General features: G+C 41.9%; 1 protein-coding gene, 1 long non-coding RNA gene and 1 other non-coding gene across 3 annotated transcripts; 1 reads left to right on the forward strand and 2 right to left on the reverse strand.

Annotated features, from left to right (window-relative positions):
* Positions 1-23,921: 23,921 nt before the first annotated feature.
* Positions 23,922-120,414, reverse strand: LOC128700420 (uncharacterized; the record flags this gene model as incomplete). Its single annotated transcript, XM_070080487.1, has 4 exons — positions 23,922-24,778; positions 25,242-25,726; positions 84,583-84,738; positions 120,268-120,414. Coding segments are annotated over 4 exons (1,332 nt in total), but the record flags the coding sequence as incomplete, so codon positions are not given.
* LOC138851406 (uncharacterized) lies at positions 77,154-78,090 on the forward strand. The gene is made up of 2 exons (XR_011391202.1): positions 77,154-77,614; positions 77,992-78,090. It is a non-coding gene; the product is annotated as an uncharacterized lncRNA (long non-coding RNA).
* TRNAM-CAU (transfer RNA methionine (anticodon CAU)) lies at positions 85,442-85,514 on the reverse strand. The gene has a single exon. It is a non-coding gene; the product is annotated as a tRNA-Met (tRNA).
* Positions 120,415-122,140: the final 1,726 nt, after the last annotated feature.

Consider the following 122,140-nt stretch of genomic DNA (forward strand, 5'->3'; position numbering starts at 1 on the left):
GATCTAGTATGCCACCATATATGTGAGTAGGCTCAGTAGTGCCCACAATTCGAACATTATCATGCTCATTTAGCAATCTCACTAGTTTAGTTCCATTGGTGTTTGTTATAGACCCACCAATATTCTTATGTCTGGCATTAAAATCTCCAAGAATGATGGTAGGTTCACTATTGATGCGATCTGGTAAAGCATCAGGTCGAAGCTGGTTCGCTGGGGCATAGAGATTAAAAATGTTTATGGAAAAATCGCCTGCATATACTTTGACACCATGATACTGCATGTTAACTCGACTCTGCAAGGAAAGGAGTGAATGTGGCAAGTTCTTTCTGACATACATCACACAACAGTTGGTTGACCTTAGGTTATAAGCTGCATATCCAGGCAAGTTTGGTGGAGGTGCTCCATCTTTCAATCTACATTCCTGCAAACAGATGACATCAATATTCTTGGTTGCACTAATATGATGTAAGTCAGGCAACCGCTTCCTGATGGAAGCAATGTTCCATGAAAAGATTTGTAATGTATCCATTGTAGTGAGTTATTACAATCTCTTGCTCATAAGATGGTAAAACTATTATGCTTTGACTACAGTGTGCAGATACTTAAGAGCAAATAGCATAGTTTGTACGTCTTTATCTTCAGGACCTTTATTTTTAAGCATTTTTCGGCATTTTGGCAGCCAGTTAAAAGGCAAGTCTTGAAGGCAAGAGTTATGGGCTTCTTTCTCACAAATTGCTGGAAGCTGAACGGAGATTGCTGCACTTTTGACATCATCACCATGCTCAAGAGCATCATCCTGATTACATATATTTATTAAACTTGTCAGGATCTGTTCAAGATGCTCAATTTTTTTCTGGAAATTTGTTATAATATGAGGAAGGTCAGGCGAATCCAATGCCTCTCCGGAGGATGGCACTTCTGGGTTAGTGCTTTCTTTAACACCTATCACCTTAACAGGTACCATGGTTACATTAGTGTTCTCTGTTTCATCATTCATTGCAGGTAGGTCCTGTGCATCTGACTCATCTCCAATTTCCAGGGAGGTTACCTGTGTGGTGTCCGTCTGACTGTTGTAGTTGTGTGTATTGGGAGAAATGACAAACTCATCCCCATATTCAGGTGTAGCCATAGGTATCTGTAGTGGCAGACCAGTAGTTCCATATGTGCTAGCAGGGATGGCTAGCTCCTCCACAGCTGGTGTGTGTGATGGCATTCTGGTATCACCAGAATCCTTTGCAGTGAGGTGGGGTTCTTGCACACTTTGCAGAGGTTCAGTCTCAGATCTGGCTGTGGTAGACTGGATGGCCCCATCCTCAGTTACCATTAAAGGACTGTTATCAGGTTTACATCGAAGGTTGTTTGGGTTCTGACTGCAGTCCTTGTGGGAAACTGTAACCCCAACTTCTTTACAGTTAATACACTTAAATTTTTGGCTGTCAGGGCCTACTGTGCATTCTCTAGTGGAATGTTTCCCAGCACACTTACCACACCAAGAATGTAGTATTCCACAGTCTACTGCAACATGGCCATAGTGCTGGCATTTGTAACACCTACGTTTAGGGGGTAGGTACACTTCGATGTTTAGGAAACGTAAACCATGCACCCAGATATTCCGGGGGAGGGGCACAGGACCCACCCAACTGGCAATAATTTGGGATTTTCCTTTAAGTCTTTTAGGCTTGATGATATGCTCACTTAGAGTCAGATGGGATGGGTCCATGCAGAGAGGGTATCCAAAGATTATGATACTGACCCATTTTTTAAAGTGGTGAGTGTCTGATGGAGGTCGGAGCAGCTTAATATCCCCATAAGGTGTACTAAGTAGATCATTGATCAGTTCTGCATTCTGTTCCACAAACACAAAGTTGTGTGTGTTTTTCCTAAATTGGATCCTTGAGTTAGGATGCTTGTTTACAGCTTCCATTAGCCATGCACACTTAGCAGGCAGCGGGGTGTTGTCAGGGAAGTTCAGCTTAACACATTCTTCCTTTGAAGAAAGACTTCTTGCAGCCTCTGTGCACCAAGGACGTTTAGTATCACATTGTGTACGAGTCAAGTGAGTCTGACTACGTCGACGCTCTAGCCCTTTCTCACTTTTTCTCTTTTGTTTACTTTTAAAGGTCTGGAAGCTATCATCATTTCCATCACCTGCAGAAATAGTTTCCTCTATGACAGTTGCCATGTTTGCCAGTGATGATATCTGGTGTAAGACTCACAACACAAGAATTCCTCGCTTATCTTTCCCTTATACAAAGTCAGAAGTTCAAAATAGATCACAAGACACAAGTGCTCAAGTTCAATGAACACCTCCAACCATACTCAACCCAGATCACCACCACTCAATACGACACACACCCCACCAAAAACACACTCAGAGACCTCTTGTGTGTTAATAACGAGAAAAATATCTAGACTTGTGTTGTATTTTGTAAAGAAATTGTGGATTGTTGTGGGTATTAACGAAAAAAAATGTGAAATTATTTGGGGTATCCTGGGTTAAGAGTGAAAAATGTGTAGGGGGAAGTCGACAAGATTCAGCCTGTATGTGTGAGGTTATTACGTGACGTCACTGACCGCCGAGTAAACATAGGTGGGGTGACGTCACACTTGTTTAGACCTGTAGTAAGAGAAAGTACCATGCCCCATAGGAGGAGTTCATTTGAATGCTTACCCAGAGAGGGGAGAATCCAAAAACTTGATCCGAGGGGATGGAGTCTTTGATTTCGAGAAAAATTTGATCCGAGGAATTGCCATACCCCCGGCCGGGATTGAACCCGCGGTCATAGAGTCTCAAAACTCCAGCCCGTCGCGTTAGCCACTAGACCAGCTAGCCACAATAAGATTCATCCAACTAGGTATATTTCTACACCATAGGAAGGTTAGCACAGGCACCACTGTACAGACGAATCTCCAGCTAGCGTGGCTCGTCAACATGACTCAAGAAATCGTAATGACACGATTGACGAATCGTGTCATTACGATTTCTTGAGTCATGTTGACGGCAGTGAAGGGACTTGAGCTAGAGTTCGTCACGGCCACGCTAGCTGGAGATTCGTCTGTAAAAACTTGCATTTGTGGTCACAGTGGTGCCTGTGCTAACCTTCCTATGGTGTAGAAATATACCTAGTTGGATGAATCTTATTGTGGCTAGCTGGTCTAGTGGCTAACGCGACGGGCTGGAGTTTTGAGACTCTATGACCGCGGGTTCAATCCCGGCCGGGGGTATGGTTTGTTTGCAATCGTGTCATTACGATTTCTTGAGTCTGTTGAGTAGACTTCAGGATGTACATGTTTATAGAGGGGCCACAGATATATCAGATCACTTTCTAGTTGTAGCTACACTGAGAGTAAAAGGTAGATGGGATACAAGGAGAATAGAAGCATCAGGGAAGAGAGAGGTGAAGGTTTATAAACTAAAAGAGGAGGCAGTTAGGGTAAGATATAAACAGCTATTGGAGGATAGATGGGCTAATGAGAGCATAGGCAATGGGGTCGAAGAGGTATGGGGTAGGTTTAAAAATGTAGTGTTAGAGTGTTCAGCAGAAGTTTGTGGTTACAGGAAAGTGGGTGCAGGAGGGAAGAGGAGCGATTGGTGGAATGATGATGTAAAGAGAGTAGTAAGGGAGAAAAAGTTAGCATATGAGAAGTTTTTACAAAGTAGAAGTGATGCAAGGAGGGAAGAGTATATGGAGAAAAAGAGAGAAGTTAAGAGAGTGGTGAAGCAATGTAAAAAGAGAGCAAATGAGAGAGTGGGTGAGATGTTATCAACAAATTTTGTTGAAAATAAGAAAAAGTTTTGGAGTGAGATTAACAAGTTAAGAAAGCCTAGAGAACAAATGGATTTGTCAGTTAAAAATAGGAGAGGAGAGTTATTAAATGGAGAGTTAGAGGTATTGGGAAGATGGAAGGAATATTTTGAGGAATTGTTAAATGTTGATGAAGATAGGGAAGCTGTGATTTCGTGTATAGGGCAAGGAGGAATAACATCTTGTAGGAGTGAGGAAGAGCCAGTTGTGAGTGTGGGGGAAGTTCGTGAGGCAGTAGGTAAAATGAAAGGGGGTAAGGCAGCCGGGATTGATGGGATAAAGATAGAAATGTTAAAAGCAGGTGGGGATATAGTTTTGGAGTGGTTGGTGCAATTATTTAATAAATGTATGGAAGAGGGTAAGGTACCTAGGGATTGGCAGAGAGCATGCATAGTTCCTTTGTATAAAGGCAAAGGGGATAAAAGAGAGTGCAAAAATTATAGGGGGATAAGTCTGTTGAGTGTACCTGGTAAAGTGTATGGTAGAGTTATAATTGAAAGAATTAAGAGTAAGACGGAGAATAGGATAGCAGATGAACAAGGAGGCTTTAGGAAAGGTAGGGGGTGTGTGGACCAGGTGTTTACAGTGAAACATATAAGTGAACAGTATTTAGATAAGGCTAAAGAGGTCTTTGTGGCATTTATGGATTTGGAAAAGGCGTATGACAGGGTGGATAGGGGGGCAATGTGGCAGATGTTGCAAGTGTATGGTGTAGGAGGTAGGTTACTGAAAGCAGTGAAGAGTTTTTACGAGGATAGTGAGGCTCAAGTTAGAGTATGTAGGAAAGAGGGAAATTTTTTCCCAGTAAAAGTAGGCCTTAGACAAGGATGTGTGATGTCACCGTGGTTGTTTAATATATTTATAGATGGGGTTGTAAGAGAAGTAAATGCGAGGGTCTTGGCAAGAGGCGTGGAGTTAAAAGATAAAGAATCACACACAAAGTGGGAGTTGTCACAGCTGCTCTTTGCTGATGACACTGTGCTCTTGGGAGATTCTGAAGAGAAGTTGCAGAGATTGGTGGATGAATTTGGTAGGGTGTGCAAAAGAAGAAAATTAAAGGTGAATACAGGAAAGAGTAAGGTTATGAGGATAACAAAAAGATTAGGTGATGAAAGATTGAATATCAGATTGGAGGGAGAGAGTATGGAGGAGGTGAACGTATTCAGATATTTGGGAGTGGACGTGTCAGCGGATGGGTCTATGAAAGATGAGGTGAATCATAGAATTGATGAGGGAAAAAGAGTGAGTGGTGCACTTAGGAGTCTGTGGAGACAAAGAACTTTGTCCTTGGAGGCAAAGAGGGGAATGTATGAGAGTATAGTTTTACCAACGCTCTTATATGGGTGTGAAGCGTGGGTGATGAATGTTGCAGCGAGGAGAAGGCTGGAGGCAGTGGAGATGTCATGTCTGAGGGCAATGTGTGGTGTGAATATAATGCAGAGAATTCGTAGTTTGGAAGTTAGGAGGAGGTGCGGGATTACCAAAACTGTTGTCCAGAGGGCTGAGGAAGGGTTGTTGAGGTGGTTCGGACATGTAGAGAGAATGGAGCGAAACAGAATGACTTCAAGAGTGTATCAGTCTGTAGTGGAAGGAAGGCGGGGTCGGGGTCGGCCTAGGAAGGGTTGGAGGGAGGGGGTAAAGGAGGTTTTGTGTGCGAGGGGCTTGGACTTCCAGCAGGCATGCTTGAGCGTGTTTGATAGGAGTGAATGGAGACAAATGGTTTTTAATACTTGACGTGCTGTTGGAGTGTGAGGAAAGTAACATTTATGAAGGGATTCAGGGAAACCGGCAGGCCGGACTTGAGTCCTGGAGATGGGAAGTACAGTGCCTGCACTCTGAAGGAGGGGTGTTAATGTTGCAGTTTAAAAACTGTAGTGTAAAGCACCCTTCTGGCAAGACAGTGATGGAGTGAATGATGGTGAAAGTTTTTCTTTTTCGGGCCACCCTGCCTTGGTGGGAATCGGCCAGTGTGATAATAATAACAAAATAATGGTTACAATTGGGATTTACAGGTTTTTGGTTTATTAAGGGTTACAATGTGTGGTTTTTATTGTGTGGTTTATATGTTATAAAATACTAATTACAGAGGGGGCCACTAGGACACCTAGCATGGCTAGGCATTTCGAGCAGACTTAGATTAATTCTTAACATTAAATCCTTACAGATTATGGTATTAAGGCTAAGTGACTACATCATAATTTGTGAGTTTAGCAATGTGAATGCTTTTGTTTTGGCACAATACAAAGTGTCTATATTGGAGTATCATAGGCAAACTTATGACTAGTTAGGATTTATTATTTTAAGATTAAGATTAGTATTTCTGGGTTTATAGTCAGTGGGTGAGTGAGTGTAATTGTGAACCACCAGGTGGTTATCATGTAGTTAGTTGTCGGGGTGGATCAGGGAGATAAGATGTTTTCTAACTGTAGTTTTGAAAGTGATGAATGTGTCTGCAGTTCTAGAGTTTTCAGGTAGGGTGTTCCAGATTTTAGGTCCTTTGAAATACATTGAATTTTCGTAAAGGTTTAGTCGAACACGGGGAATGTCATAGAGATGTTTGTGTCTGGTGTTATGCCTGTGGATCCTGTCACAACTATCAAGAAAGCATTTTAGGTCAAGGTTAATATTGGAATTTAAGGTCCTGTAGATATAGATTGCACAGTAGTAAGTGTGGATGTTCTGAACAGGGAGTAAGTTTAGATCTATGAAGAGTGGGGGGGGGGGGTGTTGCCAGGGATGGGATTTAGTGATTATTCTTACTGCGGCTTTTTGTTGGCTACCAAACATAATAAACCATACCCCCGGCCGGGATTGAACCCGCGGTCATAGAGTCTCAAAACTCCAGCCCGTCGCGCTAGCCACTAGACCAGCTAGCCACAATAAGATTCATCCAACTAGGTATATTTCTACACCATAGGAAAGTTAGCACAGGCACCTCTGTGACCACAAATGCAAGTTTTTACAGACGAATCTCCAGCTAGCGTGGCCGTGACGAACTCTAGCTAGATTTTAAATAAGCAAGTGCATGGCCTCTTATACCGTAATGGTCAAGTTTGTGGAGTAGGATGTCGTGGTCTACTGTGTCAAAAGCTTTTCTTAGGTCAATAAAAATTCCTAGTGGATATTCCTTATTTTCCAATGCTGTGTAAAGCAGATCTAGCATTTTTATGATTGCATCATCAGTGCTTTTATTTTTCCTGAATCCAAATTGGCAGGGGTTGAGTATGTTTTGTGCCGTTATAAATGAATATAGTCTCCTGTACACGAGTTTCTCAAAGATTTTGGATAGCAATGGTAAGTTTGATATTGGCCTATAGTTGTTTAAGTCTGTAGGGTCACCACCTTTATGTATTGGTGTAACCCTTGCCATCTTGAGTAGTTTCGGGAAGGTGCTAGTTTCTAGTGACTTGTTAAAAAGTAATGAAATAGCATGCGAAAGGACATGGGCCGCTCGCTTGTACAGTAATGGTGGGACATGAGACAGATTCCCTGAGTTATTTTTAAGTGACTTTATAATCTCGGTGACTTCCGTGGGCTCAGTTGGTGCAAGATAGAAGGAATTTGGGAAATTCCCATCTAGGTAGTCCCCGGCATGGGCATTGGTATGTGGGATTTTATTGGCGAGATTAGATCCTATGGTTGAGAAGAAGTCGTTTATCTTGTTAGCTGTGTCAGTGGGATGTAGTGGTGTTTCATTAGGTTTAGTTAGGACAATATTCTTGTTTTTTTTTCAGTTTGTGGGTCCCTAGAATCTGAGAGAGTGTTTTCCAGGTCTTTTTTATATCTCCTCTAGTGTCTGTGAATCTACTGGAGTAGTATAGTTGTTTGGCTTTCTTTATTACTTTGGTGAGAACTGATGAATAGTGTTTAAGAATATCTTTGTGTATTAAGCCCTGTCTATATTGCTTTTCATATTGGTGTTTCTTGTCAATGGATTTCAGAATGGTGCTGGTTAGCCATGGGCAACCAAGCCGTTTGTTTGTGATCTGTTTCGTTTTTATAGGACAATGTTTGTTGTATAGTCTAAGTAATTTGTTAAGAAAAATGTCTGTCCAGTCATCAATACCATTGGCCTTGGAGAATTCTGTAGGCCAATCAACAGTCTCTAGGTCAGCTGTGAACTTACTTACTGAGTTCTCGTCATGGAGTCTAAATGAGACATTGTTGTATTCAAGTGGTGGTTTACTAATGTTTGTCAGTAGGAAGGTAGGGTAGTGGTCTGTACGAGCCACAGCCCAGCTGTCAGTGCTATCTGTGATTATCCCTGATTTAAGGGGGGCTAGTATATTGGTCCATATGTGGTCTATTATGGTTGCACTTGTCTCAGTGAGCCTGGTTGGTTTAGTTATTGTTGGTATGAGAAGTGTGTTGTTCATATTGTTGATGAAATCAGTTACAGGCTGATCATCTAGTAAGCCAAGGTTGATGTTGAAGTCTCCAGCTAAGAGAAGGTGGTGCTTATTCATTTGTCTGTTTGTTATTAGTGACTTTAATTTCTCACTGAAATTTGGGATGTTTGTGTGAGGTATCCGGTAAATGGCACCGATTGTTATAGGTGTCTTAAGGTTTTTTACAGTAAAATTAGCAAAAATGTATTCCCCATATTCATCACTAAAGCAAGTGGTGCTAATACAAGATAACTGGTTAGAGTAATAGATTGCAATACCACCCCTAACTTGGTATGGTCTGCAGTTGTGAATTGCTGTGTATCCTGGTAGAGGGTAGATATCTATTTGTGAAGGCTTACTCAGCCCTGTAACAACTTCAGACAGTATTACCAAGGCTGGCTCCTCCTCAGGAAAATTAGTGAATAGAAAAAGAAATAATAACAGACAAACATAAACACTTTATTATATAGAAAATATAAAATATAAAACACTTAAATATGAAATATTAATCCTACATTAAAGAAAATGAAAAATGAAAAATATAAATGATAACTGAATTCAACGCTAATATATATAGGGGTGTCTGGTGTTGGTGACACTGTGTTGTTGAAATCGTAGCCGTTGCTGATGATGGGGGGGGGGGGGGGGCGCAGGTGTTGGTGACAACCCACTGGCTAGTTCTTCACAGTATAGAGCCTTGAGTAGTATCCCGATGACAGGAAAGCAGGTTCTTTACCGCTGCAATGATGTGGGGTTACGTCCTGCAATTTCATACAGGTGCACAGGTAATTAAATCCAAAATGGGAAGTCTCAGGACGTTAGTCCGTCTCCTGTTCTTCTCGTTGATTGACAGGTGACCCTCTCTGTCATCCAAGCTGAAAAGATAGACAGGTTACCCACTGCTTAAGAAATCACTCTCCATGATAAGTACAATACCTAAAAGATGTGGTGATTATTACAACAGTCAACCTAGAGCAAGACTGAAAGGACTAAGTTTATTATTGGTCAAAAGTGAAGCTTTCAACCAATAAATCCACTAGAATACAAGGCAGGCATGTACTTACAGTAGTGTTGGGAGCTGTGAGTCGAGTGATTTACTGTTTGACCAGAGCCCCACACGTCACCTTTCGGGGGGGGAGGGGTGGAAGAGGGAGGGGAAGGGATAGCGGGAGCTAGACTGACCCTAGGTTAACAAGCAGCCGGCAGTCAAACTATCACTTTCAGGGGTGGGGGAAAAAAGGGGGACTTACCCTACCTTAACAAGTAGCCGGCAATGGGGGAGGGGGAAAAAAGGCGGGAATAGCGGGAGCTTGACTTACCCTACCTTAACAAGTAGCCGGCAATGAAACTATTGTTACTATATACTCCCTCGCCACTCCTATCTATTGAACTTTTCCCTCACACTCCCCCATACCAAGACTTATAGTCAAGGAGTATAAGAAGAATAGGCTAGGAAAAAGTTCTAACATGTGGAAGTCGCGTAAGGCAACAAATCTTCTACTGACTGTCACGACTTAACCAGTCAGAGAAATAATTGGATGAACCATTGATATACACAATATGGAACTTAAAAGCCTGGAGTGCCAATGTCCACCTCAAGAGGCGACTGTTGGTTCCCTTAAAAGTTTCTAGGTATATCAAAGGTTTGTGGTCCGTTTCTAAAATGAATTCTTTTCCCAGCAAATAAAATTTAAGTTTGGAGATACCCCACACAAGGGCCAAACATTCCTTTTCTATGGTGGAGTATCTCGTTTCTGCGGGAAGGAGTTTCCGGCTTAGGAAGCATACAGGGAAGGGAGTACCATCATGGTATTGTAGTAACACCGCACCTAAGCCAGTATTGGAGGCATCAGTTCTTAAACAAAATGTTTTATTAATATCTGGAATCTTAAGTATAGGGTCTTTCGAAAAGATACTTTTAATCTCATTAAACTTTTCCCGAGCTACGTCGGAAAGTTCAAGAGGTTCCTTCACAGACTTTTTAAGGAAGTCGGATAAGATGCCTGTAAGATCAGTAAGGTTCGGGATAAACCGTGCATAAAAATTTACAGAACCAAGAAAGCTACGCATGAGCTTCTTGGTTTTGGGGAATTTAAATTCTAATAAAGCTTTGATCTTACTGGGGAGAGGCTGCAGAGAGTTATTAGAAAGTATCAGTCCAAGATATCTAATCTTGTTATACCCAAGGAAGCATTTCTTCGGCTTGGCAGTGAGGCCATGTGAGCGTAACCTACGCAAAACTGATGTTAATGTTTGGATATGTTCGCCCCACGTGGATGTCATTACGTAAATGTTATCAAAATAAACTGAAACATTTGGCATATTACCCAAGACCTTTCTCATCAGTCTCACGTAGGTAGCACAGGCAGTTACCAAACCGAAGGGCATAGTTCTATATTGCATCAGTCCTTGGTGTGTAGGAAAAGCGGTGTACTGCTTAGAAGAAGGATCTAACATTACTTGATGATATGCCTGCGCAATATCAATCTCTGAAAAGAAGGAAGCGTCATAAAATTTGTGTAGATCGCTATCTATTAAGGGCATAGGCTCAGCATCCCACCGAGTTATAGCATTAAGGCCTCTGAAGTCAATAGCAAGTCTATATGAATTATCCTCCTTCTTAACCATGACTACTGGTGAACAATATGAAGATACTGAAGGTTCAATGATCTTTAGTTTTAATAATTTGTCTACCTCTCGGTCAAATGCATCCCTAAGGTGAACTGGAACTGGGTATAATTTCCGTTTGATAGGATTGTCCGTCACTAAGTCAATCTTATGGACTACCGTGGAGGTAACACCTGGAATATCAGTAAAGACGTCTGAAAAGTTACTCACACATTGAAGTAGTTCATGTCTCTTATGGTCATCCAAAGATTCATTAATATTAATGTTGGTTGCATCCGAGTGGTCAAGAGTCACCAAGTCATGTAGTTCTTCATCATAGTCTAAGTTAGAGGTGTCAATTACGCACACCTTACATTCTTCAGTTGTCTTATCAAGTTCGTGTGGAAAAACTAAGTCAAAGTTATTAAGGCAGTTAACCGAATTTCTTCGGTAATATTTCTTAAGGATGTTGATATGATAAAGCTTAGGTTTCCCCTTGACTTCTATGAGGTAGTCAACTTTCCCACAAATTTTTAATACTTTATATGGACCTTTCCATGCTACTAATAATTTATTTGACTTGATAGGCAAAAGTACAAGAACTTCATCCCCTACTTTAAAACTTCTCCTCTGACTTTTGGAATCAAAATAGGTTTTGTACTGGTCCATTGACAAGCTTAGGTTTTTCGAAACTATGTCAGAGGTCTCCTCAAGTTTGGATCTAAGGTCAAGGAGAAACTGGTAAGAAGACTGAACCTCAGCATTTACCTCCTCATTAGTCCATAAGTCATGAAGGATGGACAATGGACCTCTGGCCTGTCTACCATAGAGAAGTTCAAAAGGTGAAAACCCCAAAGAGTCACTGGGAACTTCCCTCATGGCAAACAAAGCACAGGGTAGGTAACGATGCCACTCCTTAGGTTTAAGGGAGCAAAGTTTCCTTAAAATGGACTTGAGAATCGAATGCTGGCGCTCAATCCTCCCATTACAGCTGGGATGATAGGGTGTGGTGAAGAGAGGCTTCACTCCCAGAAGTTGGTATAGATGTTGCATTAAGTCAGATGTGAATTGTGTCCCACGGTCAGACAAAATTTCTCTAGGGATGCCCACTCTGGAGAAGATGGACAAAAGGGCTTCAGCCACCTCTGTAGTAGTTATGGTCTTTAAGGGTACGGCTTCAGGGAAACTCGAAGCATAATCAACTAATGTTAATATATATCTATGTCCCCCAGATGAAAGTGGAGATAAAGGACCAACGATGTCAATAGCTACTCTTTCAAACGGTACCGTAAAGACTGGCATTTTGACCATAGGTACTTGGCTGGTACCTCGGGAGGATGACAGTTGGCAAACTTTACACGATCTACAATAGGTAGTGACATCTGAGGACATTTTTGGCCAAAAATAGGTTTCCCTAATTTTATTTAAGGTTTTACGATGCGAGAAATGTCCGGCCACTGGCAGGTCATGAGCCATTTTAAGAACAGTCTCTCTGCATTGACTTGGAACAACTAAGATGGAATAGTCTATCTCATCTGAATTTAATTTGAATACTGACTTGTACAAGATACCTTTTATATATTCAAATTTATATGAAAAGTTTTTCCTTTGGATAACTTGATTTTGTTTAGCGGCATTATGGCAATTCTGAAGAGAAGGGCAATTACGTTGTAAATTGACAAAGGAGTCCTTCGATATATCTAAAGGCTTAAAGTCAGGGAAAATCAAAGGATGGACAGTAGGAGAAGCCTGGGCTTTGGTCTGAGCCCTAGTCAAGACATTTATGGTATCGGAGGTGATATCTTCACTTTCATCTAACAAGTGAACCGGTGATCCTACTACCTCGCTTTCGAGAGTAGCATCACTGGTTTTTAATCCCACATGAATCTCACGAGACATTGTCTCATCTGAACTTTCGAGGGGCTTCTCTGACTCTACAGGAAGAGGATCTGAAACACTTATGTCCATCTTTGGTGATGAAAGGTCAACCTCAGAAGGAAGAATGGCACCTTTTACATTACCTATTAGTACGGAGCAAGAAGTGATGGGAGCTAGTACGGCTTCAGACCAACCTGTGAACCATTTAGACCTAATGTAACAACGGATGGTAGGAAAAGTGTCCGTACGGCCCAAGTAGTCTGAAAGTATAGCAGAGGAATGAGTTTCTTTAAGGTTAGGGAACAGCTTATCAGAAATGACTATACATGTGCATCCAGTGTCTCGTAAAATGGTAGATACATTAAGTCCATTAACTGTTCCTGAACAGAAGGGTGCTTGGTCATTACAGTCTTTAAAACATCTTCCAACTTTTTGGACCTTCTTAGAAGGACAATCTGGACGTTTATGTCCCTTAACACCACACAAATGACAAACAGGAATAAAAGAAGTCATTTTACTTTCCACTAGAGGCTTTGATTTCTTAAGGTCTGATGAACCCTTGCCCTTAGGGTTCGATCCCTTTAGGTCTTTATAGGAATTGTGAGCCTCAGCATACAGGTCAGCAGCCTCAGCAACTTCCTCAGCTTTAATCAGGTTACGTTCTCTGATGAATGTTCGTATCTGATGGGGAAGAGCTGTCAGGAACTGGTCAGCAACCATGAAGTCTCTAAGAGATTCATAACTGTGATCAATTCCTGAACTCTCTATCCAAAAGTCGAACAAACGAAAGAGTGTTACCTGTAACTGCTGAAAGTTCTGGCCAGGCTGTAAGGTGGCATACCTGAAATCTTTCCTGTAAGAATTAGTGGTTTTTTGATATGCTTTAAGGATTGCCTTCTTCAGTAGGTTATAATTACATATGATATCCTGCGACAAAGTTCCATAGATATTCAAAGCTGTACCAGAAAATAACATTCCTAACCTGGTAGCCCAGGTGTCAGCAGGCCATTCACAGAGGGTAGCGGTATTTTCAAACCTGATAATGTATGAAGTTATGTCTTCCCCCTCTGTGAAGGGAGGTAAATTAGGTGTTGGAATATGTGCACTAGCTGCACGTTGTTCCATTACTCCTTCCTCTAATTGTTGTTGTGTAAAAGTTAACTTTTTATTCTCTAATTCAAGGCGAGATTTTTTGAGCTCGCGATCCTTTTCTCTCTCTATTAACTCATGTTCTCTAGCTTTTTCCTTTCTCTCCTTTGCTCTTTCCTCAAGTTCTCTTAATTTAACTTGTTCCTCACGTATTTAGCTTGTTCCTCACGTTCTGTTCTAGCTCTTTCCTCACGATCAAGTCTATCACGCTCTTTTTGTCTTCTCTTTCTCTTTCTAACTGTCTTTCTTGGATTTCTCTCTCAATTCTTCTCTCCTTTTTCTCTGTCTTTCAAGGTTCTCTTTCTCCTTTTTCTCTTCTCTTTCGATCTCTCTCTCTCTCTCTTTCGATTCTCTTCTCCTTTTCTTTCTCTTTCTAACTGTCTTTCTTCTCTCTCAATTCTCTCTCTTTCAAGTCTTTCCTGGATCTTAGCACTAATGAAAGATTCTAAATTTTTCCCTGTTATTCCTAACTTACTTCCAGCATTCATCCAAAACTGGTATTCCTCCATGCTTGCAAGAATAACTTAAACTATCAGGGGAAATGAAACGGGTATTAAAGAAAACGGAGGGTTCAATTCCTGCTCCGCTCAAACTGTAAATAAACCAGAGGGCTCGATCCCTGCTTCAATTAAACAATATGTATTAATGAAAACGAAGGGTTCTATGCCGGCTCCGAGCAAACAGTAAGTAGAATGGGGTCACTTGACCATCCAATCTTCTCACCAACAAATCAAGAGTGTCCTATGACAGTTCCCTTGATATAATAAAGAGCTCAATGAAACAAATTGTCACTGGAAAATCTCGGGTCCCAAGAGTCTAATCCTCCAAAGTGTTTCAAGCTCAAACAAAAAGGTGGCAGAATTAACTATTATATCCTGCCTGACTTGACTTACAATAAATTGAGACTATAACAATCACCAAATCTTTTAAATACCTGTACCGTAGTCCTACCATAGAGAATGATTACTCATGGCTGGTGGTAACCGTCTGTGGTATGCGGCGTTGAAGTTCCAATGGTAGATTCGAGATGGAGTTGAATCTTGATTCAGTAGAGTTGATCCTGGCAAGGTCGCCACTTGTGAAGGCTTACTCAGCCCTGTAACAACTTCAGACAGTATTACCAAGGCCGGCTCCTCCTCAGGAAAATTAATGTATAGAAAAAGAAATAACAGACAAACATAAACACTTTATTATCTAGAAAATATAAAATATAAAACACTTAAATATGAAATATTAATCCTACATTAAAGAAAATGAAAAATGAAAAATATAAATGATAACTGAATTCAACGCTAATATATATAGGGGTGTCTGGTGTTGGTGACACTGTGTTGTTGAAATCGTAGCCGTTGCTGATGATGGGGGGGGGGGGTCGCAGGTGTGGGTTACAACCCACTGGCTAGTTCTTCACAGTATAGCCGTGAGTATTCTATCCCGATGACAGGAAAGCAGGTTCTTTACCGCTGCAATGATGAGGGGTTACGTCCTGCAATTTCATACAGGTGCACAGGTAATTAAATCCAAAAATGGGACGTCTCAGGACGTTAGTCCGTCTCCTGTTCTTCTCGTTGATTGGCAGGTGACCCTCTCTGTCATCCAAGCTGAAAAGATAGACAGGTTACCCACTGCTTAAGAAATCACTCTCCATGATAAGTACAATACCTAAAAGATGTGGTGATTATTACAACAGTCAACTAGAGCAAGACTGAAAGGACTAAGTTTATTATTGGTCAAAAGTGAAGCTTTCAACCAATAAATCCACTAGAATACAAGGCAGGCATGTACTTACAGTAGTGTTGGGAGCTGTGAGTCGAGTGATTTACTGTTTGACCAGAGCCCCACACGTCACCTTTCGGGGGGGGGGGGGAAGAGGGAGGGGAAGGGATAGCGGGAGCAAGACTGACCCTACCTTAACAAGCAGCCGGCAGTCAAACTATCACTTTCGGGGAGGGGGGAAAAAAGGGCGGGAATAGCGGGAGCTTGACTTACCCTACCTTAACATGTAGCCGGCAATGAAACTATTGTTACTATATACTCCCTCGCTACTCCTATCTATTGAACTTTTCCCTCACACTGAGAGGATGCAATGCTGCAAGGAGAAATGGGGGGCAAGGATGGTTGGTAGCAGGGAAAATCAGGCCCAGGTGGAAGAACAAACACAACTCCCTCCAGTACCACCCACAGAAGGAACCCAAGAATGGCAATCCCAAAGCAATCAAACAACCTAACCCAAAACCCACTCACTGTACTCTCTGGCCCATCCCACTCAGCACAAACCCCACCCCCACAGAAACCCACAGTAACCCATACATCCCCCTCAGCACAAACCTCACCCACACAGAAACTCACAATAACACACACATCCCCTTCAGCTCAAGCCCAACCCCCACAGAAACCCACAGTAACCCAAACAATGTGCCCTCTCCCCCCTTCCCCTTCACCACAAACCTCTCCCCCACAGTAACCCACACATTGTACCCTCTATTCCCATGCCCCTCACCACAACCCCCACCAACACTGTAACCCCCTCATAGGCCCTCTCTCATCCCCCTCACCAAACCCCCCCACTGAAACCCCCCATAGGCCCTCTGCCCCCACCCCACACACCACAGACCCCACCCCCAGAGCAACCCTCCATAGGCCCCCACTAGGGCACCTGCTCCCCCTAACCTACCTTTCTCCCAGATCACAGTTATAGAAAATAAGTTGAAGGTTTGGTACACGAATGAGGATGGAATAAGGATTAAATTTGAGTCACGAAAGAATAAAGATGTCCCCAGACAACATAGCAGTTACAGAAACAAATTCACTGAGATAATAGCAGATACAATCTTCCCATGCAGATATCTGATCCTGAGGAAGGATAGAAGGAGCAGAGGGGGAAGAGAGGTTGCACTGCTAATTAAAAACCAGTGGGGTTATCAAGAAATGGAGGGAATGGACAAGAGTGGAGAAAGGGACTACATAGTAGATACAGTTCAGTCAGGGGAACATAACTAGTCATTGCAGTGATGTATAACCCACCACAGAACTGCAGGAGGCGAAGAGAGTAATATGATGAGTGCAACAGAGCAATGGTTGACACACTAGCTGAGGTGGCAAGAAGGGCTCACTTAAGTACAGTGAAGTTCTTTGTTATGGGCAACTTCAACCACAGGGAGATTGATTGGGAAAACCCAGAGCCACATAGGGGTCCCGAAACATGGAGAGACAAGGTGATGGATGTGGTACTGGCAAACCTCATGTATCAACATGTTAGGGACAGTACCAGAGAGAGAGGGGAGAATGAACCAGCAAGACTATACCTTGTGTTAACCCTGAGTAGCTCAGACACTGAGGACATCACATACGAAAGGCCCCTTGGAGCTAGTGACCACGTGGTACTAAGCTTTGAATACATCGTGGAGCTACAAATGGAGAGGGTAACAGGAGTAAAAAGGGAAAAGCCAAACTATAAAAGGGGGGACTACACAGGTATGAGAACCTTCCTGCAGGAGGTTCAGTGGGAACAACAGTTAGTAGAAAACTCAGTAAACGAAATGATGGAATACATAACAACAAAATGCAAGGAGGCAGAGGAAAGGTTTGTTCCAAAGGGTAACAGAAATAATGGGAAGAACAGAATGAGCCCTTGGTTTACCTGAAAGTGAAGATAGGCAAAAATTAAGTGCTCTAGAGAATGGAAAAAGTACAGAAGGCAAAGGACTCAGAAAAATAAAGAGATTAGTCGACGAGCCAGAAATGGGGGAGGCCCAGCAGCAGTACGAAAACGACACAGCATTGAAAGTCGAGTCTGACCCAAAACTGCTTTACAGCTACATCAAGAGGAAGACAACAGTCAAGGACCAGGTAATCAGGCTGAGGAAAGAAGGTAGGGAGCTCACAAAAAATGACCAAGAAGTATGTGAGGAGTTCAACATGAGATTTCAGGAAGTATTTACAGTGGAGTCCAAAGGGACACTGGGAAGACAAAACAGTGGAGTACACCAACAAGGGATATACCATCAAGTGTTGGGTGCATTACACACAACTGAGAGGGAGGTGAAGAAGCTCCTAAGTGACCTTGATACATCAAAGGCGGTGGGACTAGACATCTTTCTGTGGGTCCTTAGAAAGGGAGCAGAGACACTGTGTGTGCCAATAACCAAAATCTTCAACACTTCCCTTGAAACTGGGCAACTACCTGAAGTATGGAAGATAGCAAATGTAGTCCCCATCTATAAGAAAGGAGACAAAAATGAAGCTCTAAACTATAGACCAGTGTCACTGACATGTATAGAATGCAAAGTCATGGAGAAGATTATCAGGAGGAAAGTGGTGGAGCACCTGGAGTGGAACAAGATTGTAAATGACAGCCAGCATCGATTCATGGAAGGCAAATCCTGTGTCACAAACCTACTACAGTTTTATGACAAGGTAACTGAAGTAAGAAATGAGAGGGAGGGGTGGGTTGATTGCATTTTTTTTTGGACTGCAAGAAGGCCTTCGACATAGTTCCTCACAAGAGAAGCTAGAGGATCATGCACATATAACAGGAAGGGCACTGCAATGGATCAGAAAATACCTAACAGGGAGGCAGCAGTGAATCATTGCCTGTGATGAGGTATCACAGTGGGTGCCTGTGACGAGCGTGGCCCCAGTGGGACCAGTGCTATTTTTGGTATATGTCAACGACATGACGGAAAGGATAAACTCAGAAGTGTCCGTTTGCAGATGATGTGAAGTTAATGAGGAGAATTAAATCAGATGCAGGCCAGACAGGTCTACAAAGAGACTGAACAGGCTGGATGCATGGTCCAGCAACTGGCTCCTAGAATTTAACCCTGCCAAATGCAAAGTCATGAAGATCGGAGAAGAGAAAAGAAGACCACAGACAGAGTATAGGCTAGGAGGTCAATTACTGCAAGCCTCACTCAAGGAGAAAGATCTAGGAGTGAGTATAATACCGAGTATGTCGCCAGAAGCACACATTAATCAGATAACTGCTGCAGCATATGGGTGCCTGGCAAACCTGAGAATAGTGTTCCGGTACCTCAGTAAGGAATCGTTCAAGACTTTATACACTGTGTATGTCAGGCCCATACTGGAGTACACAGCACCAGTTTGGAACCCACACCTGGTCAAACATATCAATAAATTAGAGAAAGTGCAAAGGTTTGCAACAAGGCTAGTTCCAGAGCTAAGGGGGAATGTCCTACGAAAAGAGGTTAAGGGAAATCGGTCTGACGACACTGGAGGACAGGAGGGTCAGGGAAGACACTGCTGTCTTGGTTGATGTTTACCATAACCCCCAAGTCCTTTTCGCAATCTGTATAGCTATGTTCTATGTTATTTGACTCATAAGTACTAGGGTTATGGACAGTCCCGAACTTCAAAGCCTTGCATTTATCTACACTGAACTGCATCTGCCACTTTTCTGACCAGGAATTGAGTTTGTCTAAACCCTCTTGAAGTTCCGTGACATCTTCGTTTGAATCAATTATCCTACCTATCTATGTGTCATCAGCGAATTTCCTCATATCACTAGTAATTCCCTCATCAAGGTCAATGGTATATATTATAAACAACAAAGGGCCTAAGACTGATCCCTGTGGAATGCCACTAGTTATAGATCCCCACTGGGATTTAACCCCATACTCTCTGCTTCCTGTTAGTGAACCATGACTCTATCCATGACAGCACTTTTCCTCCAATGTCATGAGCTCCCACTTTCTTTAACAGTCTCTGGTGCGGTATTCTATCAAAAGCCTTACTAAAATCTAAATAAACAATATCAAATTCTTTATCATGATCAATGGCCTCAAAAGCTTTACCGAAGAAGGTTAAGAAATTAGTTAGGCAAGAACAGCCCCTCGTGAATCCACACTTAGTATCATTAATCAAGTTACCCTTTTCCAGATGGCTTCTCATAATATCAGCTATAATTGGCTCTAGTAATTTGCCTACAATTGAGGTCAGGCTTACTGGGAGGTAATTTGACTGTAACGACTTGTCCCCTGCTTTAAAAATAGGAATTACATTAGCCATCTTCCACATATCAGACATTACACCCGGGGATTTATTTTGCTTCAATCGGTCGATCTGTTTGATAACCATTCCGCTAGCGACTGTGATATTGCATAATTACCATCTTCATTCCCTGGAACGCAGGAGGGAGAGATACATGATTATATACACCTGGAAAATCCTAGAGGGACTAGTACCGAACTTGCACACGAAAATCACTCATTACGAAAGCAAAAGACTTGGCAGACGATGCACCATCCCCCCAATGAAAAGCAGGGGTGTCACTAGCACGTTAAGAGACCATACAATAAGTGTCAGGGGCCCGAGACTGTTCAACTGCCTCCCAGCACACATAAGGGGGATTACCAACAGACCCCTGGCAGTCTTCAAGCTGGCACTGGACAAGCACCTAAAGTCAGTTCCGGATCAGCCGGGCTGTAGCTCGTATGTTGGTTTGCGTGCAGCCAGCAGCAACAGCCTGGTTGATCAGGCTCTGATCCACCAGGAGGCCTGGTCTCAGACCGGGCCGCGGGGGCGTTGACCCCCGGAACTCTCTCCAGGTAAACTCCAGGTGTCTTCCTGAGTGATAACGAGGGAAAGTAATTGTTAAAAATAGAGCACATTTCATTCTCCTTGTCAGTAAGATGCCACAGGTATTTTTAAGGGGACCTATCTTAACTCTAACTTTTGTTCTACAAACCTGGGCTTTTTTTTATCCCCCTTTTAATGTCCCTCTTAATATCATTATACTGATTCATAAGATGACCCTCACCTTTTTTGATGCGCCTATAAATTCCCTTTTATGTCCTAAATGATATTTTAGCCTATTAGTCATCCATTTTGGGTCATTTCTGTTCGATCTATTTTTTTGTACGGGATAAATGTTCTTAGGGCAGCATGTATTATGTTAAGAAAGCTGTCATACTGATAGCTCTCTTCGTTACCCTAGTTCACAGATGATAAGTGTTCTCTAAGCCTAATGTAATCTGCTAAGCAAAAATCTGGGACTGCTACTGAGTTATCTTTACTAACATACTTCCATTCAATTCTGAAGGTAATTAATTTGTGATTGCTTGTGCTGAGTTCCTCTGTAATATCTAAAATATTAACAATGGTTTCCTTGTTTGCCAGAACCAAGTCAAGCAGGTTCTGTCACAAACTGTTTCAAAAAACAATCCTGAACTACTTCTAAGTAGTCATTATATTCTAAATTCTCAGTCAAGAAATTCCAATCAATCTGACTAAAGTTAAATTCTCCTAGAATTACTGTGTTATCGTGCCTTGTGGCCTTAACAATTCCTCCCATAGTAGTCTCCCTTGGTCTCTATCTATCACTCTGTTTTTACGCAACAGTTCAAGCCATCTCGGACATACAGTGCCACCCCACCCCCCTTTCCGATACTTCTGTCTACTTGCAACAATTTAAAACCCTGAATGTGATATTCTGCAGGCATGTCCTGACTTTTCAAATTAAACCAAGTCTCAGTTATGGCAAATACATCAATGTTAACTGCACTAGCAACTAACATCAACTGGTCCATCTTATTCCTAGCACTATGACTATTTGTGTAATATATTTTTAAGAACCCTCCTTTCTCTTTACCCTTCCTGCTCCTTTCTGTTATTCCACTATACCTATTACTGTCCTTGTTATCGTTAAGATTTATGATTTTAAAGCCTAAATCCATATTTCGACACTTGTTATTTTCCATTTCTAAACCCATACCTCTAACTAGTCCTAGTTTAAAATCCTAACAACACCCTCAACTGAACTAGCAAGAAAACCCACACCTGCCCTGGATAAGAGAACCCCTCCCTCCCATACATGTCATTTTGGCCATAGAAGTGGTCCCAGTTGTCGATGAATTGTACTGCATTATCCTTACAGTGTTTGTCCAGCCAACAATTAATACCAATTCTCTGGTCAACCATTCATTTCAAACACCCCTTCTTGGCAAAATGCCACATATAACAGGGCATCCCCCTTCTTTCTAATTATGTCTATTGCTGTCCTGTACCATTTAACTAAATCCTCACTTCTATGCTTCCGTACATCATTGCCTCCAACACTGAGGCAGGTAATAAGATTGATCCCATTACCATTTATGATGTTGTCAAGCCAGCTAACAGTATCCTCTATCCCAGCCCTAGGAAAGCAAACCCTCTGTTTCCTACTCCTATCCTTCAAGCAGAAGGTCTATCCATGTACCTAACCTGGCTATCACTACTATTATAATTCCATTCAATGTTAAAGGCATTTGGTTTGTGGATGCTCGCACCAAGTTCCTTTGTAATTTCTAAATTATAAACAAGGGTTTCTTTGAAGATTAAGACACTTATGCAATATTTGGGAATCTTTACAAAGGAAACGTTTCGCCACACAGTGGCTTCATCTTCAACTTGTCGGTTTTCAAAACCATTCATCATGAGGGTTTCTTTGTTTGCCAGAACCAACTCAAGCAGGTTATTTCCCCTTGTAGGCTCTGTAATAAGCTGCTTCAAAAAACAATCCTGAACTACCTCTAAAAAGTCTTTAGACTAAATTTTCAGTCAATGAATCCCAATCAATGTGACTAAAGTTTAAGTCCTCTAGAATTACTACGTTATCTCAGTATGTGTTATTTCAAACTTTATAACCATTTTTATGCAACAGTTTAAGTGATCTCAGACATAAGGTGTCACCCCATCCCCCTTCCTGATAATTCTGTCTACTTGGAACAATTTAAAACCTTGAATGTAACATTCAGCAGGCATGTCCCGAGTTTTCATATTAAACCACGTCTAAGTTATTGCAAATAAATCATTGTTACCCGCACTTGCAAGTAATCTCAATTCATCCTTCTTATTATTTAGAAACCCTCTCTTCTCTTTTCTCTTCCTGCTCATTTCTGCTTTTTCATTATCTCGGTTACTGTCCTCGTCACCTTGTCACGAATATCTCTACCTCATTCTGCCTATAACTGCTTTCCCTAAAACCCACACTATCACTGCACTGAGAATTCATTGCTTTCTCACAAAAACCCATACCACTAATTATTCCTAGTTTAAAGACCTAACAGCTCCCTCCACTGCACTGGCCAGGGTCTCCTCCCCTTAAAACTAGATAAATGAGCTCCATCCCTGGCATACATGTCATTTCTTCCATAGAAAAGGTCCCAGTTATCAATGAATATTTTTGCATTTTCCTTACAGCGTTTGTCCAACCAGCAACTGACACCAATTGCCCTGGATAACCATTCATTTCCAATGCCTCTCCTCGGAGAAATGCAGCATATCACAGGGTTCCCACCCTTCTTCCTAATTTTCTCTATTGCTGTCCTATACTTGCTAATCAGGTCCTGACTCCTACGTCTGCCAACATATTTGCCTTCAGCACTGAGCCACATAATACGATTGCTCCCATTACCTTTCATGATGTCTAGGTGGGTAACAATATCCTCCATCCCAGTCCCATGAAAACATACCCTCTGCCTCCTCTTTCTATCCCTATGACACAAAACCCTATCTATAAACTTAGCTTGACTGTTCTCAGCAAAAACAATGTTCTAACCTTAACTGGCAGAGTTTTTCGATGGTCTTTGTTGGGATGACATTCATTGGAATGGTCTGGGGTTTGTTCAGTCTTGGATGACATTCAAAGTCATTCGTTCGAATTTTCCACAGTATGGTCGTTGTTTTGTCACTACTTCATCTTCTTATGTCATCAGCCACTGTTCCTCTTCTATCACTCGAGATTACTTAGCTTCTGTATCGCCTCGAGCTTAGCTACCCTAAGCTGCTCCTTAAGCTGCTAGTAAAGTTGCTCAGTGGAGGACATCCTGGTTCAGATTCACAGACAGTATACTAGACACATCGTTACAGAGCTAAGTTCAGATCACCACTGAGCTATGTACAGGTCACCATTGACCACTGACCTAAGTACAGATCACGACTGAGATAAAAAGAATGGCAGTTATTACCGAAAAATATGGTAGGAAAACACTAATTTATGCAGCACAAATTTTAATATTACAAGCGAACACTAAACTAGTGTGGGTCCTACAGACCTATATTATATGTTACTAGTTTCATTGTGCAGAGCTGCTTTAGCACGATTTAGTAAAGTGACCCAAGGTGCTGTATGACATTCTGCTCATAAAGCACTGAGAAAAAAAGAAGCAATGAGATTAGATCTAAAAATTGAGAGAACTGGTCTAACTTCTTGTAGAAAGCATCTCTTGAAGGGCCTACACAGTGAAACCTTCATTCTCTACTGGCATATTGGTTACACTATGAAATATATACAACGAATCATCTATTATACCAAAATGTCTTCCTACAAAACAAGGAAATGTTTCACTTAAGTTTACTTTTATTAAATGATCGTCTTTGTTATGCATAAATATATTTTGATAGTTTATTTAATGATTGCTCAAGTACATTGCTACTCGTCTTTGTACCCAGTAATTTGGTCCTTTTGGGCCTGCTGGAAGAGAAATAGCTAGAACCGGTGGTCTGGGACTGCTGTCAGGTCCTCCTTCATACACAGGACAATCATAGTATTTCGACCTTGTTGAGGATGGCATTTCACTTCTGCTACTTGCTGTCATTTCATCTCCATAATAGCTATCTAGAGAAAGATGATCACTCTGTTTTAGCAAATCATCTGACAAATTAGCAGTATGTACTTCCGAGATTCCTGGAACATCACGTGATGTTGTTGCAAGTGTTGGTGCAACGTCAGTAACTCGTGCAAAATCAGTTTGTTTTAAGTTGTCTACATCACATGGGTCCTCCACTGCAGAAGTTGGTGGGTGAGAGAGAGAGAATGAGCGAGCGGTAGTACACAAGGATGTAGGTCTCCTGGCTGTATATGAACCATTGTCCAGGCAAACTACAGGAACCATGTTCAGTATAGGCAACTGTTCCATTAGTTCTTGAGACCATGGCTCCTCAAGTTCATTACTGGAAAAAAACAAGAAAAGCGATATTATGCAACAAAGAGATAAAATACATTGGATAAATATGAGCATTTCTATGTAATGCCTTGGTATTAAATATATCTTCTTTGAAAATAAAATATTATTATTACTTCTTCATAAATTATTATCATTATTATTATTATTATTATTATTGTTATTATTATTATTATTATTATTATTATTATTATTATTATTATTATTATTATTATTAGTATTATTCAGTACTTCAGAAATATTTATACGCCCTGTTGTGACCCCAGTTTGGGGGTCACAACAGGGCGTATAAGAATTTCTGATGCTTGTGAGGGATTGTAAGTCGAAGAATTGGAGCTATCCTCTTTCTACTTAGATAAAATCTGGATAAAATTGAGACTGATTCCTATTACCATAAGGTGTCATATGACCCATACGAGTTCAACACTCTCCCTTAAAAATATAATAATTACCTAGCCGAGTTCCAGGAAGCGCCAACGAGCCAAATTCCCGAGACAGATAGTCCAGATCGGCCAAGTTCATGCCACTTCATAATGGAATCTTTAGTGTTCAAGCCGATAACTTCCCCATGAGTTTCTTGTAAAGAGTCAGCCTCATACAACAGCTCAGCATCAGTCTTATTAACTGCCTTGGTGCTTTTCCCATGCTCTGTTCTGGGTTCTCTATTTTCCTTAGTAATACCTGACACCGTTGTGTCATCCTTAATGCCCTGTGGGTTGATATCATCCAAAGATTCCAAATCGTCTTCATCAGTGTTTGGAAGCAGGTCAGGCATGTCCACGGGAGGAAGATCAGTAAGGTGGACACTCCAGCTGAGGTGATGAAGTGGCCTGCAAGACACCTGAGATGCTTTACGCAGCACTGTCGTCAGAAATGCAGGCAAGAACTGGAATGCACCGAATCTGAAGTATGTGGGACACCCAGCTATTATCCAATTCTGAAAAGATAAAGCCATTTAATATCATGGAAAAAATTATAAAATAATAATTTTAGAATAACTGTAATGTGTGCTTAAACCTGGAGGCGAATGCTATATTGCCACCTCAAGTTTAGTCATTATCCGTGGACATGTTGAGAGAAAATTATTGAGATGTTTACGACTGAGATCTGCGTCACAAACCACTTGTGTGACATAAGTCAATGTTTGTTTCCATTTCCCAAATAAACTAAAAAAAAATATAAAATTAAAATTTTTATTCCCATAAAGGAAGAACACTAAATTGGAAACTAGATTTACCCCTCATATTCTTTGATCATTTTTAAATACCTCTCATTCATCAGACGCTAAATAAATGTTAAGTGCGCCAAATATGTTCTATTTATTCAACGTCCGCCACACCTATTGGCATGCTATTATGAACACAAGTATAGTATGGCCTGTGAACCTGGTCATAATGGAATTTAAAGAGCAAAAACAAACTCAACAATAGTATATGGCTAGCATTTTCCTTCACCAGATACAAATTGCCAGTTTTTACTTATGCACACTATATACAGTGGTGGAATAATTAGTGTACACCACAGTGACAAAAATACCAAAAGCAGAAGCCAGAGAGAGTCCACCATGCTCAACCAGCAGCCCAGGCAAGTCTGTCAGTGAACCACATTGCTTCAGCTTTGGTGGGCTTGTCTGTGACTGGCCAATGACCCGAGGTACTGATTAATGATGGGTACCCTATTGATCACTAAATCCTTAGCATCTGGCTCGCTGGTCGGGAGGCAGCCTATATGGGAGTGTGACATACGTCCAATAAATTGTAATATACTCGTAACATACCACACATTTCCTCCCAACAATCAAATCAGAAGTTCAGAGTATAGCAGTTCTGGGGTCCTACTACTGTATTAATTGCCCAGTTTGACCCACCTATTAGGTGAGAACCAACTCCACAGTGAAGATGGTGTTACACCTGCCTGAAGAGGCAGACTCTCACTTATGCTGGTTCAGTTCACTCTTATGAGTGTCTCTGTCCTCTGTTTTATCATTATACACTGGTGAAAGAATATACAAGTCAAACAAAAAATCATACTGCTTTTGGCTTACCCTTTTATTGCCATGTTGCTCGCTGTATTACTGACTTTGGATATGGTTAAGTGTAACAGGCCTTGAATTGCTTCCTGTGTTCGTAATATGGGGTGCCTGTCCTGAAGCCATAGTTTTCTCTGCATTGGATTGTTGCTTCCTTACATTGCTGGTTTGCATACGTTAATATTTGTTACTGCTACTTTATGTTTAACGTATTGAGACAGGGCAGTGCTTGTTATAATGCCAACTAGATAATGCCGCCCACATGAGTTAGGTGTTTGGTGATGGCATATGCTTCGCAAAACTTGCCTAAACTGTTTCTACAATGCTGCATTTGGCATTGAACATTGACTTACTTTAATAGATGCACAGCATGGTAAGTTAAATGTAATAAACTATGGTCAGAATCATACAGTATTGTGTTTCACTTTGGTGTATCGGCTGCTTCAAGAGCTCGTGTTAGTCTTCTCCCCTCTGTGGTCTCTTGCTCATAATGGTACTGACCATACTCATGAACATCTGCCTGACACCCTCTTCCCTATCGGCAGAAAGGAATGGTAGACCAGGTCTACATCAGGGTCAATCTGCTTTGTTGGCTCTTGAATTGGCGAAAATTACATTTGAGCTTACTAGGGAACAGCATTCTTTTCCAAAGGAAGAATATGACAGCGAAGATAAGATGATACCGTCGTACCTGTGATAATTTTAATATACAGAAGTCGGTGTTCTTGTTTACAAATTGTTCGAAAACCAGGCTCGAGCTCTGCAATGGCCATTCGAGCGTTGGGCAGCACTTGTTCATACGGCGTTGTATGGTTTTCATGGTATCTCTAATTACAGCTTTGTGAAGACTACAGTGTTATGTGCATATCATTGTATACCTGCCATTTGTCGACGAGACTTAAAGATGAGCAAGCGACAACGTTAGCAGTCTTGCGTAAACTTTTTTAGGCTCCAGTCAATGACCTTTACCAGTGGTATAAGGCATTTGGTGTTTCTAACTTTAACAAGTTGGTGCAAGTCAGTCTTCTCGACAATCTTCTTGGGTCTGTTGGTCAAGAGATGAGGGCCGACCTAGATTATTCACTCAGATAATTCATTCGTAAATGCCATGGAAGCAGCCAGGTTAGCAGATACCTTTACAGTTAATCGGTTCCTAAATGAAAGATTTGCTGAAGTTTCTTCCTACCAGCATTTTATGGACAAAAGACATCAGAGAAAGACTTCCAGTGGTTTGAGGACTGAAGCTGGTAGTGAGCCACGACGCACACCTCAAGACCAAGAAGGTGCACAATACATGGTTCCCGTGCCTGTATCATTATGTCGCTACTATCGTAAGCCCTATTTCAAACGCCAAAAATGGTCTTCAGCAAGTGATAAATCGAATAAATCTGGTTTTCAGCAACCTATGGGAAATATTGCTCCCCTGCTAAGTATCACCACTAAAAAATGCAAGGTGGATGCATGTATGGCCCCATTCTATAGTAGCAGTAAGATATCTATAAAGAAGACTGATTTTCCAATATAGGTGGCAAATTTCTGGGATACAGGTGCCTACTCCCTTGTACAAGAGGGATTACTCCCAATTTCTAATGAGTCTTCCTTACACAGTTCTGTTCTATTAGAAGCTTATGGGGAGGGCAGTCTTTTCAGGTTATTTAACTGTAGGCGTATTGAGTGAAAGAGGCACTACTTTTATTTGATAACGATATAATGTATTTCAGATCCTGTCCCCAGCTTATAGTGAATAAGGAAAGCTCTGCTCCTGCTCCAGTTATGGCCATAACTCGGGCAATGACCTAGGAAAAGTCAGGTAAAAATGCTGATCTTACCCGGGAGACTCAACGGTTGGGATGGACACGTTATTTTACTTTGGCATCTGGCCAAGGCCTCGAAAATAAAATGAAAGCACCTTCGCTAAGCCTTCCTGTACCTGGGAAGAAGGATTGCCAGATGCTTCCGACTCTCTGCTGGACGGAACGATCTTCAAGGAAGAGCTGTAGAACTGGCGGTTTCTGAAGCAGACGCTGTGTCTCCTACTAAATACACTATAAACTTTTAAAAGGGGTACTTTAATAAGCAAACCTACTGGTAAGGAGGTAAGGGGATGTCCACATCTGATAGGTTAGTTGTGCCCGAAAAGTTTAAGTTCCAGGTTTTGAGGGTTGCCAATAATTTACCCATGGGGGATATTTGGCTGTAACTAAGACTATCTGTTATATTAGTAAACATTTTGATTAGCCAGATTTAAAACGAGACGTCTGAAGCTAAATAAAGTCCTGCCGTGAATGTCAGCAAGTGGAGAAAACCGGACATTACATCAAACCTGTGTCACACTGTCCCATACCATTTGATGGAGAAGCTTTTGCAGACTTGATCAAAAACTGTGCGAGACCTTTACTTACGGACAAATGAGGTAATAAAGTGACCAGATATCCTGAGGCAGTGTTCATACGTAGTATTAATATTTAGGCATTTTTTTAAGCCCTCATTAGATTTCTATCCAAATTAGGAATTCCACAGAACATTCAAAGTGATCAAGATACTAACTTTACTGCTAAAGCATTTAGAGAAGTGTTGAGCTGATTAGACAAAATCTTTCCTCACCCTATCAGTCTCAATTTCAAGGAGCGTTAGAAAGGTTCCACCAAACTTTGAAAACCATTGTTTGCATTTTCCTACAGACTGGGAAAAATCTTTACCTCTGTGTACAGTCTGTTCAAATTGATGTATGGTCATTGAGTAAGGGGATCTCTGGAAGCACTTAAGAATGAATGGCTAGGAGAAGATTCTATGAAGACTGAATACGATCCAAAACCAAGACTACACCTAGTATATCAGATAATTAACGAAAGCCTTAAGAAAGTCCAAGACACCATGAAATTACCTGGAGAGTACCTGGGGAGGGTTTCAGTGGTCAATGCCCCCGCGGCCCGGTCTGTGAACTGAGTTGTGACAATGCATCCCATCCAAATTCCATTCATTTAAGAAGGGAGAAAAAGTGTTGATCCAGAAACTGGAACCTGGTCACACCTTAAAGGCAAGATTTTCTGGCCATATGCAGGTGTTCCAAAAAATTTGAACCTTAATTATGTAGCAGTGCCACCCAACAAACCTGAAATGGGTAAAAATCTACAACACAAATCGGTTTAAACAATTCTTTGACTCATCTGCTCGTACAGACCTACAGACTCTGACGACGATTCTCTTTGCATAAAGTTCCAGAGGTTCAAACACGACTTACTAACTCGGCTCTACTTCAGAACCCCAACCCTTTTTCTGTCAGGGCTTACAGAAGCCCATATGACCGGATCATAATTTTGGATATTTTACGAAAATGTGCAGTCATTGTTTACAAACGTAAATGTGAATTCTGATAAACCTACTAAACTGTCTCCCTACACAGCTAAGCCAGAAAAGCAGAAGCTATTTCATCAATAGGTAAATTTTCTACTAGAACGTGGGTCGGTGGAACAGTCTTCACGTCAGTGGGCCTCGCCTTGCATCCTTGTGAAAAAAAAAAAAACTGATTCAAGGAGTACAGATGTGTACATATTATTGCAACGTAAATGAAGTCACAGTGCCAGATGCTTATTCTCTGCCCCGTAAGGGTGACGTAATGGATTTCGTAGATATGGTCAATTTTGTCTTAAAATTTTACTTCTTCAAAGGGCACTATCAAGTTCCCTTAACTTACAAGGCCAAAGAGTTTCTGCCTTTGTGATTCCAGGAAAATATTTTCAATATACTCTCAGCCAGTTTGGCATTAGGAGCTCGCCAGCCACTTTCCAGAAGATTCGTCATGTTATAGAAGAGCTTGTAGGCACTGAGACTTACCTGGGCGATTTAATTGTGGTTTGTGATACTTGGAACGAACATATTGGTAAACTTCAGCAAGACATCATTTGACCAATCAAGAATAACATTTTTAGGTCATGAAATCGCAACAGGTAAAGTGGTGCCCAAATCCGAAGAAATAATTTCCCTTCAAAGATTGTTGGTATAATAAGATTTTATTGATTGTTCTGCAATAATTTCTCTGATATTGTGGCCCTTGTAACCTCCCTTACCAACTCTAAAGAAAGTTCATTTAGTCTCCTAGAAAAGAGGCCTTTAATGAAATTAAAAGACTGCTGTGTGCAGCTCCCATATTGCTGTTTCCAGAATATTCAAAGCCTTTTTCCTTACAGGAGGATGCCTGTCATGTGACCTTTTGTCAAGCCACAAGTAAGGAAGTTGTCCATCTGGCTGCCAACTTTTCAGCTTAGTCCACAATAGGAGCACTTCGAATTGTACGTGCGTCCTCAATTGTGAGTCATATGTACAACGATCACAATTTGCCAGACCTACTTGAACCCATGTCGTTTTGGGCTACACCATGGCGAGCGAAAATCACATAACACTCTAACCCACAGGACCACGCAATCCTACAAGAATCAAGCAACCAGCAGAGCTAGGTGTTTTATCTTGATCCGAAGATATATGGTGGTGAGGGTGACTCTGAGCTAATTTCATTCTAATCCCCCTTTGGTGTTCTAGTGTTCACGAGCAGTATTTTATATTATTGTAACCATAAACGAGTGGTATTGAATTAATAACAACACTGTGACTAGTCGAGAATTGAAACCCATGTAGTTTTGGCCTGCCTAATGGTGAGCGAAAATCATGTAATGCTCTAACCCACTGGGCCATGCAATCCTACAAGAATCAAGCACCCAGCAGAGCTAAGTGGTGAGTGAAAAATACATGAATCTCTAACCCACAGGACCATGCAAGAGTGTCATGTGATTTTTGCTCACTATGAGGCAGGCCAAAACGACATGGGTTGGAATCCTCGGCTAGTCACAGTGCTGTTATTGTTTCAGTAGCATTCATTCGTGGTTACAATAAAATAAAATACTGCTTGTGAAGGCTATAACACCAAATGGGGATCAGAATGAAATTAAATAAAAGGCACCCACACCACAGTATGTCCTCGGATCAAGGTAAAACACCTAGCTCTGCTGGGTGCTATATTCTTGTAGGATTGCATGGTCCTGTGGGGCCATGTGTGATTTTCGCTCACCATAAGAAGGGGCAAAACAATATGAGTTCGAATCCTCGGCTAGTCGGAGTGTTGTTATATATATATATATATATATATATATATATATATATATATATATATATATATATATATATATATATATATATATATATATATATATATATATATATATACACTGCAACAGAGAAAAAGGAAGTCCCACTGGGGATCTTTATTGACTTACGTAAAGCTTTTGATACAGTTGACCATGACTTGCTCCATATAAAATTGTCACACTATGGTATAAGAGGGCACTCCCTCAACTACCTCAAGTCTTACCTCAGCAACAGAAGCCAATATGTTTACACAAACGGGGTAAATTCTTCCGCACAGCCAATTACAGTTGGTGTCCCACAGGGAAGTGTCCTAGGCCCTCTACTCTTTCTCATATACATAAATGACCTACCAAATGCATTGCAACTACTCAAACCCACACTATTTGCAGATGACACTACATACGTCTTCTCTCACCCGAGCCCAGTCACGCTAGCCAATACTATAAATACTGAATTACAGAAAATATCTACCTGGATGAGTACTAACAAACTTACTCTAAACATTGACAAAACCTACTTTATTCAGTTTGGTAACAGAGCTACAGATGTCCCTCTTAACATAATGATAAACGGATCACCTATCACAAAATTCACAGAGGGAAAATTTTAGGAATCCACCTTGATAATAGACTCAAATTTCATACACATATACAACAAATTTCCAAGAAAATTTCCAAGACCGTTGGCATACTATCGAAGATACGGTACTATGTTCCACAGTCAGCCCCCCTGGCCCTATATCACTCACTTATTTACCCCTATCTCACCTATGGAATTTGTGCATGGGGCTCAACAACAATAAACCATCTCAGACCCTTAATTACCCAACAAAAGACTGCAGTCAGAATGATAACAAATTCCCACTACAGGCAGCACACTCCATCAATATTCAAAACTCTAAACCTACTCACCATACAAAACATCCATACTTATTACTGCACCTACTACATACACCCACCCCTCAAACGTCTCCTTACCAACCTCAACAGAACACATGACCATAACACAAGGCACAGATCACTCTTTGATGTTCCTCGTGTCCATCTCACGCTATGCAAAAACTCAATGCACATAAAAGGCCCTAAAATCTGAAATTCATTACCAATGAATATAAAAGAAATATTATCTGTTTATTAATTCAAGTCTCTTCTCAAAAATCACTTACTCACCCACAACCAAATAAATACTGAATAATTTTATCTTATAAATTGTATATCTTAAATGTTTCTCATAATTGTATCACAGAAATATTTAACCGTCACACTTCACAGACACGCACATGCATATATATATACATACATCTAGGTTTTTCTCCTTTTTCTAAATAGCTCTTGTTCTTCTTTATTTCTTCTATTGTCCATGGGGAAGTGGAAAAGAATCTTTCCTCCGTAAGCCATGCGTGTCGTATGAGGCGACTAAAATGCCGGGAGCAATGGGCTAGTAACCCCTTCTCCTGTAGACACTTACTAAAAAAGAGAAGAAGAAAAACTTTATAAAACTGGGATGCTTAAATGTGCGTGGATGTAGTGCGGATGACAAGAAACAGATGATTGCTGATGTTATGAATGAAAAGAAGTTGGATGTCCTGGCCCTAAGCGAAACAAAGCTGAAGGGGGTAGGAGAGTTTCAGTGGGGGGAAATAAATGGGATTAAATCTGGAGTATCTGAGAGAGTTAGAGCAAAGGAAGGGGTAGCAGTAATGTTAAATGATCAGTTATGGAAGGAGAAAAGAGAATATGAATGTGTAAATTCAAGAATTATGTGGATTAAAGTAAAGGTTGGATGCGAGAAGTGGGTCATAATAAGCGTGTATGCACCTGGAGAAGAGAGGAATGCAGAGGAGAGAGAGAGATTTTGGGAGATGTTAAGTGAATGTATAGGAGCCTTTGAACCAAGTGAGAGAGTAATTGTGGTAGGGGACCTGAATGCTAAAGTAGGAGAAACTTTTAGAGAGGGTGTGGTAGGTAAGTTTGGGGTGCCAGGTGTAAATGATAATGGGAGCCCTTTGATTGAACTTTGTATAGAAAGGGGTTTAGTTATAGGTAATACATATTTTAAGAAAAAGAGGATAAATAAGTATACAAGATATGATGTAGGGCGAAATGACAGTAGTTTGTTGGATTATGTATTGGTAGATAAAAGACTGTTGAGTAGACTTCAGGATGTACATGTTTATAGAGGGGCCACAGATATATCAGATCACTTTCTAGTTGTAGCTACACTGAGAGTAAAAGGTAGATGGGATACAAGGAGAATAGAAGCATCAGGGAAGAGAGAGGTGAAGGTTTATAAACTAAAAGAGGAGGCAGTTAGGGTAAGATATAAACAGCTATTGGAGGATAGATGGGCTAATGAGAGCATAGGCAATGGGGTCGAAGAGGTATGGGGTAGGTTTAAAAATGTAGTGTTAGAGTGTTCAGCAGAAGTTTGTGGTTACAGGAAAGTGGGTGCGGGAGGGAAGAGGAGCGATTGGTGGAATGATGATGTAAAGAGAGTAGTAAGGGAGAAAAAGTTAGCATATGAGAAGTTTTTACAAAGTAGAAGTGATGCAAGGAGGGAAGAGTATATGGAGAAAAAGAGAGAGGTTAAGAGAGTGGTGAAGCAATGTAAAAAGAGAGCAAATGAGAGAGTGGGTGAGATGTTATCAACAAATTTTGTTGAAAATAAGAAAAAGTTTTGGAGTGAGATTAACAAGTTAAGAAAGCCTAGAGAACAAATGGATTTGTCAGTTAAAAATAGGAGAGGAGAGTTATTAAATGGAGAGTTAGAGGTATTGGGAAGATGGAGGGAATATTTTGAGGAATTGTTAAATGTTGATGAAGATAGGGAAGCTGTGATTTCGTGTATAGGGCAAGGAGGAATAACATCTTGTAGGAGTGAGGAAGAGCCAGTTGTGAGTGTGGGGGAAGTTCGTGAGGCAGTAGGTAAAATGAAAGGGGGTAAGGCAGCCGGGATTGATGGGATAAAGATAGAAATGTTAAAAGCAGGTGGGGATATAGTTTTGGAGTGGTTGGTGCAATTATTTAATAAATGTATGGAAGAGGGTAAGGTACCTAGGGATTGGCAGAGAGCATGCATAGTTCCTTTGTATAAAGGCAAAGGGGATAAAAGAGAGTGCAAAAATTATAGGGGGATAAGTCTGCTGAGTATACCTGGTAAAGTGTATGGTAGAGTTATTATTGAAAGAATTAAGAGTAAGACGGAGAATAGGATAGCAGATGAACAAGGAGGCTTTAGGAAAGGTAGGGGGTGTGTGGACCAGGTGTTTACAGTGAAACATATAAGTGAACAGTATTTAGATAAGGCTAAAGAGGTCTTTGTGGCATTTATGGATTTGGAAAAGGCGTATGACAGGGTGGATAGGGGGGCAATGTGGCAGATGTTGCAAGTGTATGGTGTAGGAGGTAGGTTACTGAAAGCAGTGAAGAGTTTTTACGAGGATAGTGAGGCTCAAGTTAGAGTATGTAGGAAAGAGGGAAATTATTTCCCAGTAAAAGTAGGCCTTAGACAAGGATGTGTGATGTCACCGTGGTTGTTTAATATATTTATAGATGGGGTTGTAAGAGAAGTAAATGCGAGGGTCTTGACAAGAGGCGTGGAGTTAAAAGATAAAGAATCACACACAAAGTGGGAGTTGTCACAGCTGCTCTTTGCTGATGACACTGTGCTCTTGGGAGATTCTGAAGAGAAGTTGCAGAGATTGGTGGATGAATTTGGTAGGGTGTGCAAAAGAAGAAAATTAAAGGTGAATACAGGAAAGAGTAAGGTTATGAGGATAACAAAAAGATTAGGTGATGAAAGATTGAATATCAGATTGGAGGGAGAGAGTATGGAGGAGGTGAATGTATTCAGATATTTGGGAGTGGACGTGTCAGCGGATGGGTCTATGAAAGATGAGGTGAATCATAGAATTGATGAGGGAAAAAGAGTGAGTGGTGCACTTAGGAGTCTGTGGAGACAAAGAACTTTGTCCTTGGAGGCAAAGAGGGGAATGTATGAGAGTATAGTTTTACCAACGCTCTTATATGGGTGTGAAGCATGGGTGATGAATGTTGCAGCGAGGAGAAGGCTGGAGGCAGTGGAGATATCATGTCTGAGGGCAATGTGTGGTGTGAATATAATGCAGAGAATTCGTAGTTTGGAAGTTAGGAGGAGGTGCGGGATTACCAAAACTGTTGTCCAGAGGGCTGAGGAAGGGTTGTTGAGGTGGTTCGGACATGTAGAGAGAATGGAGCGAAACAGAATGACTTCAAGAGTGTATCAGTCTGTAGTGGAAGGAAGGCGGGGTAGGGGTCGGCCTAGGAAAGGTTGGAGGGGGGGGTAAAGGAGGTTTTGTGTGCGAGGGGCTTGGACTTCCAGCAGGTATGCGTGAGCGTGTTTGATAGGAGTGAATGGAGACAAATGGTTTTTAATACTTGACGTGCTGTTGGAGTGTGAGCAAAGTAACATTTATGAAGGGGTTCAGGGAAACCGGCAGGCCGGACTTGAGTCCTGGAGATGGGAAGTACAGTGCCTGCACTCTGAAGGAGGGGTGTTAATGTTGCAGTTTAAAAACTGTTGTAAAGCAAAGACTGTAGTGTAAATCGGCACCCTTCTGGCAAGACAGTGATGGAGTGAATGATATGATATATTTATATATTTATCGGGCCACCCTGAGGAAGACGGCCAGTGGAGGGGTGAGTACAAGGCCTACACTGTGTATGAGTACCGGCCAAGATTATCGTACATATAAACCTCGAAAAGCTCTTATAAAAGCATGTATATCCAGCACCATGCACCATGCTTCCAGTTAACTTGGAAATGATTGTGTCGATGCATGGACTATTTAGAGGCATATGTTATGGAAAAACAATGTGAAATTAATGTTAACGAGGGAGTGACCAGTCAGTGCATCCACCCCCACGTCACGGGGGTGGGTGGAAGAGGCGGGATGTGTAACTAGATGGTGAGTGAACACATTGGTTCAGCAGTGCCCATACCCACATTGTTCATAGTGTACATGGGAAACAAATAAAGTTATGTGTATTGTAAGACAGTGTGAACAATATATAGTGGGCAAGTCCATGTGTATTGTACTTCCCGGGATAACCCCACTCAACCTGCGCCTCCCCCACCTAATTCCCAGGGGAAGTTTTTCCCTTCCCCTCCTAGCCCCTCAAACTCCACCAGGCCACCACGGTCAAGTTCACTACCTTCCACGCACCATACCCACCCAGCATGTCATATTCCACTCCTATTGTCTAGTCTAGCAGATGGATGCCAACCAGGAGGAAGCAAGCAGCCAGGGAAATGGCACGGTTGGCAATACTAGGAGAGGCAAGTGTCGGTCATGCTTACAGCTTCGTTGTCTCAACTCGAATGGTTTCCTCCGCAAACACGGTAGTTGCCCTGGTTCAGGATGTCCTCCTGTGGAAAGTGATGATCCAGAGCCACCTCAGGCACCTGAACCCTCTCCAACAGATTTCATCACATCAGACAATCTCTTGGAAGCAATTAAAGCAACAGGTACCAGGACACTCACACATATTCCCAAAGCAGCCCGTCCACACGCAGCTGGGAAACTTACAGACCTCCTGAAAAAAGTAAACGATGGTTCCACTATCTTAAATGCTCCACCAACCATCAAGGCATGGCACAACTTGCTACTTTTTGGCAATGTCTGCTTAGCTGTGCCGGAAAGAAGGGGAAAGAGGCTAGCCTCAATGATAATTAAATCCTTAAGAGATTTTCCTAGAGTTGATAACCTCATTCGCCTTCCCCGTCAACACAAAAAAGGGAGAGGCAGAACCCCTACTCACTCTACTGACAGTGAAAAAGTCAGAGTCCAGGTGAGCAAGAAAATTGAAGAGGGCAACACAGTGGGGGCAATAAGAATTATTACCAGTGAAGATACAGTTGCTCCCAGGGATGCTGACACGGCTGAAGCACTTAGAGGAAAGCACCCTGCCAGGGAAACCAGTGGCACCAACAGTTCCAACACCTCTGTCCCCACTATGGAACCATTGATAGTGGAAGACTCAGACATTTACAAAGCAATAATGTCGTTCCCATCTGGCTCTGCTGGGGGTTACACTGGAATAAGGCCACAGCATTTAAAGGAAATGGTTAATCCAGTTATTGGGGAAATTGCAGAGACACTGCTTTCAGAGATCACAAGGTTCGTCAACAATTCCTTGGCTGGTCTGATTCCTGATGAAATTAGACCTTTCTTTTTTGGTGCAACACTTTGTGCACTTAAAAAGAAGGATGGAGGAATTCGGCCAATTGCAGTAGGCAACACCTTACGCCGCCTCGTATCCAAAGCTGCTGTCCGAAGTATTCGTGCACAGGCAGCCATGATGCTTCAACCAAACCAGCTTGGCTTTGGGGTCTCTCAAGGAAGTGAAGCAGCGGTTCATGCAACAAGGGCGTATATCAACAACCTGCCTGAGGACAATGCAGTGGTAAAATTAGATTTCAAGAATGCGTTCAATCTCCTGAAAAGAGACGTGGTATTAGCAGCAGTACAAGAACATTTCCCTGGTCTCTTCCCTTTTGTTTCAGCTGGGTATAGCAAGGAATCAATGCTTCTCTTTGGAGAGCATGAAATCACATCATCGGAGGGTGTCCAACAAGGAGATCCTCTTGCACCATTTCTCTTCTGTATAGCAGTTAGGGAAATCACAGTCAGACTGACCAGCGAGCTAAACATCTGGTTCCTAGATGATGGCACACTAGCAGGTACAAAGGAGTCCCTCCTACATGACCTTACACAGGTAATGACACGGGGACAGGAAATGGGTCTCATCCTGAATCCATCCAAATGTGAAATCATCTCAGTCAGTCAACAAGTGATAAATGCAGTGAGATCAAAACTACCAGGAGCAGCAGTCATTGCCCCCACAAATAGTGTCTTGCTAGGAGCACCTCTGGGAAGCAATGCCATTGACACAATTCTCAGGAAGAAATTGGAAGAGTTAAGGAGAATGGAACAACGAATAGGCAATCTGGACACCCACGATGCCTTGTACCTTCTCACAAAGTGCTTGAGTCTGCCCAGGTTGACATATTTCCTAAGATGTGCACCTTCATATGATAACCCTATACTGCACGAATATGACAGTATTCTGAGGCAGATTTTTACGAAAGTACTTAACCTTACTCTAGAAGAGGGGCAGTGGAACCAAGCTACACTTCCAGTCAGACTAGGAGGCATTGGTGTCCGCAAGTCATCACAGATTGCGTTACCTGCTTTTCTGTCCTCGTGTATTGCATCCAGAGAGCTTGTAGCAGCGATTCTCCCTGAACATCTTAGGGACAAGATTGGAGTCCAGGACCAAAAATTCATTGACGGAGCAATGATCTGGGATAATCTAACGGGCTCTGAAACCAGACCTGCTCCCCCCAACAACTACAAACAATCGCACTGGGATGGTCCAATAGTGGAAAATATAGCCTCAACAATGCTTCAGAGTGTGTCAGGGAAGGATAGAGCCCGCCTCCTGGCAGTGAGAGCCCCTCATGCTGGGGACTTTCTGTTGGCTGTTCCCAACTCCAGCCTTGGCACACGCCTCGACCCACAGACCATCCGCATCGGTGTTGCCCTTCGACTTGCCGCCCCTATTCTCGCCGAACACAGGTGTATTTGTGGCAGTGAAGCAGCAGACCGATTCGGGTACCATGGTCTTGTGTGCCGTAAATCCGAGGGAAAGATTGCAAGACATGAGGAGGTTAATAACATTATCAAGAGGAGCCTCACAACAGCTGGATGCCCAGCAGTAAGGGAGCCACCCCAACTATGCAGATCTGATGGCAGCCAGAAGCGTCCAGATGGTATCACCCTTCAAGCCTGGACAGATGGGAAGCAGGTGGTGTGGGACTATACATGTGCATCTACCTTGGCTGATACCTATCTCCAATACACCAGGGAGGAAGGAGGGGCAGCTGCCAGCTTCAGGGAGTCCCAAAAGTCTAGAAAATATGGAGAACTTGCCCATCATTATATGTTTGTTCCCATAGGCTCAGAGACCCTTGGCTCATGGGGAAAGAGTGCATCTAAATTCCTTAAGGAGCTGGGAAAAAGACTCATCAGGGTAACTAGGGATCCCAGGGCAGCTAGTTTTCTGTTCCAGCGGCTCAGTGCGGCTGTTCAAAGGGGTAATGCCTGCTGTATTTTGGGCACACGCCCCAGCTCTGAGGAGCTGGATGAGATTTTCGCCTTATAATCGGTGATACACACGTAACAACATGTACCGTATATGCCACCTTTATATCAACAATGTATCTCTTAAATCTTCTGTACCATATTATGTAATAAAATATTCCTATTGGTAAAAAAAAAATATATATGAAAAGATGGGGTGGTAGGGGAAGTGGAATATTCAAACGGCTTCAGGAAGAAATCCAAATATTCTTCCTTGAAGCCTTTTTATCCACTTCTCCGAGGCTATGCAAGGTCCCACAATTTACACCAGAGGTGGACCCCATCCTATATATAAAACTGATATATCTATATATATATATATATATATATATATATATATATCAATATATATATATATTCCCTTAGATCATACTTAAGAAGGTGCTAGAGTAATTAGAAATTCATCAACTTAATGTACCTGTATCCTGTAAGTGAAAAAGAGGATAAAAGGGCAATAGTATATCCACAAAATTCTTAATCTTATGTTTAACTTTTATTTAAAAATAAAACATAAACTGTCAAGAGTATTACAGATTCCTCTATGTAGGATTGTAAAACCGTGATTCCTGAATAAAGTCCGACACAATCATAACAATCTATTCATAAATAACAAAGAACCTTTTACTAATAGGAGAATAAGTAATAAGTAATGTACAAATGTGAAACATCACGAGTCAGGAGCGACAGCGACTTACACCTCAGGATTAGAGGGATAATTGAGAACAGCAATGATGTCAGATTAGGTAAAGAAACAAGACAAATGTTTCCTGATGCCGGTCTTAGTCATATGATGACCCACAGCTGGAGCTGTTGGTCATCCGACTGAGGCCTTCCAGTCCTCTTTAAGGGGGACTCCTTGCAGCAGAAAAGATGCTATCAGTTTGAGGAATTGGACTTCTTGGTCTTCTTTCTCCGGCAAAACCTAATTATCCCCCAATCCTCCCTTAACAACCCCACCCTCCCATACTCCCCTTTTTGTCCTCTTTCCTCCCTTCTCCCCACCCTCCCCTTGTTTCCTGTCCCGTTTGTTGCCTCTTGGATTCTTCCCTCTGGCATTACAGTTTCTAGGTAGGAGGTGGCATGCCGGGCTTTGTCCCACTCTGTGAGGTCCCTCGGGAGTGGTGTGTGTTTGCCGTAGAATCTGAATTATCTGAGGGTGCCCTTCGGGTAATGGATGTATCTCAGGAAGCTGCCTGTCGGTTCAGGGAGGTGGCGGCCGAAGGGGGCATGCTTTGTGGCCCTTTGTTTTGCCCACTAAGGTAGCTCGGTAGATGTGAGGCTGCTATCCTGGACACTGGTTTACTAGCATGAAAGGAAGGGTTTGGCATGGGTTCCATGCTGCATCTTCACCACCGTTGGGCTCGAGGCCCTCTCGGATGATGGGAGGAGCTTTCAGCCCCTCCATAGTAGGAGTCTAAGAAATAAGATAGATGAGCTAAGATTACTTGCAAGTGCAGGTAATATAGATATTATTGTTATAACAGACACCTGGTTCAACTTGAAATATCGAGAAATGCCCTCTGAATGCAACATACAGGGTTATAAACTATTCCACACTGATAGGGTCAACAGGAAGGGTGGTGGAGTGGTGACGTATGTCAGAGATAATATAAATTGCTGTGTTAGACAAGATATAAGATTAGAAACATCGAACACAGAATCTGTTTGGCTACAGTTTCTCGAGGGTCGTGAAAAGTTAATTTTGGGTGTGATTTATAGGTCCCCAAACCTTGATAGGGAGTGCAGTAAGCTGCTATGGGACGAAATTCATAAGGCATCTAGATATGAAAATATTGTGTTAATGGAGATTTTAACTTTTGACAGATTGATTGGAACAATGTGACAGGGAATCTTGAGTCTAGTGACTTTCTTGGCACGGTTCAGGAATGCTTTTTAAAACAGTTTGTGACAGAACCAACTAGAGGAAACAATCTGCTTGACTTGGTTTTTGCCAACAAAGAATCACTAATTAATAATCTTGAGGTTAATGATAAGCTTGGGGAAAGTGATCACAAATCACTTAGTTTCAATATATCATGGAGTTACCTGAATAACTGTAATCAAATCTTTGTCCCAGACTTTCGGTTGACTGATTTCATGGGACTGAAAAATTACCTGGGTGGGCTAAATTGGGATGTCGTGAATATGGGTCAGGTAGGTGATCTTGGTTGCCAATATGACGTTTTTCAGAGCATAGTTCTAGCTGCCCAGACAACTTTTGTTCTGAGTAGGGAAATTAGATCTAACAAAAATGATCCCAAATGGATGAACAATAGATTAAAACATCCCATTGGTCAAAAGAGAGACATATATAGGCGTATCAAAAGAGGGGATGGGCAGATAAAGAAATCAATATATTCAATTAAAGAGAGAAATAAAAAAAAGTATAAGGAAAGCAAAAAGGGATTATGAGGCTAAGGTCGCAAGGGATTCAAAGACTAACCCAAAAGGGTTCTTTCAGGAATGCAGAAGTAAGATTAGGGACAAGATAGGCCCACTTAAGAGTAACTCAGGTCAGATCACTGATAGTGATAAGGAAATGTGTGAAATTTTCAATTCTTACTTCCTCTCAGCTTTTACTCAGGAAGATACTAGCGAAATTCCAGAAATAATAGATTATGTAGAAGAGGACAATACTAAACTATGCACGATTGGGGTAACTAGTGATATAGTCCTCAGACAAATAAAGAAATTAAAAGCTAACAAATCACTAGGCTCTGACGAACTGTTGTAAAGAGGAACTTAGCATACCTTTGGCATAGTGCCTGACAAGTGGAAAATGGCAAATGTAATACCTGTTTACAAGGCAGGTGACAGGTCCTTAGCTTTGAACTATAGACCAATAAGCCTTACCTCTATAATGGGAAAATTTATGGAATCAGTAATTGCCGAAGCAATTTCTAGCCATCTCGAAAGGCTTAAATTGATTAATGTATCTCAGCACGGTTTTACAAAGAGGCATTCCTGTCTTACGAATTTACTAACTTTCTTCACTAAGGTGTTTGAGGAAATAGATCATGGTATTGAATATGACATTGTGTATATGGACTTCATTAAGGCTTTCGATAGAGTTCCAAATCAGAGGCTATTGAGGAAACTTAAGGCACATGGAATAAGAGGAGAAATTTTTTCCTGGGTTGAGGCATAGTTGACGAATAGGCAGCAGAGACTTTGCATAAATGGGGAGAAATCGGAATGGGGGCACGTCACAAGCGGTGTTCCATAGGGGTAAGTGTTGGGCCCCTTGTTGTTCACAGTCTACATAAACGACATAGATGTGGGAAAAAATAGCGACATAAGCAAATTTCCTGATGACACCGAAATAGGCTGTCCAATTCATTCTAATGAGGATGTTAGAGTACTCCAGGATGATTTGAATAGACTGATGCAGTGGAGAAGTGGCAGATGCAGTTTAATATAGACAAATGCAAAGTTCTAAATATTGAACAGGAAAATAATCATGCAACATATAAACTAAATAATGTAGATCTTAATATTACGGACTGCAAAAAGGATTTAGGAGTTTTGGTTAGTAGTAATCTAAAACCTAGACAACAGTGTATTAGTGCTTGCAATGAAGCTAACAGAATCCTTGGCTTCGAGCAAGAAATATAAATAACAGGAGTCCTCATGCTGTTCTTCAACTCTATATATCTTTTGTTAGGCCTCATTTAGATTATGCTGCGCAGTTTTCATCACCGTATACAGAATGGATATAAATGCACTGGAAAACGTACAAAGGAGGATGACAAAGATGATCCCATGTATCAGAAATGTTCCCTATGAGGATAGACTGAGAGCCTGAATCGGCACTCTCTAGAAAGGTGTAGAATTAGGTGGAATATGATTGAGGTGTATAAATGGAAAACAGGAATAAATAAAAGGGATGCAAATAGCGTGCTGAAAATTTCCAGCCAAGACAGGACTCACAGCAATGGTTTCAAGTTGGAAAAATTCAGATTCAAGAAGGATATAGGAAAGCACTGGTTTGGTAAAAGATTTGTGGATGAGTGGAATAAACTCCCGAGTACCGTCATAGAAGATAAGACGTTGTGTAGTTTTAAAAATAGGTTAGGTAAATATGTGAGTGGGTGTGGGTGGGTGTGAGTTGGACCTGACTAGCTTGTGCTACTAGGTCGGATGCACTGCTCCTCCCTTAAGTGACGTGTCTGACTTCACTAGGTCAAGGCATTGGCTTAAGCCAGTGGGAGAATTAGGGCTACCTCACATAGGCCAGTAGGCCTGTTGCAGTGTTCCTTCTTTCTTATGTTCTTATGCCTCCGAGCAGTGACTGTCCCTCCAATGTCCCTTTTTTTCTTCTTTCCTTCTTTCTTTTTTTTCTTAAAATAACAAGAAAGGAGATATCACAGAAGATGCACGTATTATTATGGAGTCTTCGTCCAGTGAACCCCTTCTGCCTCCCAGGCCCCATTCTGATCTCACACTTATCTGACCCAGCTTCGTTATCGGTCCATTCTCTCGACTCTTCTCATACCTCCATACCTTCTGCCGGTGACACTTCATCACCTGCTTCAGGTGCTGCAGCATCACTTGTTTCTGTTTATGTCACTTCTTCTAGCACGCCTTTCACAATGTATTCAGCTTCCCTGAATATGGTGCGAGGGTTTTCAGATCGCCCACCTCCCTGGGGTCAGACCCCTCACGGTACTACTCCTAAACATCAAAGACAACCTACTGATGACAGTTCATCTATGATTGCTCAAAAACGACCTGACCTACAGGACACTCACTACCTTTGCATACCGGGCTAACAAGTGTGCACTGAACAAAATTCTTTTCTTTACAGATGATGTCTCAAACGGATTACCTGTCTGATCATGGAATTGGTAAAACTCTTTTAAGGCACGTTGGCCAAAATATATCTTTCCACGCTCTTCGAAGCTGGTGCATGTCATAACTGAACAGAATTCAGAGCAAGCTCATGCTCTCTCATGCATCACTTCCATAGATAACATACCAGTCACCGTTCGTAAGCAACCTATTCTTAATTCTTGCAGTGGTACTGTGGTCTCACCAAATACCACAGGGTGGCAGAGTGATGTTTTGTCTTGCAGCGATGATATTTTAGAACAATTAGTCCTTCAAAACCTCCCTATTTTAAAGGTAGATACATACATCCTGCCCGCTCATGGGCGAAGGCGATTTCCTAGTAACATCACTCATTTAACCTTCGACTGCCATGAACTTCAGTCCTCTGTCTATATTGAGGCCCATCGTTTAGAGGTCAGTCAAGTAGTTCCCACCCCCAACAGTGTCATAATTACTGGTGTTTTGGGCACCCTGCTGAACACTGCAGATCTGCAGCAGAATGCCCGATCTGCAGTGCGGCAGATCATTCCAATACATCTTGTAGTCTACCCCCCTCTTGTCTCAATTGCAAGGAACCTCATCCTTCCTTTTCCCGCTGGTGCCAGGTCTATCGTAATGAACGAGAAATCCGTTACCTTAAAGAGCGCGAGCCTATGGCAGTCCCTCAGCTCCGCCTTCAAGGAAAACTTCCTCATGTCCCGTATGGTTGAGTAGCCTGCAGACCTACAACCTCGACAGTCCTCCCACCTCCCAATCCCTCTGCATCCATGTCTTCTGGAGTCACCCTAGTTTCTAATGCTTTTGCAGTTTTATCCTCTGACACTCCTACCTCTGCACCACTTTCTACTTCTACTTCATCTTGCTCACTTACTTCCCAGTCTGCTCTACCTCAGAGACTAATTCTCAACCCCTTTCCAGCTCTCAAACAAAGGTGAAGGTTCACCCTCCCCCTAGCATAGTTCCCTCTTCCCCTCTTCTCTCCCCGTCTTCTTCCATGGTTGCCCTCCAACCTCCTTCCTCTCCTGTTACACTGCAGGACTCTTCTCTCTCAGCCAGTGCATCATACTCCAGGCTCATACTCCCCACCCTCCTCAGACCTCTTTGGTTGCCTCCATAGTTACTCTGACCTTCCCCTGCACTGCTTCTCCTGTCTCTGACATCATAGCGTTGTCAGTTTCCTTATCAACTTAGACATTAGATGCTGTCTCCAGCTATATAGCAGAGACGACACTCCTGATGGACACCAATGCGCCTCCTTCTACCCCTTCTATTTCACAACCCATGCAACAATCTATTCCTCAACAATATTCTAATTCTTCTATACTTACATGCTCACCATTGTCCCACACATTAACTTTACTGATTCTCAAAGCCCATAGGCTTTATCGCTTCTTACTGTTGTCATTTTTATTTCTGTACATAATGTCTTTTTTACAATGGAATATTCGTAACCTCAAAGGCAATCGAGGAGAACTCCACTTGTTGCTTTCCCAGTTGTCCCAGGTATGTGCTGTGTTGCAAGAGCCCAAAATTCGTTGTGCTGTCATTTGCCCCGTTTTGGGTTACTTGCTGATCCATTCTTCCGATCCTTTGCCTGATGAATCATTTAATGAAAGTGCACTTCTTGTAGTCGTTGATATACCAAATCAACAAGTTTTTATTCGTTCCCCACTGCATTATACTGCATTATTATTATAATAAAAAAGAAGCACTAAGCCACAAGAGCTATACAGCGCTGTGCATTATACTGCAGCTCATATTTATTTACACTGATGGTTTACAGTTTGCTCTCTTTATCTTTCTCCCTCACATGCATTCTGTATCTCTGATATCACATTTTTAATTTAATTTCTACCACTGCCCATATTGTTGTTGGGTGATTTTAATGCTCATCATCACCTGTGGGGAGAGTCCCACTGTGACTCTCGTGGTGATCAGTTGGAGACTCTTCTCGTATCTCATCATCTTCATGTTTTAAACACGGGTGCTCCTACCCATATTGACTCTCATACTTGGTCTCTCTCCTGCATTGATCTTTCTATCTGTTCCACGCACGTTGCACTTGATTCTGCATGGTCTGTTCTTCCAGATTTACACGATAGTGCTCACTTTCCCATCCTTCTTATTTCTACTACTTATGCCTGACAGTTTCGTAGCCCTCATTGGCAATTTGCTCGAGCAGATTGGGACTTATACTCCCATCTTACCGCCCATTGTGAGGACCCCCTTTCATCCTCTATTGATGAACTGGCACACAACTTTTCGACCTTGGTCCTAACTTCAGTGACGCATTCTCTCCCCCAAACCTCAGGTATGCATAACTTGGTGGACTCTTACATGTGCCCATGCAGTGGGTTTGAAACGTGTTGTGTGGGGGCCATGTTATCCATGACGCTAAGCGCACTTGTTGGCGAGACTAGTGTCTACCATTACATCGCGTTGAAGATATTGGCCTTACCAGCTATGTGTAATTTATATATATAAATATAGGAAACACTTAGCTGATAAATGACAGCAAATCGTCTACACAGCCGCCCCTGCAGACGAGGTCTAGAAGCTGTCGAAACCATCTCAACATGGGCTGTCAAGAGATATAATTTGTAAGTTATAAATTACCCCTAGGGGGTGTTATGTCAGCATATTTCATACACTGGTGGCTGACGATGTACGTACTTGTTTGGACTCAAAAGTCCACACCTTACTGCCGACTATAGGTTGATTACAAACTCCTTGCGACTCAAGAACTGCGCAGTCCCCCAATCTACAAGAAATTCGTAACATACCTTGCTCTTGTAACGTGAGCTATGGTGTTCTCAACACCTTCGACAGATATCGGTGACTTAATAGAAGCTGAAGTGTCCTTGGATGTCCACGTCTTCCATTGTCTAGGAAACGCACACTGGTACACTATGTTCCACAAGATTTGTCTTTATTGTTCACAACGTATCACAAGAGAAGCTGATCACACTTCTCTTATGTTTATTGTGTTTGAGACACTTTGTTCACAATAACGCACAGATCAGTGTTCTTTGCTAGTTATCCTGGCGTCAGTGTCACTCCCACTAGAGTCAAAGATAGTCTGGCGATGCCACACTGCCCCAAGCCGTCACTGCCCTAATACACAAAAAAAAATGCTGACCTAGTACCTTGCATCCTTGTCACCTCCTCGATGAAGCAAAGCAGAATGTTTGTTTCTTGCTGTCTTAAGCATAGACAACAATGTACACTATCTTTACTATGGTAATAAAGTGGGAGCAGGATTTTCCTTAATTGTCCTGCTAAAGTAAGAATGTACTGTCTCTTATAAAAATACACTTTGCAACACCGCCGCAAGGAGCAGAGGTCACTTGACTACGTCGCATAGCATCTGTGATCAATTACTCACTGTAGCAGTAAACAAGACGCTCGCCCCTTCTGAGAGGGCTTGGCCCCTCAGGGCTGAAAGGGGCTGAAGGGACTGAAAGGCCTGAAGGGGGCTGATACCCCCCTCCTGGAGAAAATTTCTCCACACTGGGGGGTGGCGGAGGTTCGCTGCAGGTGAACTATTCATCACTTAACATTAATTTGATTTTCTCACTCGCCACCACTGCTGCTTGTCTTTTCTGAACAGCTTTAGTCTGTGTGGTTTCTGGAGAATCACTAATTTTGTTTTCAACACTGTGTAATTCTAACGGCACTAGTTTATTGTCCGCATTTTCACTACACCTTTGTTTAAAACATCAACTGCCCTGATGATTCCATTTGCATCAGGATATATGGTCACAATTTTTCCAAGTGGCCATTGAGACCTCGGACCATCATTGTCGATAATCACTATGTCACCAGGTCTTAAGGACTTATGATTTTCAGGAACACCAGCTCCATAGAAGTGTTCTCTCAATGAGGTGAGATAGTCTTCTCGCCAAATTTTCTCCCAGCGTTCAATCACTTTATTAAGATGTTTGAATTTACGTCTAAGTTGCTCAGGTTCGAAATAAGTAGGATCCTCTACGATTTCTTTATCATTCATGGGAGGAACAGGTTCGAGCCTTCTGCCATGGAGTAAATGAGATGGACTTAACACTTCTAAATTGTCCAGATCATCGGTAACATAAGTTAGAGGTCTGTTGTTGACTCTATTTTCTATTTCAGTCACAACTGTACTGAATTCTTCTAAGTCTATTCTCTGACGATGAAGAGTCTTCCTTAAACAACGTTTTACAATGCCGATCATTCTTTCATAAAATCCGCCGTGCCATGGAGATTTAGGAGGAATGTATCTCCAACGACAACTGCGTTGATTCAGCATCTGTTGTACCTCTGGTTGATCAAAGATCTTGCTTATATAAGCACCACCAGCAACAAAGTTCGTTGCATTATCTGAAATCATCAGTCTGGGACACGCCCTTCTGGCTGCAAACCTTCTGAATAATTTGATAAAAGTTTCAGCAGACATGTCAGTGGCTACTTCTAGATGTACTGCTCTAGTCGTAGCACAAGTGAACAAACAGATGTACACCTTGATGGGAACTTTGTCAACTGTTTTGGTTAAAATTATTGGTCCAGTGTAATCTACACCTGTCACCTCAAATGGAGTGATATGACAAACTCTTTCAGAGGGATATGGAGGTGGACCTGGATACTGACATACTCGCATATCGTAGTGACGACAAGTAATACAGTCCTTTATTTGTTTTTTTCACACTTTGTCGACCTTGAGGTATCCAGTAGGATTGTCGTATATGACAAAGTGTGTCAGCTACCCCACCATGTAACACGTTACTGTGGGCGTTTTGCACAATCAGTTTTGTTAGCCAATGATTCTTGGGGATCAATATTGGATGTATGGATTCTTTAGGTAGTGAAGAATTATGAATTCTTCCTCGACATCTTATAATCTTTTCTGAGTCGAGATAAAGTCCTAAAGAATTAATCATAACAGGTTTCTTTGGGGATTTATCTTGTGTTTCTAGAAATTTATATTCTGTAGAGAAAACGTCTTACTGTATTAGTTTCACCCAGTATTTAATGGGTTCAAGACATTCATAATCAGGTTTTATTCCTTTAATGAATTTAAAGACAAGAGCTGTAACTCTTAAGAGTTTACCCAAAGATGAGTATTTAGATCCATCAATGACTATTTCTGGTGTGTCTGCAGTATTTACACAACTTACTTCTGCTGTGTTCAAGCAGACTGTTTCTTCTGGCATAATGTGAGCGTTTTGCTGAGGCTAGTTATTTTCATTAGAGAGCCAGTTCGGTCCGTGGAGCCATAATTTATTATCCACAAATTTCTTGAGTGGGACACCACGTGACAACATGTCAGCTGGATTCTCTTGGGTAGAGACGTGGAGAAAGAGATAATCTCTCTGCATCTCTTTTATTTCTGCTACTCTGTTCTGTACATAGACCAACTTACTCTTATTATTTCTTAACCACTGGAGAACTGCTTCATTATCACTCCAGATCACGGTTTTCTCAATAGTGAGATGATCAAGTACTTTGTTGAGATAGACAGCTAATTTTGTACCTACATAGAGTGCTGTCAGTTCCAATTGTGGTACTGTTCTGACCTTCAAGGGTGCTACCCTGGCCTTTGAAGTAATTAGTGTACTTCCTTCAGCATTACTCATGTAAGCTACAGCGCCATAACCTCTGGTTGACGCATCACAGAACACATGTAATGTGTAATTGTTTCCCTCTTGACCTATTTGTCTGGGAAATTTAATTTGATGAAGTTGCTTAAACTCCCTGGATATTTCATCCCATGCTTGACTCATTTCTAGAGGCAAGTTCTCATCCCATCCAATTTTGAGTTTCCATGCATCTTGCATAAGCATTTTACCTTTTATGGTAATTGGTGAGACGAGTCCTAGAGGATCAAAACATTGTGATACCTCTGACAGTAAACTACGTTTAGTGAGTGTACTGCATGATTTATTGTTTATCCTTTTGAGACTCAAAGTATCTTCCTGTGTGTTCCAATTAAGTCCCAGCATATTGTTGCAATCAGGAATTTCAGTTTCAGGGAAATCTTCTTTGATAAGTTCCCTTAATTGCTTTGAATTTGTATTCCACATCCTTAGAGGCATATTTGCTTCTTTCATCTCCTTGTTAGCTTCTCTGTATAAGGATTTCAAATCCTCCTCTTTATTCACAGTACCTTGAAGATTGTCCACATAGAAACTTTTCTTTAAGATTTCTTTGAAGGGACTTTCAGATTTCTTCAAATGTGTATTTAGAGTAGCTTCTAATAAGAATGGAGAGGATGTTGCACCAAATAATACTGATTTGAAACGATAAGTTTTCACAGGACTTTGAGGATCATGTGGATTTTCAGGCCACAAGAATCGAGTATAATCTCTATCTATTTCTTGTAGTCCTACTCTTAAGAAAGCTTTGGAAATATCAGCCGTGTAGGCATATGGGTTTGTGCGAAATTTCATAAGCACGTCTCCAAGCTTCTCAGTTAGTGAGGGTCCGGTCATCAGACAGTCATTAAGACTTGCTACATCTTTATTTGCACGTGCGCTGCAATTATATACAACACGTAGTGGAGTGGTTTCAGAATCTTTTCTGACTCCATGGTGCGGGAGATAATGAGCGTCTGTCTTCAACTTATCTTCGACTATTTCCTCAATGAATTTATTGTCCAACTGTTCTTGTATGATATTATCATAGACAGTCAGTAGCTCTGGATTCTTCCTGAGCTCATGTATTTGTGCTTTCATCTGTCCGAAAGCCATGCGATAATTGCTAGGCAGATGTGGTGGATTTAATTTCCATGGTAACCTAACCCAATACTGTCCATCTTTATATTTGACAGTGTCCAAATATTGGTTATAAGTCTGAGACTCTTGTGGGCTTGGTTTATTTACATCAATACCTATCGCATCTAAATCCCACAACTTATCAACTGGTTCATTCATTTCTTCCAGTAATGATAATTTTTGCTGTGGTACATGATCAGCGGTTATTCTCGTAACTAGTACATTTTCCACTGAATCAATATCAGCTTCTTTCCCACTTTGAGAGGGAATGGGACCACATATCATGTGGCCTCCTGCTGTTTTCAGCAAGTGAACATCATGTTTACTTACTATATTTTGCACAAAACAGTGATAATAATCACTTCCAATGATTAAATCAATTGGACTAATTGTGTCCGTCTGTATGTCAGGACAGGCTAACTTGACCTTAGCTGCTTTCAGTGCTGCAACTGTTTCTTTTAATCCCTGGATCTGCACAGACTTAGGCAAATCATCTATTACCACAGCTTCTACTGTCTTTTTCCTGTTTCCTAGACCAACAGTGATTCTGGCTAGGTCATATGTCTGTTTACCAGAATTGTGGAAAAAACCAGCTATATCTAACTGTATTTTGGCATAGGGTTGTTTATTCAGTTTCTGCAACACTGTTCTTCTGATGAAGGACCTTTGTGAGCCTTGATTAAATAGTGTTAGCACATTGGTTTTGTGTAATTTATCAGATAACTCAACTCGAGCTATCGGGAGAGCAGTTGCTTTAAACTTATCTCTCACATTTAATGCTGTTGCTTGTTGACTTCCTGATTCTGTGGAAGTCTTCTGCTGTTCAGCAAAAGTATTTGGGCATAATGCTGTATGATGCATACCCTTGCATTTAAAACATTTCTTCAGTGAGCATTTTCCTCCCTTGTGTTCACCTAAACACTTGATGCACCTTTTCAGCTGATGAACACGTTGTTTACGTGCCTCCATTGATGTGCATTGAATACAATACTGTTCCCAATGTGTTCCATCACAAAGTACACATTTTGGAGTACGTTTATGTATGACAGTCTGTTTACTGTCTGTTGTATTCACAGCTTGATAAATGCCTATATGGGATTTCCCATTATGTGGTTTAGTGGGAGTAGTTATACTCTTTTTATACTGAGTTGAAGGTTTATTATCCACAGTAGGATTTGTGGATTTTTCATCTTGTCTCGTTGCTTGCATGCATGAAACTATTGTTTGTAAACCATTGCTAATTTCCTCACAAGTGAAATAGCGTTTATTGAACATAATATTTAATCGTTCAATAGTTTGTGGTGACAACTTATCTTGTACAATACCACTGATAAACCAATCACATTGTCTTAGGTTATATTTAGCATCTAGAGATCTGAGAATATTGTCTAATGTAATTCTAAATGCCTGTAAGTCTGAAAAACAATGTTTGGGTGGCTTCAAGCTTGATATTAAGACTGCATGTCTAACTCTAGCCTTGTCAGCATCGAAGTAATTGTCTGCTAAGACACGTAAGGCTATTTGATAATTGCCTTTGACCACCGGAAATGACTTAATCAGTTCATAGGGTTCTCCCTTCACAAGACATTTAAGGTAATTGAACTTAGCAATCTCATCTACGTCAGTTCGTGAATTTACTATGGATTGAAAACCACTAATGAATTCTTCATAATTATGACCTTGGAAAATAGGTAATGACAATGTAGGTAAGCTTGGTAATGGGACACTTGTTGTTGTTACAGGTGTAACAGGTGTTTGACCACTAGTTACAGTAGGTCTCTGTGACAGAGTTTTGCGGCAGATAGCCTGTACTCCTGTCCACCTTAATTGTTGATTACTAAAAGTATCCAAAACATTTTTAATTTCATCCTCAGACGGATCTGATTCAAGAAATTTATTTTCATAATGTATATAGTCTGAATTAATTATTTCCAGACGTTGTGTAAATAATCCAAATTTGACCTCAAGATCATCAAAATCTATGTTTGTATCTTGAGTTAATCCTATACAAACTGAAATTAGATTTTCTAATTGTGTAATCTTAGTCTGTAAAGACTGAAACTGAGTTTTCAAACAAGCCATTTTAATGGTATATTGAAAATTCTAGCACCACACTTAGTGTTTAAAAAACACTGTACTGCTATAAACAGCTGAGTTTTTGTTATGCTTAAGTCAGCAATAATCGAGTCAGACACTACTGACCCACTAAGCTTAACCTCAGGGTCAATGACCATGAAGGGTACACCGTACATGTGGCTGGTGTTTATGGCTTGAGTTTGCTGTGTCAGCCTGACCACGATGATTAATCGTAAATAACGATGTTATACACTTCATTCACTATACACTATAAATGTCACTGTATAACTGTAAATCACACGTGAATATTACTTACACATATATAAATTCCACTGTTAATATATTTGAAAGCTTACACTTTATATATAAGTTCCTCTAATATAACAGGTAGATCTATAAGAAACAAACTTTAACACAATCTTGTCTCTTAATTTCTGTCTATAAACATTATAAACACTGTGTATATACACTCAGACAAACTGAACATCACTTGGGTTGCTGTTGTCTTTAGTCAGCACTTCTCGAGATTGGAGCAGTGGGTGCAGGACACCATCACCCGTTCTCTTGTTGGGTGAGTCACCCAGCTCCCGTTTTTTTTGGGTAAACGATGGGTGAGCGCCCGTTTTCTTTTGGCTGCCCATTCTCTGTGATTGAGTCTGGAGGGACTCATTTATACTGATTTATATTGTAAAACACTAGTTTTACAGCTTTTTTCGAAGGACCTTGGCTCATAGGTTATTTGTACACTGTAGTACAACATATTTGGACCACAGTGTGGTCTTTATCCGGTTCGAGCACGACCAATTCTGTTGAAGATATTGGCCTTACCAGCTATGTGTAATTTATATATATATAAATATAGGAAACACTTAGCTGATAAATGACAGCAAATCGTCTACACAGCCGCCCCTGCAGACGAGGTCTAGAAGCTGTCGAAACCATCTCAACATGGGCTGTCAAGAGATATAATTTGTAAGTTATAAATTACCCCTAGGGGGTGTTATGTCAGCATATTTCATACACTGGTGGCTGATGATGTACGTACTTGTTTGGACTCAAAAGTCCACACCTTACTGCCAACTATAGGTTGATTACAAACTCCTTGTGACTCAAGAACTGCACAGTCCCCCGATCTACAAGAAATTCGTAACATACCTTGCTCTTGTAATGTGAGCTATGGTGTTCTCAACACCTTCGACAGGTATCGGTGACTTGATAGAAGCTGAAGTGTCCTTGGATGTCCACGTCTTCCATTGTCTAGGAAACGCACACTGGTACACTATGTTCCACAAGATTTGTCTTTATTGTTCACAATGTATCACAAGAGAAGCTGATCACACTTCTCTTATGTTTATTGTGTTTGAGACACTTTGTTCACACTAATGCATAGATCAGTGTTCTTTGCTAGTTATCCTGGCGTCAGTGTCACTCCCACTAGAGTCAAAGATAGTCTGGCAATGCCACACCGCCCCAAGCCGTCACTGCCCTAATACACAAAAAAAAAAACGCTGACCTAGTACCTTGCATCCTTGTCACCTCCTCGATGAAGCAAAGCAGAATGTTTGTTTCTTGCTGTCTTAAGCATAGACAACAATGTACACTATCTTTACTATGGTAATAAAGTGGGAGCAGGATTTTCCTTAATTGTCCTGCTAAAGTAAGAATGTACTGTCTCTTATAAAAATACACTTTGCAACACTGCTGCAAGGAGCAGAGGTCACTTGACTACGTCGCATAGCATCTGTGATCAATTACTCACTGTAGCAGTAAACAAGATGCTCGCCCCTTCTGAGAGGGCTTAGCCCCTCAGGGCTGAAAGGGGCTGAAGGGGCTGAAAGGGCTGAAGGGGGCTGATACCCCCCTCCTGGAGAAAATTTCTCCACACCTCGTCTTCCCCTATGTGCGCGATTTGGAAAAAGGTGCGGAAATTGTGGTAAGTACACTCCAGACCCAGCTCCCATTCTGCGGGTTGCTGGAGTAGATGTCGCAGAACCCTCAGATGTTGCCAGAGCAATAGGGAACTCTCTTGTCTGTATCTACCAAGGGCTTCATCTCTGTCCCTCATTTCTGGCATCTAAACCTACAAAAGAGCCCTTAGATTTCTCCCCTGATAGGTTGGAGCCATATAACGTACCTTTTACTCTTCAAGAACTGGAGTCCAAACTTTCCATTTGCTGGCCATCAGCACCAGGACCTGATGATATCCACATCAGTATGTTTTAACATCTCCATTCTATGGCCCTTCCCGTTCTTTTACATCTTTTCAATTTAATTTGGACACGAGGGGTTCTCCCTCAATCCTGGAAGTTGGCTATTGTACTACCGTTTCGCAAACCAGGCGCCTCGGGACTTGACACCTTTCACTGTCATCCCACTGCCCTGACCAGTGTGGTCTGCAAGGTGATGGAACGATTGGTGAATAGACTCAAGAAATTATAATGACATTGCAAACAAACCATACTATGGGTGGGGATGGAACCTGCGGTCAGAGAGTCTCAAAACACCAGACTATCACGTTACCCACTGTGCCAGCTAGCTTCAATAAGATTCATCCAACCAGGTATATTTCTACACCATAGGAAGGTTAGCATAGGCACCACTGTGACCATAAATGCAAGTTTTTACAGATGAATCTCCCAAGAGCATGGCCGTGGCGAACTCTAGCTCAAGTCCCCTCAAAGCCGTCAACATGACTCACGAAATCGTAATGACACGATTGCAAACAAACCATACCACGGGTGGAGTTTGAACCCGCGGTCAGGGAGTCTCAAAACCCCAGACCATTGCATTAGCCGTTGAGTCAGCTAGATGTCTGATGTGGTTTTCAAGACGCACAATAGCCTTTCCCCTCGCCACTATGGCTTTCGCAAAGGCCCCTTGCTCCACTTAGGTACGTATATTCGAAATGCCTTTGCTAACAACCACTCTGTCTAAGTGGTCTTTTATGATCTAGAGAAGGCATATGACACCACTTGGAGTTATAACATCTTACCACAAGCCCACTCCTTAGGTCTCCACGGTAATCTACCAAACTTCACCGCTGCTTTCATGTCCGACAGACATTTTCACTCCGTATTGGCACCTCGCTTTCCGCAGACTTTCTACAAGTCGAGGGAGTTCCACAAAGTTGTGTCCTCAACATTACTCTTTTTCTCTTAGATATAAATGACCTCCCTTCTGTTCTTCCTTCGCTTATTTGGTCGTCACCTTATGTTGATGACTTTGCTATAGCTTGCTCAGGTGCTGACTATCGATTAGTAGCAGCCTCTCTCCAGGTTGTGATAGACCGAGTCTTCCATTGGACCACTTCTCACGGCTTTAAATTTTCTAGTATGAAAACTCGGTTCATTACCTTCCCTAGACATCTTATTCCAGATACTCTTGTACTTACACGGTTCACGTATTCCGGCATGTGATACGGTTAAGTTTTTGAGCCTGCTCTTTGATCACTGGCTGAATCTCTAAATTCTCGCTCATCGTTCATGGTGAGCAGATCATCGCACTCTCTTCCATTTGCATTCCACCCCAGTCTTGTCCAAGCTGGATTATGGTGACAAAATATATTCTGCAGTCTCTCCCACAACTCTGTCTAAGTTAGATCCCATTCATCACCATGGTCTCCGTCTGTGCCTTGGTGCCTCTCACTCATCCCTTGTTGAGAGCCTCTATGCAGAAGCGAATATTCTATCCTTGTCCAGTCGCCGTGATACTCATTGCCTTCGTGATTATGTTCGATCTCATGACCTCCACAATCCTTCCATATATAGAATAATCACTGATGTTAGTAGACGTTCTTTATTTGTTCGTCGCCCCTGCTTACTCCGCTCCTTTTCTCTTCTCCTACATTTGCTCTTGTCTTCTCTTCAGTTACCACCTTTCTATGTTCGTGTAGCATCTCATTTTTTCTTGTCCCCTTGGGAAGTTCCAGCTGTTCGAGTCTGTTCTTTCCCACTGCCATGCGCGAAAGCCCAACTCCCTATGGTGGCTTCCCGCTCTCTTTTTCTTGACCACTTCCGCTCTCATTCTCACGCCATCACAGTTAACACCGATGGTTCTAAGTCTTCTGACGGCGTCAGATTTGCAGCAGTGTTTCCAGTGTTGTGAGAGGACATTTATTATCCTCGGCTACCATTTTTACAGCTGAATTGTATGCCATTCTTGTAGCACTTATCCACATAGCATCTATGCCTGTGTCGCCATTTGTGGTCGTTTCAGATTCTCTTAATGCTTTACAGGCTATACGAAAATTTGATACACCTCACCCCCTCGTTCTTCGTGTCCAACTTTGGCTACGCAGTATCTCTAGCAAACACAAAGATATTGTTTTTTGCTGGGTCCCTGGTCATGATGACGTACAGGGCAATGAACAACTAGACACTGCTGTGCGGTCAGTAGTACATGACCTCCCAGTTTCATATAGAGGTGTTCCATTCACAGACTATTTTGCTGAAATTGCTACCCATCTTCGCACCCATTGGCAACAACGTTAGTCTGATCTGCTCCATAACAAACTTCATTCTATTAAACCGAGTATAGGTTTCTGGCCATCTTCTTGTCATCAGTGTCAGGGTTGGGAGACTACTCTCTCCCGTCTTTGTATTGGCCACACTCGTCTTACTCATGGGGATCTCATGGAGAGGCGCCCTGTTCTTCTCTGTGAGAATTGTCACGTTCTAGTATCTGTTAGCCACTCTATAAACGAGCACGCAAAATTTACCCCCAACGTCGTCTCCGCTGTGCTGCCCATTCTTTACCTTCCCTTCTTGGTGATCGACCCTCCTTTAATCCAGACTCTCTCGTTGACTTTTTGACAGTGACTGATTTACTACACAAACTCTGATGACGATGCCTCTAGCACTCTCCTCCGTTCTTTCTACCTTAATCTCTTGCTATCCTCTATCATCTGCACTATCCACTGCCCTCCTGCACTCCATACCCTAATAATCATCCCTCTCCCTCTTGCCACCCATTTCCCCTGCATCCTTCCTTACTCAGCTGCACTGTATAACGCTTACGGTTTAGCTCTTCTTTTGATTATAATAATAATAATAATCTGCTGATGGGCTATTCATGGTTTTTATTCCCATAGAAAGCATAATCACCAGAACTGTAATATTGTAATAATCACCCACCTCAGTAACCCAGACTATCACCCACCTCAGTAACCCAGACTATCACCCACCTCAGTAACCCAGACTATTACCCACCTCAGTAACCCACACTATCACCCACCTCAGTAACCCAGACTATTACCCACCTCAGTAACCCACACTATCACCCACCTCAGTAACCCAGACTATCACCCACCTCAGTAACCCACACTATCACCCACCTCAGTAACCCACACTATCACCCACCTCAGTAACCCACACTATCACTCACCTCAGTAACCCACACTATCACTCACCTCAGTAACCCACACTATCACCCACCTCAGTAACCCACACTATCACCCACCTCAGTAACCCAGACTATCACCCACCTCAGTAACCCACACTATCACCCACCTCAGTAACCCAGACTATTACCCACCTCAGTAACCCACACTATCACCCACCTCAGTAACCCAGACTATCACCCACCTCAGTAACCCACACTATCACCCACCTCAGTAACCCAGACTATTACCCACCTCAGTAACCCACACTATCACCCACCTCAGTAACCCAGACTATCACCCACCTCAGTAACCCACACTATCACCCACCTCAGTAACCCAGACTATTACCCACCTCAGTAACCCACACTATCACCCACCTCAGTAACCCAGACTATTACCCACCTCAGTAACCCACACTATCACCCACCTCAGTAACCCAGACTATCACCCACCTCAGTAACCCACACTATCACCCACCTCAGTAACCCAGACTATAACCCAGACTATCACCCACCTCAGTACCCACCTATCACCCACTATCACCCACCTCAGTAACCCACACTATCACCCACCTCAGTAACCCAGACTATCACCCACCTCAGTAACCCACACTATCACCCACCTCAGTAACCCACACTATTACCCACCTCAGTAACCCACACTATCACCCACCTCAGTAACCCACACTATCACCCACCTCAGTAACCCACACTATCACCAACCTCAGTAACCCACACTATCACCCACCTCAGTAACCCACACTATCACCTACCTCAGTAACCCAGACTATCACCCACCTCAGTAACCCACACTATCACCCACCTCAGTAACCCAGACTATTACCCACCTCAGTAACCCACACTATCACCCACCTCAGTAACCCACACTATCACCCACCTCAGTAACCCACACTATCACCCACCTCAGTAACCCACACTATCACCCACCTCAGTAACCCACACTATCACCCACCTATAACCCACACACCCACCTCAATAACCCACACTATCACCCACCTCAGTAACCCACACTATCACCCACCTCAGTAACCCACACTATCACCCACCTCAGTAACCCACACTATCACCCACCTCAGTAACCCACACTATCACCCACCTCAGTAACCCACACTATCACCCACCTCAGTAACCCACACTATCACCCACCTCAGTAACCCACACTATCACCTACCTCAGTAACCCACACTATCACCCACCTCAATAACCCACACTATCACCCACCTCAGTAACCCACACTATCACCCACCTCAGTAACCCACACTATACCTCACCCACACTATCACCCACCTCAGTAACCCACACTATCACCCACCTCAGTAACCCACACTATCAACCACCTCAGTCCCACACTATCACCCACCTCAGTAACCCACACTATCACCCACCTCAGTAACCCACACTATCACCTACCTCAGTAACCCACACTATCACCCACCTCAATAACCCACACTATCACCCACCTCAGTAACCCACACTATCACCCACCTCAGTAACCCACACTATCACCCACCTCAGTAACCCACACTATCACCTACCTCAGTAACCCACACTATCACCCACCTCAATAACCCACACTATCACCCACCTCAGTAACCCACACTATCACCCACCTCAGTAACCCACACTATCACCCACCTCAGTAACCCACACTATCACCTACCTCAGTAACCCACACTATCACCCACCTCAATAACCCACACTATCACCCACCTCAGTAACCCACACTATCACCCACCTCAGTAACCCACACTATCACCCACCTCAGTAACCCACACTATCACCTACCTCAGTAACCCACACTATCACCCACCTCAATAACCCACACTATCACCCACCTCAGTAACCCACACTATCACCCACCTCAGTAACCCACACTATCACCCACCTCAGTAACCCACACTATCACCTACCTCAGTAACCCACACTATCACCCACCTCAATAACCCACACTATCACCCACCTCAGTAACCCACACCATCACCCACCTCAGTAACCCACACTATCACCCACCTAAGTCCCACACTATCACCCACCTCAGTAACCCACACTATCACCCACCTCAGTAACCCACACTATCACCCACCTCAGTAACCCACACTATCACCCACCTCAGTAACCCACACTATCACCTACCTCAGTAACCCACACTATCACCCACCTCAATAACCCACACTATCACCCACCTCAGTAACCCACACTATCACCCACCTCAGTAACCCACACTATCACCCACCTCAGTAACCCACACTATCACCTACCTCAGTAACCCACACTATCACCCACCTCAATAACCCACACTATCACCCACCTCAGTAACCCACACCATCACCCACCTCAGTAACCCACACTATCACCCACCTCAGTAACCCACACTATCATCCACCTCAGTAACCCACACTATCACCCACCTCAGTAACCCACACTATCACCCACCTCAATAACCCACACTATCACCCACCTCAGTAACCCACACCATCACCCACCTCAGTAACCCACACTATCACCCACCTCAGTAACCCACACTATCACCCACCTCAATAACCCACACTATCATCCACGTCAATATTGGGGATCTTCGTCCTCACAATTATAAGTACACAAACAAGAATTAAATCTGATTGTGTCCATTTCACCCAAAGTGTTGCACTGCCTCTACGGGTTTAGTGCTTTATAAAAGAGGTAAATGAAAATCGTTTGCCAGGTGCTGTATCGTCTACGTGCTCCCTGTGATCACTCCTCTCCTCTCCTGTCTTGCCAGGTGCTATATAATCTACGTGCCCCCTGCCTTTACCCCCTTCCCCTCCCCTCTCCTGTCTTGCCAGGTGCTGTATCGTCTACGTGCTCCTTAACTTTACCCCCTCCCCTCCCCTCTCTTGTGTTGCCAGGCGCTGTATCATCTACGTGCTACCTAACTTTACCCCCTCACCTCCCCTCCCAACTCTTGTGTTACCAGGTGCTGTATCATGTATGACTTTACCCCCTCCCCTCCCCTCCCCTCCCCTCTCTTGTGTTGCCAGGTGCTGTATCATGTACGTGCTCCCTGACTTTACCCCCTCCCCTCCCCTCCCCTCCCCTCTCCTGTGTTGCCAGGTGCTGTATCATCTACGTGCTCCCTAACTTTACCCCCGTCCCCTCCCCTCCCCTCCCCTCTCTTGTGTTGCCAGGTGCTGTATCATCTACGTACTTCCTAACTTTACCCCCTCCCCTCCCCTCTCCTCCCCTCCCCTCTCTTGTGTTGCCAGGTGCTCTATCATCCACGTGCTCCCTGACTTTACCCCCTCCCCTCCCCTCTCTTGTGTTGCCAGGTGCTGTATCATGTACGTGCTCCCTGACTTTACCCCCTCCCCTCCCCTCCCCTCCCCTCTCTTGTGTTGCCAGGTGCTCTATCATCCACGTGCTCCCTAACATTACCCCCTCCCCTCCCCTCCCCTCCCCTCCCCTCCCCTCCCCTCCCCTCCCCTCCCCTCCCCGCCCCTAGCCCCTCCCCTCCCCTCTCTTGTGTTGCCAGGTGCTGTATCATCTACTTGCTTCCTAAGTTTACCCCCTCCCCTCCCCTCCCCTCTCTTGTGTTGCCAGGTGCTGGATCAATTACGTGATCCCTAACTTTACCCCCTCCCCTCCCCTCCCCTCCCCTCCCCTCTCTTGTGTTACCAGGTGCTGTATCATCTACGTGCTTCCTAACTTTACCCCCTCCCCTCCCCTCTCCTCCCCTCCCCTCTCTTGTGTTGCCAGGTGCTCTATCATCCACGTGCTCCCTAACTTTACCCCCTCCCCTCCCCTCCCCTCCCCTCCCCTCTCTTGTGTTACCAATTGCTGTATCATCTACGTGCTTCCTAACTTTACCCCCTCCCCTCCCCTCTCCTCCCCTCCCCTCTCTTGTGTTGCCAGGTGCTCTAACATCCACGTGCTCCCTCACTTTACCCCCTCCCCTCCCCTCCCCTCTCTTGTGTTGCCAGGTGCTGTATCATCTACGTGCTTCCTAACTTTACCCCCGCCCCTCCCCTCTCCTCCCCTCCCCTCTCTTGTGTTGCCAGGTGCTCTATCATCCACGTGCTCCCTAACATTACCCCCTCCCCTCCCCTCCCCTCCCCTCTCTTGTGTTGTCAGGTGCTGTATCATGGACGTGCTCCCTAACTTTACCCCCTCCCCTCCCCTCCCCTCCCCTCCCCTCTCTTGTGTTGCCAGGTGCTGTATCATGTACGTGCTCCCTAACTTTACCCCCTCCCCTCCCCTCTCTTGTGTTGCCAGGTGCTGTATCATGTACGTGCTCCCTAACTTTACCCCCTCCCCTCCCCTCCCCTCCCCTCTCTTGTGTTGCCAGGTGCTGTATCATGTACGTGCTCCCTAACTTTACCCCCTCCCCTCCCCTCCCCTCCCCTCTCTTGTGTTGTCAGGTGCTGTATCATGTACGTGCTCCCTAACTTTACCCCCTCCCCTCCCCTCCCCTCCCCTCTCTTGTGTTGCCAGGTGCTGTATCATGTACGTGCTCCCTAACTTTACCCCCTCCCCTCCCCTCTCTTGTGTTGCCAGGTGCTGTATCATGTACGTGCTCCCTAACTTTACCCCCTCCCCTCCCCTCCCCTCCCATCTCTTGTGTTGCCAGGTGCTGTATCATGTACGTGCTCCATAACTTTACCCCCTCCCCTCCCCTCCCCTCCCATCTCTTGTGTTGCCAGGTACTGTATCATGTACGTGCTCCCTAACTTTACCCCCTCCCCTCCCCTCCCCTCCCATCTCTTGTGTTGCCAGGTGCTGTATCATGTACGTGCTCCCTAACTTTACCCCCTCCCCTCCCCTCCCCTCCCATCTCTTGTGTTGCCAGGTGCTGTATCATGTACGTGCTCCCTAACTTTACCCCCTCCCCTCCCCTCCCCTCCCATCTCTTGTGTTGACAGGTGCTGTATCATGTACGTGCTCCCTAACTTTACCCCCTCCCCTCCCCTCCCCTCCCCTCTCTTGTGTTGCCAGGTGCTGTATCATGTACGTGCTCCCTAACTTTACCCCCTCCCTTCTTCTCTGCTGTCAGGTGGTTTATCATGCATATAGAGCTAGCACTTTCTTGTGACTCTAATAACAAGATGCATTAAGCTGTCTGCATCACCCAATACTGCATGACTTAGTTCCTTCTTCCTCAGTAAACGCGGTTTAAACACTGAAGAGAGCGCCATAAGTTATTAATGCGGTTAATTATCAGCTTCGAAGATATGAAGAAAATAATAAATGGCATTGACAAGTCATCGTATGGAAACTAACATTACATTTCTTTCTTAAAAATGTCTAAATAGAACATACACAGATGTTGAAATAAAAGTGAAGAGGCATTTATATGTTATCTCAGAGAGAAATGTTTCTTAAAATACAGCATTACTTGAAGCTTAAAATACAGCATCACTTGAAGCTTAAAATACAGCATCACTTGAAGCTTAAAATACAGCATCACTTGAAGCTTAAAATACAGCATCACTTGAAGCTTAAAATACAGCATCACTTGAAGCTTAAAATACAGCATCACTTGAAGCTTAAAATACAGCATCACTTGAAGCTTAAAATACAGCATCACTTGAAGCTTAAAATACAGCATTACTTGAAGCTTAAAATACAGCATCACTTGAAGCTTAAAATACAGCATCACTTGAAGCTTAAAATACAGCATCACTTGAAGCTTAAAATACAGCATCACTTGAAGCTTAAAATACAGCATCACTTGAAGCTTAAAATACAGCATCACTTGAAGTTTAAAATGCAGCATTACTTGAAGCTTAAAATACAGCATCACTTGAAGCTTAAAATACAGCATCACTTGAAGCTTAAAATACAGCATCACTTGAAGCTTAAAATACAGCATCACTTGAAGCTTAAAATACAGCATCACTTGAAGCTTAAAATACAGCATCACTTGAAGCTTAAAATACAGCATCACTTGAAGTTTAAAATGCAGCATTACTTGAAGCTTAAAATACAGCATCACTTGAAGCTTAAAATACAGCATCACTTGAAGCTTAAAATACAGCATCACTTGAAGCTTAAAATACAGCATCACTTAAGAACATAAGAACATAAGAACGAAGGAACACTGCAGAAGGCCTACTGGCCCATGCGAGGCAGGTCCAAGTCCCTACCGGCTTAAGCCAATGCACCCAACCTAGTCAGGTCAGGTCACATTGACTTAAGGGAGGAACACGGCAACCGACCTGTTAGCACAAGCTATCAGGTCCAACTCACACCCACCCACATCTACTCATGTATTTATCCAACCTATTTTTAAAGCTACACAACGTTCTGGCCTCTATAACGGTACTTGGGAGTTTGTTCCACTCATCCACAACTCTATTACCAAACCAGTACTTTCCTATATCCCTCCTGAATCTGAATTTTTCCAACTTAAAACCATTGCTGCGAGTCCTGTCTAGGCTAGATATTTTCAGCACACTATTTACATCCCCTTTATTTATTCCTGTCTTCCACTTATAAACCTCAATCATATCCCCCCTAATTCTACGTCTTTCTAGAGAGTGCAGTTTCAGGGCCCTTAGTCTATCCTCATAGGGAAGGTTTCTGATACATGGGATCATCTTTGTCATCCTCCTTTGTACATTTTCCAGAGAATTTATATCCATTCTGTAATACGGTGACCAAAACTGTGCAGCATAATCTAAATGAGGCCTAACCAAGGATGTATAGAGTTGAAGAACAACCTGAGGACTCCTATTATTTATGCTTCTTGATATGAAGCCAAGGATTCTATTAGCTTTATTGCGAACACTTATGCACTGTTGTCTTGGTTTCAGATTACTGCTAACCAGAACTCCTAAATCTTTTTCGCAATCCGTAATATTAAGATCTACATTATTTAGTTTATATGTGGCATGGTTATTGTCCTGTCCAACATTTAGAACTTTGCATTTGTCTATATTAAACTGCATCTGCCACTTCTCCGACCACTGCATCAGTCTATTCAAATCTTCCTGGAGTGCTCGAATGTCCTCGTCAGAATGAATTCGACGGCCTATTTTGGTGTCATCGGCAAACTTGCCGATGTCGCTCTTTATGCCCTCATCTATGTCGTTTATGTAGATTGTGAACAGCAGGGGGCCCAACACTGACCCCTGTGGAACACCGCTCGTGACGCTTCCCCACTCTGATTTCTCCCCATTTATGCAAACTCTCTGCTGCCTATTTGTCAACCATGCCTCTATCCAGGAAAAAATTTCTCCTCCTATTCCATGTGCTTTAATTTTCCTCAATAGTCTCTGATGTGGGACCCTGTCAAAAGCCTTACTGAAGTCCATATACACAATATCATATTCATTACCATGATCTACCTCCTCAAATACCTTAGTGAAAAAAGTTAATAAATTCGTAAGGCAGGAACGCCCCTTTGTAAAACCATGCTGAGATTCGTTGATTAATTTATGCTTTTCAAGGTGGCTACGAACTGCCTCGGCAATTATTGATTCCATAAATTTTCCCACTATGGAGGTTAGGCTTATTGGTCTATAGTTCGAAGCTAAGGACCTGTCACCTGTTTTGAAAATAGGTATCACATTTGCCATTTTCCACTTATCTGGCACCATGCCAGTTTGTAGTGATATGTTGAAAAGATTAGCCAAAGGTGTGCTAAGCTCCTCTTTACATTCCTTTAGAACCCTTGCATACAGTTCATCAGGGCCTGGGGATTTGTTAGGTTTTAATTTATCTATTTGCCTAAGGACCATGTCACTTGTGACCCTAATAGTGCACAGTTTATTATCGTCCTGTTCTACATAATTTATCATTACTGGAATATCGCTGGTATCCTCCTGTGTAAAAACTGAGAGGAAGTATGTGTTAAAAATTCTACACATTTCCTTATCACTGTCAGTGAGCTGACCCGAGGAACTTTTGAGTGGGCCTATCTTGTCCCTGATCTTACTTCTGTATACCTGAAAGAATCCTTTTGGGTTAGTCTTCGATTCTCTTGCAACTTTAACCTCATAATCTCTATTTGCTTTTCTAATTCCCTTTTTTATTTCTCTCTTTAACTGAATATATCGATTTCTTAATTGCCCCTCTCCTCTTTTGATTTGCCTATATATGCCTCTCTTTTGACCAATCAGATATTTTAATCTATTGTTCATCCATTTAGGATCATTTTTGTTTGATCTGATTTCCCTATTTGGAACATAATTTGACTGAGCAGCTAGAACTATGCCCTGGAAAGCATCATATCGGCAACCATCACCACCTACCTGACCCCTAGTCAGGTCATTCCAGTTCAGCCCACCTAAGTAATTTTTCAGTCCTATGAAATCAGCCAAGCGAAAGTCAGGGACGGAGACTTGATTGCCATTATTAGGGGAATTCCATGATATGTTAAAACTGAGTGATTTGTGATCACTCTCCCCAAGCTCATCATTAACCTCAAGATTATTAATTAGTGTTTCCCTACTGGCAAGAACCAAGTCAAGGAGGTTATTTCCCCTAGTTGGCTCTGTCACAAACTGTTTTAAAAAACAATCCTGGATCGTATCAAGAAAGTCACCCGACTCTAAATTTCCTGTCAAATTGCTCCAGTCAATCTGTCTATAGTTGAAATCTCCCATTAGCACAACATTTTCGTATGTAGATGCCTTACGAATTTCGTCCCATAGAAGTTTACTGCACTCCCTATCAAGATTTGGGGCCCTGTAAATCACACCCAAAATTAGTTTTTCTCGGCCCTCGAGAAGCTGTAACCAAACAGATTCAGTGGCTGACGCTTCTAATTTAATATCTTGTCTAACACAACAATTTAAATTGTCTCTGACATACATCGCTACTCCACCACCTTTCCTGTTGACCCTGTCAGTGTGGAATAATTTATAGCCTTGTATGTGACATTCAGAGGGCATCTCTCTATCTTTCAGATTGAGCCAGGTCTCTGTTATAGCAATAATATCTATGTTTCCTGCACTTGCAATTAATCTTAGCTCATCTATCTTATTTCTAACACTCCTGCTATTAGTATAGTAAACCTTAAGGGAGCTAGTCCCTTGCTGCCCTCTGCTGTCCCCCTTTGTTTGCTGACCTGTTCTATTGTCTTTATTTATAACTTCATGCTGAATGCCTTTTATACATTTACTGTTTCCAACCCTAGTGTTGCAACCTGCTTGTTTCCCACACACACCCATACCTCTATCTTCCATCAGTTTAAAATCATAGGCATTTCACCAATGGCCTTCTCAATCGAGTCTGCAAGTGCTACCACCCCTGCCCCAGAGAGATGAACCCCATCCCTTGCATACATATCATGTTTGCCATAAAAGTTGTTCCAGTTGTCAATGAATGGGATTGCAAGTTCCTTGCAGTATCTGTCTAGCCAGCAATTTACACCAATTGCCCTAGACAACCATTCATTTCCTACTCCCCTTCTAGGCAAGATGCTACATATGATTGGGATCCCTCCCTTAGACTTAATGAAATCTATAGCTGACCTGTACTTATCTAGCAGCTCTTCTCTCCTACCCTTCCCAATATCATTTCCACCAGCACTGAGACAGATAATGGGCTTGTTCCCATTACCTGACATGATATTATCCAGTCTGTTGACAATGTCCCCAACACCAGCTCCAGGGAAGCACACTCTATCTCTCATCTTCTTATTCCTATTACAAAAAGCACGATCAACATATCTTACCTGAGAGTCACCAACCACAAGAATGCGCTTACCTTCATTAGCAGGGGCAGTAGTACCCTTACCTTCACTGGCCACTGAAGTACATTCATCCTGGAGAACAGAGAAGCGATTTCCTACCTTCAGATCTGCACTCTTAACTTTCCTTACTCTGATGCGCCTCCCATTACTGTGAACAACTCGCCACTTGTAGCAGGTGCTGGGCTGCACCTCACTGCTGGTAGCCGTTGCTACCACCCCACCTACAGCCTCCTCACAGTGAGAGACAGACTGCACCTCACTGCTAGAAGCCTCATTCCCCACATCTCCAACCACCTCACACTCTCTCCCAGGCCCATTGAGGTGGACCTTCAGCCTCCTAATCTCCTCCTGGAGAAGCAAGACCTCCTCCTTCAACTCTCCAACCTCAGCTTTTAAAACACTGTAGAAGCAAGCCATGCTTTGTAACCGTCCACGCTAATCCCCAAGCATCACTTGAAGCTTAAAATACAGCATCACTTGAAGCTTAAAATACAGCATCACTTGAAGTTTAAAATGCAGCATTACTTGAAGCTTAAAATACAGCATCACTTGAAGCTTAAAATACAGCATCACTTGAAGCTTAAAATACAGCATCACTTGAAGCTTAAAATACAGCATCACTTGAAGCTTAAAATACAGCATCACTTGAAGCTTAAAATACAGCATCACTTGAAGCTTAAAATACAGCATCACTTGAAACTTAAAATACAGCATCACTTGAAGCTTAAAATACAGCATCACTTGAAGCTTAAAATACAGCATCACTTGAAGCTTAAAATACAGCATCACTTGAAACTTAAAATACAGCATCACTTGAAGCTTAAAATACAGCATCACTTGAAGCTTAAAATACAGCATCACTTGAAGCTTAAAATACAGCATCACATGAAACTTAAAATACAGCATCATTTGAAGCTTAAAATACAGCATCACTTGAAGCTTAAAATACAGCATCACTTGAAGCTTAAAACACAGCATCACTTGAAGCTTAAAATACAGCATCACTTGAAACTTAAAATACAGCATCATTTGAAGCTTAAAATACAGCATCACTTGAAGCTTAAAATACAGCATCATTTGAAGCTTAAAATACAGCATCACTTGAAACTTAAAATACAGCATTATTTGAAGCTTAAAATACAGCATCACTTGAAGCTTAAAATACAGCATCACTTGAAGCTTAAAATACAGCATCACTTGAAACTTAAAATACAGCATTATTTGAAGCTTAAAATACAGCATCACTTGAAGCTTAAAATACAGCATCACTTGAAGCTTAAAATACAGCATCACTTGAAACTTAAAATACAGCATTATTTGAAGCTTAAAATACAGCATCATTTGAAGCTTAAAATACAGCATCACTTGAAACTTAAAATACAGCATTATTTGAAGCTTAAAATACAGCATCACTTGAAGCTTAAAATACACCATCACTTGAAACTTAAAATACAGCATTATTTGAAGCTTAAAATACAGCATCATTTGAAGCTTAAAATACAGCATCACTTGAAACTTAAAATACAGCATTATTTGAAGCTTAAAATACAGCATCACTTGAAGCTTAAAATACAGCATCACTTGAAGCTTAAAATACAGCATCATTTGAAGCTTAAAATACAGCATCACTTGAAGCTTAAAATACAGCATCACTTGAAGCTTAAAATACAGCATCATTTGAAGCTTAAAATACAGCATCACTTGAAGCTTAAAATACAGCATCACTTGAAGCTTAAAATACAGCATCAGTTGAAACTTAAAATACAGCATTATTTGAAGCTTAAAATACAGCATCACTTGAAGCTTAAAATACAGCATCACTTGAAGCTTAAAATACAGCATCACTTGAAACTTAAAATACAGCATTATTTGAAGCTTAAAATACAGCATCATTTGAAGCTTAAAATACAGCATCACTTGAAACTTAAAATACAGCATTATTTGAAGCTTAAAATACAGCATCACTTGAAGCTTAAAATACAGCATCACTTGAAACTTAAAATACAGCATTATTTGAAGCTTAAAATACAGCATCACTTGAAGCTTAAAATACAGCATCACTTGAAGCTTAAAATACAGCGTCACTTGAAGCTTAAAATACAGCATCATTTGAAGCTTAAAATACAGCATCACTTGAAGCTTAAAATACAGCATCATTTGAAGCTTAAAATACAGCATCACTTGAAGCTTAAAATACAGCATCACTTGAAGCTTAAAATACAGCATTATTTGAAGCTTAAAATACAGCATCACTTGAAGCTTAAAATACAGCATCACTTGAAGCATAAAATACAGGCTCATTTGAAGCTTAAAATACAGCATCATTTGAAGCTTAAAATACAGCATCACTTGAAGCATAAAATACAGGCTCATTTGAAGCTTAAAATACAGCATCATTTGAAGCTTAAAATATAGCAGCACTTGAAGCTTAAAATACAGCATCACTTGAAGCTTAAATACAACATCACTTGAAGCATAAAATACAGCCTCATTTGAAGCTTAAAATACAGCATCACTTGAAGCTTAAAATACAGCATCACTCGAAGCTTAAAATGCAGCATCACTTGAAGCTTAAAATACAGCATCACTTGAAGCTTAAATACAACATCACTTGAAGCTTAAAATACAGCATCACTTGAAGCTTAAAATACAGCCTCATTTGAAGCTTAAAATACAGCATCACTCGAAGCTTAAAATGCAGCGTCACTTGAAGTTTAAAATGCAGCATTACTTGAAGCTTAAAATACAGCATCACTTGAAGCTTAAAATACAGCATCACTTGAAGCTTAAAGTGCAGCATCACTTGAAGCTTAAAATACAGCATCACTTGAAGCTTAAAATACAGCATCACTTGAAACTTAAAATACAGCATCATTTGAAGCTTAAAATACAGCATCACTTGAAGCTTAAAATACAGCATCATTTGAAGCTTAAAATACAGCATCACTTGAAGCTTAAAATACAGCATCATTTGAAGCTTAAAATACAGCATCACTTGAAACTTAAAATACAGCATCATTTGAAGCTTAAAATACAGCATCACTTGAAGCTTAAAATACAGCATCATTTGAAGCTTAAAATACAGCATCACTTGAAACTTAAAATACAGCATCATTTGAAGCTTAAAATACAGCATCACTTGAAGCTTAAAATACAGCATCACTTGAAGCTTAAAATACAGCATCACTTGAAACTTAAAATACAGCATCACTTGAAACTTAAAATACAGCATCATTTGAAGCTTAAAATACAGCATCACTTGAAGCTTAAAATACAGCATCACTTGAAGCTTAAAATACAGCATCACTTGAAGCTTAAAATACAGCATCACTTGAAACTTAAAATACAGCATCACTTGAAACTTAAAATACAGCATCATTTGAAGCTTAAAATACAGCATCACTTGAAGCTTAAAAACACGTATAACTTTTATTATCGAGTTTTCACTGTTTAAGGTTGAAGTTAAGCGGAAACATAAAAAAAATTGCACCCTAGGACGTACACAACCTAAAATAAATTTAAATGTTTCTCTAAGAAAGTTAAAGTATGTAAGTAAATAAGTATGTGCATGTGGAAATAAGTACATGTAAATGTAAATAAGTATGTGGAAGTGTAAATAAACAGTGTAAGTGTAAACATATATGTGAAAGTGTAAATAGGTATATGCAAGTGTAAACAAGTATGTGTAAGTGTAAATAAGTATGTGTAAGTGTAAATAAGTATGTGTAGGTGTAAATGAGCACGTAAGGAAATAAATTACTAAGTTTTTATTTTTGTGTACATAACAATATTATACACACATAAAAACACATAGTGAATATTTAACCTAAAATAACTTGTCCCATTCAAAGAGTACGTAATCTTTATTCGGCGCATGTACACACCCTCATTTACAGGCTATCTCCCCCAACCAGTGAACCAGGGGACTGAGGGTTGACGATGGGGCCCCGTCGCTCAACCAGTACCCAGGTTCCAGCCAACGAGAAGATGGTTTTGGCAATCGCAGAGGTTATGTGGGTACCACTCTCCTGTCTGCCCTTGTCATTCCCATTCTAGAGCTGGTTGAAGCACGGTCTGCTCTCTAGTGGCTTCTATTCTGCCTTGCTTACCGTGGAGTGCACTAATACCTATTGCTGTATATAGTGTACATACTTCTGTTCTAAATTGGTGAAGGATAATATAAGTCAGGAGTTTTCTGCTGTCTTTATTTTGCTCCCTTTACACCCAGGATAACAGGCCATTTGGACTCCTAGGTTGTAATATGGGTAGCCTGTCCGAGAGCTGGAGCTGGACTTAGAGAAAGGGTTGAGCCTAGGGTGAAGCTGGAAGCAGGAACATTCTGTAGCTTGCTGTCTGGCATTGCATTAGCTTTGCCAACGCTTTACAAACTTTGTGTGTCAGTTGCTTTGCTATGGTCAGCCTTGCTATTGTAAGTTCGTTCAACAGCTCGCTACTAACTTGTTCAGTGTGAAGATTTTGCAGTCAGCTTTGCTATTGCTTATCCACCTTGTAAGCGTATGCGTATTCTGCAATCGTACTGAGCATAGCTAAGCGTGTTCTGCAAATAACGTGTTACGTTGGGGTATTCTGCAATCGTACTGTGCATAGCAAATAACTTGTATATTGGGGTATGCCACCTAGATGAGTCAGACGTCTGGTGTCGGCATATACTTTGTTTAACCTACCTAAATTGTCCCTACAGCGTTGTTGGCAAATTGCTCGTTCCACTGGCATTGATTACAAACGCACTCTCACTTGTCTCAAGGTGAGTCAGCGGCGTTGGCACTTGAGCTGCTAAAATCAATCTTGAGCAGACTAGGGAACAGAGAGCATTTGCAAAAGAAGAGTTTGATAGGGAAAAAGAAAGAAGGCAGTTTTCGCATCTTGTAAATGACTTTAGTTTACAGAAAGCAGTACAGCTTGTTCCCCGCTTCAATGAGGTCGAACCAGAAAAACTTTTCGAAGCTTTCGAAAATCAGGCTCGAGCTTTGAGGTGGCCGGAACAGCATTGGGCATCTTCGATTAATACAGCATTGTTTGGTAAGGCACAGGAGTTTATGTCAGTGTTAAATGACATTGAAATTTCCGATTATAACGTGGTGAAGATCACAGTTTTGAGAGCATATACTTGCATCCCAGCTAAGTATCGGAAAAATTTCAAGTTAAGCAGACGACAGCTTGGTCAATCCCTGGTTGATTTTGTGCAACAGCAGACCAAAGCTTTTACCAGCTGGTATAAAGCAAGTGGTGTTGCTACCTTCGATGATCTTGTGCAGCTTATTCTGATTGACAACCTGCTGGAGCCTGTGGGACCAGAGGTTCGAGTCTTTCTGCAGGATCGTGACTTAACCACTGCATTGGAGGCAGCCAGGTTGGCTGATACCTTTGCAACTAACTGCTCCTTGTCCGAGCAGTCCCATTTCTCTTTTCAACAGCCTGGCATGAGCAGAGATCATCAACCTTGGAGGATGAAGTGCCAGCCGGAGGGAGAACGTCTACGTCAGCCAACTAAGTCACCGGGTGAGCCACGCTTCTCAACTTATGGTCCACCTGGTGAGACAAACTACTCAACATGGTGCAACTCGACAACAGTATCCAGAAAGACACTAGCCAGAGCGACACCAGTTGCAATGTCAGCAGGGAGTTAAGGCAAACCCGTCGTCTACTACCTGTGCAATAAAGTAGGTCACATCCGTCCCAGCTGCCCCCAAAAACCACAACCCATTGGGAAAATCTCTAATATCCCTAATAAAGAATTTTACCACAATAAAGAATTTATACCACAATAAAGAATTTGATATTATTTACTTAGATTTTAGTAAGGCTTTTGATAGAGTTCCGCACCATAGACTGTTAAAGAAAGTGGCAGCTCATGGCATTGGGGGAAAAGTACTCTCGTGGATCGAGTCATGGCTCACTGACAGGAAGCAGAGAGTGTCCATAAATGGGGTTAAATCCGAATGGGGATCTGTAACAAGTGGCGTTCCACAGGGATCAGTCTTGGGCCCGTTGTTGTTTATAATATATATCAATGATCTTGATGAGGGAATTACTAGTGATATGAGCAAATTCGCCGATGACACAAAGATAGGTAGGATAATTGATTCAAACGTAGATGTTAGGGAACTTCAGGAGGATTTAAACAAACTCTATTCTTGGTCAGAAAAGTGGCAGATGCAGTTCAATGTAGATAAGTGCAAGGTTCTGAAGCTTGGGAGTGCCCATAACCCTAGTACTTATAAATTAAATGATGTAGAACTTAGCCATACAGATTGCGAAAAGGACTTGGGGGTTATGGTGAGCAGCAACCTTAAACCAAGACAGCAATGCCTAAGCGTACGTAATAAGGCAAATAGATTACTGGGATTTATATCAAGAAGTGTAAGCAACAGAAGTCCAGAGGTCATACTGCAGCTTTATACATCATTAGTAAGGCCTCACCTTGATTATGCAGCTCAGTTCTGGTCTCCGTATTACAAAATGGACATAAATTCGTTAGAAAACATTCAGCGTAGGATGACTAAATTAATACATAGCATCAGAAATCTTCCTTATGAAGAAAGATTGAAGACTCTTAAGTTACATTCACTTGTTAGACGAAGAATGAGGGGAGACCTGATCGAAGTGTATAAGTGGAAGATAGGTATTAATAAAGGGGATATTAATAAGGTCTTGAGGATGTCTCTCCAAGAGAGAACCCGCAGTAATGGATTTAAATTAGATAAGTTTAGATTTAGAAAGGACATAGGAAAGTATTGGTTTGGAAATAGGGTAGTTGATGAGTGGAACAGTCTACCTAGTTGGGTTATTGAGGCTAGGACTTTGGGTAGTTTCAAATCTAGGTTGGATAAGTACATGAGTGGGAAGGGTTGGATTTGAGTGGGACTTTCACATCAGAGCTTATTTCTTGGGTAGCATTGAAAATTGGGTTGGGTAAATGTTTTGTTAGTGGGATGAATTGTAAAGGACCTGCCTAGTATGGGCCAGCAGGCCTCCTGCAGTGTTCCTCCTTTCTTATGTTCTTATGTTCTTATGTAACACGTCCCTGAAAGAAGTAGAGAAAGGGATGGCCCCTAATTACTGTCAGAGACTTATTTCCCTTCAGGAAAACTCCAAAACAACTGAAGTCAAAACCTTTAGAGATACTGGAGCATATTGCTCACTTATAAGAGAAGGAATATTACCCCTTTCAAAGAATACCTCATTAAATTTCTCTGTTTTGTTGGAAGCATTTGGAGGAGCTATATATTCTGTCCCTTTGCATAAAATTTATGCCCAGTGGAAATATTACACTGGGTACTTGACTGTGGGTGTATCCAAAGGATTTCCCATGAAAGATGCCATGTTATTACTGGGTAATAACATTACAACTACTAGTGCATGTCCTGAACCCATAATGATTAATTCTTCACCGGTGTTGGCCATAACTTGGGCAACATCCCAAGGGTTGTCTGACGAGAATGTTGACCTATCCTTGGACAACTCCGATCTCGGAATAGCCACTTTGTTTTACGAGGAAAACTGGCCAGAGCCTCGTAGATCAAGTGAACAGACCCAGATCAAGCCTTCCTATTCCAAGGTTGCAGGATTGCCAGAAATCTCTGTTTCTATGCCAGAGGGACTGTCCTTCCAGGAGGAACAATGAAAGGACCCCTCTTTAAATTTTGCTTTCCAGGTAGCCATGGGTAAATCTTCTTTCGATCATCTGGTCAAGTATAAACTTAAAAACAACTATTTGATCTGCACTGAGACTGGTAAGGAGATAGAGGGCTGGCAATTGTCAGACAGGTTAGTAGTTCCAACAAAGTTTAGACCTCGAATATTGAATATAGCTCATAATACTTCATTAGGAGGTCACTTAGGAATTACTACAACATTATATAGAATCACAAAAGAATTTTATTGGCCAAAATTAAAGCAGGATGTGAAGAATCATATCCGGTGATGCCGAGAATGTCAGCAAGTAGGAAAACCTGGACATTCCATTAAACCTGCACCTCTCCATCCTATACCTGCTGATGGAGAACCTTTTGCAGATTTAATTATAGATTGTGTAGGTCCACTACCTAGGTCAAAGTCAGGAAATTAGTATTTATTTACCATTATGGATAGTAACTAGACACCCTGAAGCAATTCCCATGCGCAGTATTAATACTAAAGCTACTCTCAAAGCTTTAACCAGATTTATTTCTTGTTTTGGCATTCCTAAAACTATTCAAAGTGATCAAGGTACTAACTTCACTGCCAAAGCATTTAGAGAAGCATTAACTAGGTTAGGGATAATCCACAACTTATCCACTGCCTATCATCCTCAGTCCCAAGGCGCCTTGGAAAGATTCCATCAGACGTTAAAAACCATGATGAGAACTTTTTGCATGCATTTTCCTACAGACTGGGATGAATCACTACCTTTGTTGCTGTTCTCAGTACGAGAAACGGTGCAAGAGTCTACCGGGTATAGTCCGTTTGAGCTGATCTTTGGGCACAATGTACGAGGTCCTCTTCGGGTGCTCAAAGAAGGATGGATGGGAGAAGACGTTAGCTCAACACTCTACAACCCGTCTTCAAGGTTGCAGGTGGCACGTCAGTTAGCCAAGGCTAACCTAAAGGCAGCTCAAAATAAGATGAAACAGAGGTATGACAGAAATGCACAATTCCGCTCCTTCCATCCAGGAGACAAGGTGTTGGTGCAGGAACCTATACCTGGCCACACCTTGAAAGCTAGATTTACGGGACCTATGCAAATTGTAAGTAAATTATCTGATGTAAATTATGTGGTAGCTCCCCTTGATAAGACCTCAAAAACTAAAACTTACCACATTAATCAATTAAAATCTTTTCATACACCAGATAAAGTCCCAGTAATGACTCTGTCCTCTTCCTCTGAGGACGACTCTGACTCTTTGCACTCTATTTCTGAAATTAATGTCAAACTTCCAAACTCTGTCCTCCTCAAGGACCCTAGCCCTTTAATGGTGGGGCTATCTGAAACTCAAGCAACAAGTTTAACTGCGCTTCTACAGTCATACCCTGATATTTTTTCGGATGTGCCGAAAAAATGTACGTTAGGTTATCATGATGTAGATGTGGGAAACTCTAAACCTATTAAACTCTCCCCCTACAGAGCTAATCCTGAAAAGCAGAGGCTACTTCAGCAGGAAGTAGAATTTCTGTTAGAGCATGGGTTAGTGGAGGAGTCATCTAGTCCATGGGCTTCACCGTGCATCCTTGTTAAAAAAGCTGATGGAGGGTTTCGTATGTGTACAGACTACCGTAAGGTGAATGAGGTCACAATCACAGATGCTTACCCTCTTCCTCGTCTGGATGACGTAATCGACTTTGTGGGTAAGGCTACTTTTGTGTCCAAGTTAGATCTCCTTAAAGGTTACTATCAGGTACCTTTGACGGATAAGGCGAAGGAAATCTCTGCCTTCGTAATTCCAGGTCATTATCAATATACAGTTACCCCTTTCGGAATGAAAAACTCCCCCTCTTCATTCCAGAAACTTATCCATCAGGCTATTAAAGGACTTGAAGGCACGGCAGCGTACCTGGATGATATTGTTGTGGTGTCTGATACTTGGGATCAACACCTATTTAGACTTAAGGCTCTTTTTGAGACCTTTCAGAGTTCCCATTTAACTGTTAATTTATCATTTGGCCAGGCCTCTGTTACTTTTCTACGCAATGAAGTAGGTAGTGGTAAAGTTGCTCCTAAATTTGCTAAAGTTCTTGCCATTAAAGATTATCCAGTTCCACATGATAGGAAATCTCTTCAACGTTTCCTAGGCATGATAGGATTTTACAGAAGATTCTGTAAGAATTTCTCAGATGTTGTAGCCCCTCTTCTCTTACCAGTCACGCAGTTCCCTTTAATTGGACCCCAGTTGTCAAAGTGCGTTTGACAAAGCAAAAAGATTATTGTGTACTGCACCCATTCTTTTGTCTCCAGACTTCTCCAAACCTTTCTCATTACAGGTTGATGCTTGTGAGTCTGGGGTTGGGGCAGTACAGTTGCAAAATGGGGCCAAGGAGTTGCAGCCTGTAGCCTTCTTCTCTGCCAAATTCCAGCCGAATCAGAGGGCTTACTCTACCATTGAAAAAGAAGCCCTCGCGCTGGTACTGGCTTTGGAACACTTTGATGAATACGTGGGACAAACTTCGCAGGTGGTCACTGTCTATAGTGACCACAATCCTCTAGTATATCTCCAAGCCATGAAGAACCATAATACGAGGCTCATGAGATGGAGTCTACGACTGCAACCCTACTCTTTGAGAATTTTACATATTGCCGGCAAAGAAAATATGTTGGCAGACTCTTTATCTAGAGTCTAACATTATTTATAATTATATATTAGGTTAGGATGTGTTAGGTTACTTGTGGTAACCCCTTCCAAGCTCTTTTTTTTTGTCCCGTACTGTGGTTTTTTTTTTTTTTAGTGAGGGGATGCGAGCTACCATCCGCCCGAGTCTTGGACCTAAGCTACCCCGACTGTCTGCTGTCTCGCTCTAAGTTTAGGGTTTGGCTTTTTGTCACGAGAAAAGCTGAGCTCTATCTAAGAGTTGGATGGTTGAGAGGAAAGGCGATCCTATTATTTTGTGCTATGGCGGCACGGTTACCACTGGGAGGTGGGAGCCTAATCCTGAGCCTTCTCGGGGTGGGGGTGTGGCATGCAAAGAGTACGTAACCTTTATTCGGCGCATGTACACACCCTCATTTACAGGCTATCTCCCCCAACCAGTGAACCAGGGGACTGAGGGTTGACGATGGGGCCCCGTCGCTCAACCAGTACCCAGGTTCCAGCCAATGAGAAGATGGTTTTGGCAATCGCAGAGGTTATGTGGGTACCACTCTCCTGTCTGCCCTTGTCATTCCCATTCTAGAGCTGGTTGAAGCACGGTCTGCTATCTTGTGGCTTCTATTCTGCCTTGCTTACCGTGCAGTGCACTAATACCTATTGCTGTATATAGTGTACATACTTCTGTTCTAAATTGGAGAAGGATAATATAAGTCAAAAGTTTTCTGCTATAACAGGCCATTTGGACTCCTGGGTTGTAATATAACTGAATATAATCAAACATTGTGACTTATTTCTAATGAGATGAAATATTCTCCAATTATTTCAAAGAAAAGAATTTAATCAGTAAAACTAGCACATTAAACTTACACAGCTTAAAACTGAGAGAAAAACTTCCTAAGAGGAAAACACAACAGCAATAAAATTATAAAGTTGACCAGAAGAATGCAAGAAAATTTAAACCTACACATCTTATTTACACTCATTACTTACACTTACACATCTTATTTACACTCATTACTTACACTTACACATCTTATTTTCACTCATTACTTACACTTACACATCTTATTTACACTCATTACTTACACTTACACATCTTATTTACACTCATTACTTACACTTACACATCTTATTTACACTCATTACTTACACTTACACATCTTATTTACACTCATTACTTACACTTACATATCTTATTTACACTCATTACTTACACTTACACATCTTATTTACACTCATTACTTACACTTACACATCAGCCGTTAAAGGTTGATGTCGTTCACAATGGCTGCATTCTATTCAAGGGAACAGTAGAAACTGATAAACCCGTAGGAGTCATATAGTGCCCAAGGCACTCTGACATATTCAGAGTTGCTCCAAGGAAGGTGAGAGGATAAATCCAGTTCCTTGGATCATGAGTCCTGCTCCAGGATCAAGGCACCCCTACTTCAGGAAGCATAATTCAGTTATATAATGCAAAATATTACTATCATCATCTCAAGATTAAACGTGTCGGTACATTCCGTAAACAACACCAACTTTGTTAAGTGAAAGGACACAAATACAACTAATGTGACATTTTATTGTGGCAACGTTCGCTCTCCAGGAGCTTTATCAAGCTCTTACAAACAATACTCGGACACACAAGGTGAGGTGTAATACTAGTGGTAGTGGTAGTAGTAATAGTAATATTAGTTGTAGTAGTAGTAATACAATATGGTAGAGCAACCAATTTGCAAATAGGAAAAGGTTATAAAAGCTATTACTTGGGTAGCAAAACGTTTCCACAATAAAATGTCACATTAGTTGCATTTGTGTTATTTTACTTAACATATTGTGGGTAATTCTACCAATATTAATACAATAACTTTCTCATGTATACAGTTTAGAAAACTGACAGTGTTGAAATTCTTAAGCCAATCAGAATAGGCTGTCTAAAGTTATATTTTAAACCAATTTAGAGAAAGGCCTATACAAATCTGAGCAGAAGGCATCTGCATGTGATCAGAGTTGAAAATTTGAAGCTGATCGGAAAAGGCGTTCTAGAGTTGGGACTCGGATTCAGACTATTCCATTGTTTTTAAATTATTTACTATAATAACAAATTTGCTCTCACACAAACTAAACTTAATAGATACAATCCTGATTCTAAGATGAATCACTCATTAAATATTCCATCCTGACTATGACGAGTCACTCATTAAATATTCCATCCTGACTATGACGAGTCACTCATTAAATATTCCATCCTGACTATGACGAGTCACTCATTAAACATTCCATTCTCGCTCTAAGTTATTAAATACTGAAGTCAATCAGAGGTCTCAAATTTATGTAATGTGATTTAATGAGAATATAAATTCCACACTTTTTTACATGTAAAGTTGGCACATGTGCATCTTTCACTTAAATTTCACTCTCTGCCATTGTTGAACTAAGAGGCATTTTTATTAATATTCCAAGCTACACGGCGGAGGGCTTTGTAAATCATTAAGCTATTCCAGGATGCTGGGAATGGATTCAACAAATTTGGGCACAGGGTACATGTACATGCCAATTGTTCCTAGTTACTGCACATAAGTGTGGATATTCTAAAGCAAATTCGATTCGTTTCTGGTAACCTCCGCTAATTACTGGCTGCCACAGCATTATGTTATTCAGGAAGCTGTAGCAAGTCTGATATTTAACTTTGATACAAGAAATGTCAACAAAATGTGTTAAATTTTCTTGGAACTTATAAAATATTCAGGCTGACTCAAGGTAATGTTTTTTTGGGGGTGGGGGGCTATTCCTTGGTCCTGTGGACGTAGTCCACAGGATGGACGTAGCATTCACAGTAAACTAACCATTTGCGTCAGGAGGATGGACGTAGGATCCACAGTGCATTAGCCACTACTGCCCACAGGATGGATATTGTGTGAACAATAAAGTAGCCACTACTGTTCACAGGATGGATATTGTGTGAACAATAAAGTAGCCACTACTGTTCACAGGATGGATATTGTGTGAACAATAAAGTAGCCACTACTGTTCACAGGATGGATATTGTGTGAACAATAAAGTAGCCACTACTGTTCACAGGATGGATATTGTGTGAACAATAAACTAGCCACTACTGTTCACAGGATGGATACTGTGTGAAGAATAAACTAGCCAGTATCGTCCACAGGATAGATATGGGTTGCACAGTAAACTGTCCACTGCTTCTCACAGGATGGACATGGGGCTCATTATCGTTCACATGATATAGAAAGCGCAATAAACTAGCCACTACCTTCCACAAGATGTATATACTAGCCGCTTCCGTTCTCAGGATGGCTACGGGGTGCTTAATAAATTAGCCACACTGTTCACGGGATGAACATCGAGTGCACAATAAACTACCCACTGTCATCCACATGTGTGCTCAATAAAGTCGCCCTTGCCTTCCTCAAGATGGATGTTGAGCTCAAAACGAGCTAGCCTTTGGATATACAGTAAACTACCAGCTACCATCTAGAAGTTAAATACGAGGTTCACGATACATTAGCCACTAACATCCACAGGATGGATAGGGACTGCACAATAAATTTAATATTTCCGTCCACCGCATGGCTATAGGGTGTATGAAAAACTAGCCACTACCATCCACACGTTAAATGTAGTGTGCTCAATAAACTACAGTAGTATGGATATTAATTGGGAGAGTGATGAAATAAGCCATTTATTTGAAAAAAGTAATGTTTATTTGAAAAATATACGGCAATGGTTTGATAGATAATTGACTAATTAAGAGATATAACTACCCTTTGTTTTTATAAGCATTGCTTCAAGCTCTGGTGTAGAATCGACCAATGTTGACCACATTTTGCAAGTTCTTCGTCGTGGTACCCGGTCCTAATAACAGTAGCAATTAGCCTCTCCACAGCTGAGCATTTTTCTGGAGGAATGGCATGGAGGAAGATCCTGCTGAAAAATTCCTTCTCCATCAGGAAATTTTCTATATACAATGTGAAGAAAAAGAGTTGCCAAGATTGCCTTCTGTTTGTCACTGTTCATCGTTTCCTCAGCAATAACAAGCAGTCCAGGGTCTATAGCAGTAAAAGAACCCCAAGACATATTAGCTGTGTGTTTTGAGGTCTGTTGTTGAATGTGTTCATTCTGAACAGGTTCGCATTTAATCTATCTTACTACCACTGATCTGTACCCATGTGCTTCAAAATGCGCCAATCTGAAAATATAACTTTTCTCCATTTATCTGTCGTCTATCGCTTATGATCGAGTGGCCACCGCAGCCGTTTTTTCTTCATAGCATCAGTTAATAACTGTTTCTTTACCGGTTTTCTGGCAGGTCTGCCTTCGTCGAACAGTTGAAGAATCAACACTTATGCCAGCTGAGGTCAAGTCTCTAAGTAGATCATTTCTGGTTATATCTATTATGATAATCTTGTCATCGTCTAGTGTTGTCTTGCGTTTTCTTCAACATCTTCCTCGACTCAGTGTTCCAAAATCATCAGTGTCATCAGCTCTCTTCAGAATCTTACGAACAACTGACTTTGCTAGGCTCAAATTTTCAGTGATATCCCGGATCAGCGATCTCAAATCAGCATGTTTACCAAGAGCTACAGTACTTGCAAGCTTCCTAGGTGCATCATCTATCATGAATTTTAACAGAAATCATGAACTAAAGGGAAGAATTTGCTGAAACCATGTTCACTCACAGAGCACGCTTGCAGAATAGCTTTACAGAACAACAGCTGTAGTAGCACTGTCGAGAGTAGCAGTGTAACATCACAGCTGGAGGGTTGTCAAAAGTCGGTAGCAAACTCTTCTGAAAAGAAAATAACCCATACTACATTAATTAAGCCGGAGGGTAAGACATATTGTGAGATAATCACAAAAAGTTCTCCTGTCCCAATTAATTTCCATACTACTGTAGCCACTACCGTCATCAGGATGCGTATGACGTGCAGGATAAACTAGTCACTATCGTAAACAGGATAAATATGGAGGTGTACTACCATCCACACAATGGATATTGTGAGCTCAGTAAACTAGCCATTATCGTCTTCAGGATGAATATGGGGTGCAAAATAAATTTGATATTGCCATCCACAGGATGTTTATGGATTGCACAAAAATCTAGCCACTATCGTCTATAGGACAGTTATTCGAGCACAATAAACTAGCCACTACAGTCCACAGGATGGATATGGGGAGTACAGTAAAGTAGCCACTACCGTCCACAGAATGGATATGGAGAGTACAATAAACTAGCCACTACAGTCCTCAGGATGTACATGGAGAGTACAATAAACTAGCCACTACTGTCTACATGATGGATATGGGGACAATAAAAATCTAGCATATTTGGCAGCAAAATTTAAAAGTCCCTGAACATATTTATTTAAAGACCAAGTACATTCTTCACTTACCCTGAAGAAATTTATCCTGACGTTAAGATCCCGGATAAAATGATGGAGTGCAGTGGGTGCAGGATGAGTGCACATCTGTAACCAGCAGTGTGGAGTGTGACCCAGTGCTACTGCCGATATTACTGCCTCGTTCCCGTAACCTCGCCCGCTGCCACCCTGTAGTTACCAACAAAATAATATTATTATTATTATTATTATTATTATTATTATTATTATTATTATTAGCAGCAGCAGCAGCAGCAGCAGCAGCAGCAGTAATATTAACATTATTATCATTATTATTATTATTATTATTTTTATTATTATTATTTTTATTATTATTATTATTATTATTATTATTATTATTATCATTTTATTATTATAAAACACAACGACCGCCTCTTGCCGAGTTAGGGTGACCAGAAAAAAGAAATCCACCATTATTCATTTAGTGACTGCCTTTATAAAGCATGCTGACATCACATCTCAGTTGACCTTGTGAACTGCAACATTTCCATCCGTCCTTCCCTCCACCTGTACATCCCGCCTCCGTGATTCAAGTCTGGCTAACTGGTTTCCATGAATCCCTTTATAAATGTTACCTTGTTCACACTCCAACAGTACGTCAAATCATTAACCCTTGCTTCCACTCCTATCTAACTTGTTGTAACAGGAATGTTTGATGTTCATGCCCCTAGTACAATAAGCCCATTTTGCTCGGTCTTCTCTATATGTCCAAACAAACTTACCACCCATCTGGTGTAGTGGATAGGATACCTGGCTTTCACCCAGGAGGTCTGGGTTCGATTCCTGGCATGGGAAGCAGTTTTTTTTACACTACACAAATAACATCTTTGAGTGTGAAGGGTATAAACTACCTTGCCCCGAGTGAGGATCGAACTCACGACCTTGAGATTATGAGACTCATGCGCTGCCTACTGCACTATCGAGGCTTGTCAGAGTTGTACCTGATAATATATCCTAAGTGTTTGTTTGGGAGGCCTGGTCATGCACCAGGTCACGGAGGCGTTGATCCCCAAAACCCTCTCCAGGTATAATTCAAGTATACTCCTCCTCCGGGGCCTTTTTGGTAATACTTTTGGTAACCAGGCTGTGCAGCCAACAGCAACAGCCTGGTTGATCAGGCTCTGATCCACCAGGAGGCCTGGTCACAGACCGGGCCGCGGGGGCGTTGACCCCCGGAACTCTCTCCAGGTAAACTCCAGGTAAACTCCCCACCGATTTCCAATCTCCAAGCTCCGATTTCTCTACATAATATTCATACCACACATCTCTCCCAAACTCCCTAATATTTAAGCACATTTTCTTCCTCCTAACTTCCCTCTTCCACCAAGTTGATATCCAGTCTTTCACTGCTAGTCTTACCTTGCTATTCCTTGTGTTTATTTTTTATTTCCTTCTTTTACATACCCTCTCATACCCTAGCTAAAAGAAACAGTAGCAATCAGTCATGATTATAACCATAAAAATTAAAACAGCTAAGTAACTGAACTGTGTGAAAATCAGTTACAGTAAAAGAAGGTGGAACAGGAATAAATATACGAATGTTGATTATACATGAAATCACTCTCCTCCCTTTCTGTAGTTTCATTCATTACGTACTTTTTAGCACTTTTCCTGAACTGGCTCATGCTAAGACTGTCTTCAACATATTCAGGCTATCCATTCCACTCCTTTATTGCTATATAATAAAAGGTGTTTGAGGCTTGCACACTTACTGTAGGTACTACAAAACTGTGCTCACTCTCCTTAGTATCACTCTTTCTTCAACATTCATCGTATCCAGCTGTTGTAATTCATTATGGCCAACATGCTCTCTTTAACAAAGGTTCAGGATGAATCTTACTATTTTGTTCTGAATGACTTGTAATGTATCTCTCTTTTTTTTATTAAGGCAGAATACCATGAAGAAGACTAATTTACATGACATTGCATAAGAAGCGTTAGACATAGGGTCCTGCGAGCCTCAGTAGGTAGACGCAGTGACTGTCTAGAGTTGAACTTTAGCCCGGCATTCGCTTTCTTTTATTACATGGTTCCGTTCGCTATTAATTCTCCTGACATACTTGGGAAATGGAAATTCCCAGATATTTTACTGAAGATAATGAAGTGTAAGGTTCCCCATTACATTAGACATTATAAGTGTTTACCCTTTTCATTTTATTTTTCGTGCCAAAGCGTATGACTGCAGTTTTCGTGAGGTGCAGTGATAGTTTGTTGTCTACAAACCATTTACTGTAAGAATAGTTCTAGTGACAGTACATTAGCTATATCTTGTGGGTCTTTACATGACACCATCAGAGCACTGTCAACTGCATGCAACAGAAGCTTACACTTCACACTGATGGGCATCACATAACAAAGAAAAAATAAGGGACTCATAATACTACCTCGGTGAACCCCGCATGCTATCGGCAAGGGTTCTGATTCTGTATTATTGTTCTCGTCAATTTATTTCTTTTGCTCAGGTAGTCTACAGAACCTATGCCGATAACTGTACTTTCTTACATAATATATTATGGTTAACTGCATTGAATTCTTTTTGCAAGATCAAGGTTACCAAATCTGAGATTCCCTAGCGACATTTGAGTTCTCAGGTAGTCCATCAAATTAATTAGGGAGATATCGGTCAGGTAAGATCTCCTGAAACCCGATTGGTAACTATGGAGAATGGTTTTGTCATTAAGATACTTAGGCAGTTGACAATACACCACTTTCTCTAAAATTTTGGGCATCATACTGACTATACTAACAGGCCTATAGTTGCTGAAGTCACACCTACTATTTTTCTTGAAGATCGGAGTCACTCTGGCCTCCTTTAATCTTTCTGGAACGGTATTGGTGATGAACAAATTTATTATGAGTACAATGGGTATTAGTAATTCAGAAGCACCATCTTTCAGGAATTTGACTGAGATGTTATCTGGCCCTCTGCTTTTAGATGGATTTAGTACTTTTCACACGAAGTCATAAGATACATCTAATCATTGTAAAGTGTAGTAATTTTTAGCTTAAGCAACTGGCAGTGTACTGACTAATGTTGATGCAACAGTTGAGTAGATTGAATTGAAATAATTTACCACTTCAGTTATTTCATGGCATACCTCATTATCAATGTATAGCACCATGTTACCACTATGTTAGGGTCTATGGGTATACCCCAGTGTTTTAAGTTATTGCCTAATATTTCCTGGATTATTCTTGTGAAATTCATGTAGCGCTGCAACATCCTGCCTGTTTGCCCTATATCTTTTTAACAACTGATCCCTGAATTTGATAATACCTAATATCTCAGTTATTATTATTCCGATTAAAACGTGTTACATAAATTATATAACACTGAACGGCTTCAATATTCATTATGTGATGCATCATACTACTAATATGGAATTCATTATAATTTGTTTGTGTGTGTGTGTGTAAATTAATTAATAATCAGATTAATTACCAGAGAATGCCTTTTCTGACCTTGTGTAAACTTTCACACTTGGTGGTGGTTATTAAAAGGACGCTTGACCTTCACTTTGACCTCCGTAAATTTCAATTTCCTGACACATTTTTTTAATAAATTGTTTCCTATGTAATAACAAGAGAATGCCTCTTAAGAACATAAAAACATAAGAAAGAAGGAACACCGCAACAGACCTACTGACCCATGCGGAGCAGGTCCATGTCCCCCCCCCCGCGGGATTAGCCCAATGATCCAATCAGTCTGGTCACCTCCACTCAAGGAAGGAGCACGGCAGCAGACCCAGCAGCACAAGCTAGTCAGGTCCAACTCACACCCACCCACATCCACTCATGTATTTATCTAACCTATTTTTAAAACTACACAACGTTTTAGCCTGAATAACTGTACTCGGGAGTTTGTTCCACTCATCCACAACTCTATTACCAAACCAGAGCTTTCCTATATCCTTCATGAATCTGAATTTTTCCAACTTGAAACCATTGCTGCGAGTCCTGTCTTGGCTGGAAATTTTCAGCACGCTATTTACATCCCCTTTATTTATTCCTGTTTTCCATTTATACACCTCGATCATATCCCCCCTAATTCTACCCCTTTCGAGAGAGTGCAGATTCAGGGCCCTCAGTCTACCCTTATAGGGAAGATATCTGATACATTGGATCATCTTCTAATCAGTTTCAATCATAAACATTAACATATGTTAATTGCAAATATTTTTGTATTGTTTCTGGGATGCATAAATACCAATTTGTTAATTTTTAAAGAATTTTATTAAATCTAATTTTCTTGTAAAATTAAGATACAAATTTTTTTCTTAAAGGAAAAAAACCGTGATTTTATTTTTTTTTTAATTTAATGAGGATAGACTTTCCTGGAAATAGGAGATAAGTTTAGTTTCAAAGTTGGTTTCCTAATGGAATATTTCAATTAGATTTGGGCTGTGTATGTTCTAATTTGCCATTTATATTAAAGGTATTGGGATTTTAATTTCCATATGATGACTAGTGAGTGCCTATTTAAATGCGTTACAAATTTATACCACACACTCTACTCTTTTAGTTGCATGTAATGAGATACAGGGGACTGGAGTTATGTTATATATGTATTGCTTTCTGGAGTCGGGCAGCAACAGGAATATATTTGCGTATTATTATTATTATTATTATTATTATTATTATTATTATTATTATTATTATTATTATTATTATTATTATTATTATTATTATTATTATTATTATTATCAATTATTATTATGGAACAAAACAGAATGACTTCGAGAGTGTATAAATCTGTAGTGGAGGGAAGGCGGGGTAGGGGTCGGCCTAGGAAAGGTTGGAGGGAGGGGGCAAAGAAGGTTTTGTTTTGGAGGGGCTTGGACTTCCAGCAAGCGTCCGTGAGCGTATTTGAGAGGAGTGAATGGAGACAAATGGTTTTTAATATTTAACGTGCTGTTGGAGTGTGAGCAAAATAACATTTATGAAGGGGTTCAGGGAAACCAACAGACCGGACTTGAGTCCTGGAGATGGGAAGTACAGTGTCTGCACTCTGAAGGAGGGGTGTTAATGTTGCAGTTTTATAACTATAGTGTAAAGCACCACTCTGGCAAGACAGTGATGAAGTGAATGGTGATGAAAGTTTTTTTTTTCGGGCCACCCTGCCTTGGTGGGAACTGGCCGATGTGTTAATAAAATAAAAAAGTAATTATTATCATTATCATCGTCATCATTATCAGATCTTCTGATTGGCGGATTCTAAGTTTCAGCCTCAATTTTCTACAGTTTTCTTAATTTTTTCTTCCTTTTTATTCCTCTAACTTTTCATTTTAATTTCACTCGTAATACAAGAATGTCTTATACTATCTGACCAATGTTTTCAACACTGGTTTAAAGCAGCTAGGTCAATATTCTATGAACAAATACAATGTGACCAGTGGCCAAAGTTATATGAATTATTTCCATCACTTGGAATATCTTCAGTAATATTAAAACTATCCTGTGCGATAGCTGCAAATTTGAAAAGATTTGATAAAAAGTTAAAAACCATTATGAGAACCTTTTGCATGCATTTTCCTACAGAGTGGCATGAATCACTTCATCTGTTGTTGCTAAAATGTGAGAAACTGTGCAGGAAACCAGAGGGTACAGTCCATTTGAGTTAATCTTCGAACGCAACGTACGAGGTGCTCTGCGAGTGCTCACGGAAGGAAGGATGGATGGGAGAAGACGCCTCCACAGCACTCTACAACCCTTCTCCAAGGTTGCAGGTGGCCCATCAGTTGGCTAAGGCTAACTTAAAATCTGCTCAAAACACTACGAAACAGAGGTTTGATAGAAATGCAAAGCTTCGCTCTTTTAATCCGGGAGACAAGGTGCTGGCGCAGGAACCTATTCCTGGCCACACCTAAAAGCTACATTTATGGGACCCATGCAAATCTGATGTAAATTATGTGGTAGCCCAGTAGAGGATTCGTGACCGACTCGAAACACTGACCACAAAATGAGGCACTTCCGCCAATCAAGGATAATGAGTATGGAAAGTATGCGATAATGGGGACGGGTGCTGTCAGGGTACACAGTTTAATCATACCCCAAGAAGATCACTTCCGACATCGGGGATAAAGAGTATGGAAAAGAATGTGATAATGGGGAAGAGCATACCCTCGAGCTGTCAGGGTACAGAGTTTAGTAAGTTTAATCATCCCAAAAGGAGATAGTTACCCTTATTACCATGTATTACTAAGCAGAAAAGAGAGATATGATCACTTCTGACTCCTGATCACAGGCAGGGATAAAAGCATGGGAATGGCTGTGATAGATGGGGAGGTCAGTATACAGATTCAAGGTGTCTGGCTACGACTTAATAATAATTGGGTGGCCTCCCCGAGGGAGAGTGTATTGCCCTCCGCTCTGCAACTCAGTGAAGGTTGTTTCTGGCTACATCGGGGGATATTTCTCTTCCGCTCGCATCGTTTTTTATTCTTGCTACTCCTAGTTCTTTCCAACACTACCGGGTTCAAAGATAAAAGAGTATGGGAAAGAATGTGATAATGGGAAATATTGGGTGCAGTCCCCTAGTGAGTGTTGCCTGCCAGCCTATGACTCAGCAGAACATCGGCACATTATCTGCCCGCACGCATGAGTTATTCTCTTCAGCATGCATCGTTTATTCTCGCGAGGACTAGTACTTTCAAGGTGGGGAGGCTTAACAGTGAGTGAAAAATTATATATATATATATATATATATATATATATATATATATATATATATATATATATATATATATATATATATTATCACACTGGCCGATTCCCACCAAGGCAGGGTGGCCCGAAAAAGAAAAACTTTCACCATCATTCACTCCATCACTGTCTTGCCAGAAGGGTGCTTTACACTACAGTTTTTAAACTGCAACATTAACACCCCTCCTTCAGAGTGCAGGCACTGTACTTCCCATCTCCAGGACTCAAGTCCGGCCTGCCGGTTTCCCTGAACCCCTTCATAAATGTTACTTTGCTCACACTCCAACAGCACGTCAAGTATTAAAAACCATTTGTCTCCATTCACTCCTATCAAACACGCTCACGCATGCCTGCTGGAAGTCCAAGCCCCTCGCACACAAAACCTCCTTTACCCCCTCCCTCCAACCTTTCCTAGGCCGACCCCTACCCCGCCTTCCTTCCACTACAGACTGATACACTCTTGAAGTCATTCTGTTTCGCTCCATTCTCTCTACATGTCCGAACCACCTCAACAACCCTTCCTCAGCCCTCTGGACAACAGTTTTGGTAATCCCGCACCTCCTCCTAACTTCCAAACTACGAATTCTCTGCATTATATTCACACCACACATTGCCCTCAGACATGACATCTCCACTGCCTCCAGCCTTCTCCTCGCTGCAACATTCATCACCCATGCTTCACACCCATATAAGAGCGTTGGTAAAACTATACTCTCATACATTCCCCTCTTTGCCTCCAAGGACAAAGTTCTTTGTCTCCACAGACTCCTAAGTGCACCACTCACCCTTTTCCCCTCATCAATTCTATGATTCACCTCATCTTTCATAGACCCATCCGCTGACACGTCCACTCCCAAATATCTGAATACATTCACCTCCTCCATACTCTCTCCCTCCAATCTGATATCCAATCTTTCATCACCTAATCTTTTTGTTATCCTCATAACCTTACTCTTTCCTGTATTCACTTTTAATTTTCTTCTTTTGCATACCCTACCAAATTCATCCACCAATCTCTGCAACTTCTCTTCAGAATCTCCCAAGAGCACAGTGTCATCAGCAAAGAGCAACTGTGACAACTCCCACTTTATGTGTGATTCTTTATCTTTTAACTCCACGCCTCTTGCCAAGACCCTCGCATTTACTTCTCTTACAACCCCATCTATAAATATATTAAACAACCACGGTGACATCACACATCCTTGTCTAAGGCCTACTTTTACTGGGAAATAATTTCCCTCTTTCCTACATACTCTAACTTGAGCCTCACTATCCTCGTAAAAACTCTTCACTGCTTTCAGTAACCTACCTCCTACACCATACACCTGCAACATCTGCCACATTGCCCCCCTATCCACCCTGTCATACGCCTTTTCCAAATCCATAAATGCCACAAAGACCTCTTTAGCCTTATCTAAATACTGTTCACTTATATGTTTCACTGTAAACACCTGGTCCACACACCCCCTACCTTTCCTAAAGCCTCCTTGTTCATCTGCTATCCTATTCTCCGTCTTACTCTTAATTCTTTCAATAATAACTCTACCATACACTTTACCAGGTATACTCAACAGACTTATCCCCCTATAATTTTTGCACTCTCTTTTGTCCCCTTTGCCTTTATACAAAGGAACTATGCATGCTCTCTGCCAATCCCTAGGTACCTTACCCTCTTCCATACATTTATTAAATAATTGCACCAACCACTCCAAAACTATATCCCCACCTGCTTTTAACATTTCTATCTTTATCCCATCAATCCCGGCTGCCTTACCCCCTTTCATTTTACCTACTGCCTCACGAACTTCCCCCACACTCACAACTGGCTCTTCCTCACTCCTACAAGATGTTATTCCTCCTTGCCCTATACACGAAATCACAGCTTCCCTATCTTCATCAACATTTAACAATTCCTCAAAATATTCCCTCCATCTTCCCAATACCTCTAACTCTCCATTTAATAACTCTCCTCTCCTATTTTTAACTGACAAATCCATTTGTTCTCTAGGCTTCCTTAACTTGTTAATCTCACTCCAAAACTTTTTCTTATTTTCAACAAAATTTGTTGATAACATCTCACCCACTCTCTCATTTGCTCTCTTTTTACATTGCTTCACCACTCTCTTAACCTCTCTCTTTTTCTCCATATACTCTTCCCTCCTTGCATCACTTCTACTTTGTAAAAACTTCTCATATGCTAACTTTTTCTCCCTTACTACTCTCTTTACATCATCATTCCACCAATCGCTCCTCTTCCCTCCCGCACCCACTTTCCTGTAACCACAAACTTCTGCTGAACACTCTAACACTACATTTTTAAACCTACCCCATACCTCTTCGACCCCATTGCCTATGCTCTCATTAGCCCATCTATCCTCCAATAGCTGTTTATATCTTACCCTAACTGCCTCCTCTTTTAGTTTATAAACCTTCACCTCTCTCTTCCCTGATGCTTCTATTCTCCTTGTATCCCATCTACCTTTTACTCTCAGTGTAGCTACAACTAGAAAGTGATCTGATATATCTGTGGCCCCTCTATAAACATGTACATCCTGAAGTCTACTCAACAGTCTTTTATCTACCAATACATAATCCAACAAACTACTGTCATTTCGCCCTACATCATATCTTGTATACTTATTTATCCTCTTTTTCTTAAAATATGTATTACCTATAACTAAACCCCTTTCTATACAAAGTTCAATCAAAGGGCTCCCATTATCATTTACACCTGGCACCCCAAACTTACCTACCACACCCTCTCTAAAAGTTTCTCCTACTTTAGCATTCAGGTCCCCTACCACAATTACTCTCTCACTTGGTTCAAAGGCTCCTATACATTCACTTAACATCTCCCAAAATCTCTCTCTCTCCTCTACATTCCTCTCTTCTCCAGGTGCATACACGCTTATTATGACCCACTTTTCGCATCCAACCTTTACTTTAATCCACATAATTCTTGAATTTACACATTCATATTCTCTTTTCTCCTTCCATAACTGATCCTTCAACATTACTGCTACCCCTTCCTTTGCTCTAACTCTCTCAGATACTCCAGATTTAATCCCATTTATTTCCCCCCACCGAAACTCCCCTACCCCCTTCAGCTTTGTTTCGCTTAGGGCCAGGACATCCAACTTCTTTTCATTCATAACATCAGCAATCATCTGTTTCTTGTCATCCGCACTACATCCACGCACATTCAAGCATCCCAGTTTTATAAAGTTTTTCTTCTTCTCTTTTTTAGTAAATGTCTACAGGAGAAGGGGTTACTAGCCCATTGCTCCCGGCATTTTAGTCGCCTCATACGACACGCATGGCTTACGGAGGAAAGATTCTTTTCCACTTCCCCATGGACAATAGAAGAAATAAAGAAGAACAAGAGCTATTTAGAAAAAGGAGAAAAACCTAGATGTATATATATATATATATATATATATATATATATATATATATATGTATATATATATATATATATATATTTTTTTTTTTTTTATTATCACACCGGCCGATTCCCACCAAGGCAGGGTGGCCCGAAAAAGAAAAACTTTCACCATCATTCACTCCATCACTGTCTTGCCAGAAGGGTGCTTTACACTACAGTTTTTAAACTGCAACATTAACACCCCTCCTTCAGAGTGCAGGCACTGTACTTCCCATCTCCAGGACTCAAGTCCGGCCTGCCGGTTTCCCTGAATCCCTTCATAAATGTTACTTTGCTCACACTCCAACAGCACGTCAAGTATTAAAAACCATTTGTCTCCATTCACTCCTATCAAACACGCTCACGCATGCCTGCTGGAAGTCCAAGCCCCTCGCACACAAAACCTCCTTTACCCCCTCCCTCCAACCCTTCCTAGGCCGACCCCTACCCCGCCTTCCTTCCACTACAGACTGATACACTCTTGAAGTCATTCTGTTTCGCTCCATTCTCTCTACATGTCCGAACCACCTCAACAACCCTTCCTCAGCCCTCTGGACAACAGTTTTGGTAATCCCGCACCTCCTCCTAACTTCCAAACTACGAATTCTCTGCATTATATTCACACCACACATTGCCCTCAGACATGACATCTCCACTGCCTCCAGCCTTCTCCTCGCTGCAACATTCATCACCCACGCTTCACACCCATATAAGAGCGTTGGTAAAACTATACTCTCATACATTCCCCTCTTTGCCTCCAAGGACAAAGTTCTTTGTCTCCACAGACTCCTAAGTGCACCACTCACTCTTTTTCCCTCATCAATTCTATGATTCACCTCATCTTTCATAGACCCATCCGCTGACACGTCCACTCCCAAATATCTGAATACGTTCACCTCCTCCATACTCTCTCCCTCCAATCTGATATTCAATCTTTCATCACCTAATCTTTTTGTTATCCTCATAACCTTACTCTTTCCTGTATTCACCTTTAATTTTCTTCTTTTGCACACCCTACCAAATTCATCCACCAATCTCTGCAACTTCTCTTCAGAATCTCCCAAGAGCACAGTGTCATCAGCAAAGAGCAGCTGTGACAACTCCCACTTTGTGTGTGATTCTTTATCTTTTAACTCCACGCCTCTTGCCAAGACCCTCGCATTTACTTCTCTTACAACCCCATCTATAAATATATTAAACAACCACGGTGACATCACACATCCTTGTCTAAGGCCTACTTTTACTGGGAAAAAATTTCCCTCTTTCCTACATACTCTAACTTGAGCCTCACTATCCTCGTAAAAACTCTTCACTGCTTTCAGTAACCTACCTCCTACACCATACACTTGCAACATCTGCCACATTGCCCCCCTATCCACCCTGTCATACGCCTTTTCCAAATCCATAAATGCCACAAAGACCTCTTTAGCCTTATCTAAATACTGTTCACTTATATGTTTCACTGTAAACACCTGGTCCACACACCCCCTACCTTTCCTAAAGCCTCCTTGTTCATCTGCTATCCTATTCTCCGTCTTACTCTTAATTCTTTCAATTATAACTCTACCATACACTTTACCAGGTACACTCAACAGACTTATCCCCCTATAATTTTTGCACTCTCTTTTATCCCCTTTGCCTTTATACAAAGGAACTATGCATGCTCTCTGCCAATCCCTAGGTACCTTACCCTCTTCCATACATTTATTAAATAATTGCACCAACCACTCCAAAACTATATCCCCACCTGCTTTTAACATTTCTATCTTTATCCCATCAATCCCGGCTGCCTTACCCCCTTTCATTTTACCTACTGCCTCACGAACTTCCCCCACACTCACAACTGGCTCTTCCTCACTCCTACAAGATGTTATTCCTCCTTGCCCTATACACGAAATCACAGCTTCCCTATCTTCATCAACATTTAACAATTCCTCAAAATATTCCTTCCATCTTCCCAATACCTCTAACTCTCCATTTAATAACTCTCCTCTCCTATTTTTAACTGACAAATCCATTTGTTCTCTAGGCTTTCTTAACTTGTTAATCTCACTCCAAAACTTTTTCTTATTTTCAACAAAATTTGTTGATAACATCTCACCCACTCTCTCATTTGCTCTCTTTTTACATTGCTTCACCACTCTCTTAACTTCTCTCTTTTTCTCCATATACTCTTCCCTCCTTGCATCACTTCTACTTTGTAAAAACTTCTCATATGCTAACTTTTTCTCCCTTACTACTCTCTTTACATCATCATTCCACCAATCGCTCCTCTTCCCTCCTGCACCCACTTTCCTGTAACCACAAACTTCTGCTGAACACTCTAACACTACATTTTTAAACCTACCCCATACCTCTTCGACCCCATTGCCTATGCTCTCATTAGCCCATCTATCCTCCAATAGCTGTTTATATCTTACCCTAACTGCCTCCTCTTTTAGTTTATAAACCTTCACCTCTCTCTTCCCTGATGCTTCTATTCTCCTTGTATCCCATCTACCTTTTACTCTCAGTGTAGCTACAACTAGAAAGTGATCTGATATATCTGTGGCCCCTCTATAAACATGTACATCCTGAAGTCTACTCAACAGTCTTTTATCTACCAATACATAATCCAACAAACTACTGTCATTTCGCCCTACATCATATCGTGTATACTTATTTATCCTCTTTTTCTTAAAATATGTATTACCTATAACTAAACCCCTTTCTATACAAAGTTCAATCAAAGGGCTCCCATTATCATTTACACCTGGCACCCCAAACTTACCTACCACACCCTCTCTAAAAGTTTCTCCTACTTTAGCATTCAAGTCCCCTACCACAATTACTCTCTCACTTGGTTCAAAGGCTCCTATACATTCACTTAACATCTCCCAAAATCTCTCTCTCTCCTCTGCATTCCTCTCTTCTCCAGGTGCATACACGCTTATTATGACCCACTTCTCGCATCCAACCTTTACTTTAATCCACATAATTCTTGAATTTACACATTCATATTCTCTTTTCTCCTTCCATAACTGATCATTTAACATTACTGCTACCCCTTCCTTTGCTCTAACTCTCTCAGATACTCCAGATTTAATCCCATTTATTTCCCCCCACTGAAACTCTCCTACCCCCTTCAGCTTTGTTTCGCTTAGGGCCAGGACATCCAACTTCTTTTCATTCATAACATCAGCAATCATCTGTTTCTTGTCATCCGCACTACATCCACGCACATTTAAGCAACCCAGTTTTATAAAGTTTTTCTTCTTCTCTTTTTTAGTAATTGTATACAGGAGAAGGGGTTACTAGCCCATTGCTCCCGGCATTTTAGTCGCCTCATACGACACGCATGGCTTACGGAGGAAAGATTCTTTTCCACTTCCCCATGGACAATAGAAGAAATAAAAAAGAACAAGAGCTATTTAGAAAAAGGAGAAAAACCTAGATGTATGTATATATATATATGCATGTGCGTGTCTGTGAAGTGTGACCAAAGTGTAAGTAGGAGTAGCAAGATATCCCTGTTATCTTAGCGTGTTTATGAGACAGAAAAAGAAACCAGCAATCCTACCATCATGCAAAACAGTTACAGGTTTTTGTTTCACAGTCATCTGGCAGGACGGTAGTACTTCCCTGGGTGGTTGCTGTCTACCAACCTACTACCTAAAGAATAGTATTATATATATACTTAATAAAAATAAAAATTAAAAGTTTATGTTAGTATTTTTATTGAATTACATAGGCAAATGGCAAAAAGCTGAGCAAATTTTGGTGGTTAGACTGAATGGCTGCACTCCTGTTCACCTCCCAGTTTCCGAGTGTTCCTGCCCACCTGAATGTCAGTGAAGGTTCTTCCCGGTAATACAAGGTAATACAAGTGGTGACATTCTACCTCGAAATAATTGTAACATCTCAAACATTGTGGTAGACCCTCTAGAGTGTGTATCAAAATCATACACACACACACACACACACACACAATTGGTAAGGTTCTCCCTATGGGGTAAGTAGTGTGGTGAAGGTAACCCCCTATAGATACAACAAGATGAATCAAGAAAGGTGAGGTGTGACGCCACTGACCGTCAAGTAAATACAGGTGGGTGTGACGTCATGGGTGTCCTCGTACGTGTCACTGCCCTAAGTGTTGCGTCACGTTTTGTACATCCCCAGCTGGTATAAACCTTGGTAATAAATACCGACAAGTTGGTTTAGAAAGACACGTAAGCAAACACTATAACATATTTATTAGAAAACGTTTCGGTCCTGGGACACTTGATCTTCTTCATCCGAGATTGCAGACTCAAGGCACAAGCTATCCTCAACAAACCGCCCATGGAACAGCCCCCTAAACAGTTCATAGTACTCCCATGTGGCGATGTTGCCACGAATACTCGCCGGGCACTTGCTATGAGTAACATCAACGTTTCCACCATAAACACATCCTCTATCAAAGACCTCACTACGAAACGCAGCCCCACACCTCTAACTTCTACAGCAGGCGTCTACACTATCCCCTGTGGGTTCTGTCCCAAGAAATATGTAGGCGAGACAGGCAGAGATCTTGCAGTCCGCCTGAATGAGCATCGAAATGCCTCTAACAGAGACGATGTAAGGTACGCCTGTGTCCTCCACAGAGACTCCACGGGGCATTTGATGAACTGGAACGAGGCACAACTCGTTCTCACCGAACCAGACCTCAGACGCCGACGGTGCCTAGAAGCCTCACTAATCGCCGTCACCGACACTATAGAACGCAACACTGGAAACTACAAAATTTCAAAAACATTGGCATACATGATACTTAAGCAGCACCAACCCAACAACACAGGAGTCACATGATTTCATCGTCTACCCGTCCTCATCATAGGCAGAGGTTGTTTTGATAAGGACCTGCCTCGCATGGGCCAGTAGGCCTTCTACAGTGTTCCTCCATTCTTATGTTCTTATGACATTCCTCAGGTCACGTGCGTCACATCTCACTCTCCGCCTATATATATAATGTCTTTCTACCTCTGTATGTTAGAAGTGATCAAGGTCCCAGGACCGAAACGTTTTCTAGAAGTAATAAATATGTTATAGTGTTTGCTTACGTGTCTTTCTAAACCAACAAAGAACTAAGATCACTAAAACAAGACACATTTTTAAATACTTTCCCTCAAATCACTATAACCAAGATCACTATTACTACGATCACAGATCACTTTCATTTTTATAAACATTTCAAAATCATCACTCTATCAATTTTTCCGCCGATAAATTTTCAATCTCATTACCTTACCTGCAGGAACTCACAACACCATCTATTAAAGTAGATTTTGTGATAACATTTGAATACTCCCAGACTACTTTGAGCACTTCCGAACAACAATGGAACACTTTCAAACAAAATATGAACACTTTCAAACACTGGAACACTTCCAAACAACATGGACCACTTCTAAACAACATTTGATCACTACTAAACAACATTGAAGCACTTCCAAACAACATTTGAATACTTCCAAACAACATTGGAACACTACCAAATTACATTGGAACACTACCAAATTACATTGGAACACTTCCAAACAACATTGGAACACTCCAAAATAAAGTTTGAATACTTCCAGATAACTTTGAGCATCTTTAAAATAATATTTGAATACTCACAAACAACATTTGCCATCTCTAACTAATCCACCAAATTACATTCTCATTCACACATTTCATTAACTGAAAATTACATATCATCCACCAAACTACACACACAAACACATAAACACACACACACACACACACACACACACACACACACACACACACACACACATGGTGGGTGCAGACGTGGGTACACAAGGCTCCGAGAACCTTCATGTTTTTTGAGGCGTGCAATAACCCCTAGCAGTAATCAGTGGTAGTGACAAAGTCAGTGAACAAACCTACGAGTGATAACTATAGTTATTAGTTGAAAAAATTCGAGGGGAAACCTAAATTCAGTATTTTCTTTTAAAAGTGCCAAACCGTTGTGGATCTACTAGGCACTGTTGCCACACAGATACAAACATAAAAAGATCAAAGTGAGTGTGGAAACGGGTGATCAAGAATTACCAGCGTTTGGTTAACAAGTGAAATGTGGGGCACCGTAATGTGAGAGTGAAAAAGTTAATAGGCAAAAGGAGAAAGAAAAAATAAAATATACAACAAGGGAAGGTGGCAGTAGGCGTACTGAAGCAGTGACGTCACAACAGTTTGTATGCCATTATACATATAAAGTGTAACACCGAATGTGAAGTGTATTCTGTAATAAGTGAAAAGTGAAATCACTTGAGAAACGCGGGATGCATGAGCATATATGGTTATAAACATCACGGGTGAAGGAGTTACAAAATAGTGAGAGAAGGCCTATGTACGACGGCTACGTCATCAGCTTCTGGCAACTTGTCATCACACCACTGTCAGCGCAAGTATTTCACCTGTTGACATTGCATTTTGCAAGATTGAGTCTGGTCCTGCATCACTGTTAGATACTGGTCACTCACTCCTGCAAGCCATTACCAGAATTAGAGTAGAAATAGCATAGAGGAGAGTGCAAGGAGTAAAGCGGTAGTGAGGGATAACGTCAGACACTCACACACACACACACACACACACACACAAACATACACACACACACACACACACACACACACACACACACACACACACACACACACACACACAGTGTGTAGTGTAGTGGGTCACAAGCGCCAGGCTCCGAGAATCTTAGTGCTTTTAGGGCGTGTTTTAGCAGCTAGAAGCAACCAGTGTTAGTGACAACGTCAGTGAACAACCCTACAAGTGATAACCAAAGTATTAGCAAAAATAAATAAAGTAAAGGCGAGAGAAAGCCTGAAATTATACAACAAAATTTCAAAGTGCCAGTTCGTTGAGGCCTAGTTGGCACTTGTTGCCACACTGTTACAAATATACAAAGTACAAAGCGAGTGACTAAAGAGAAAAGATCAAATAGAATTAAGAGAGGTTGGCTAATGAGAAACTGTGATGTAGCACACAGCGTGAACAAGCTAGCCAGAAAGGGGATATATGTATATATACATACATATACATAAATATATATAAGCAGAGGTGGTGGCAGCAGTAGGCCTGAGGAAGTAGCGCCGCCATAACAGGTTGGGTGTCATCACAAATAAGAAGTGTACTTACCAAAAGTGAAGTGTAAATTATAAAAGTAGCAGTATACAAGTGATAAGTGTGGTAAATGAGGACTCAAAAGGGCAACGAGAAAAGAATAGCTGAAGAAGTCAGAGGCGGAAGGGCGAGGTGCACGAGTCATCGTACAGCGAGCATCGTACAGCGAGCATCGTACATCAGGCATCTGGATGGACGTCCCCTCTGAGGAGTAACGTACAAATCACCTGTTTGTGGTTGGCGGGAAGTTTTGAGTGGTAGAGCCGGCCCTACGATCACTGGTAGCTGGCTATCACAAACCCTGCTCCAGAGCGATTATCATACACACAACACCTAGCAGTAGTAGGAAGATAAAATTTGTAGGAGCAAGGAATAGGCAGGAGGATTAAGTCGGGGCTAATGGGACTACAGCCCTGACAATAGTTTCGAGAGATAATGTTTTAGGACACAAAGACAGTACAATCTGAGAAGCAAGTATTGGGTACACATGCAGTAAAAGGTAGTACATAACTGGGTGAAAGAATGACTCGTTAACACACGCTAGTTTTATAATTATTAGAATTACTCTCAGTGTTAATGGTATCTTATTAGTATTACGGATACACAGAGGTGAAATGTATTTCTGGGACATATAAACAACTGACGTGCTCACACACACACGCGCGCACACACATACACACTCGGGGCCAGGAGCTGAGTCTCGACCCCTGAAACCACAACTAGGTGAGTACACACACCCACTCATTCACACAGCTGATCCTTGGAATTTGACCGCGTCCCCTCACCCCCCCACACACCTTTCCCTCCCCCACAGACCTTTCCCCTCCCCCGCTCTTGCCTTCACTCCCCCTCCCTCCTCTCTCTCATAGCCTTTTTCCCTCCCCTTCCCCCTCCCTCTCTCTCTCTCTCTCACTCCCATAACCCTATCCCTCACCCTCCTCTCTCTATAGGCTTCTCTCTCCATCTCCCTTTTTCTATATTTCTACCCCTCACTCGCATTTCTCTCTCTCATAGCCTTTTCCCTCACCCTCCTTTCTCTCTCTCTCTCTCTCTCTCTCTCTCTCTCTCTCTCTCTCTCTCTCCCTCTCTCTCTCTCCCTCTCTCTCTCTCTATATGCTTCTCTCTCCATCTCTCCATTTCTCTCTTCTTTCCCCCTTGGTCTTATCCCTCACCCCCATACTCTCTCCTCTCTCTCCCCCATGGTCTTATCCCTCACCCCCATACTCTCTCCTCTCTCTCCCTCTTTCTACCCTTTCTCTCTCCCCCTCTCACCCTCTCCCTCCTCTAGCCTTCTGTCTGTGGTAAAAAAAAAAAAAAAAAAAAAAAAAAAAATGGGTGGCCCTAGAGGACGGAAAACCAGAGATCTGGTAGACGAACCAGGGAGGAAAGACTGGGAGTTAGAGCTCCAAAAAAGGGAGGAAGAGTGGGGAAGGAAGATAGTAGAGCTTGGTAAGAAAATGGAGGAGCGGATAGCTGAAGAGTGCAGGAAGTGGGAAGTACAGGTCTTAGCAGCAGAAGCTAGGATACAGTGCTTAGAAGAGAAACTGCAAAGCCTGAAACAGATTAGAGAGACAAATGACAATTCAGATGTGACATCAGGAAATTCAATGTCAGGCGCAGACAAGGGGACGGTAAGCAACAACGGAGACATGCCGTACACGAAGGCCCTATCAGACCCACGTGGGGCCAGGGAAAAGACGAGGAGCACACTAAGATCAAATGACAGGTCCGAAGACAATGAAGGTATGCTATATGCAGAGATTCTAACAGCCAACTGCAGTAGCAAGGGACAGCTGGTCATGAAAGACAGTTCACTGAGAATAGAAGTTTCAGATATGACAGGGACTGAAGGCAAGAACATGTCAATGGAAGGAAATAAAATGCCTCAGAGGAAGCAGATGGAGACTCAGTGGGAGGAGGAAAGGGCGAGGTCAGTTTTTGTGTACGGGCTCCAAGAAGCCAAGGGGGACAACTTTGAAGAAATAAAACAGGAGGAGAAAAAAATGATTGAAGGCATCATGAAAACAATAGGTGAGGGCGATATGACCCAGGTGACAAATTTTCAGAGAATTGGGTGGTTTGCGAGTGGAAGGATACGGCCTGTCAGAGTAACTTTCAAGGAAGAATCAGTTCGAACCAGGATTCTGCAAGAGAAAGCAAGACTGAGGGACAAACAGGGGTACCAGAGAGTATACCTCGACCGCGACAGAACACAAGAAGAAAGGACTACACTGAAAGAGAGGGTACAGAGACGCAAGGAGGAACGAGAGGCAATGACGAAAATGAGCAGGACCCAGACACAGGAGGAAGGGCAAACACACCCCACAGAATCTCCCACCAAAAGACTCCAACCGCGACATTCCCAACGCAACTGAGCAACCTATACTACAACCCACTCACTGTTCCCTCTGCCACCAACCCCCATATCACAAACCTCACCCCAACAGCTGTCCCTTATGGGCATTCTGACCCCACCCCCATCATCACAAACCCCACCTACACCACAGCCCCATATAGGCCCCCACCAAGGCTCTCGCTCCCCCAACCCCAATATTCTTGCATGACCACAATGATAGAAAAGAAACTGAAAGTTTGGTACACAAACGCGGATGGAATAACGAATAAACATGAGGAGTGGAACGAAAGAATCAGTGAAAAATCCCCAGACATCATAGCAGTCACAGAAACAAAACTCGCTGAGACAATAACAGACACAATCTTCCCAATGGGATATCAGATCCTGAGGAAAGATAGAAGGAGTAGAGGGGGAGGAGGGGTTGCACTGCTCATAAAACACCGATGGGGATTTGAGGAAATGGAAGGCATGGACATGATTGGAGAAAGAGACTACATTGTAGGTACAATTCAGTCCGGAGAACATAAAGTAGTCATTGGAGTGATGTATAACCCACCACAGAACTGCAGGAGGCCAAGAGAGGAGTACGAAGAAAACAACAGGGTGATGGTGGACACACTGGCTGAGGTGGCAAGAAGAGCTCACTCGAGCAGAGCAAAGTTACTGGTAATGGGCGATTTCAACCACAGGGAGATCGACTGGGAAAACCTGGAGCCACATGGGGGTCCCGAAACATGGAGAGCCAAGATGATGGATGTGGTACTTGAAAACCTCATGCATCAACATGTCAGGGACACAACCAGAGAGAGAGGGGAGGATGAGCCAGCAAGACTGGATCTTGTGTTCACCCTGAGCAGTTCAGACATTGAGGACATCACTTACGAGAGGCCCCTTGGAGCTAGCGATCACGTGGTTCTGAGTTTTGATTATATAGTAGAGTTACAAGTGGAGAAGGTAACAGGAACTGAAGGGGACAGGCCAAACTATAAAAGGGGGGACTACACAGGTATGAGAAACTTCCTGCAGGAGGTTCAGTGGGACAGAGAAATGGTAGGAAAATCAGTAAACGAGATGATGGAATATGTGGCAACAAAGTGCAAGGAGGCAGAGGAAAGTTTTGTTCCCAAGGGAAACAGAAATAATAGGAAGACCAAAACGAGTCCTTGGTTTACCCGAAGGTGTAGGGAGGCAAAAACTAAGTGCAACAGAGAATGGAAAAGGTACAGGAGGCATAGGACCCAGGAAAACAAGGAGATTAGTAGAAGAGCCAGAAACGAGTATGCACAGATAAGGAGGGAGGCCCAGCGACAGTATGAAAACGACATAGCATCGAAAGTCAAATCTGACCCGAAACTGCTGTATAGCCACATTAGGAGGAAGACAACAGTCAAGGACCAGGTGATAAGGCTGAGGAAAGAAGGTGGAGAACTCACAAGAAACGATCAAGAGGTATGTGAGGAGCTCAACACGAGATTTAAGGAAGTATTTACAGTAGAGACAGGAAGGACTCTGGGGGGACAGACCAGATGGGGACACCAGCAAGGAATACACCAACAAGTGTTGGACGACATACATACAGATGAGGAGGAGGTGAAGAAACTGCTAAGGGACATCGATACCTCAAAGGCAATGGGACCGGACAACATCTCCCCGTGGGTCCTTAGAGAGGGAGCAGATATGTTGTGCGTGCCACTTACCACAATCTTCAACACGTCCCTGGAAACTGGGCAACTACCTGAGGTATGGAAGACGGCAAATGTAGTTCCCATTTTTAAAAAAGGAGACAGAAAAGAGGCACTAAACTATAGACCTGTGTCATTGACGTGTATAGTATGCAAAATTATGGAGAAGATTATCAGGAGGAGAGTGGTGGAGCACCTGGAACGGAACAAGAGTATAAATGCCAACCAGCACGGATTCACGGAAGGCAAATCCTGTGTCACAAACCTTCTGGAGTTTTATGATAAAATAACAGAAGTAAGACACGAGAGAGAGGGGTGGGTTGATTGCATCTTCTTGGACTGCAAGAAGGCCTTTGACACAGTTCCTCACAAGAGATTAGTGCAGAAGCTAGAGCATCAGGCGCATATAACAGGAAGGGCACTGCAATGGATCAGAGAATACCTGACAGGGAGGCAACAACGAGTCATGGTACGTAATGATGTATCACAGTGGGCACCTGTGACGAGCGGGGTCCCACAGGGGTCGGTCCTAGGACCAGTGCTATTTTTGGTATATGTGAACGACATGATGGAAGGGTTAGACTCAGAAGTGTCCCTGTTTGCAGATGATGTGAAGTTAATGAGGAGAATTAAATCTGATGAGGACCAGGCAGGACTTCAAAGAGACCTGGACAGACTGGACACCTGGTCCAGCAAATGGCTTCTCGAATTTAATCCTGCCAAATGCAAAGTCATGAAGATAGGGGAAGGGCACAGAAGACCACAGACAGAGTATAGGCTAGGTGGCCAAAGACTGCAAACCTCACTCAAGGAGAAAGATCTTGGGGTGAGTATAACACCGAGCATGTCTCCGGAAGCACACATCAATCAGATAACTGCTGCAGCATATGGGCGCCTGGCAAACCTGAGAACAGCATTCCGATACCTTAGTAAGGAATCATTCAAGACACTGTACACCGTGTATGTCAGGCCCATACTGGAGTATGCAGCACCTGTTTGGAACCCGCACTTGATAAAGCACGTCAAGAAACTAGAGAAAGTACAAAGGTTTGCGACAAGGTTAGTTCCAGAGCTAAGGGGAATGTCCTATGAAGAAAGATTAAGGGAAATCGGCCTGACGACACTGGAGGACAGGAGGGTCAGGGGAGACATGATAACGACATATAAAATACTGCGTGGAATAGACAAGGTGGACAAAGACAGGATGTTCCAGGGAGGGGACACAGAAACAAGAGGCCACAATTGGAAGTTGAAGACACAAATGAGTCAGAGAGATATTAGGAAGTATTTCTTCAGTCATAGAGTTGTAAGGCAGTGGAATAGCCTAGAAAATGACGTAGTGGAGGCAGGAACCATACACAGTTTTAAGACGAGGTTTGATAAAGCTCATGGAGCGGGGAGAGAGAGGGCCCAGTAGCAACCGGTGAAGAGGCGGGGCCAGGAGCTAAGACTCGACCCCTGCAACCACAAATAGGTGAGTACAAATAGGTGAGTACACACACACACACACATTGACAGCTATTTACAGGTTAAGGATTCCTAACTTTATTGGCAAGCTAAGAGCTGTTACCTACATCAGCTCATTTGAAAGCATTTTTATTGTTATGAGACATACAAGTAGGGAACAGGATGAAGTTGGAGCCATCTGTGGGCCAGCATTTTCATTTGATCAACTGACTTTATCTCGTTGACATCATTATGCTGTACGAATGTGTTCCATACTCGAGTCATCCTGGGTATGTATGATCTCAGATGGAGTGATGTTCTGGAGAAGGGTACAGCCAGAGTGAAGTTGCTGCTTTCTGCCCGTCTTGTGGCATAAAAGCTTGTTTCACGCTGTCCTCGAAGTGGATCCAAGTGTGGTATTTTGACAATATTGGCCTTGTACATAACAGTAAGGCCACCCACATCCCTCCTATGTTGAAGGCTCTGCTGAAATGACAGATCTATCCAGGATGGGTCCAGGCGAGAGATGAGACGTCTTGCTCTGTTCTCTACTCTGTCAAGCAGTCGCAGATGAGAGGGGGGGCAGGCAAACCAAGAAAGTGGAGCATACTCAAGGTGTGAGCGTACTTGTGCCTCGTACAGGATCTTGCAACCCCTACTGTCAAGCAGATGCGAGATACGGCGAAGTGCTGTAAGCTTCCTGGCTGCCTTGTTTGCAAGATTTACAACATGGTTCTTCATGGTTAGTTTGGAGTCAAATTTCACCCCAAGGATATCAACTTCTTCTCCAGGTGCCAACATCCTCCCATTCATCCTTACTACTGCACCAGCATTACCATCATGGTGCCTAGAGACGATCATCATTTGCGTTTTCTCAGGTGCAAATGTTACTTGCCATCTATTTCCCCAAGCTGATATAGCTCTCAGCTGGTGATTGATGTAGCTTAGAGCAGCTGGCATTTCTTCTCTTGGATAAGTGAATGTCAGTGTACAGTCGTCTGCATATGCATGTGATTCTGGGATGAGATGAAGAAGGTCGTTGAAGTAGACATTCCATAACAATGGACCCAGCACGCTTCCTTGTGGAACGCTTGCCCCAATAGGATGTCTTGCTGATTCCGTTCCATTGAGGACTACACTTAGAGATCTACCATGAAGGTAATCACTGAGGAGACATAGCGTAGAGCCTGCAATTCCCAGTGCTTGAAGTTTTGCTAAGAGGCCCTGGTGCCACACCCGGTCGAAAGCGCCAGCAATGTCCAGTGCTACCACACAGCTGACTTTGGATTCATCCAGTGACTGGTGCCACTTAGTGGAGAGGTTTAACAACAGATCAGCAGCAGAGTAACCTTTCCTGAAGCCATATTGACGATCACAAAGTAGTGAGTGGTAGTCTCTCTGTCATTTGTCTTGAGATTATTGTCTCAAGGATCTTACCAGTGATTGACAGGAGTGACACTGGTCTGTAGTTGCTGATTTCTGCTCTGCTCTTCTCTGCCTCTCTGGAGAGGGCCATTTACACTGTACTAGGCAGTGCTGAAAGATGCGAGTTAGAGGTCTCAGCTCTGCACATCTTCTCAACTCTCTCAACTTGTCTCTTTTCTCAAGTGATTTAAGAAGGAAATGCACCTCTCCTCTCACCACTGACAGTTTTGACACAGTTCTTGCAGCTAGCCAAGGAGGGTCCCTTCTCTTCTCTCTCCGCCTTCTCTCTCTCCCTCCTGCTCTCTCTCTCTCTCTCACTCTCCCCCCTCTCTCCCTTCCCTTCACTCTCTCTCCCCCCTCTCTCTCTCTCTCTTACTCTCACTCTTCCCTTCTCCTCCCCCTCTCTCTCTCTCTCTCTCTCTCTCTCTCTCTCTCTCGCTCTCTCTCTCTCTCTCTCTCTCTCTCTCTCCATCTCTTCTCCATTTTTCCCTTCTCACTCTCCCCCCTCTCTTTCCCTTCACTTCTCTCTCTTTCCCCCTCTCACACTCTCTCTCCCCCTTTCCCTTCTCTCTTCTCTCACAAAAAAAAAAAAAAAAAAAAAAAATGGTGGGGACTCGCAGGAACCAAGGATCAGATGAGAATGGTTCTGGTAGGGAGGAGTGGATGGAGGAGCAGTGGAAAAGGATGGAACAAGAGTGGGAGAGAAAATTAGGAGAGCTTTCTGAAAAAATGGAGAAAGAGCTCTCTGTGAAATTGGAAAAGAGGTTGGAGAAGGAGACAAAGAATTGGGAGGCACAAGTCGAAACTGCAGTAGCCAAGATAAGGGTCCTAGAAGTTGAGATAAATAGGCTGAAGCGAGTTACAGGGGCAGTGACCAGAGAAGACACAGCATATGAAGCTGCGAGGCCGAACAGGAAGGAAGGAATTATGAATTATGCTAAGGTCATATCAGCCTGCCAAGGAGGGCCAAGGAGTGAAAGGGAAGAACAGCTGGGTGCAGATGGAGAGGGTGATAGGTCGAATGCTGAGGCACAACCATGCTATCAAGAGCCACTGGAAAAATCAAGGGAGAAACTGACCACATACAGGCAGGATCCAGAGTCACAGAGGGTGAGGCAATGGGAGGAGGAAAGGGCAAAATCAGTGTTTATCCATGGGCTTCAGGAGAGAGAGGAAAGGACACACACTGAAAGGCAGCAGGAAGAAAGAAAGGAGATTGAGAAAATCATCACGGAAATAGGTGAAGAGATGGACGAGATTGTAAATTTTCAGAGAATAGGGGGGTACTCGAAGGGGAGAAACCGACCAATCAAGCTGATTCTCAGGACGGAAACAGTGCGGAACAGGATCCTCCAAGAGAAACCACGATTGAAATACTCGGAAGAGTACAAGAGGGTGTTCCTAGACAGAGACAGAACACAATCAGAACGACAGCAGCTGAGGGAGAGGACAAAAAAGCGAAAGGAGCTAGGAAAAGAGACAAGGATGGAACCAGCAGAGGTCAGTCAGAGCAGAACAGAACAGCAAGGGCAAGCACACACACAACTATTCTCAGAACCATACAACCTATCACACCATCCCAACACACACTACAATCCATACCCACAGCCTCCACCCAACACCGAGCTATAGAATCCCACAGTATGCTACCAGGTCTCCCACCCTCACAGGCCCCCCAAACCACAGTGTTGGAAAGGAAACTGAAGGTATGGTACACAAACGCTGATGGAATAACAAATAAGTGGGAGGAGTGGCATGAAAGAGTCAAAGAGGCATCACCGGACATCATAGCTCTCACAGAAACCAAGCTTACAGGTATGATAACAGATGCCATCTTTCCAACGGGATACCAAATCCTGAGGAAAGACAGAGGGAACAGGGGGGGTGGAGGAGTGGCATTGCTGATCAAAAATCGCTGGAATTTTGATGAGCTGGAGAGAGGAGACAGCGGAGAAGAAAGTGATTACATAGCGGGAACGCTTCACTCTGGAGGTCCCAAGGTGGTAATAGCAGTGATGTATAACCCACCACAGAACAGCAGGAGGCCAAGGCAAGAGTACGACGAGAGCAATAGAGCGATGGTTGACACACTGGCTAGCAGTGGCCAGAAGAGCTCATGCATGCAGGGCAAAGCTCCTGATCATGGGTGACTTTAACCACAAGGAGATCGATTGGGAGAACTTGGACCCACATGGGGGCCAAGATACATGGAGGGCTAAGATGATGGAGGTGGTACTGGAAAACTTCATGTACCAACACGTAAGGGACACTACAAGAGAGAGAGGAGAGGATGAACCAGCAAGGCTGGACTTAGTATTCACCTTGAGTAGTGCAGATATCGAGGACATCACATATGAAAGACCCCTTGGGGCCAGTGACCATGTGGTTTTAAGCTTCGAATACACAGTAGAGCTACAAGTGGAGGGAGAAGCAGGAAGGCCAGGACGAATGAAGCCAAACTACAAGAAAGGGGACTACACAGGAATGAGGAACTTCCTGAACGGGGTTCAGTGGGACAGAGAACTGGCAGGGAAGCCAGTTAATGAGATGATGGAATATGTAGCAACAAAATGCAAGGAGGCTGAGGAGAGGTTTGTACCCAAGGGTAACAGGAATAATGAAAAAGCCAGGATGAGCCCATGGTTTACCCAAAGGTGCAGGGAGGCAAAAACCAAGTGTGCTAGGGAATGGAAGAAATATAGAAGGCAAAGGACCCAGGAGAATAAGGAGAGCAGTCGTAGAGCCAGAAACGAATATGCACAGATAAGAAGGGAGGCCCAAAGACAATATGAAAATGACATAGCAGCGAAAGCCAAATCTGACCCGAAACTGTTGTACAGCCACATCAGGAGGAAAACAACAGTCAAGGACCAGGTAATCAGGCTAAGGAAGGAAGGAGGAGAGACAACAAGAAATGACCGTGAAGTATGTGAGGAACTCAACAAGAGATTCAAAGAAGTGTTCACAGAGGAGACAGAAGGGGCTCCAGAAAGACGGAGAGGTGGGGCACACCACCATGTGCTGGACACAGTGCACACAACCGAGGAAGAAGTGAAGAGGCTTCTGAGTGAGCTAGATACCTCAAAGGCAATGGGGCCAGATAACATCTCCCCATGGGTATTGAGAGAGGGAGCAGAGGCGCTATGTGTACCCCTAACAACAATATTCAATACATCTATCGAAACAGGGAGATTGCCTGAGGCATGGAAGACAGCAAATGTAGTCCCAATCTTTAAAAAAGGAGACAGACATGAAGCATTAAACTACAGACCAGTGTCACTGACATGTATAGTATGCAAAATCATGGAGAAGATTATCAGGAGAAGAGTGGTGGAACACCTAGAAAGGAATGATCTCATCAACAGCAGCCAACATGGTTTCAGGGACGGGAAATCCTGTGTCACAAACCTACTGGAGTTCTATGACATGGTGACAGCAGTAAGACAAGAGAGAGAGGGGTGGGTGGATTGCATATTCTTGGACTGCAAGAAGGCGTTTGACACAGTTCCACACAAGAGATTGGTGCAAAAACTGGAGGACCAAGCAGGGATAACAGGGAAGGCACTACAATGGATCAGGGAATACTTGTCAGGAAGACAGCAGCGAGTCATGGTACGTGGCGAGGTGTCAGAGTGGGCACCTGTGACCAGCGGGGTCCCACAGGGGTCAGTCCTAGGACCAGTGCTGTTTCTGGTATTTGTGAACGACATGACGGAAGGAATAGACTCTGAGGTGTCCCTGTTTGCAGATGACGTGAAGTTGATGAGAAGAATTCACTCGATCGAAGACCAGGCAGAACTACAAAGGGATCTGGACAGGCTGCAGACCTGGTCCAGCAATTGGCTCCTGGAGTTCAATCCCACCAAGTGCAAAGTCATGAAGATTGGGGAAGGGCAAAGAAGACCGCAGACGGAGTACAGTCTAGGGGGCCAGAGACTACAAACCTCACTCAAGGAAAAAGATCTTGGGGTGAGTATAACACCAGGCACATCTCCTGAAGCGCACATCAACCAAATAACTGCTGCAGCATATGGGCGCCTAGCAAACCTCAGAACAGCATTCCGACATCTTAATAAGGAATCGTTCAGGACCCTGTACACCGTGTACGTTAGGCCCATATTGGAGTATGCGGCACCAGTTTGGAACCCACACCTAGCCAAGCACGTAAAGAAACTAGAGAAAGTGCAAAGGTTTGCAACAAGACTAGTCCCAGAGCTAAGAGGTATGTCCTACGAGGAGAGGTTAAGGGAAATCAACCTGACGACACTGGAGGACAGGAGAGATAGGGGGGACATGATAACGACATACAAAATACTGAGAGGAATTGACAAGGTGGACAAAGACAGGATGTTCCAGAGATTGGACACAGTAACAAGGGGACACAGTTGGAAGTTGAAGACACAGATGAATCACAGGGATGTTAGGAAGTATTTCTTCAGCCACAGAGTAGTCAGTAAGTGGAATAGTTTGGGAAGCGATGTAGTGGAGGCAGGATCCATACATAGCTTTAAGCAGAGGTATGATAAAGCTCACGGCTCAGGGAGAGTGACCTAGTAGCGATCAGTGAAGAGGCGGGGCCAGGAGCTCGGACTCGACCCCCGCAACCTCAACTAGGTGAGTACAACTAGGTGAGTACAAAATATGACAGTATCATCAAAAATCTAAGATATGTATGGCAAAAACTCACACACAAACACAAGGACATGATGATTACTATACTAACATCATTAAAGACATGTTAACTAATCATACCACACAAAATAGACATGTACACTTAAATCATATGAAGCCATAATTTTCTCACAAAAAAACTCCAAATCACAAAACCAATACTTGATCACAAAAACTAGAATTACATACACTTAAGACATATACACCCTATACATGAACAAAATGTTAATCACATTCACATAAGACATGAAAACACAAAAATATATACATGATCACCGAAGATATGACAACTAATCACCATTACACAAAAATTTGACATGAGCAATTAAGACAAATGAAGATATAAACTTTCACACAAACATAATGACTAAAACCCTGGCAAGTTCACTATCAACCAAAAACACAAAGCAACACTTGATCCAAAAAAAAGTGACATGCAATCACTTAGGACATATGAAAACATATTGTGTGTGTGTAGTTTGGTGGATGAGATGTAATTTTCAGGTAATGAAATGTGTGAATGAGAATGTAATTTGGTGGATGAGTTAGAGATGGCAAATGTTGTTTGTGAGTATTCAAATGTTATTTTAGAGATGCTCAAAGTTATCTGGAAGTATTCAAACTTTGTTTTGGAGTGTTTCAATGTTGTTTGGAAGTGTTCCAATGTAATTTGGTAGTGTTCTAATTCGTTTGGTAGTGTTCCAATGTTGTTTGGACCAATGTTGTTTGGAAGTGCTTCAATGTTGTTTAGTAGCGATCCAATGTTGTTTAGAAGTGATCCATATTGTTTGAAAGTGTTCCAATGTAATTTTGGAAGTGTTCGAGTGTTTAAAAGTGTTCCAATTTTGTTTGAAAGTGTTCCAATGTTGTTCGGAAGTGCTCAAAGTAGTCTGGGAGTATTCAAATGTTATCCCAAAACTTACTTTAATAGATGATGTTGTGACTTCCTGCAGTTAAGGTAATGTGATTGATAATATATCAGCAGAAAAACTGACAGAGTGATGATTTTGATATGTTTATAAAAATGAAAGTGATCTGTGATCGTAGTAATAGTGATCTTGGTTATAGTGATTTGAGGGAAAGTATTTAAAAATGTGTGTTGTTTTAGTGATCTTAGTGCTTTGTCCTAAATGTTTTTAGATAAACAGTAATCATTAATATGGAGTTGGTGAACGTGATTTTTGTCAAAAAAGTGATCTTATTAATAATGATGTTAGATTTTCATTGAGTTTAGTACTTGGTGATCTTAGATAAAGTGATTCGAGAGTATGTGTATAAAAATGTGTGTTTTTAGTGATCTTAGTGCCTTGTCCTAAGAGTTCTTAGATAATGGTAAATATTATATGGAGTTGGTGATTGTGATTATCAGTGTCTTAGATTATGGTTGTCATGACATAAGCGATCATGATTTAGTGGGCTTGTCCTAAGTGATTAAAGTTATTATAATAATCTTAGTAATCTGTCTTAGATGTTGGCAAATATGATATGGAGTTGGTGAACATGATTTTGTGTTGTGAGAAGATGTGATGGCTGTTAGCGGTCTCAGGGCTCCCCCTGGGATGAGTTATGCTCATTAAGTCTTGAGAATGTAACTCAAATTCGCTCAGCAAACTAATGTGGGCTTTTGTGTCAGTTTTATCGGGAATGTACCACAGGCAACCCTCAAAGAGTGCATTGGTTATATCTTTTTAATTATTGTTGAAAACGAGAAAAATTGTGAACATTATGAGTAAAAAATCGTTTTTATTTATTAATGAAAACGAGAAAATTGGGGGTATTATGTTTTTGTTCTTTTACCCGAAAACGAGAAAAATTGTTTTACCATTTGAGTCAAGTATTGTGGGTAATGTGGGATGAGATAATTGTGGTTAGATGAGGTGACCTCGCACTTTCTTGCTTGACACCATCTGTCCCGTGACCTCACCAAGCAATGTAAATTGTAACTGGTATCATCACGGGAATGTACCGTGTGTGAATTTTTTTTTTGTTCTATTATCTAAACAATGGAGAAATTGTATCCTGTTGGAGGTTCTTAACAGATAATGAGAAAAGTATGTAAAATGTTGTGGGTGTTGTGTCTCTGTGGGCTGTGAGTGAAAAACAAATGTAAGTGGATGGATGAGGTAAGTGAAAGTTGTGACTTGTTGGGATGTTGTGAGATGTTGGGGGAACTTGTACAACGTGGTGCTGTGAAATGAGAAATAATTGTGAAAGTTAAGACTTGTAGTGTGTTGTTGGAGCTTCTTAAAAGGTACTGAGAAAAGTTGTTGGTTATGAGTACAGAGCTCCCCGTGATTATATTAATAATAATCTCTCTATGTGGAGTCAAGGAGATGGGGTATGGAGAGGATTTTATTAGAGTTTTAGTGCAATTATTTGGTATTTTACTGAAAATAAAGGTATAGTGAATATTTTAAAGAAAAAACAGAAGGGAAAATTTGTTCAATAAAGATTTGGTAATGTGAAAAGTTATGAATGAAAAAATATTTTTGATGAATTAGCAAAATGTTGTTGTGGGTTATGAGTGAAAAGTCATGAATGAATTTGTGTGTAGTGTAATTGAAATTGTGACTCAAGAAAAAATTGATTATTGAAATAGATAAAAAAAAAATTGTCTATCATTGAGTGTCTATGCTTAGTATTGACTGAAAGTGTCTACCAATTCTATGCTCACCATTTGACACGAGTAGGTGTTTACCAGCATTAAAAAAAATGAGTTACCCTTGGTTATTATACCATTTGAGTGAATGCGTCTACCATTTGTGTTTACCCGTAGGGGCTGGGGATGTACAAAAAGTGACGCAACACTTAGGGCAGTGACACGTACGAGGACACCCATGACGTCACACCCACCTGTGTTTACTTGACGGTCAGTGACGTCACACCTCACCTTTCTTGATTCATCTTGTTGTATCTATAGGGGGTTACCTTCACCACACTACTTACCCCATAGGGAGAACCTTACCAATTGTGTGTGTGTGTATCATTTTGGTACACACACTAGAGGGTCTACCACAATGTTTGAGATGTTGCAATTATTTCGAGGTAGAATGTCACCACTTGTATTACCTCTAATATGCCAATGTACCGGGAAGAACCTTCACTGACATTCAGGTGGGCAGGAACACTCGGAAACTGGGAGGTGAACAGGAGTGCAGCCATTCAGTCTAACCACCAAAATTTGGTCTGCTTTTTGCCCTTTGCCTATGTAATTAAGTAAAAATACTAACATAAACTTTGAATTTTTATTTCTATTTATTAAGTATATATATAATACTATCATTTCGTGAAAACTGAGCTATTCTCAGTACTCACAAGTGTGCTCGAGGTGGGGGACCGCCTTTTTCATGGGAAGGGGGGGGGTCAGGCAGCTGAAGCAAAGGACACTCCTTTGTACTTTCTCATGGATGACAATTATGGGCAATTATCTGTCACTGACCTAGTCAGTGTTCGGGAGCAGTCTGGTAATTATGTCAATTAACAACCATTGAGACTCAGAGCTGTTTATATAAGTCACTCATCTGCTTAGTAACATAATAAGCAGAGATCTGCTGCCCTGGGCTCTGGCTGGACAATCTGGTGACTTGAAGCAGACCTTGATTATGCTCCGGAGGAGGAGGGGGAAGAGGAAACAGCTGTTGTGGGAGTGAAGGTGGAAGGTGTCGGTCCTATCAAGGAACAGCCCTTAGTCGAAGGGGAGATCATTTTTGAAAAGGAGATCATTAACCTGGCAGAAGGTGAACAGGAGGTGCGCATTCATTCAGTCTAACCACTAAAAACTTGTATGTAAATCAATAAAAATATTAGCAAATTTTGATTTTGATTTTGATTTATATATAACTATATAGTACTATCCTCTCTTGTCTAAACAAATATATAAACAATATCACACCACTTAAGCCTCTCCCCACCTAGAGCGTTCAAGCAGATAATATATGCCAATTTACCCAGAAGAGCTCTTTCATTGTTGCTCGGATGGATGGGAGGTTAAGGGCTGCACAAAGGCTTCCCCAGATGAGAATTATGGACATTTATCTATATATATAAAATTTTTCTCTCACTGCTTAAGCCTCCCCACCTTGAAAGTACTAGTCCTCGCGAGAATAAACGATGCATGCTGAAGAGAATAACTCATGCGTGCGGGCAGATAATGTGCCGATGTACTGCGGAGTCACAGGCTGGCAGGCAACACTCACTAGGGGACCGCACCCAATATTTCCCATTACCACATTCTTTCCCATACTCTTTTATCTTTGAACCCGGTAGTGTTGGAAAGAACTAGCAGTACCAAGAATAAAAAACGATACGAGCGGAGGAGAAATATCGCCTCTGTGAACGACCCTGATTCCTTGCACACCATTCCAGAAATTCAAGTTAAGCTTCCTAATTCAATCCTTTTCAAGGACCATAGCCGTTTAATGCTGGGACTGTCTAAAAATCAAATAATAGGTCTAACTGCCCTTTTACAAACTTACCCTGACGTATTTATGGATGACCTGAAAAAGTGTACACTGGGGTATCATGATGTAGATGCTGGAAACACTTAGCCTCTAAACTCTCCCCATACATGTAAGCTAATCCTGAAAAACAGGGGCTATTTCAGCAGGTGGAGTCGTCATCCTGTCCCTAGGCTTCACCGTGTATCCTTGTCAAAAAGTCTGATGGAGGTTTCCAAATGTGTACAGACAGCTGTAAGGTGAATGAGGTCATTATTCCAGATACCTAACCACTGCCACATTTGGATGATATAGTGGACTTTGTGGGTAATGCTACTTTTGTTTCCAAATTAGACCGCCTTAAAAGTTACTATCAGGTACCTTTGGCAGATAAGGCAAAAGAAATTTCTCTCTTCAAAATTCCAGGAGGTCACTACCAATGTAAAAATAACCCCATTCGGAATGTGGAACTCGCCGGCAACGTTCCAGAAGCTATTAAAGGACTGGAAGGCACGGCAGCTTATCTAGACGATATAGTGGTAGTTTTCAACATGTGGACCAACATGTTTCCCTAGTTACAGCTCTCTTTGAGAATTTTAAGAGGTTTCAGTTAACTGTTAATTTGTGCAAATTATCCTTTGGCCAGCCCACTATTACTTTTTTGGGCCATGAAGTAGGTAATGGTAAAGTAGCCCCTAGATTTGCTGAAATTCTTGCCATTATGAATTACCCAGAACCTCATGATAGGAAATCCCTCCAGCATTTCATATGGATGGTACATTTCTATAGACGATTCTGTAAGATCTTTGCAGATGTTGTAGTCCCCCTAACCTCACTTACAAGTCAGAAACAAAAATTTCAATGGACGCCAGAGTGCCAAGAAGCTTTTACTAAAACCAAACGGCTACTTTGTACTGCACCCATTCTCCTGTCCCCTGATTTTTCAAAACCTTTTATGTTACAGGTTGATGCTTGTGAGTCAGGGGTAAGGGCAGTACTCCTTCAAAAATCTGGGGAAGAATGCTTGCAGCCTGTGGCCTACTTCTCTGCCAAGTATCAACCTCACCAAAGGGCTTATGCCACCAGTGAGAAAGAAGCCCTAGCTCTGATACATGCATTGGAACATTTCGAGGTCTACATGGGGCATCCGTCCCAAGTGGTCACAGTCTACAGCGATCACAATCGATTGATCTATCGCTATGAAAAACCACAACACACGTCTTATGAGGAGTCTCAGGCTGAAACCTTAAAATATACATATTGCTGGCAAGGAAAATAAGCAGGCTGGTTCCCTTTCCCATATTTAATTCAGGTTATGATGTGTCAGGGACCATATGGGAAGCCTAGCTCTTTTTTCCCCCCATTTATAAAATGTTTTAATGTTGTTGCGTGTTTTTGTTTTTGGTGAGAAGACATTCTGCTGCTGCCCAAAGGTGTCTTGAACCAATGTTAGCCCTACTGTATACTGTCTCACTGTAGGATGGAGTTTGACTTAAAGTCTAGAGAAAAGTTTAGCCCTATCTAAAGAGCTGGATGGTTGAGACGAAAGGTGGTTCCATTATTGTTCAGTGCTATGGCATGCTACCCATGGAAGTGGAGGCCTAGTCGTGGCTATTAGAGCTCTTTTGGGGTGGGAGTATGGCATGCAAAGAGTACATTACAATTTATTCGGCATAAGTCACAATCCCATATAGACTGCCTCCCAACCAGCAAACCAAGTGCTAAGGGTTTAACGCTTATTATGGTACCCTTCGTTAAATCAGTACCTTCTTTCATTGACCAATCACAGGCAGGCCCGCTAAATGCTGGGGCAATGTGGTTCACTTGCGGTCACCATTTGACAGACTTGCCTACCTGCTGGTTGATTATGTTGCTCTCTCTCTCTGGCTTTTTCTTTTGCCATTGTCAACGTCCTCTGGTACACTCACTATTCAATCTCTGTACATAAGTGTACATACTTGTATATATCTGGCAAATTATGTCTGGAGAAGGAAATACATGTTATAGTCTATCTGCTGAGTTTGTTTTGCTCCAAAAACCCATTATGACCAGGTCACAGGCCATTCATAACCTGTATTCATAATAGTACTCCTTAATGATACCAATAACAAAATATATGTGGTAGGTATAACACAATATTAATGGTAGGTATAATATCATTAGTAAGTATAATAAATAATTTCTTATACGAAAATCAAAATTTCCTTAGCAAATATAATAAAATATCGTAGAAGATAGGTATAATTAGATGAGTTTTGGTCACTGCATGATTCACGAGAAGTTTCCCGGCACACAATAAATTGAGACTCTCAATCTTATTGATGCGAAAAACGCTTCACCCTCCCCATTCTAGCCAACATTATATCTAAAGCAAGTACATACTGTTGTGGCTTGTATAGCAGCATCTAAGTGCATTGTGATGGTATGCAGAATGTTGTTGTACTGCTGAACTTCTCTCTTGATTAAATCAACTAACTCCTTGTCTTCACTCTGTTTGACTTCTTCAATCTGAGTTATTTCCGCTGGTACCTGCGAAAAATAAACTATATGAAGAAGAATTGTTTTCAAATGTGCAGCCATTGGGATCTGCTAGGACAGATGCACGTGCATAGGCATCTGCTAGGACAGATGCGCCGGCATGGACATCTGCTAGGATAGATGTGCAGGCATGAGCATCTGCAAGGGAAAACAAGGGGCAAGCAGTTGTTCTACCCATTACTAGACCTGAGTCAAGAAAACACGACAACAGTACACCGAGATCTCTGCATTTACGTGCTCAGTTTAGAAATAAATATATGTGCTCCTAGTCTACGTTACCCAAAAAGTATTCCTGAAATTATAATTTTGAATTTAAAATTGAAATTTGACCTTGAAAGAGAACTTTGCCCTTATCCTTGCCCTAGTTGGAATAATATGAACTAAAAGAATTAAAGGCACACGTCAACAACACTAGGACATATATTTATGTGCTGGTATTTGTTGACGTTGCTTTTTAAACCATACAAACTTAGAAGCACGGTTTGCTAGTGACTATTTGTTTGGGACACAGAAAACCAATCATAACAAAGTTTTAACCTGATTTGTAACTATTCACATACAACATACATTTCGAAGAGTATGTTGGATCAAAATGTTGTTGGAAGTTTCTTCTACAGAGGACCGGCTGTTTGTGAATTATTCCAGTCATGTTAGTGTAGGTTATGAATAGTTACATGCACAGTCTCGTGAGTTGTGAATTGTTCCAGTCATGGTATTGTTGTTTGTGAATTGTTACAAGCAAGATAAGGTGTATCTTCAATTGTTCCAGCCATAGTATTGTGGACTGAGAACTGCTATAACCATCATACTGTTACTGTTGTTCCAGGAAACATCGTATGGTTGTACTATATTGGCCATGCGACCACAAGTGGCAGAAAATAAACGTCATAATATACACTTTTAGTTGGGTTATTGAGGTTAAGACTTTGGGTAGCTTCAAGTTTAGGTTGGATAAGTACATGAGTGGGAGGGGTTGGATTTGAGTGGGACTTGCACATCAGAGCTTATTTCTTGGGTAGCATTGAAAATTGGGTTGGGCAAATGTTAGTGGGATGAATTGTAAAGGACCTGCCTAGTATGGGCCAACAGGCCTGCTGCAGTGTTCCTCTTTTCTTATGTTCTTATGTTCTTAACAGATAATATAAACTAAATTCATAATCTAAAACTGCTTCACATCAAATAATTAAGCTATTATTATTTAGTAGTTTTAGCCCAAGTCTGTCTGCCTAAACCGATGTGCATTACTCTAGTGTTTACCATAAATATGTAAAAAAGCAAGCAACTCACTGTATGGCCAGGATTAGCACCCATGAAGCACCAGTCCTTGAACTACATGTATACTGTTACCTGCATAAACCAAGAAAGGTATCCCCGTGTTGCATAACCCCATTCACATGTATACAGTAATGTGGAAAATACTGTATATATTTTCTAGAAATACAATAGTTATATGTATATAGATGGCAATACTGTATTTAATAAAAATTATGTTATCAAAAATGGGAAGCTGCGCCTGCGCAGAGGGGACTCGCCATTGTTGTTTTGAATTTGGATTAGAAACATTGGTGAAATCGGAAGAATTTTTCGTGCTCTAGAGGTTAAAATTGGGCTGACACCTCTCAAATAGGAAACAAAATTGTTGGATGTGCATTCCTGCATAACTTGAGATATCAGGTGACAGGACAAGACAACTCCAGGAACCTCAGATAAGCTGTTT

This window comes from Cherax quadricarinatus, unplaced genomic scaffold (assembly GCF_038502225.1).
Source record: "Cherax quadricarinatus isolate ZL_2023a unplaced genomic scaffold, ASM3850222v1 Contig520, whole genome shotgun sequence".
Taxonomy (NCBI): Eukaryota; Metazoa; Arthropoda; class Malacostraca; order Decapoda; family Parastacidae; genus Cherax; species Cherax quadricarinatus.